Genomic DNA, 144179 nt, shown 5'->3' on the forward strand with positions numbered 1-144179 from the left:
TTAGCACTAATAAATTCAACAAAGTTGTGGGATACACAATCAACACACAAAAATTAGTTGTATTTCTATACACTGGCAGTGAACAATCTAAACATAAAATTAAACAGAAAAACATCCCTTGGTCATATGGGTAGAAAGACTTAAAAATTGCTAAGATGGCAATACTACCCAAGGTGATCTACAGGTTCAATGCAATCCCTATCAAAATACCAGCTGCCTTTTTTCCCCCACAGAAGTGGAAAAGCTCATTTTAAATTTTGTATGAAATCGCAGGAGTCACTGAATAGTCAACTTTAAATAATAAAGAGGGAGGATTTACACTTTTTTATTTCAGAACTTACTGTTGTAAACCTAGCTATCAAAACCATGTGGTACTTGTATAAGAACAGGCATAGAGACCAATGGGATAGAATTAAAAGTCCAGAAATATGTACTGGCACAAAAAGACACATAGATCAATGGAATAGAATAGAGAACCCAGAAATGGACCACAAATGTATGGCCAACAAATCTTTGGCAAAGCAGAGAAGAGTATCCAATGGAAAAAAGTTTCTTTAGCAAATGGTGCTGGGAGAACTGGACAGCAACATGCAGAAGAATGAAACTGGACCACTTTCTTACACCATACACAAACATAAACTCAAAATGGATGGAAGACCTAAATGTAAGACAGGAAACCATCAAAATCCTAGAGGAGAAAACAGACAACAACCTCTTTGACCTCAGCTACAACAATTTCTTACTCAACGCATCTCCAGAGGCAAGGGAAACAAAAGCAAAAATAAACTATTGGGGCCTCATCAAGATAAAAAGCTTCTGCAACAGCAAAGGAAACAATCAGCAAACTAAAAGGCAACTGATAGCATGGAGAAAGATATTTGCAAATGACATATTGGATAAAAGGTCAGTATCCAAAGTCTATAAAGAACTTATCAAACTTAACACCCGAAAAACAAATAATTCATTGAAAAAAATGGGCAGAAGACATGAATAGACACTTTTCCAAAGAAGACATCAGATGGCCAAAAGACACACGAAAAGACGCTCAACACTGCTCATCATCAGGGAAATACAAATCAAAACCACACTGAGATACCACCTCACACCAGTCAGAATGGCTAAAATTAACAACTCAGACAACAACAGATGATGGTGAGGATGCAGAGAAAGAGGAACCCTTTTGCAGTGCTGGTGGGAATGCAAACTGGTGCAGCCACTCTAGAAGGCAGTTCTTCAAAAAATTAGAAATAGAACTACCCTATGACCCAGCAATGCACTACTAGGAATTCATCCAGAGGATACAGGAGTGCTGATCCAAAGGGGCACATGCACCCCAATGTTTATAGCAGCACTATCGACAATAGCCAAAGAATGAAAAGAGCCCAAATGTCCATTGACAGATGAATGGATAAAGAAAATGTGGTATATATCTAATGGAACCTTACTTGGCAATCAAAAAGAATGGAATCTTGCTATTTGCAACAACATGGATGGAACTAGAGGGTATTATGCTAAGCAAAATTAGAGAAAGACAAATATCAGATGACTTCACTCATGTGGAATTTAAGTTACAAAACAGATGAACACAAGGGAAGCAAAAATAATATAAAAACAGAAAGGGAGACAAACCATAAGAGAACAAGCACAGAACAAACTGAGGGTTATTCTCGTAAACACAGAGAACAAACTGCGGGTTGCTGGTGGGGCGTTGGATGGGAGGATGGGCTAAGTGGGCAAGGGGCATTAAAGAGGACACTTGTTGTGATGATCACTGGGTGTTATATATAAGTGATGAATTACTAAATTCTATTCCTGAAATCATTACACTATATGTTAACTAATTTGGATTTAAATAAAAACCAAAAACAATAACAAAATAAAATGCTATTTTCTTGAAAAAATAAAAATTCCAGAAATAGACCCCACACATCATTGTCCATCAAATTTTTGACATGTGTGCTAACACCTTTCAGTGGGGAAAGAATCTCTTCAAACAAGTGGTACTTAGATCACTGAATATTCACATGAGAAAGAATGAGATTGAAATATCTCACATAACATATAAAAATTAACTCAAAATGGGTCAAAGACTAAAACTCTTAGAAAATAAGGGTAATTTTTCATACCCTTATACATATACATATACCATATACAAATACCTTGTATTTGGTAATGAATTCTTCGATGGGACACCAAACATAATAAGCAACAAAAGAAAACATGGAGAGGCTGGATGTCATCAAAATTAAAACTTTTCAAAGTACACCATTAAGAAAGGGAAGACAACCCACAGAATGGGAGAAAACATTTGCCAGTCATTTACCTGATAAGAACCTAGTATCCAGAATATGTAAAGAACTCTTACAACTCAACAACAGAACAACATCCCAGTTCAAAATGGGGGCATGAACTTAGACATTTCTCCAGAGAAAATACACAAATGGCAAACAACTCATGAAAAGAGACTCAAATCATTAGTCATTAGGAAAACTGCAAGTGAAAACCACATTGAGGTACCATTTTAAACCAACCATAATTATCTATAAATGATGACAAAACAGAAAACAACAAGTGCTAGACAAGGATATGGAGAAATTCGCACCTTCTACATTACTGATGGGAACGTAAAATGTGCAGCTGTGTGAAAAAGACGGTGGTGGTTCCTCAAATAAACAGTTGCCATATAAACCAGCAATTCCAATCCCAGGTATATTCCAAAGAAGAATTGAAAGCATGTTTACATAAAACTTGGATAAGATTGTTCATAGCAGCATTATTCATAATAACCTAAAAGTGGAAACCCAAATGTCCATTTACATTTGGCTGATAAATGAATAAAGGGAATGTGGTATGTTCATATGATGGAATGTATTTCAGCCTTTAAAAAGGAATAAAATTTGACACATGGATGAAACTTCAACATGGATGAACTGTGGAAACATGCTGTATGAAAAGAACTGGACACAAAATGTCACATATTGTAGGATTGTGTTTATATTAAATGTCCAAAGTAGGCAAATCTCTATAAAGAGAAAGAAGATTACCAGTTGCCAGGTAATGGGGATAAGGAGAACTGGTAGTGATTGGTAAGGGATATGGTGTTTCTTTATTGGGATGATGGAAACGTTCTAGAGACAGTGCTAACAGCTGTACAACCATGTGAATAAGTTAAAAACCACTGTATTGCACACTTTGGAATGGTTAAAATGGTGAATTTTATCTCAATTTTGACATTTGTTATGCTGGGTAAGAAACTACAATTTTTTTTTTTTTTTTAAATTTTTTTTTTTTTTTCAACGTTTTTTATTTATTTTTGGACAGAGAGAGACAGAGCATGAACGGGGGAGGGGCAGAGAGAGAGGGAGACACAGAATCGGAAACAGGCTCCAGGCTCCGAGCCATCAGCCCAGAGCCTGACGCGGGGCTCGAACTCACGGACCGCGAGATCGTGACCTGGCTGAAGTCGGACGCTTAACCGACTGCGCCACCCAGGTGCCCCAAGAAACTACAATTTTGATAAGCAGTGGTAAAAATGTCATGGGGGCATTTAAAAACATTGTGGCAGAATTGTGGTACATAGAATTTACCATTTTAACCATTTTAAATAGTTCAGTGGCATTGAGTACATTCACTTTTATGCAACATCTCCAGAACTTTTCTCATCCTGCAAAACTGAAACTCTACCCATTAAACAAGAAGCTCCCGCTTGCCCTTTCCTCTAATTCTGGGAACCCCTATTGCACTTTCTGTCTGAATTTGACTAGATACTTCACAGAAGTGGATAATAGTCCTTTTGTGCCTGGCTTACTTCATTTAGCAGGTCTTGAGTGTTCATCCATGTTGTGGCGTGTGTCAGAACTTCCTTTCTTAGGCTGAGTATTTCATGGTATGTGTGTGCCACAGTACTTTCATCCACGCATCCAACACTGGACGTGCAGGCTGCTTCCACTGTTTGGCCATTGTGAATAATGCCAATAAAACAGGCATACAAATACGTTTGTGTCCCTGGGTTATTTTTTTAATAAAAAAAAGTTATGGTTTGTTTTTGAAGGGAGTCTGTTACAAATCACTTTTTTTGAAAATAAACCTATCTTTTGCATTAGCTTAAGGATTAGCAATTTAGTTGATAGCCACCGAAAAGAGAACCTGAAGATTGATGGTACTATTTGCTTTAAAGAAACACCAAAGACATAAAAGTATCCATTGCAAATTTATTATGCATTAGGAAGCTTAACTTAAAAACCAACAGCATAGTAAAAAGATATGTTATCTGTTCATAGCAGAACAGGTTTCAAAATATATTTTCTTTTAAATGTATTCAGTCAGTACACAATCCTTATAAAAAATGTATATATATTTTTCTGTCAACACCTTCATTACATTTATAAATACAAGATTTACACAGCACCCCATCAAAAAAAAATTTAAAACTCCTTACAAATATCTACATATATTTCATACCTATAAAACTTTCAGAGGAGTGCTCTGTTAAAGGTGGGTGGGCCCTAGTTAATGGTCCATTTACTGGTGCAGCAAAATACATATAAATCTGTAAATTTTTCTGTCCATAAAACATCTCGAAAAATTAGCAAGACACTTATTTCTGAAACTGAGCTTCCTAAACCACCATGTTTTAGAAAAGAATTTAATGTGCATATTCCCATGAGATTCAAAAGTCAGATAAACAGATGGAAATACTGACTGGAAACAAATGCACACTACAGAGCAGTTAAGGCAGGAGTGTGATGAATGAGAAAAACTCAGAAGACAAACACAGAAGATGCAGCAAGGAGCAGATGGTAATAATACGTTCTATGGTCTGAAGTTGGATATAAATTCTGCCGGTATCCAGTCACTAATTCTCATCCTCACTTAGTAATATTTATATTGTCAAAAACTTTCTTAGAAGCTTCCTTCAATTTCTGTGTTGCCACCAGACTAGTTGATGTGTATTTTTCTTCTGTAAAATCACCTTGGATCTGACCCAAACACTAGCAATCTGAGTTGCCAGTTCTTCATAATTTAAATTTTTAAGAAAATTTTCCTTTATCTAGTAAAGGTTATCACTGATCAATATTAATAATGTCCAGAGGTTTATATGCTGAATTTCATTCTAGCCAAGAATAGGAAGTAGAAGGAAAAGGGGAATAAGACTTGGGTTTTTGTTTGACCTTTGAACAAAGGCAAGAGATCCCTGAAACTGAGTGACTCTTGGAGTGGCCACTCACGAACACCTGTGGGCTAAGCAGGCAAGGATCAGAGAAGCAGGAAGGAAGAAAATAAGAAGGGACTTTTCACCTCAACTCTTGTCCACACCACCCTGTACCTTCCACGGAAAGGGAGATGGAAAGACTGCTATCACTCCAGAATTACTCAAGGAAAGCCAGCCTTCCTACCACAGATACGAAATCTTTCTATTTAAGTTTTGAAGTGTGGACTCCAGATGACTTTGAGAGCTGCAATACTCTTTGCAGGAAAGTACTTCAAATCTTGTTCTAATGTACAAACAAAAAGAAGAAAAGAACCAGGAGGAGGAAGGAGGCAGAAGGGTGGAGGGAGTCACTTCTCAAACCTGGCCCTGAAGGATGCCACTAATATCTTCCCTCCAGCACCATGAAATCTCCTATGTGGTGTGGCTCCCCATGGCTCTTAGAGACGGCATCTGCAGAATGCTCCTTTGTGCCCAGTTTACAGCTCGGTGCACTGATTCCCAGACTCCTCGAAAGAAGAGAGCTCCCAGATGCTGCTGTCTTGCAGCAGTGGCTCAATGTCCTCATCACTGCCCCGCTCTGGCATGTTGGTCAGGCTGCCGCTGATGCTGTTGCTGTGTTTTTGAATTCCACTGCCTTTACTATATTCAGGGATGAATAAGGCAACCAGGAAAGACATAAGAACTATACATGCCCCAAATAAAAACGGCGGGCCTGGGATGACAGCTCCCTGATGGGCAAGGGAAACAAATGGAGACAAAGAATTAGGTTAGTCTTCAATCCAAAATTAGTCCTAGGTGACTCCCCCAAACCATCAAAAAGTAAATCCTTTTTTCATAAGCAAATGTTGCATCAAGTATCAAGGCAAAATCTAACAGAGCTTGGTGTCTGGAATATGACAGAAGGCAACCAGTCACTGCTCTTTGCACCGCTTCTCAACTGCTTAGATGGCAGTTGTGGATCTCCAGTCCTACCTACCCTATAACCTTAGGTCAGCACTCTGTTCATGAACATGAAGAGCAGTTCCATACAGAAATTAATACTGAACATTGCTTTGAAAGAAGGACTGAAGAAATATCAAATAAATAGGAAAAGCACTCTAAAGCACTCTAAAGTTTCTAGCAGGGATTTAGGTCATCTCACTTTTTATTTGGCCTGGTTGGGCTTCACGGAAGGAAGGCATTCTGACCAGAGTGCTTGAGTAGGTAAAAACGGACTCTGAACAAGATTAAGACAGAGCTTTTGAAGAATATATTAAATCACTGAAATGATCCTTCCCCAATCCCAGGAATGCACGGAACACAGCACTTACTACTACCAAATACAATAGTAACATTATATAAACAAGAACGTTCTCCAAATTTAAGTTCAGAATTTGCTGGAATCAGACACAGTGGTTGTTATACAACTAGACTTATCACCAGTTTACCTGCAAGGCAGTATTATCAGAATTCAATTCCGGTTCCAACTCAGTCAGTTCCACATGGAACATGTAGAATATGAAGCCATACAGTGCTGGCCCCAGGCCATTACACAGTCCTCTTATTCCAGTTATGATCCCCTGGGCAACTCCTGTATCAGAACAAAGAGAAGGGAGCCGGTCTTCTCAGAAAAGCATCTCAAAATTAGGGACTTACATAAAGTAGATAAGGGACTTCTAGCCTACTGTAGTTTCATTTGGTGCACAAATGTTTTCTTGGTTTTACTGTGTCCTTTTAATATGGTCTTACTCTCTGCCCTAAGATCTATAAGGAGAAATGACAGAGATGATTGTGAAATCTCTTTTGGGGCTGAACCGCCCCCGCCCTCCAATAACAGCTAGATCCTTTCTATAAATGGGGAATAACAAAATGAAAAACTTTAATATTCCTCATTTACAGGTAATTTCCACTTTTCTATGGAATGAAATTTTCCTTCTCTACTCATCTAATGGTGCTTTAAAAATCTCCCCTTTGTCTCCCAGAGCCCTGGTGTAAGTCCACAGCAGCCCCAATGCCGTGTACTCCCATGTTCCTCATGGTGACCTGTACTGAAAAATCCCAGAAGGACCAACTTCTAGATATCTCTGGCTTCTAACATGACAGATAAAATATTAGCCTGAAGCATATGAAATGGATGTTTCCTAAGTTAAAAATGTTCAAAACATTAGGTTCAACTTAATACAATGTGTTCTAATAATGTTGTATGCTGACATTTAGAGAAACATCTGTACTAGAATGTATGAGCATAACAGGAGCCAAAGAAAAGAAAATTCACGTTATGAAAGACCAGATGGTGCCTGTCAGACTTCAGGGCAGTGCCCATCCCCACAGGTGGCTCACATCTTCAGAAACAATTCCTCCCAAGGACACATGGACCAGTGAACTCCCATAGTCACTGTGACACATGGCATTTGTGGTGTTCAAGTGACACTTTAAATTTTTGTTTTTAATGTTTAATTTTTGAGAAAGAAACAAGAGACAGAGTGTGAGCGAGGAAGGGGCAGAGAGAGACACACGAAATCTGAAGTGGGCTCCAGGCTCCGAGCTGTTAGCATAGAGCCTGACACAGGGCTCAAACTTGCAAACTGTGAGATTATGACCTGAGCCAAAGTCAGACACTTAACCAACTGAGCCACCCAGGTGCCCCTCAAGTGACACCTTAAAACTGGTGAATAAGATGGTTAATTTCTGATGTGGAAAACTAGGTGCAATGAATAAACAATATTTTCCAACCTAGTTTTTTATTAAAACTTTTTAAAAGGCTCTAACACATTAAAAAAATTTTCTTTCTAAAATTCACTACTTCCTGACAATATAGTAAGCCATTAAGAGAGAAGAAAAGGAACTACCTGAGAGAGAAGCCAGAAGCACAAGAAGGATGAAGTAAGAGTCTAGATGTAGGGGTGCCTAGATGGCTCAGTCGGTTAAGCATCCAACTCTTGACTTCAGCTCAGGTCATAATCTCATGGTTTGTGGGTTTGAGCCTTGCGTTGGGTTCTGTGCTGACAGTGTGGAGTCTGCTTGGGATTCTCTCTCTGCCCCTCCCCTGCTCATGCTTGTGTGCACTCTCTCTCAAAAATAAATAAAAGAGGGGCGCCTGGGTGGCGCAGTCGGTTAAGCGTCCGACTTCAGCCAGGTCACGATCTCGCGGTCTGTGAGTTCCAGCCCCGCGTCAGGCTCTGGGCTGATGGCTCGGAGCCTGGAGCCTGTTTCCGATTCTGTCTCTCCCTCTCTCTCTGCCCCTCCCCCGTTCATGCTCTGTCTCTCTCTGTCCCAAAAATAAATGAAAAACGTTGAAAAAAAAAAAAATTAAAAAAAAAATAAATAAATAAAAGAGTCTAGATGCAGAGTGCTATTCTCCACATGGTTGTCTTCATTTTGTTTCTCACTGTGCATTTAACTACACATATTTATCTTTTATCCTCTCAAAGAATCACTTCCTAAATTAAGCTAATGGCCTTTGATTCCAAACTAAAGAAATTTAAGTGATTACAGTGATTAAATAAAGAGCTCACTGCTTTGCTAACCAGTTCATCATTCATTATTTGACATACATCTGTTAAAAGGATTATATAGTCTAGGTAATTCTTACGGTAACACAAAAAAGGAGTCAAAACCGAAAAGAGAAAATGAACAGTTCTAACTGCTTAGTCCAGATTTAAAGACTGTAAGATCAACGCAGGAAGTAAAACAGAAAGGCATGGTTGCTGAGAAAGGACCACATGGCTGTCACGTGCTCCATGAGCCTCCCCTACTCCAGGTTTATCTTAGCTGAAAGAGGAAAACAGCGAGGGGACAGTGACCTCACCTTGCTGATCTGACTCTGCGTTCCGAGAGACAAGAGCACTGACTGCAGGAAATGTGATGCTGGACATGGCGGCCACCGTCCCTGCTGCCCACATCATCCTGCAATGACAAGACAGGCTGCAGTCAGGCGGCAGGCCAGCCCCAAGCAGCTTGCTGTTCAGAGTACAATCTGGCAAGATCACAAAGTGCTTTCTGTTTTCTCCTGTTGTATTTATTTTTCCCCTCTTTAAAAATGTTTATTTTATTTTACCTCTTTGGAAATCTGTACTTCCTGCTTGTTTTCCCAGTACCAACTTTAGATGTAATAAGCTTAGTGAAGTTTCAAGGATTTCTTGTTTCTATAAACACAACTTCTTCACCGATTTTCCACTTTTCTCTCTGTACTTCTCACCTTTACACTGCCCTTAAACTGCTCAGTTTGCCACCCCACAAGGAAGTGTCATGTGCCACCAGTGGAAACAACAGAGACCTGATGTTCAGGATCACCATGAAAGGAACGTAAGTGCATGTCAGTATTTAGTAGGAGTGTGAGCAACACGCAGCCCTAATGGCCGAAAATCTGCCTGGCCAGACTTCCTTGGGGCTGAACATGCACATCCTTATTGAAAAGAAAAAAAACCCTGCATTTCAACAAAATCCTTTAAACATACCACGAGTCGGACTGAATCAGCTACTGAACCAAAGTTCACAAGACTGAAATCTTAAAAAACAAGAAGAATCAACCACTGAACCAATGACCACATTTCTAGTTCCTCTAAGTTATGTCATCCATTTACATGCGAAAAATGAGGATCAATTCTAGTATTTAAAATGGAGCTAGAAACTTGGGTATTTGGTGACCAGGCACATGTATCTTCTTGTTCTTCAGGGCTTATTTTGACCTTCCTGTTTGTGGGACTCTAATATGCTAGCAGTAATAACTACCTTAGGGCACACATGATTTTGGAGGGGATCTTAGTGTTCATCTAATTCAGATACTTTCTTACAAAGGTTAAATCACTACCCAAAGTCACTCAGCTAATTATGGCAGTGAACCCTGTCACAACCATTTTTTCTTGTCTTCTTGTGTTGCTCTGGACTGTGTGATGTCATTAAAAATTGACAAGTGTGTATAAAAGTAGACCTAATTGGAGGGGTTGGAAGAGGAGACACACACATTGGATTAAATAAAAACTTCACCGATGAGGTAAAGGTAATCTGAACAATCTTAGATTATCCAGATCCATCATTCCCTAAATTAGGTCTAAAGACAGATTTTGAAATGCTGAATATACCAAACTCTCAAGTAACCCTTGCTTCCTTCACCTCACACTCACCAACTCAAGTTCCTGTCAAGGGTGCTTTTGTCTGTTAGTTTATGAGAATCCAAAGGAGAGGCTTACCAGGCCTGAGATCCAAAACCATACCAGGCTAACTGGAACATCTGGAAGCCCAAGCCAAGGAGGACAGTATTCTTATTCCCCAACGATCTCATCAAGATGGTAAGAAAGACTGTCTATAAACAAAGGAGATAATCTTGAGAAACCATGTGACCACATAGATTTGATGCAGGCTCTGTGAGGGAAGCCCATTAATGATGGCCAGGGACCTCTACTGGCACATAGCCTGGTCTGAGACCTGGGGCTCCGGGCCTTCAACCTCCTTCCACAAAGCCTGTTCATCTAATGCTTTGCTAGCATTACCCAAAAGGTCATCATAGCTGGTTAATTATCATGATTGAGAAGGACATGGCTCAGACTCTTAACCACCAGCGAACAGCAACCCCCTGCTGAACATTTACAGAATATGTGGGATTTTGCTGGAGGTTAACAGTGTCACAAAGTTGGATTGATATAAATTGGATTTTAACAAATCTATACTCTGCTGCTAAAAAACAAAACAAAACAAAACCCCACAAAAGTAGCTCAGATAGTCTGTAAAGAGAATAAAAGAGGAGTCTGGGTAATCAACTAACCAGTTACTATAAAAACAAACCAAAACCACAAGCAACTTGAAAGCTCAACATAATTTACATTCACTGATACAGTTCAGTAAGGAGAAATAAAGGGCTTCTGCCTTGATGCCTTCCTTTGAGCCCTGTCAATTCTAATGTGCAGGCAAAACAGTTCCATAGTCTTCTGGTTTCTCCCTGAGAGAATTCTCCCAGAAGAGGGCTCTGCTTGGCACTCTACTATATAAAGCAGCATGAAGCCATCTTAGGGAATTGGCTTCTAGGCAGTTCCATGTGGTATCTGAATCCACCCAGGCATGTCAGTGAGTTAAAGGTCACATGACTTGCCTTTTGTGGTCCTACATTTATAATACATAGGGAATGTTTAATGCTCTTTACTCATTATATATATTCTAATGCACTGATTTACCACATCTCTTCAGTCCTGGGGATTATAGCAGGGTTTGCAACAGTTACTGATTTTCATTTCTGTTTTCCACTTCTGCTAAATTTTCAACATTAAAATACTGAAACATTCTCCTGATTATTTTGCAGTATCTGGAGTTAGACTGTTGTTAGTGGTTATAAAGCAAATTTTTATCTGCTGAATTGACCCAGTAGAGTAACAAGTATCCTAACAAGTACTGAAAAGTTGTCTTAACTTCCTAAATCACAACCTCAACATTCTATTAAAAGTAGAATGGTTCTGTAGACTATCCATGTCTGTTTACTGGGTCTGATACTTTACCCTAGATATACAAGATGTTACCATGGATGGGGAGGAGGGGGTACAGACTTATTGTGTAGGGGATCTCAACGAACATTTCTTTGCAGTTTCCTGTAAATCTAGTTATTTCAGAATTAAAATGTAAAAAAAGAAAACAAAAACGGGTAAAATGTCACTTACCTGAGCCACAATAGACAGAATTCCTACCATAGCTATGAATGCTGCAATCTTAACAGATCCAAAACCTATGACCTGTGGAAATGAAAGAAAACACTTTTGTAATAGAGACATTATAAAAATAATCCCCATCTCCAACCCACTAAGAGACAAACATAGTATCACCAAACACTAGAGAGAACATGAGGAAAATGGTTTGACTTTGGTGCTGCCAGCAGAGAATTTGCTCATTACCAAAGTTGGCGGCTCTCAACTTTGGCTGTACACTGAAATCATCGGGGCAACAGGGAAGGGGGGAGCAATGAAATGCTGTAACCCACGGGAGACCAATTAAATCAGACTCTCTGGGCCCAGCCACAGGCATGTTTAAAAAACTTCCATGGTGATTCCAGGAGCAGCCAAAGTGAGCTGGCAAGGATTTCTAAGCCTCTTAACCTCAACTGAAGCTCTGAAAGGCCACTTCAAGTTTTAAATATCAAGTTTTAAAAAAGTTAAATATTTTTGCCCTCTAGTGAAACCCTACAAAAATCGGGAAAAGGACTTAAAAACTATTATACATTCCACTCATTTAACAAATGATTGTCTTGCTTCCAGTCACACAACTAGCTGATAAAAGAGCTAGAATCTCAGATTCCCAAATCAGGGCTGCTGACGAACAACAGCCTATCACTTGCCAATCAAATGCAATTAAAAAAAAAATTGGAACCTGAAAATAGAGATTTAGGGACTATTTCTCAGCCTATATTTGTAAACATAAACATATCTATACTTAAAACAGCTTTATTGAGATAAAGTTGAAATATCCTATAATTCACCCATTAGATATGTAATGAGTTTAGTACATTCACAGAGTTGGGCAACCACCAACACAACTGCAGATGATGTCCTCACTCCTCAAAGAAACATGGTACCACATCAGGAGTCCCACTGCCCTGGCCCATCCCTCCATCCAGCCAGTGATAATACTTCTGTCTCTGGGTCTATTTATTCTGAGCATCTCACATAAATCCAATCAAACAATCTATGGTTGCAGTTTCTTTCACTTGGCACCATGTTCCACAGTTCATCCCCACTGAAGACTTAGCGCTTCACTGCTTTTTCTTGCCAAATGTTAACATCCCATTGTACGGATTTGCCACATTTGTTGATCCATTTCATGAGCTGATGAACATCTGGGTTGTTTCTACTTTTTGGCTATTATCAAAAATTTCTGTAAAAGTTTCTATGTAGATGTGTGTTGTAGGAATAGATTTGCTGGGAACCCTATGCTGAACACCTTGAGAAACTGCCTATCCCATTTCACATTCCCACCAGTCATGTCAGAGTTTCCATTTCTTCACACCCTTGTCTTTTGGTTACAGCCATCTTAGCAGGTATGAAGTGGTATCTCATTTTGATTTGCATTTCCTTGATGGCTAATGTTCAGTATCTTCTCATGTGCTTATTGGTCATTTGTGTATCTTCCTTGGGCAAGTATCAATTCAGTCTTTTTTGAATTTTTTTCAGTTGGGTGGTCTTTTCATTTTTGAGTTAAAAACTTATACTGGCTATAAATTCCTTATCAGATGTACAAACACCAAATGCAGTTTGAACATTTGTGTGTGTGTGTGTGTGTGTGTGTGTGTGTGTGAACTGCTCTTAAAAGTGAGCACAAATACAAAATAACGTAAAATGATCCTGATTTACCGTTAAGTGTTGGTGGTAGTGACATAAGCATATGTGCAGGAAAAAAGGGTAGAAAAGAAAATATCCACAGTTGCTTATTCTGAAGGAAGATGATTTTTCACTTCCTTAAGCTTTCCCATTTTTCCTACATTGAATGTACCTTTAATTTAATGCATAATTTAATTACAAAAGCACATACGATTTTCTACATTAAATATGTTACCTCATTGGTCTTCCCTCTAAATCTCCAGTATCTGCTCACAAAAAATGAATAAAACTGAAATAGAACTGTTTACAAAAACAGTTTTACTTATATACCACCATATAAAATATTAGTCTCATACTCTCAGGAAAACTAAAAGAATGGCAAGTTTAACAAGTTCCAATTAAAAATATCTCCCGACGGGCACCTGGGTGGCGCAGTCGGCTAAGCGTCCGACTTCAGCCAGGTCACGATCTCGCGGTCCGTGAGTTCGAGCCCCGCGTCAGGCTCTGGGCTCATGGCTCGGAGCCTGTTTCCGATTCTGTGTTTCCCTCTCTCTCTGTCCCTCCCCAGTTCATGCTCTGTCTCTCTCTGTCCCAAAAATAAATTAAAAAAAAAAAAAAAAAAAAAAATCTCCCGACAGAGAGGAATTTATCTTAGGAGGAGACCGGCTCTGCCACATGGAATAAACCATAGAAGGACTTCCAGTGAAATCGGTAAAAGACTGGGGCAGGATTGCCATGGAAGGCAACATGGTCTCCGCAATCCCAGAGAAACAACAACAGTTGGAAAGGGAACTTGGTTTTAAATTGCCTTAAGCTAACCGCCTTTTTGGGGGGAACAAGGTAAAGTATACATTTTTAAAGAGAAAAAAGGTTAAGGGAGAGATTATTTAGATGACTGTTTGCAAGCCCCCTTGAAGTCCACAGCAGTGTTGAGCTATGGCCTTCTGAAGATGTCCCAGGTCAGTTCACATCAAATCAACTTGACCTCTCTTTGTGAAATTTAAATGATACATTCTGTTTATGCTCTCAAGGAAATTTTTCTCACAGTCAACATTTTATAGTATTTGAAAATATCATTGTATTAAAGGTTCCTCTGATTGCTAATTATACGTCAGCACCTACACTTAAACTATAGCTAGAAGCAGGTCCACACATTTTTTCCACTATACGGTTTTCCTCAAAATACCTTTAGACAAATCCTAATCTTTGATTTCTTCATGTTCTAAAGCTACTAGGCACCCATTACCCACCTGTCTGAGATAGAGAAAAAAACTTGAATACTGTCCAGCTTCAGGAAGGTATGAAAGAAACACGGTGATGCAAATTAGTAAGACAGTAGAATCTTTTCCAACTTTCTTCAGTGACTAGGAATAAGCAGAAAGAGAAACACATAAAAAGTAGGAGACACTGACTGAATCACTGATATTCTGGGATACTGGTTTCATTGTTTTGATCTATTTGGGTGAATTATAAAAGTTGAACAGATTAGAAAAACAAGTAAATATTAACTCTATGGCTGTAAGTCCTAATTTCATAATTTTATGTTTACAGTTTTACAGCTTAAAAAACAAAACAAAAAACAAACACTTGCTCATCTTTGTTAACCATACTAGTTCACACACCCTGTGAATAGATCCTGAAAAAATACTGCTCCAGAACCTTTTAAGAAAATCTCGTCTCTTGCATTCATAATATAACCCCTTTATAAACACTTCAGGGTTTTTATTATATGTAAATTTACTATATTCTTTAAAATGTTAATATTCAATTGGCCTGTAAAACTGGAAGCCAAATAAGTATGTTCTAGTCATGGGGTCAGTGACAAGATTCTCTGACCAGTAACAGCTTTTTCAATCTTCTTACAAAAATTTGAATCTTCCTTTTTTACACAGAATTGTTGAGAAGACCAAAAGGTGAGCTGAGGACTATAAAGTGCTTCTGTCTATGGAGACCTTGCTGCACACCAGACACTAGGTGAGCTAACTTATATACTCACCAAAACGCCCACACTAGCCTGGAAAGAATACACGGTAGTAGTTGTGCTTCACAGATGAATTTCCGTGTGTAACCTGGTCACTACATGACAAGAAAGTAGGAGGCGTGACTGGCTCCCAGGTCCATACCTGGTTTCCTTCTTTAAGCACCTCTTTCTCCATGTCTGACATTAGGGCACACACAAAATGACCAGGGCCTCTAGGTCATGGAGGCTTTTTAGAAAAGAATTTCTCACGAGTTATTTTTCTTATACACATTATTTCCTCACAAGTACACTTGGGTGATTAAAATCAGCAATCAAATCTCTGGTTATTTTTTTCCACATAGATTTTTCTTCAAGAACAATGTTATGTCAGACAAGGGAGGGAGAAGGGGAGAGGTAAGATTCTTTGTCTCAGTACTTTTTCTAGTTGTTAATGGGATCCTTCCAAAAAAATTAAAAATGGTAAAAGCTTTTTAAAAGTAAAGAACCCATTCAGTCCACAAAATACAAGTCCAGAGCCTCTGGTCAAAGTGGATGTACATTAACAACTGAGAAAATAGCTACTACAGTCAGGCCAAATCCATTCACCTTTTCTGAATTTAAGTGAATGAACACAACCACTTCAAATGGCCACCTTCATTTTGTTAAAAAAAAAAAAAAAAAAAAAAGTGAAAACAACCATGCAATAAGAAAAAAAAAAACTTCCTTCCCAAACCCTCATCAGGCATTAACTGAACATTTTTTCTTCTCTCTTCCCTCATGATACCACATGCGTGACTTAAACATAAACTCTATATAATCCTTGATTATATTATAGGATTATAATCTATAATCCTATAGACAACTACAGTCCCTTATATGCAATTTTTTTTTTCTATTTTTCCTGGAGAAAGAAAGGGATCAACAACTGATGGGATGCACGAAGCTGCAGAAATATTCAGTATTTTCATGTTTTTATTACCGCAAAAGGGTCTGCTTGTTTCCAAGAAATCTTAGCTCCCCAGGAAAGCGGCCTCATTTTCTCTGGCAAAGATTCTGGAACAGCCAATAAGATGAAGCAGATGTCCAGAACAGCCACGACTGTGGCCACCAGCACAACAAGGCTGTCTCCGTAACTGGCTGAAAGGTATGCTCCAATGGCTGGGCTGCTCACCAGACTTGCTGCAAAGGTGGCTGACACCTGTGGAAAAGCACACTCTCATCCACGGTCCTGGCCACTACCACAAACACACACGGAAGGCACACTCTCACTTAGTCCCATCTGCTGCAGGTGCACACCTAATTCTGGTTCTCATGTGGAGTCCCAAAGGGACGGACCATGACTGTCCTTCCCCGGCTTTAAACAAAACAAAAGGGATGTGTTGTACATACATTTTGACAATGGAAGAGTCATTTCATTTTAAGTACTTGTTCATAAACTATGAACTAACAAGATATCCTAGAAAGCTACAAGAATAAAAAATAATGGTATTAGAAACAAAAATTGAGAAAACCTTCCCCATAAATAAAACACACACACTTTAGGGTGCACCTGGGTGGCTCAGACTCTTGATTTTGGCTCAGGTCATGATTTCACTGCTTGTGAGGTTGGACTCCGTGCTGACAGCGTAGAGCCTGCTTGGGATTCTCTCCCTCTCTCTCTGCCCCTTCCTTGCTCGCGCACGCTTGCTCTCTCTCAAAATAAATAAAAAGTAAAATTAAAAAAACCCACCAACATACACTTTAGTCTTCTTTAATTGGGCAATAGGGATTTGGGGAGAAAAGCACGACAAAAATTTCTGCAGGGCTGATCACAAAACTTACAAATTACTCTGGGACTGTGTTGACTTCATATTCTAAAAACACTGACTGGGGTGCCTGGATGGCTCAGTTGGTTGACCGTCTGGCTTCGGCTCAAGTCATGATTTCAAGGTTTGTGAGTTCAAGCCCCGCGTCGGGCTCTGTGCTGACAGCTCGGAGCCCGGAGCCTGTTTCAGATTCTGTGTCTCCCTCTCTCTGCTCCTCCCCCACTTGTGTTCTGTCTCTCTGTCTCGGTCTCTCTCTCTCAAAAATAAACAAACATTAAAAAAATAAAATAAATAAATAAAAACATTGACCATTTTATTATTTGGGGACCATTTCATTACCACGGAGAAGGAAAAAAACCCTGATATTCTTAGAGAAAAAGCTGTAAGAACATCAAAGCTTTTTAACTAGAGATCCCTGGGCTGTTGATTTGTGTTACTCCCAACCTGCATCCAATACCAGAGACCACAAAGCCAAGTGTCACACTTGCAACCTGAATCCATGTGGAATCTCTGCACACAGCTTCCTTTACTTTGGAATGTAATCTGCATGTGCAGAAGCTTAAATGGGCAGTCTCCAAATTATAACCAGATTGAGTGCCAAAAATATAAATTGGTTATTTAAATTTCTACTAGATTTTAATAGAAACCACTGAAATCATTATCTATTATTAAAATTATGACTCCTGGTTAGCCAAAGACATTTTTCTTTCACCCAATACCCTTCCAAATAAATGTAAAAATACAATATATCTGAAATTAATATTACACTAAAGACACTATAAAAGCAAGTCCAATAAAAACTTTCTGGGGGAAAAGAGGAGGTGTAGAGAATTCCAATTTGGGGAACAGGAATCTTGGTTCAGTGTTTATTTAATTACCTGCTATGTACCAGGTGACTAAGAAGACAGAGTTCCTGCCCTTCGGGTTTTTCCATATTATTTGAGAAGATCAAGGCAAACACGTAACTACATTATAAACTACAATGACATGCAAATGGCTACGGCAGCACTGCTGTGGGGTTCTCAGGGGCTAACAACCTCTTATCTGCACAAAATGGGTCAGTAAAGTCATTTATTCGTAAGTTTTTCATTATCTTAATCCTCTACCGCATTTTTGTACCTAAACCAAGAAGACACTCTACTCAATGTACAAATAAATAAACAGCAACAGAAAGGTTAAATAGCTGTCTTAAGTTCATATGATGAGCAAGAACTAGAAGTCATTTTCCAATCTCTAAAATTCATCTTTCCCACTAAAATAGAGAGTCAGATTTACATCTGCTAAATTTCAGCTGAAACTGCTTTTTATAATTCCACAGCTTCCAAGTCTAAAGAATCTAATGATAACTTGAGTTTAAAGAAGAAAACAAGAATTTATTTATTTGTCAAAATGACATTTATCTACCATCATAACCGTCTTCTAGCCACATGGACATTTTTTCTTTTCTTTTCAAGTTTATTTTGAGAGAGAGAGAGTGAGCAGAGTAGGAGCAGAGAGAGAGGGAGGCAGAATCCCAAGCAGGTCCTGTGCTGTCAGTGCACACCCGAAAAGGGGCATGAACTCATGAACCATGAGACGGATCATGACCTGAGCCAAAATCAAGAGTTGGATGCTTAAATCAACTGAGCCACCCAGGCATCCCAAATGGACATTTTCTAAAATAAGCATTGTTCAATAACTCAAGATTTGGTCATTGCGAACAATGGACTTAAATTATTATTATTCTAGAACAACAATTTAAATGACGGCATTCTACTAAGCTCCCCTCAAAATACTTTGGAAAGGACTCAGTGCTACTTCGGATATAATGAAATTAATGCTCATTAATAAAATGGTGCATTCCAAATCATGGTAAACTTTTTTTGGAGAGAGAGAGAGTACTCACGAGCAGGCAGGGGGCAGAGAGAGAGTCTCCAGGCCCAGCGCAGAGCCCAACACAGGGCTTAATCTCACAACTGTGAGATCATGACCTGAGCCCAGATCATGACCTGAGCCAAAATCAAGAGCTGGATGCCGAAATCAAGCCCTGGAAATAAAGGGCACTGAGCCACCCACATGCCTCTATGTTGAACTTTTAAATTCATCTTTCTCATCCATGTGCTGCCCCCTACACTGCTCTGAGAAAGAGGTGCTCTATTTTCTGGTATTTCTACAATTTAAATATTTGTAAACTGCCATAGAGAAAACCTGAAATTAGCAAAGGCAGAAATCTTTTTTTTGTTTACTTATTTTGAGGGTGGGGGGGACGGGGAGAGGGGAGAGAAAGAGAGAGAATGCAGAGGAGGAGCAGAGAGAGAGGGAAAGAGAGAATCCCAAGCAGGCCTACACTCTCAGCACAGAGCCCAACATGGGGCTTGATCCCATGAACTGTGAGATCAAGACCTGAGATAAAATCAGGAGCCGTACATTCAACCAGCTGAGCTACCCAGGCACCCCTAACAAAGGCAGAAATCTTAATGACAATCTTTAAGCTTTCAAAACAGAGTTTAGGAAACAAGCTTAAGACTTATGAGTCTATGTATCTGAAGAGCTGAAAGCCTCCCAGTGGACTCAAATGGGAAAACAGGGTGGATGCTCTCAGACACAGAGAGGTAGCTCCACCTGTCCTTTTAACACAGCCCAATTCAGTTAGGGCCCTCAGTGCCCAGGATTCTATCCTCCCACCAATTCCTCTACTGTTCTCCACCTATAATTTTTCCTCCCTAAATGGTACACTGAAATAGGTATTAGAGAGGTTTAGTTTCTTAAAATATGCAAAAAGTAAAACGTAAGAGAGTGCAAGTAGGGTAGGGGCGGGGAGGGGGGCGGGGACAGAGTATCTGAAGTGGGCACAGAGCTGTTAGGGCTTAAACGCATGAACTGAGAGATCATGACCTGAGCCAAAGTTGGTCACTCAACTGACTGACCCATGCAGGTGCCTCTAGGAAGTGAGATTTGAAAGGATGAGCAAGACTTGGGAAAGGAGAGAGATAATGTGGGTTTCCGGCATTCAGTCCTCCTCCAACGTGTTCAACAGCTAGATCACTCCTCTTTTATCCACCTTTTCTCAATGTAAACATTTCAAACACAGGGAACTCGAGAGAACAAGTGGAGAATGCACCACCCCAACTACACCACTTTGCATGTGGACTGTTTTGAACTGTAGGCAGTTAAGACCCAGCAGGCTCAGGGAAAGCTTTTTTGCCTTTCTTTTAATGCCTGAAAGAATTCAGACAGGGGCCTATGTCAGGAAGAGAGCTATGCCAGAAATAACTTTTTATATCAGAAAGACTTATCTGCATGGCATGGCACACATTTACTTACCAAACATTTGTTCTTCCCATCTTCCTGTGAACTGTCTTCCTCCCCTCCAAAGCCCAAGACCCCTACCCTCTTTTCCTTAGCTCAGGATGGCATATAAGTCTCAACTGCGTCCCAGTCTCTCGTGTCTTTGGAGCTCTGTACAAAATTAAGTGTTTCCCTCCTATTAATCTGTGTCAGTTTAATCATTAGGCCAAAGAACCTAGAAGAAGGGGTAATTATCCCCCTGCAACAACACGCACATACCTCAGCAAGTTCACACATGGGACACACGCCCACACATGCTCACATGACATCTTTTCCCCTGAGCCACATGAGTAGTCAAGACACTGAGCTAAAGGGCTTTAGCCTCCATCTTCTACAAGTGTTTCTTCCCTACGGAACTGCCATGCCATCATCACACTTCGGAAAACCAGAAATTATCTAACACTTACCAAGAAGAGATCTCCTGTAACTTTCATTAAGCACTCCACAATTACACAGTACCATATCCCAAGTAAGTGCCTGAGACATGCAAGCAGCAATAAATACAGTAACAGTGGATTAACATGGTTGAGGCACAACATCTCCCCAACTGTGAATTAGGTGCATGGGGACTTATCTCAGCACCAGTTTACTGTTTATGGTTCCTCAAGACATAAGCCAACAAGAAACAAATCAACTTTTTAAAATATTTTGCAGTCAACAACTCACATTCCTGACAAACTTCCAACCCTATACATTATTATACATTATTAGCAATTTCCATCTGGCTACTTTAAACTTCATCAATTTCCATAGCAGTGCCTGGGTGGCTCAGTCGGTTAAGCATCTGACTTCAGCTCAGGTCATGATCTCACAGTCCATGAGTTCGAGCCCTGCATCAGGCTCTGTGCTGACAGCTTAGAGCCTGGAGCCTGCTTTGGATTCTGTGTCTCCCTCCCTCTCTGCCCTTCCCCTGCTCATGATCTGTCTCTCTCTGTCTCAAAAATAAATAAAAACATTAAAAAAAAAATTTTTTTTAAACTTCATAAATCTTTTTATTTTTAATTGCTGTATTTTATGTAAGTTTATTATTATTTATTTTATGTAAGTTTATTATTTATTGTTTATTTGTATATATTGTTTATTTATTATTATTATTTATGTAAGTTTATTATTATTTTATGTAATTGCTGTAGATTTTATGTAAGTCAGTATTTACAATTTTTTTTAATACTTAACACTTTAATACTTTAACACAATTTAATTATAAATACTTCTCTGGTTACAATACATAAACTATAATCTTACCCATCCATAAGCAGTACTTCGCTCATGTTCCTGAGTGACATCAGCTACATAAGCAAATATCACAGAGAATGTGACCGAGAAGACTCCAGACACAGAAATCATCGCAAAATACCACCTATAAAAAGATTATTTTAATTACCTGGAAGAGAGGTGGCAGTGTGCATACACTTTCATAACCAGAGCTAATGATATTATGTAAAGATTATAAACAAATAAAAACAAATATATGTATATGTATATTTAAAGATATAATGGACTACTAATAAACTGATAATCAGGATGGGGAAGAAGTAGAAACATACCAATTTTGTAATTGCTCAAAGGATGTCAGTACATGCAGGTGAAAAAATGAAAGAATAAGGGGATTAAGTAAAGATATAATCTTAAAGGTAGCCAACAGAAGAGAAATAAAAACTTAAAATTTCCTAGCTTTAGCTAAGAAAAAGAAACATATAGCATATGACTTTAAGAGAGCTACACAAAGGCAGAAATCATAACAAAAGTATTAATGTATTTAACACTAAAAATTTCAATCATATGCACAGATGCTTTTAAATAAATATTGTTAAGATACCAACAAACAAAATCTCACAGAACAAAAAGTAGGATTTATCCTAGGGCAAAGGATATTTCAAGATTAGAAAATACATTAATATAATTCATCATAGTGATAGATAATATTTTTCAACAAAAGCTACCTTAATACTTAAATGATGAAACACTGTAACATTTCCTTTATATACATGAAAATGTTAGGTCCACAATTATCACTTTTATTTAACATTCTTCATTAGTCAATGTAAGTAGCAAAAGCAACAGCATGAAAACCAGAAGGGAAGAGGCAAAATCATTTAAAGATCTAAAGAAAAATATTTTAAGGTATTGAGAGGACATTAAAAGAAAAAGCCCTCATTTATCAGAAAAGCATGACTTGTTCTTGGACATAAAGACTCAATATCAAAAAGTATTTTATAGGATTCATCATCTGGTAGAAAATAAAATGATCCACCATGGGTACCCAACATATTTACAATGTAACAAATATTGACATAAAATTATGAGATAATCAAATGACATTTACCCAAGCCAATAAATACTGCATTAAAACAACAACAACCCCTTCCATTCTAAGGTGTGTTCTTTACACCTTATGAAGAACATCTCAGCATTTTGGCCAAATACCATCCTCTGGAACTAAGAAAAACAACTAAGGTACAGCTCAGGTACAAATTCCAACCCATCTTTGGTAACTGAAGAGACTTGGTTACATGTTAATACTCTCTATCATGAAAAATGAGATCAAATTCAAATTCCTATTATGAGTGAGAATAGGCTATTGGTCTAATAACTACAATGTACTCAAAAGTGACTCCTGTCTATTGATATATACTGTTCATACAGTGCCCTAGAGCAGTGAGCTGACACAAACACATTTGCAGTCACAAGGGTTGAGTACAGAAATGGTACACCCCCTCCCAGGACCCAATCCTTTAATTAACCTCATGGCAACATCTTTAAATGTCTTAAAGCCCAAACTGGCTTTCAGTATTATCGGAGAGATTAAATAAAAACACAGGTACCAACTGCTTTGAAATAGTTAAGAAATGGTCTGCAGATGTATTATTCACATGTGACCCAAAACAGATAGTCATGATGGTGGAAGGTCAAGCCACTCACCACGGGCTGATCCTCATCAGTGGAATTGGGAAGCAGGTGAAGAAGACGGTGCCCAGGAGAAAGGGTTTCCTCCCCCACACATCAGACAGAGCGCCTATGAGGGGGGCACTCAGAAAAGATAGCAGGCCCTGGAGAGGAAAACAGAAACAAAGGTCAAATGTACAATGTGATCCCCCAATTACTTGTAATTCTTATTTTCTAAATGCTCCAATTTTTTTTTTTTTTTTTTGCCCCCAAACAGAATAATTTGAAGCATTAAATGCAAATTATCATTTAAAAACATTCTAGGGGCGCCTGGGTGGCTCAGTCAGTTAAGTGTCTGACTTTGGCTCAGGTCATGATCTCACGGTTTGTGGGTTCAAGCCCCACATCAGGCTCTCTGCTGTCAGCACGGCACCTGCTTCAGATCCTGTCTCCCTCTCTCTCTGCCCCTCCCTTGCTCACACCCTCTCAGAAATAAAATGAACTTAAAAATACAACAAAAACATTTCTAACAAATTTCTAAACATGCTTTAGAAAAGGAAAAAAGGGGGGAGAGTTTGTTTTTTAGGAGAAACTGAAGAAGAGGGGATATGAAATATGTACACCTATTTTACATATTTTTACACCAAGCATACGGGAAGAGGCCAAAACTTAATTCATTTTAATAAATATGCATAGCTCTAAATCAACTGCTCCAATGAAGATATTTTCTCACTTGCTACCTGGTCCCTGACCCTGGTCCTCCAGACAATATGTGCTCCCGTTGATGAGCTGCAAACCTTGCTCTGATCCCTTCTTTAAAACCCTGCAGCGGTTCCCACTGTGCACAGTTTAGAAGTCAGCAGGTATATAGGGGTGAAATGAACACCTGCACTTTGCTTTTATAAAAAATTGGGAGGGGAGAAAACAGATGAGACAAGAGTAGGAAAATGTTGGTAAGTAGTGAAACTGGGTGAGTTCATAGGTGTTCATTTTATTGTCTACTTTTGTGTATTGGAAATTGCTCAGCACAGCATACCAACAGGACACTCCAAAATCTGGCTCCTAACACACATCCTATGCTTTGGCTGTATGAAGCACCTCCTAGTTTTCCCAGCATACCGTCCTCCTTTGTGCCTGTGGGCCCTTAATGTGCCTGCATACACTTCCCACAGTTGGGCTGGGTAAACTGCCAGTCGTTCTTTTTTTTTTTTTTTTTTTTTTATTTATTTTTGGGACAGAGAGAGACAGAGCATGAGCGGGGGAGGGTCAGAGAGAGGGAGACACAGAATCAGAAACAGGCTCCGAGCCATCAGCCCAGAGCCCGACGCGGGGCTCGAACTCACAGACCGCAAGATCGTGACCTGGCTGAAGTCGGACGCTTAACCGACTGCGCCACCCAGGCGCCCCTGCCAGTCGTTCTTTACAACACCGTGGGGAGAAGCACCTCCTCCTCTTAACTTCTCTTAGCTCCTCAAGCAGAATTAATCACACTGGTTTTTGTGGACTGCAAAACAAATTCCTCCCGCCTGGTACGTTTCTAGCTCTTCCACTGCAATTTTAACACTTGTTATTTATCTTTCTTCTCTTTCAGGACGGTTTCTTCACATCTCTGTACCCTTGGTGCTTATCACAAGGCCTCATAATAAGGGCTTTCAAAGATGTGAATTAAACTTTAAGAGGAAACCAAAGTCACACTGCTGGCAAGAAAAGGAACAGGATTCCGATCTATCAGCCCTAGGTAAACCTAGAACCCACTGGCTGGGAGACACGTGCACTGAAATAAGGGGGTCGGTGAGAGGAAGACTCAACGGAAGGCAGGCAGGGTGAGGAGAAAAGCTTTTTATCTCCTCTGAAATAAAATATTAATCCACGCCCACGGTCAAATCTTGTAATTTAATTTCTAAGTCACAATGGATTTCCATTTAGCCTGTCCTTGTGTCAAGACAGTAAACATCAAGAATTAAATGGTGTTCCTTTAAGAGCCAAGCAACTGCAGAAAGTGGGGCTTAAATTCAGGACTTGTGACTACCAGTTTCATGAATTTTAGAAAAGAAAATCTTCAAAATTCTCTAAAAATATCAAGTACCTGCATACGTGGGTAGTATAGAACTGGTCAACAAGAGGTCCTTGCGGGGCTCAGATGGTTAAGCATCTGACTCTTGATCTCGGCTCAGGAATTCAAGCCCTGCATCAGGCTCTGTGCGGACAGTGTGGAGCCTGCTTGGGATTCTCTCTTTCCCTCTCTCTTTCTGCCCCTCTGCCCATTGGTGTGCTCTCTCAAAAATAAACAAACATTAAAAAAAAAGGGGGGGGGGGATGCCTAGGTGGCCCAGTTGGTTGAGCATCCGTCAGTCAGGTCATGAACTTATGGCTTGTGTGTTTCAGCCCCGTGTTGGGCTCTGTGCTGATGGCTCAGAGCCTAGAGCCTGCATGTAAAGAAATTTAAGAGGACAAGGCAGTGAAAATCCACTACTATCACAAAACTAGTAACAAAAACTCTTTAAAGAGCTCTGGGAAAGTTTCTGGACAGTTCTGATTCCAGACTTCACACAATGCTTTAAAATATGGAATGTATGCCATTTTTAAACAAAAGACAGGAGAAGGCCAAGTATTAAAGTTATATTTAAAATAATGCATAGCTAGGGCGCCTGGGTGGCTCAGTCGGTTAAGCTTCCGACTTTGGCTCAGGTCATGATCTCACAGTTTGTGAGTTCAAGCCCTGCATTGCGCTCTGTGCTGACAGCAAGGAGCCTGCTTCGGATTCTCTGTCTCCCTCTCTCGCTCTCTCTCTCTCTCTCTGCCCCTCCTCCACTCATGCTGTCTCTGTCTCAAAAATAAACAAACATTAAAAAAATTTTTTTGAATAAAATAATAACACATGGTTTTAACAGAAAAAAGGTACTGTCTTCGAGATTATGAATTTAAATGGTAATTTAATCTATCCATTAAAAATATTATTCAAATCAAATTCTTAGTAACAATAATAGATACTGAAAATAACTTTATTAAGATGCTAAAATACAATCTCATACAGTTCACCCCTGAAGAACACAAGGATTGGGGCACCAACACCCACCATCTTATGCAGTCAAAAGTCCATATCTAACTTCTGACTCCCCCAAAAGTGAGCTACTAACAGCCGACTGTTAGCCAGAAGCTTTACTGAGAACATAAACAATTAACAATATTTTGTATGTTTTATGTATCATATACCATATTCTTACAATAAAGCTACAGAAAAAGTTAAGAAAACCTTAAGGAAGAGAAAATATATTTACAGTACTGTACTGCATTTATCAAAAACAAGAAAAGTGCCTGCGTACAAGGGGACCCATGCAATTCAAACCCGGGTTGTTCAAGGGCCAACTTGTACTTGCCTCTTTGGAAAACCTGAATTTCCTAAAAATCAAAGACTTTCTCCTCTCCCAGGTACTTCTTCACTACCCAGTCTGGCCTGAAATTCTATTAGTGCACATTGTCAGAGCAGCAGATTGAGGACATTTGTACCCTGATGGATTGGGCAGGTACTTCTTCAGTACTAATGATGCAGGATACAATTTGCAAATGAGAACAAAATGTTTAAAACTTAACACCAGACAGACCTGAGAGGCAGACCTCAAAGCCCTCATCTTCATCAGAAATACAACTGATTCCCACCATTCACAGTAGTTATGTTCTGTAAGGTTGCCACAAACACTGAATTACAGAACAGGCAACAACTGCTCCTCGAGGAAACAGTGTCAGGTTCCTGCAAGCGTCTGGTCACCTATTGTCATTTACTGACCAACACACAACCGTGATTTACGTGTGTTTCTGTTTAAAGACACTTTAATACACATTGTTGACTTATGAACACGGAATTCTCAGTCAACAGCACTACAGCTCATGCCTGAATGAGGCTTATCTGGCAGCATTCTCTCTGTAAGGCACATGACAGACCTCTTGCACTTCAAGATAGTAGTCAGTACTTCAGTACTACATGCGGGGACATTTTAAACAGCCAAATCACCAATAAAAGGCACAAAGATGCAAAATATGTGGCACTAAGTGGACCACAAGAAAGACAGATGTACGGTTATAAGACCTGAAACAACTAGATGGAAGTTCGAACAAATGGCTGGGCACTCACACTTCTCCCCTCACCCCAGTGCATAAATGACCACAAAAGCACTGTGTTGATCTGGGGGTCACAAACTCAGCGAGTAGGTGGACTGGAAATATGAGATCCAAAAATAATGAGGGTCAGCTGATGCCATGCTTATCATAACTCAACCAGGACTAGATATAACACGATGTGCAGGCGTCCAGGCACAGACGGTGAAATTCACCAACGGTTCAGCACAGCCACGTCAGTAAGTTAGCTTCCCAGTGGACACGGGTGTTTAAGGTGGCATAATTAACTGGCCAATAATTCTGACATGACTTTAGCCTCTAAAGTGACAAAACAGCAATTAGAGTTTATTGTTCAATTAAATACAATTATCCAATAAACATTGTGAAGCATACAAAGAATGATAAATACAACCCATTTGAAGCACCCATGCATAAATTTTACACTTAATATAGCCATCACGGAAGTTTTAAGTGTACGTTTTCCTGTTGGTAAATATTTGACTAAAACAGTTTGTGTGAATATTTTTAAAACTAAAGACGGCTTTTTGTTTTCCTTTACAGTATAATTAACCTCACGAATGCATTTGAGGGAGCACTGGCACCAATGAAGAATAAAATACAAAGTCTTTTAACTACTACTAAAAACTTTTCCGTGAAAAAGTTCACATTCTATGACAAATTTTCAGTATTCTTTAATAAGCAATGAGGAACTTGCGACACGTACTTGGTTACCCCAAAGTTAGATTCATTTTGATCTTTCATACAGTAATTCACTAATGACTTTTATCTTGCATTTCTTAAAAGATGAAAGACAAAAATCCTACTTCAATAGAACTGTGTTATTTATATAATTGACAAGTATTTTCGCATAAAGGGACCTGGGTGGCTCAGTCGGTTGAACATCCAACTCTTGATTTCGGCTCAGGTCGTGAGTTCGAGCCCCTTGTCAGGCTCTGGGCTGACAGTATGGATCCTGCTTGGGATTCTCTCCCTCCCTTCCTCCCTCTCTCAAAATAAACAAACCTAAAAGAATATTTTCACATAAAAACAGTATTAAAACAAGGTCACCTTTCTGACCAAGGACCCACAGAGACCCTGCGCAGTACAGAGCCTCCCTTCCCAGGGTACACGTCCATCAGTGCAAGAGGGCAAATGAGAAATGTGATATATAAAGTGCTTTTAATTCAATTAAAGTCTGGAAGAGTGAATGTGCAAAGCAGGAGAAGGATCAAAGAACAGCTGATGCCAGAGACTTCAAGGAAAGAACAATATGGGCAGGAGGGCTAGGGTGTTTTGTCTTGTTCTGAGGTAAAGGAGAGAAGTAGGGAATATTCAATAAAAGAAACAAAAGCAGATTAAAGTGAAACAAATTGTTGTAAATAAAACATAAGTAAACAGACTTTTCCTTAATTTTAGAAGTGGTAGGGCTCCTGATTCTTCAAATTCTGATTCCAAGAAAGTTCAGTACAGGTTTTAAAGTAATAACAACAGTAACAGCTAGCATCCACATTTGCCAACTCCTCCTGGCCTTTCTCACACGTCTTCCCCTGTGAGGTAGATGCTGTTGGGGCCAACGACTGGCCTGAGGCTCACAGCGGCAGAGGCAGCATTCAGCTCAGTGTGCGCTGGCTCCAGGACCGAGTCGTAACCCTAAAGCCCACAGTTGGATCCAGTTATTAAAGTAATCTGTTAGCATTTCCAGGTTTCCAACCTAAAGCAAAGAACTAGTCGTACCTACTTGTGAGTACTCTTACATGTTTTCTTCAATGGATAAATTAGCAGTCTGTCATAAAAAGTCTGCACTTAAAATTGATGAGTCATCTCTCAAGTAGGTGGTTTAGTAATTTTATTTATAGATAACAGAAAGGATAATCTTTATTCAAGTTCTTGTCCAAATTAAGCACGAATTATTCTGCACACATGCACACATGTGTGTGTAGGAAAAGCTCTCTGCACTTACTAACACCAAAGAGCAGCTTGAAGAAACTTTAAAGATACCTATCTTGGTTTTTTGTTTTGTAATTCTTAAAAACATCAGCCAAAAGTTTCTGTGTGTGCTTATGCTAAGCTGTGACTTAATTCATTTAAATGGCAAGATGACAGTTGAGCAGCAGCTCCTGGAATACAGGAACTTGACATTTAATCCCCTGGAAGAGCATCATGGAAGAGGGTCTACACGCCTTCTCCTTCATCAGAGTCGATGGCCAAGCCTAGAGTGAGGAGCAGCCCATCTGTAGGTGACCCCCTGTGGCCATGCCCTGAGCTGGCTTCTGTGACGTTAAAGCCAGACAAGATCATGACTGCCTGCTTTAAAGCCACCCTCTTCATAGTGATCACTCCAGGTGTAAACTCGGACATGTGGCCCGCTTAGTCTGGGACACTGCTAAAGATATCTAATTTTGTAATAAATATAAAACATGCAAAAGAAAGAAGTTTCAAGAAATTTCAAGGCAGACACTGGGCCATCAGACCAACTGGTCTTAATGAAGAAAATTATTACAGTCACTCCACCTGCTCCTATTAACCAGCAGCCATAACTAGACTTCATCTGCCAAGTGAAACCAAGGCATCTCAGCTTAGTGTTGCATTTTTGACAAAGTGTAGCTAAAACAAATGTGACAGTTAGTTTTAGGAGTCACCTTGGCTAGGCTATGATACCATTATTTAATCAAGTGCTAGTGTGGGTGTTTCTGTAAAGATATGGCGTAGCTCTGGTTAACACCTAAAACAGTGGCTCTAAGATAAAGGGTTCCCTTAATAATATGGCGGGGGGAGGCTACTCCAATCAGCTGACAGCCTTAAGAAATCTAAAGTTTCCAGAAGAAAGAGTTCTGCCTCAGGACTGGAGCATTAACTCCTTCCTGAGTTAAGTCAGCCCTACATTATTTCAGACTTGTCAGCCCCATAGTCATGTGAATCTATTTGTTAAAATAAGTCTCTTGGGGCACCTGGGTAGCTCAGTCAGTTGAGTGTCCAACTCTTGATTTTGGCTCAGATTATGATCTCACAGTTGTGGGATCGAGCCCTGTGTCAGGGTCTATGATGAGCGTGGAGCCTGCTTGGGACACACACACACACACACACACACACACACACACACTCTCTCTCTCTCTCTCTCTCTGCCTCTGCCCCTCCCCCACACTCTCTCTCTGAAAAAAAATATTAAAAAACTAAAATCTTTATATATAATCTCTTAATAATATTAGCAAAATGAAAATAGCAAAAACTAGTATTTACACTGTAACTTAAAATCTTAAGAAATAAAGTGTTTTATTTCCTTATAAAAACTTACCAAGAGTCATTTGAACAGTGCCTGCCTTCTTCCTAAGCCAAGTAACATGTGATATGCAGTATCTTCTATGCACTGGCAAACTGCCACACAACTTTTCTAAATTCAGATCAACTTTCAACATTCTATGCTTTGTGTTTTCAATGTCATGAAATACCATCTCTGTGAGTCCCTTTAATGTGAAGCATTTTGCGGACATCACCTCCACTGGGACACCTTCATCCTGTTCATCATACCATTCTTCTCATTTATGCTGACAAGTATATCTTTGCTAAGTCCTTTTGGCTGTGTGCCCCTGTCAACTTATTTCTTCTAGAATTCTGCAGAGGTTCTATCCAAATACCGCTTCTACCATTATCTGTAATTATTTCTTCACTGCACTTCCATCCTTGTTGGCCAATTCCTTTTCACGGATCTGTTTCTGTAAACCGTCATGTGGGTTTATCACTGGAGACAAGGAGGCAACACAATCACACGCTTTGTTGTCTGTGCACGAACTCAGACCAGTCACTGACATTTTAAAATGCCATGAATGGACACTGATGATGATGTTCATCTGTTACTAGTGTCCTGTGGACTGAGGAGCCAGGAGCAGTTCCTACTGCAAGCAGTTACTCAAAGTTAATATACCACGATAATGGGCTGGTATTTTTTAACTGAACTTTAGTAACTGGAATTTGTGCATACCAGGATGTGTAAAAAGAGGGGTGCCTAGATTTCATATAGTTTCTAATGTCATGGAGAAATTATTATATCATTAGTGACTGCTGATACAAGAACAAAGATAAATAGTTACAGTCTCCATGTGAGCTGGATCTTGACTATTTAAAAATGCATAGAAAAAGACTGGAAAGAAATGTTAAGTCAGTAATATTTATGAACACCTATCATTTGCCAAGAACTGTTCTAACCTCTGGGGACAGGAGTAGACAAAAATTCATGCTTTCCAGAAGCTTCCAGTCTAAAAGAGGAAGGGTGAGGGGCGCCTGGGTGGCGCAGTCGGTTAAGCGTCCGACTTCAGCCAGGTCACGATCTCGCGGTCCGTGAGTTCGAGCCCCGCGTCAGGCTCTGGGCTGATGGCTCGGAGCCTGGAGCCTGTTTCCGATTCTGTGTCTCCCTCTCTCTCTGCCCCTCCCCCGTTCATGCTCTGTCTCTCTCTGTCCCAAAAATAAATAAAAAACGTTGAAAAAAAAAAATTTAAAAGAGGAAGGGTGAGAAGGACAAACAGTAACAAGATAAAGCAGAATATACAGCATGTCAGAGGTGAGATTATAATGTTTCTTGAGAAAAACAAAGCAGAGAAGGGAGACTGGAAGTGATGAGAATAGGTTACATTATTCAAGACAACAGACAGTAAAGGCTTCACTAAAAAATGACACCTGGGTGAAGAGTTAAAGGTTAGGGAGTGAGGCCAGTATCTGGGAGAAAGAATCAAGCAGAATAAACAGAACCTGCAGAGCACTCAAGCAAGCACAAGCTGAGGAAGCTATGGTCAGTGGGAGTGCAGAGAACAGAGGTGATGCCAGAGAAGAAAGTGGAGTGGGCATGGGACTGGTTAACGATACCATAAGCTGGCTTATATTGTATCAGGACCTCTACTGAAACCAGGTAGTGTTTTCATTACAGACCTACTTTGAAGGTAGAACCACAGAATCTGTTGATGGAATAGATTTGGGAAGAGAAGGAGTCAAGATGACTCCAGGGATTTTGATACGAGCAAGAATGGCATGACCAGTAATTGAAACGAGGAAGGCTTGTGAGCAGGTCAGGCTTGAGGGGAAGACCAGGAACTTAGTTTGGCATGTTAACTTAAAAAAATTTTTTTTTAATTTTTTTTCTAATTTTTGAGAGTGAGAGAGAGAGACAGTGTGAGCAGGGAAGGAGTAGAAAGAGAGAGACACACACAGAATCTGAAGCAGGCTCCAGGCTCTGAGCTGTCAGCACAGACTGCGACATGGGGCTGGAACCCATGAACCGTGAGATCATGACCTGAGCCCAAGTTGGACGCTTAACCGACGGAGCCACTCAGGTGCCCCTCCTCTTGTATCCTTTACTGGTAGTCACCCCAAATATAAGCCTTCTCACCCATGCATCACGATTATAAACTTACAAAGTATAAATTAACTGTAGAAAATCTACAAAGAAAGAATATAAAGAAGAAAACTAAAAATTATCCATTCACATGGTTTCAAACTTCAGGGGACTCCTTTTTCCCCCTGCTTATACACATGTATTTTGGTAAAAACCAAAGCAAAACCACACTGTAGCTCTATATCCTTTCTGTCTCACACATTATATGGTAGTCTTCAGAAACGTGTTCTTTATGTGCTGCTATTACATCATATGCCTGTGCTGCAAAGTACTTATTCTTCTAATTTTAAGCCATTTTAATGGTTTCCATGTTTACTATTACAAACAGCCCTTTACCTGAATCTTTGAATAACTCTATTGATTAGAACAATTTTCTAGAAATGGAACAGCCTTTGTTAAACTTAGTGAATATTGTGAGGTTACTAAAACGCTGCCTTCTAGGAAAGCTATACCAACTTAACTCTCTCATCAGTCATGTACGGGGACCCCATTTACCACAAACTGAACTAGTTATTGTCAGTTTAAACTTTTCTACCAATGCTTATGTGAAAATATAATCTCCTTCCATTTGGGATCCATTGCTTACTAGTGATAATCTTATTTTTACACTGACATCTTTTGTAAACTGGCAGCTTACATCCCTCCTTGCCCTTCTGGGATATCAGTAACTTTCCTATGGTTTTACCTGGAAGGCACTTCTATGTGGTCCTCCGTCTACTATACATGTTGCAAATAACGTTTTGTCATTTGTCTGTTCATTTTTATGATGGTGGTTTGACTTACCAAAGTTAAAATACTGATGTAAATGACTCAATCTTTTCCTTTATATATTTTTTCTAAGAAAAGAAAATCTTTTCCCAAAAACAGTTAAGAAAATGGTCATCAAGATTTCCTTCTAATAGTTTTTGTTTTTACATATTTCTCTTTGCAACATTTATTATTCGGCACTCAGAGGTATTGTGCTAACAGCTTATATACCAGCTCATTTAATCTGTATGATCACCCTGTTAGAAGATCTTTTATCTTTCTCATTTCATGAATAATGAAACTGAGGTCAGAGAAGCTAAATCACAGGTACTAAGTGCAGAACACAGACTTAAAGCTGAAGCAATCTGAAGCCACACTCCTTGCACTGTACTTACACACGCATTAAGCTATCCAATTCGAGCTACTTTGATGTAGGTGCTATCACATCCATATCCCTGACACAATAACCAATCATTAAAGTTCCAGTAAAGCTCAATAAGGTCAAGTTCAATATTTACCTAAGTTGCATAAGTCCTTGTCTAAGCCCCTGAATCAATCCAAATACCTTTTATTTTACATATTTTTAGAATAACACTGTTAGTGTCTCTAGGTCAAAGTGCAGCATACTGCTTGGCTTCAGAGTATACATCCAGTTGATTTTACTCTGCAGAACCAGACTAAAACACATTTTAGTAGCTGGTCCACATGACAATAGATTATAGATTAACTTCCCCAAGAATCTGCTGTAAGGATAAATTTATGTTGTATATTTATCAATGCTTTCTCTCATTTAATTTTCCTTTTGATCTATGCTAATCTAAAACTGGTGCTTAAAGGCCCACTTGCCAGATTTCGCTTTTTTTTTTTTTTTAAAGATTTTTTTTAAGTTTACTTATTACAGAGAGAGAGAGAGGGAGGGAAGGAGGGAGAGAGAAAGCGAGCACAAGCAGGGGAGGGGCAGAGAGAAAGGGAGAGAATCCCAAGCAGGCTCCACACTGTCAGTGGAGAGCCCAACATGGGGCTCAAGCTCACAAACTGTGAGATCATGACCTGGGCCGAAATCAACGGTCTGACTGAACCCCCCAGGTGCCACCACATGCCAGGTTCCTGATAACACTCCTCTTCTCAATGAGGACTGAAAACTTGCTTCAACCTTTATTTAAGACGCCATTTTACTTATGCTATTATTGTAAGCATTCTCAAATTCTTTTTGAAAATAGGCAAAGAATAAACAGTATTTATTACAAATAATGCTGCTCAAAGATGTAAATTCAGCAAATTATTAGGGCATAATTTTAAGTGTGTTAGTTCACAGATCAGTACCATCTAAACTGGGAAGGAATCAGACACTATACCTGTGTACTATACTGTGAAGTGGGAGTAGAATATAACATTATACTTTAACCTCTTATTTATAAGCTTTTCTGATAAATATCACATTAAAATTTAAATAATGAATTGAGGGTCGGGGCACCCGGGGGTTTCAGTCAGTTAAGCATCTGACTTCAGCTCAGATGATCTCACAGTTCATGGGTTCGAGCCCTGCGTTGGGCTCTGTGCTGACAGCTCAGAGCCTGGAGCCTGCTTCCGATTCTGTGTCTCCCTCTCTCTGCCCCTCCCCTGCTCACGGTCTGTCTCTCAAAAATGAATAAAAATTAAAAAAAAATTTTTTTAAACAATGTATTAAGGGTGAAGTGGTTGAGAACTCAGTTGTGACTAGAACACCAGCCTTGACAAAAGACTATACAGCCAACTAAATGTTGATGCTGCCTTCTTCCTCAATATCAGAATCTGTCTCAAAAGAAGACAAGAATATTTATCCATTTTATTCTGTTGACAGGCAGGGCAATTAAAAGCTCACAAAATTAAACTCTTTATAAAGTGCTTTTACAAGTAAACCATTCAATGCCTTATGGACTTGGATTGCATTTCACTTTGACATTGATAATCCAGTTAAAAGTTTAGCTTTAGTGTCACAGACTAAGAATCTGGAGTTTTCTCTTGTCCAACGAGAGAGCAGATGCAGAATTGAATACAAGAGAGGCTAATGTCCAAACTGGAGTTTTGTCTCTGTATTGATTGAGCTCTCAAGATCTTACACATGTGGTGAATGTGAAGAAAATAATCAAGTTGTAATCACTAACTTGTGTAAAGGGTCTGGGAGGCAAGTGGAGTTTGTGATCAAAGTACAATAGTACATTGACATCAGATGGAAAGTAATTGCCTGTAGGTGACAGAACAAATTACTTGTGATCCCATTACAATAGCTTGCTAGCTAACCTCAGGTGCCATGGGGGTGGCTTTCCACCCTAAACTTTTTCCTAACCCATTTATGTAAGCAGAACCTATTTCCCCACACTTTAGGTCTCCAGAACAAATAGTGATTATTTCCCTACATCCCATTTAAACTTCCAGAGTTAAACTACTAAGGATTCCTGCCTTTGGTTCCTTGTGAACCACACAAAAACCATTCTTACCTTTACACCTTGAATGAGACCATTCATGAGGAATGTGTGTTGAGGAAATGTTTCATGTAGAACCTACAGAAAGCAAACATCAAGACAAATTCAAAAACAAATTAAAGGGAAAGGTTTTTGCCTCTGTTAATGTTAGGTCATGTAAAAAAGACGAACCCTGGAATAAAAACATTTGAAGTATCAGTGAAATATGGAAAATATCCTAAAAATATGAAAATGTAATAAATAATGAGGCAGAAATCTAAATAAGGCAAGAACTTACATCTCAGTGCTCAGGTGCTTTTCTTACAAAACCTTCTGTGGCAAACATAAATTGTTAACTGGCTACATCTTTCACCAACACTTTTAAGCATCTCTCACACACACACACACACACACACACAGCTGTTTTTCTGTACTTCTACCTAAAATTTCATTGATATAAGACTAAATTTACAGTATTCCTGGGAAGCTAAGAATAGTGAGGCACTTCTGGATGATTACAGCAGATGGGAAAAGGCTGACAACAAACCCTAAAACAGTTGAAGAACAATAATATGTGAACGTAGAAAAAAAAGATCTTTGAAAAAGTACGCTTTCCAGAAATCAGGTCGGGGGATGGGGGGGGGGGGGAGGTTAGATCTGGAGGAGGAGGAAAAACATCCATAGTTGAACAGGTTACAAAATAAGCTCCTGGTATCTTGCTCTCAAAGCTACTGACCTCCATATCTGTGCCCAATATAAGAATCAAAAAGCATAGTTCTGACAGAAACCATCAAAACTCTACAGAAAACAGGCAACAACCTCTTTGACCTCAGCTGCAGCAATTTCTTGCTTGACACATCTCCAAAGGCAAGGAAATTAAAAGCAAAAATGAACTACTGGGACTTCATCAAGATAAAAAGTTCTGCACTGCAAAGGAAACAATCAACAAACTAAAAGGCAACTGACAGAATGGGAGAAGATTATTTGCAAATGACATACTGAATAAAGGGCTAGTATCCAAAATCTATAAAGAACTTACCAAACTCCACACCTGAAAAACAAATAATCCAGTGAAGAAATGAGTAGAAGACATGAATAGACACTTTTCCAAAGAAGACATCCAGATGGTCAACAGACATATGAAACGATGCTCAATGTCACTCCTCTTCAGGGAAATACAAATCAAAGCCACACTGAGATACCACCTCACACTGGTCAGAGTGGCTAAAATGAACAAATCAGGAGACTAGAGATCCTGGTGAGGAACCCTCTTGCACTGCTGCTGGGAGTGCTAACTGGTACAGCTGCTCTGGAAAACAGTGTGGAGGTCCCTCAAAAAATTAAAAATAGAACTATCCTATGACCCAGCAAGAGCACTGCTAGGAATTTACCCAAGGGATACAGGAGTGCTGATACACATGGGCACATGTATCCTAATGTTTATAGCAGCATTTTCAACAATAGCCAAAATATGGAAAGAGCCTAAATGTCCATCAGCTGATGAATGGATAAAAGAAGATGTGATTTATATATAGAATGGAATACTACGTGGCAATGAGAAAGAATGAAAACATGCCATTTGCAGCAACATCGATGGAACTGGAGGGTATTATGTTAAGTGAAATAAGTCATACAGAGAAAGACAGATACCATATGTTTTCACTCGTATGTGGATCTTGAGAAACTTAACAGAAGACCATGGGGGAGGGGAAGGGGAAAAAATAGTTACAAACAGAGAGGGAGGGAGGCAAACCACAAGAGTCTCTTAAATACAGAGAACAAACTGCGGGTTAATGAGGGGTGGGGAAGAAGGGAAAGTAGGTGATGGGCATTGAGGAAGGCACTTGTTGAGATGAAGATTGGGTGTTGTATGGAAGTGAATTTGACGATAAATTATATTAAAGAAACAAAGAAAGAAAATTAAAAAAAAAAAAAAAAAAGCATAGTTCACGGGTGCCTGGGGGGCTCAGTGGGTTAAGCCTCTGACTTTGGCTCAGGTCATGATCTCATGGTTCATGAGTTCTAGCCCCACACTGGGCTCTGTGCTGACATTGTGGAGCCTGCTTGGGATTCTCTCTCCCTTTCTCTGCCCCTTCCCTGCTTGCTCTCTCTCAAAATAAGTAAAATTTTTTAAAATGGGGAGGGCGCCTGGGTGGCTCAGTCAGTTAAGCATCTGCTCTTGGTTTCGGCTCAGGTCATGACCTCACAGTTGGTGAGTTTGAGCCCCACATCAGGCTCTGTGCTATCAGGTGGAGCCTGCTTGGGATCCTCTGCCCTCCATCTCCACCCCTCCCTTGCTCGTTCACTCTCAAATATAACATTTTAAAAAATAAAAATAAATTTAAAAAACACAGAAAACAAAGTTCTCTGGACTGAGACTTCTACACAGGGTACCTGCAGAACCGAATGGGTGAGATTAAACAAGACAGTGCCCAAGGCCTCTTAACGGCTGCCAGGAGTAGCAGAAAGCCTTAAAATCAAATAATAAACCACTTCATCACAATAGAGGGATCTCTGAACCACACTGTCAAAAATCAAGAGCTCCTATAAGCAATGCCTGCATTCAGTTCTGAGGAATAGGGCTTTCCACCCGGGTTGGGTAACGATACTCCAGCTACCAGAGGAATCTAGGCCACAGTGGCAAACTGGCAAAGTGATGCCCTTTGTGATTTGTATTTGTGTTTTTCAAAGTGATGTAGCTGTCAATGTGTAAATTTCAGGAAATTTCACCATACTCCCTATGATTTTTCTAGCATGTCACAGGAAACCGAAGATTTCAAAACATGGGGCTTGAATTGGCACATCACCAATTAGCTGAGTAAGCAGACAGTGGCCACTGCGGTTGCCTATCTTCCAAATGTAATGTTTTTATCCCACTTGACGTTTACATTACCTGCCTAGTCCCAGATGACATTTGTTTCCACAATCTCTGATCTACCCCCTCATTTGTAAATATAAGCATATAAAACATTCAACAAAAATCTAAAAACCTCTGAAAGGCACAAAAAAGAACACAAATAGGAAAAGATAATCCACTTCACTGCTAAATAACCAAATCATGGTAGGAAACAGAAGAAAGTTTTAGAGTAAGTGCAAGTGTCCTCCAAGACATTCAAGAAAATGTTACATACTGGGGCACCTGGGTGGCTCAGTCGGTTAAGCGGCCGACTTCGGCTCAGGTCATGATCTCGCGGTCCGTGAGTTCGAGCCCCGCATCGGGCTCTGTGCCGACAGCTCAGAGCCTGGAGCCTGTTTCGGATTCTGTGTCTCCCTCTCTCTGACCCTCCCCCGTTCATGCTCTGTCTCTCTCTGTCTCAAAAATAAATAAACGTTTAAAAAAAAAATTTTTTTTTAAGAAAATGTTACATACACTAAAAACAATGTGCTGCACAGGGACCTATGCAGACTAAGCAAAACAAGAAAAATCTTGAAGAACTGATTACAGGAGAAAGCACAGAAATCCAGAAAAAGGAAGAGCATCAGAATGGATAAATATCAAGGTAAATATGGACTGTATAAATATTACAATGTACTACAGTGCTTAAAAAATACAGAATGTAGTTGCAAAACAGTAATGCAAAAAGTAGAAGAGAAACACATCTCTCTTGAAAGATGACAGGTAGACAAAAGACACCAGTGAATACATAAAAGATATCAAACGTAATGAACACATTTAACATACTTACCATATAGAGAACACTATTGTAGGGAATACTTGTTCTTTTCAGGCCATATGGAAAACTTTAAGACTTAGTCATATACTAGGATACAAAACAAGCATCAGCAAATTTAAAAGAACTAAAATAATTCATAATATGTTCTCTGATAATACAACAATCTAGAAAAGTCCCCAAATGTTTGGAAATTAAGACAATACACTTCCAACAATCCATGAGTCAAAGTAACAGGAAGTAACAGGAAGTATTAGAAAAAAGAAGAAACTAAATGGTAATAAAGATACAACACATTAAACTCATGAGTATAAGCACATCAATGCTTAGAGACCAATTTAAAGTTTTAAATACATTAAAACTGAAAAGCAACAAAAGGCTGAAATCAATGTTCTAAGAGTCCATGTAAAGAACCTAGAAACCTCTCTCAGCTCTGCCCTATCATACTCAGTGTGTGGCTGGCATATTTTCAGAGAGAGGAAGGCCCTCCTAATGCATGACAGACCGGCCCCAAGTGGCCTCTCTCGGTTCCTAGGAGTGCAACAGTTGCTATCTGCACCTGGGGTGTTGTCAGCAGAATCCACCAACCTGCTCCTGTTGTCTTCCCCTTTCTAGCCAAGGCTACTTTTGATGTCATTTCCAAGACCTACAGCTATCTCACCCTTGACCTTTGGAAAGAGACTGTGTCCACCAAGTCTCCCTATCAGGAATTCACTGACCATCTTGTAAAGTCCCACACCAGAGTCTCTGTGCAGAGGACCCAAGCACCAGCTGTGGCCACCACATAGTTTTGTACAAAAAAATAAAGTGAATTAAAACTTGTTAAAAAAATAAGTAAAATAAAATAAAATAAAATAAAATAAAATAAAATAAAATAAAATAATCTAGAAAAAGAACAGCAAATCCAACCCGAAGAAATAATGAAATAAGGTAATAAAAGAACAGAAATCAATGAAATGAAATCTAAACATTCAATAATGAAAATCAACAAAACCAAAAGTAACTCCTTTGAAAAGATTAGAAATGATAATTCTTAAACTATTGGAACTACACCAAAATAAAAAGCTTTTGCACAGTGAAGGAAACCACAACTAATGACAAGATAATAAGGAATGTGAGAAATAACTGCAAAAGACCTATCAGTAAGGGTATGTTAATACTCAAATTATTGAAAGAACTTACACAACTCAATACCAAAAACAAAAAACAAAACAAAAAAACCCCAAATCCACAAATAATCCAATTAAAATGGGCAGAAAACCTGAAGAGACATTTTTTGTAGAGAAGACATAAAAATGGCCAATGGACATATGAACATCACTAATCATTGGGAAACGCAAATCAAAAGCACAATGAGATACCATGTCAGACCTGTAAGATGAATGGCTAGTATCAAAAAGCCAAGAAATAACAAGTGTTGGTAAGGATGTGGAGAAAAAGGAAACCTTCATGCACCGTTGGTGGGATTGTAAATTCGTGGAGCCACTATGGAAAAGAGTATGGAGGATCCTCAAAAATTAAAAATAGAATTACCATATGAACCAGTAATTCCACTCCTGGGTATTTACCTAAAGAAAACAAAAACACTAATTCAAAAAGATACATGTACCCCTATGTTGACTGAAGCTTTATTTATAATAGCTAAGACATGGAAGCAATTTAAGTTTCCATTAATATATGAATGGATAAAGAAGATGTGGTATATATATACACAATGTAACATTACTTTGCCAGTTATAAAATAAAGAAGTCCCAGGGATGTACAATATAGGGAACTTAGCAAGACTATAACTTTGTATGGTGACAGATGGTAACTATCATGGTGGTGAGCGTTTTGCAATGTATAGAATTGTCAAATCACAATGTTGTACACCTGAAACTAATATAATATTATACTGTATTTCAATTAAAAATAAAAAAAATCACACACACACAGGGGAATATTACTCAGCCATTAAAAAAAGGAGGGGCGCCTGGGTGGCTAAGTGGGTTGAGTGCCCAACTTCGGCTCAAGTCATGATCTTACAGCTTGTGAGGTCAAGACCCCCCTTTGGGCTCTATGCCGACGGATCAGAGCCTGGAGCCTGCTTCGAGTTCTGTGTCTCCCTCTCTCTCTGCCCCTCCCCCACTCACACTCTGTCTCTCTCTCAAATTCAACATTTTAAAAAAAAAAAAGAAAAAAAGGAAGGAAATTCTGCCATTTGAGACAACATCAATGGACCCTGAGGGCATTTTGCTAAGAGAAATAAGTGAAAGACAAATATCAATTTTTTTGTGGAAGCAAATCTCACTTTTATGTGGAAGCAAACAAAACAAACAAGTTTATAGATACAGAGAACAGACAGGTAGTTGCCAGAGGCAGGGGATGAAGGGTGAAATGGATGAAGCTTCCAGTTATAAAATAAATTTATATCAAAACTGAGTGGGATTTATGCAAGGGTAGCCTAATATTCAAAAATCAATATAACTAACCACAATACCCAAATAAGGGGGAAAATCTAATTATTATCCGGTTATATGCAGAAAATTCATTTGTTAAAATTTAACACCCATTCAGGGTAACAACACTAAGCAAAATCAGAACAGAGGTGAACTTCCTTTCTCTGATAAAGACTATCTACAAAAACAAATCTACAGCAAATATCACATTTAATGGTAAATTTTAGATCACTTTCCACCAAAGAGCATCTAGGAGATAAGGACGTCCACTACTACGACTGCTTCTATTCAACACTGTACTGGATGTCACAGTAAGGCAGTAAGAAAGAAAAAAAAAAAAAGGACTGGAAGGAGTTAACTGTCACTATTCACAAAATATGTGAATATGTATATAAAAATCTACAGATAAACAGATTAATGAGTGAATTTAGCAAAATCACTAGACACAAGGTGAAAACACAAAAACAAATTGTTTTATATACCAACATAATAGAAAATTAAACCTTTAAAACTATACCATTTATTTATGGTTTTTAAATTTATTTTAATGTTATTTATTTTTGAGACAGAGACAGAGCACAAGCAGGGGAGGGGCAGAGAGAGAGGGAGACACAGAATCCGAAGCAGGCTCCAGGCTCTGAGCTGTCAGCACAGAGCCTGATGCGGGCTCTGTGAGATCATGACCCGAGCTGAAGTGGGACACTCAACTGACTGAGCCAGCCAGGTGCCCCTGAAACTGTACCATTTATAAAAACCATCAAATACCTAGGAATAAATCAGGTGAAAAATCTCTGCACTAAGAGAAAATATTACTCAAATTTTAAAGACTAGATATAAAGATGATATACCATGTAGAAGACTCAATATTATAAAGATCAGTTCTCCAATTAATCCATTCTCAATGTAATCAATCAAAATTCCCATCAAGTTACTGTGTGAATATTAAATAGCTGATTATAAAATGTATATAGATATATAAAAGGCCTACAATAGCCAAGGCAATCTTGAGGAAGAAGAACCAAGCTATAGAAGTTACAAAAGATAGCAAGATATTGCTACAGAAATCAACACAGCCTGGTACTGACACAGGACAATAGAGTAAGATATATAAATAGAATATAAAACTCAGAAACAAATCCATATGTATTTGGTTGACTGGTTTATGACAAAGTTGACACAGTGGGGAAAGGGAGATTTTTTTCAATAGATGATGCTGGTTCAACTATGCATTATTCATATGGAATCAAAAGGAATCTATACAAAGGACCCCTACAAAACACAGTGACTTATTTCTAGATGGATGGCAGATCTATGTGTGAAAAAGAAACCAATAAAACTTTGGCGAAGACGGTTTCTTCAACAAGACTTTAAGAAAGCACTAACCTTAAGGGGAAAATTAATCATCTGAACTGCATAAACTAAAGCCTGGCTAGCTGCAGGGTAAATAGGTAAAATTACTCTGGAAAACTTTTGGCAGTACACATATACTGAAGTTGAATGAAACCCTGCAATGTTACTCTTAAGTATATATTACAAGAGATGTGTATACACAATCATCAAAAGACTTTTACAAGAAATATCACGACAGCAATATATGTAAGAGGCAAAGACTGGAAACCCAAATGTTCATCAACCGAACAGATTTCAGTGATCTGATAAAAGGATTCACAGGACTCAGGAGTGGTTACATTCACAGTGACAATTGCTCACTCCATTTATTTCTTCGCCTCTCAGTATTTGACACTATTGTTCACTATTTCTTTAACTGTTCTCTTTACTCAGCTGGATTTTCTTTTTACCTCTTTGTACTTTCTTCTTCTTTTTTTAAAGTTTATTTATTTATTTTGAGAAAGAGAGAGCGCACAAGGAGGGGAGGGGCAGAGAGAGAGAGAGAGAGAGAGAGAGGACATTTTAGCAAAAGGATGCAGCTCAGAACTGCAAACTCACTGTTTTTGCCTAAAGTTCAGTAGTTGAATGAATCAATGCTTCTCGGTTTGTTGTATGTGTTTGAAATCCAGAGCACTGAAATGTTGTTTGACTGTTCTGTCCAATTTTATTAGAAGAGAATTTGCTGACCTCCTTATACCATCATGTCAAAAGTCTGACAGTAACTTTTGGAAGAAAAAAAGATAAAACCTGAACACTGCTTCAGAGACCTGTGTGACATTATTAACGTAAAAGTGTGTGATAAAAGTCCCCAAACAAAAGGACAGAGGAGGCAACAACAATACTTGAAGAAATAATGGCCAAAAAATTCCCAAGTTTGATTAAAAATATTAATTTATAGACCCTATCAGCTAAATAAACCCCAAGTAAAAGTAACACAAAGAGATCCACACTTAGACACCTTAATGCACAAATTATTAAAAGACAAAGAGAAAAATCTCTAGGCACAGAAAAGAAAAAAAAATGAAAATGAATTCACCACATACAGTAGGGACCGATAAATTATTCTGTAAAGGGACATATAGTACATAGGAAATATTTCAGGGTACATGGTCTGTGTTGCAACTCAACTCTGCCATTGCAGCACCAAAGCAGCCACATTCATTGAGCACTACTGAGGTCCAACAAATTTTTATTTATGGATACTTCTACCTGAATTTCATATTTTCTTTCAACTGTTTCCAAATGTTTACATTTTACATTTAAAAATGTAAAAATTGGGGCACCTGGGTGGCTCCATCGATAAAACATCATCCAACTCTAGATTTCAGCTCAGGTCATCTTACAGTTGTGAGATGAGGCCTTATGTCGGGCTCTGCCCTGAGTCTGCTTAAGATTCTCCCTCTCCCCAGGGGCGCCTGGGTGGCTTAGTCGGTTGAGTGTCCGACTTCAGTTCAGGTCATGATCTCATCTCATGGGTTCGAGCCCCATGTCGGGCTCTGTGCTGACAGCTTGGAGCCTGGAGCCTACTTCAGATTCTGTGTCTCCCTCTCTCTCTCTGCTCCTGCCCCACTCATGCTGTCTCTCTCTCTCAAAAATAAACATTAAAAAAAAAATTTAGATTCTCCCTCTCCTGTTCCCTGCTCATGCTCACTCTCGCTCTCAAAAAAAAAAAAAAAAAAAAAAAAAAAAGTAAAAACCATTCTTAGCACACAGATCACATAAAAACAGGCAGTAAGCCAGGTTAGGCCTGTAGGCCATACTTTACAGACCCTGACAGAAGGAAAACAACAATACTTAGGAAGAGCTGACTTCCCATCAGATAAAATGGATGCCAGAGGGCAACGTAATGATATAAGCGCTAAAAAACCTATGAAAAAAAACAACATGTTTTATATATCAAATTTTAAGAAAGGAGACCTACCAACTGTTATACTTCCATGTCAACTCTTCTTATAATTGTACCAAAGTTGGAAATCAGCACTGCTTTTTTTTTTAAGCATTCAAAAGTTTACTGATATAAACAGACTATAACATACACCCAGAGCACACAGGAGAGAAATAAACGCCAAGCAAAAGTCAGTACATCTGCTCAGTTAAGTCTCATTATATCACAACACTCAGCTGTGCAAGAGAAAAGAGAGATTTAACACATTGTGATCATATAAACACTTTTACTGAATGCCACTTATCTCATTTTAATAATTATAAGGCGCACAAGAGGGAAAATTCTGGGTACTTGGTCAAAAAACCATTAGAAAACTATCAAAACTATAAGATGGACCTGAACCCCCAGATTCCAGGAAGCAAGACAGTCTCCATGTGACTAAAGCTAGAACTTGACTTCCTTTTACGTGGAGAGCAAAGCACCCGTGTACTATGCTCCAAATGCCCCAACAGTCCCATCCCATTCTATCTACCTCAGTTCCCAAAAGGAAATGATTAAGTGAAGGAAAAGAAGGGCTGGACTGAAGAGGAAATAAGGTGGAGACAAGACAGAATATATGGTTTGTTGAATAAATGAGCACATATTTTGACAGTAAGGACAGGAAACCGAATGTGGCAGCAAAGTGTTTAAATGGCACTATCTGATTATTAGATCACCATATGGAGAGGATGGTGTGGGGGAATACTGTATTCTTGAATCTCTAGCTTGCAAAAGAAAATCTGCAAATTCCAAGAACAGAATTTTCCACTCACAGGGACCAGTATTAAGTGTATCTTTATTGAAATAGTGCTCTATTTAAGTATGTCTGAAGATGTTTATGTTAGTTTAATCAGATAACTTTATTTGCAATAAAATGAGATTAGGCCCTGCAAGAGGATGCACATTTTGAATAGAGGGTACAGTGTAAGTCAGGGACGTAAAGAGTCATTTTTACGTACAAACTACTGCTACTAGAAGGTTAAGCCAATGTGTGAGGTCAACTTCACAAATCTGCTTCAGTGTATTAGGGGCTGAGAACTTTCTGATGGTATTTAATAAACTACGGTTGTACTCTAGGACATGGCTACAAGTGACAGGCAACAAATCTCACATAGAAAATGACTAAGAAAGAGTAAATTGTTCTCTACTACTTCAGACAGAGGGCTCCTACTGGTGCTAAAATGCAAACAGTCAGATTGAACAAAATATTATTAGTATGTAGGTACTGTTCTGTATCTCCAAATCGTTCCCTCAGACGACTTCTGTTCTATATCTCCAAATCCTTCCCTCAGATGACTTATCGCCCAACGGAAACAGGACAGAGTGCTGTCCACTAGCTATAGAATAGAACTAACCCTAGGGGGTGCCTGGGTGGCTCAGTCGGTTAAGCATCTGACTTCGGCTCAGGTCATGATCTCACAGTCTGTGAGTTTGAGCCCCGCATCGGACTCTGTGCTGACAGCTCAGAGCCTGGAGCCTGCTTCGGATTCTGTGTCTCCCTCTCTCTCTGCCCCTCCCCTGCTCAAGCTCTGTCTCTCAAAAATGGATAAATGTTAAAAAAAACACTTTTTTTAGAATGGAACCCACACATGAACCGTCATCCTAACAGTTACATCATGGTGGGTGACAGATGCAAGATGCCAAGAACTAGTTATCTGACAACAGTGAACCCAACATAAAGATGATAAACTGCTGCAATGAAATAAACCCTAATTTTGTTCCTTCCTCATCAAACACCCTAACATTATCAGTTTTCTGTCCAACCAGAAAAGGCAGAAAGTGGAGGGAAATGCCAGAGAAAAAAAAAAACCTTTTTTCCCCCAAAAGGAAGAGGGAACCAGCCCCGCAACATCAAAACAAAAACAGATGTAGCAAACTATGGTGTAAAGGCTGGGGAAGACAGGACAGTAGAGGACATTTAGCCTTACTTGACTCCAAGAGCTCAGAAAAAGAGAATGAACCCATCTACTAACTCAGCAACACTTCTATGAAGTGTGTCAGAGTGATGCTAGCAACTCTCTATTCCACACACATAAATGTTTATTTTAACCAAATCTTTGCAAGCACCAAAACTGGCTCGAAACTGGAAAGAGGCAGTAAAGCAGCATTTTAGCTGGCTTCGAAGGCTGCATTCCAAGGTCTAACAAGGACAAAGAACCACCAGGAAAATTATCTGCATTGGGCAGTAAGAAGAAAAGCACATCAGTCTTTGGGATAAATTAAAATTAACTAACTAGGGGTGCCTGGGTGGCTCAGCTGGTTAAGCGTCTGACTTCAGCTCAGGTCATGACCTCACGGTTCATGAGTTTGAGCACCACATTAGGCTGTCTGCTGTCAGCATGTCAGCACAGAGCACACTTCGGATCCTGTCTCCCTCTCTCTCTGCCCCTCCCCTGCTCATGATCTCTCTCTCTCTCAAAAATAAATAAACATTAAAAATAATAAATAAAATAAAATAATTAATTGAAATTAAAACAGATCTGACAATCTGTTGTAGGACCAAAAAGGTTCCCAAGGATTTGAACTGTCTGGAAGGTGGTTTTAGAATTCTTAACAAGGCCTCAAAAGTATCCCAAGTATTCTTCATTTCACTCTGAAGTCTTACTAGAGAATGATTATAGGATTAACTCTATATTGAGAAACCTGCTGAACCACTACAGATTTCTGGCTGCATCAGAAAAATACTTTTTAAAACTCTTAACAAAGAAGCTGAGGGGGACAGGCAGTCAGAGAGCTAGGACCAAAAATAACATAGTTCAGGGGCACCTGGGCAGCTCAGTCGGTTGAGCACCCAACTTCGGCTCAGGCCATGATCTCATGGCTCGTGGGTTCGAGCCTCATGTCAGGCTCTGTGCTGACAGCTCAGAGCCTGGGCCTGCTTCAGATCCTGTGTGTCTGTCTCTCTCTCTCTGCCCCTGCACACGTTCTGTCTTCCTCTGTCTCTCAAAAATGAACAAACATTGAAAAAAAAATTTTTTTTAAATAACATAATTCCTTAAAATGAGTAGCCTGGCATGTCTATAGTCACACTAAAAACAGGTCTCAAAGAAACAATCCCTTGAGGACACACATGTGTGCCTACAATGCATATATTTATTATTCAAAGAAAACATCTACTAAGCACCGTGTCAAAGGCAGCCCAATGATGAACACAGCAGGCTCATGAAACTTAAAATGGGGGACCCCCATTAACTAATAACCATTACCTTCTGTAATAAAGCATTAGGAAGGAAAAGGCAGTGCAACAAGACAGAATAAAACAAGTTTAAAAAGAGGCAATCTTTTAAGTCGACTGTTCCATCCAAGTAGTAATTTTAATTAATCAAATTTTATTTTAATGCACCAAAAGAATTAAAAATTTAAAAACCACACAGCAAAGTCCTACATAAGGCTAACAGCCACCCTCTAAAGTTAGCTATTTGCCAAACCTATTTTGGGAACAAAGTTTACCTGTATACAAAGGGATTCTTTGGTTAAGGCAAAATGTTAACTGGGAAGAGTTAACCACCAATGAGTTTTAAAGAACAATTTAAGACAAAATGAAATTTAAGGCCAATTTTAAAATATCCTTTTTTCAATTTTAAAATGTATTTATTAAAATCATTAGCGATAAAGCACCTAAAATCTACAAGCCACGTTTTCTTTAGCATCTCCCTTCCCTCTATCCACACTATACATCAAATATCCAGGTTATTGCTAAGAAATTGAATGCAGCCTCTGCAAAGAAATGGCAATAGGTAAGCTAGCTACCAAAAATGAAAATCTGCACATTCTTACAATTATCACTTGTGTTACAAGGGACTCACCAATCTATTTACTATGTTCTTAGTCAAAGGCCATTACATCCAAAGTCAGTTATAAACTTTGACAAAGTTTTGTGATAAGTTCCTCTAGTGCAGCTTAATGATCTTCCTAAATGCAGATAGTTCACTCACAGCACTTCCAAGATTCTGGTTCAGTGGGAATGTCTTGTTACTCAACAATATTTAATGAGTAGCCCAGGTGTTTTGTTGCAGGTAGTTCACAGTCTACACAGTGGAAACAACCCAGCGGAATAAGCAGTCTTAAATCATTGCCAAATCTACTCTCAAACACACAGCTAGACCTACAACCCTGAGGATATGTGCTTAAGAACCTCTCTTTTGCTTTCAAAAAAACCAACTTGTTCAGCAATACTTACAGTTAACATTGGAGTTGTCAACAAGCCCCACGCAAAGAATTCTAGGAAGATGACAATGGCAGCATGGTACACACTTGGTCGGCCACAGCCCTGTAGCTAAAAAAGGAGGAAAGTTATTATGAAAACTAGTAAACATATGTAAAAAATCCATTACCCTAATAGTATCTAACACAAAAAAAGTGCTACACAAAATAAACTTAAAACCTACCTATATTGTGTAAGATAAAACTTCATTCTGCGGTATGCCTGATTCCTTCACCTTGCCTCATCACAGAAGATGCCAAGGTTAAAAAGTTTTTACTTGTCTCATCAAAGCAAATAACTGAGTTCTGGTTGAGAACCAATTGGGGCTTTAAGAGACTGAGGTTTCGGGACCTGACTATTCTGTCTCATACTAATTCCTCCGCAACGTGGCTGCTCTAACCTAAAGTTTCCCTAGCTATGTAATGACATGTGGGTACGTGGGTCTCTTACTCAAGAGCTTCCAGGGCAGCACAGATGATTTAAATGGTTTAAATGATGGCGGGCAGAGGAAGAACAATAAGGAAAACACAGTCCATACCACAGTGTCAAAATCCAGCTTTCGGTGTCTATTGCGTTTTAAGACTGTGCCTGTTTTCCTAATTTTCTGCAGTTTGTGACTTCTGCATACAGAAATCTAAATTGTCTTCAATTTAATGTTCTTTGGCTTTGTGACATCCTCACTAGAAGATTAGGTGCCTTGCTACTGTTTGGTAGTAACTAGAAGTGATGCTTGCAAAAGACTCTATAAAATCCACACTATTCCTATGTTTATATCTTTAATTTTTTAAAAGGTAAAAGTATATCCACATGGTTTAAATGCAATCTAATCATAAGGAAATGATCAGACAAATCCAGATCATGGGACATTATACAAGACAATGTGGGACATTATATAAGACAACATTATATAAGACAAAATGTCCATGTCAATGGGCCACCTGGGTGGCTCAGTTGGTTAAGCATCCAACTCTTGATTTCAGCTCAAGTTGTGATCTCTGGGTTCATGAGACTGAGCCCACATCGGGCATTGCACTGATAGCCCGGAAAACCTGCTTGGGATTTTCTCTCCTACCTCTTCTCTCTGCCCCTCCCCCACTGGCTCATGTGTGCATGTGTGTGCGTGCACTCTCTCTCAAAAGAAACTAAAAAAAAAAAAAAAAAGTCAATGTCATAAAAGACAAAAAATAAAGGCAGGGAGATTCATACACACTGAAGGAGGTAAGAGCTGCAACAACCAAATGTGGGATCCTGGACTAGATCCTTGATGAAAAGAGAACAAAACAATAAAATGTGAATTTGGACTACATATTAGATAATAATATGGGTGGTTCTTGATGTCCGCACCTTATTATCAAATGGTTTAGCCAAACAAACAAAAAAATGGTACATACATACTTCCTAAAGCAAATGTTACAAAATGTTAACTGCTAAATTTAGACGAAGGGAATAGAATTTCAATGTTTTTGGAGTTTTGGAAATTTTCAGAGCCAAGAACAATTGTTATTAAAAATTCAAACTTAGGGGCGCCTCAGTGGCTCAGCCTCACTCTTGATTTTGGCTCAGGTCATGATCTCATGGTTCATGGGATTGAGCCCTGCATCAGGCTCTGTGTTGTCAGCGCAGAGCCTGCTACAGATCCTCTGTCACCCTCTCCCTGCCCAGCCCCCCGCTCTTGTTCTCTCTCTCAAAAATAAACATTAAAAAAATTCACACTTGTAAATTTCTCAATTTTTTTTCAATGTCCAAAAGTAAGTACTTTTAAATGTCATTAAATAAGACATTTGCAAAAACAGAAAACATTTTTACAAAGTTTAAAAGAAAAAGTATTTCCTCCTCCCCCAAAACCAAAAGGCCTTGAACATAACCATCAAAAAGCACTATTTTGCAACTGTCCTTTACGAACAGAAGAATGAATGGAAATGGAAGCAACTGTTCAGCCTCTACCTGTGGCTAAGCCTTCTGAGACTCTCTGAGTTATTCCTGCTGCTGGAGACAGAAACCTTGCCATTACCCTTGGCTCTACCCACACTCTCCTCCATCTAATTCCACCACCTCTAGCACAGATTAGAGTAGCTTTCCAACCCTGTTCCCTCACCCACTGCACAGCAGCCAGGGATCCATTCAAATGTAAATCAGATCCTGGGAACTCCTCTGCTCCAGGGACTTCAGTCCCCCATCCCACTGGTCCAACAAGGTCTCCCACCTTTCTATCCCCTTGTTATGCTCTTGTTTTCTAGAGTATTCCAACAAACGGTAGGATTCATTTTTATCTACCTCCCATGGAAAGGTAACTTAAATGCTATGAAGGATGTATCCCAAATAGCCCTCCTCTCACCCCACTACAGTAAATAGTAAGCACTCCACAACATACATGGGAGGGAAGAAGGATTCCTTCTCTGATCTTTTAAACAGCAAAACCCGGGGTGCCTAGGTGGCTCAGTCAGTTAAGCCTCCGCTTCGGCTCAGGTCATGATCTTGCAGTTGGTGAGTTTGAGCCCCACATCGGGCTCCTTGTTGACAGCTCGGAGCCTGCTTTCGGATGCTGTACCCCCCCCCCCAAGTCCCCCCTTTCTGTCCCTCCCCCACTCGTGCTCTTTCTATCTCAAAAATAAACATTAAAAAAATAAAAATAAATAATAAACAGCAAAACCCAAAATGCAGAAAAAGTTTTGAAACAGATGACCCAGTTTCTTCAACAAGGAAATGGTATGGGCAAGAAAAAAAGAAAAAGGAGGGAGAACTACGTTAGTACATAGATTGAAAGAAATTTCAGAAATATTAACCAAAAGCAGTATGTGGGGCTTTGGGTTTTGACTCAAACTAGCTGGAAAAAAGACAATTCTGAGACAATCATGGAAATTCGAAAACAGACTATTAGCTGACAATAAAGAATTATACTCCTTGTAATAATGGTACTGAAGTAAGGCATGTTTTTAAAAGATCTTTCTTAGAGATACATACTAATGTGTATGTTTGTGAAACGTGAGTATGTTTGGAATCTGTTTTAAAATTTATAGAAAAAATGTGGAACTGGTGGCAAAAATAAATTTTAAAGAAGTAAATTAGATGGTATTTCCCAATAATTTCTAATTATTTGGGTGAAAATTCTGATAGTCACCACCCAACACTACAAAGCAATTGCTTCCAGTGGGTGAGTCTGTCAACAGATAGCCCAAACATTCCTTTTGAATCATTCATTTTAATCATTAAGCATCACACATATAAAAATCTCAAAAAACTCTGAAAACAGTGGAAACTGTTTCCTAAGAAACACAGGAAGGCAACCCTGTTTCTTGTTTGCAGTTTCTGTGGTTTGGTGATTTCACAAGCAATGAAGCTCTATTTGTGGAGACCACTGGGATAGAGATCCATGTGGCTGCAATGCTGACTAAACATAGACAGATATACATCTTAATCTGTGTGCTGTATCTTCAGGATATTATGCTATTTTAACAACTTGCAAAAAAACAGACAACCTACCTCTTTGTTTATATATTGTATGTTTAGATGTATCCATTAGAAATTGTTTAACAAACACCTCTTCTAAAATGCCAACACTTTCTTATTCTCACTTCTACATAAATTAATTGAACTATCATTCATCCCTTAGTCAATACCAGTGATACATCAGAGAAAGGGAGGGTAACAGGCAGGCCTTGGTATGGTGGGAACTAAGTGTGGGCAACTGGTTATAAGAAGGTGACAAAAATAAATCTGCCTTCCTTCCAATTCTTCCTAAGCTCTTGGTGGTCAGTATGCTGATGAAAAACGTATCAGAAGTTTCTTCCTTAAATTGTATGAGCGAATCAGAAAGATTTTAACAAAACTCTACTGCCTGTATCCAGTTGAGCCTGATCTAGTGCAGTCTCCCTGGATCAGTTCAATGTCTACTCTCTCCGATGCCCCTTTATACATCAGTATGGAACACGGAGATGTTTAGATGACGAGCATATGGTGATGTCTTTATACACTGGTATTACCATCTTTCCCGCAAATGACTGCAATGGCCTCTTAACCCTATCTGGACTTCTCTTCCCTGCCTTTTCCAAATCTTTCTTGGTACCACACTTACGTCATCCTATTATACCTGTGGAAATAGGTATATACCTCAGCAAAAAGTGAGCCGCAAATTCCTCTCATCCCTGTACACATCATGTTTTGCAATGTGACTGTGCTGCCTCTGCCATCAAAAGGGAGTCTATTTCTTCACTTCCCTGGGTCTGGGCTGGCTTAACCACTTGCTCTAACCAACAGATGTTAGGTGAAGTGACAACATGGACTTCTGAACCGAGGCCTCCAAGACCACATGGAACTGCCTTCTAGGCACAGGAGGATGAAAGTGTATGAAGCCCTCTCTACTGAGCCACCTAAACCAACTGGTGAACAGCATCACCACCTGGACGACATAGGAGAAAGGCAATCTTAGTTCACTCAAACCCATCAAGCCTGCAGGGGACTACGAAGCGGGAGTCACTCCAAGCAAACCCAGTGAAGAAGCCCAAGATGACCTAATCCAAAGAACTGTCATTAATGGTTGTGGTTTTAAAGCCACTAAATTTGGGGTTAGTTTCTTATGTAGTGATCATTAACTGATTCAGCACCCCCCCATGACCTCATGATTAAGTTTTAAACTCTTAAGACTTTCTTGGGATCCCTTTTGTAGCTATCCAATCTCATCCCTCAGTCCACCCATAACTGTGAAAATCAATAAACGGAAATCCCTCTAAAATTGAGCCAGTAAGCCCTTGCTCCAGGATGCAAACCTCAGTGGGTTCCTTTTTTACGGTAGTGACGATTTGCCTAGTATGCTGAAGTTAGCCTATAAGTGAATAAAAGGCATGGTCCCCAGCATTCTGTTTAAAAGACTGGTCACAGAAACCAGTAAGCAATGAATATATATATTTTTTAACTTGAGGAGTTAACATTGTATTGCTTGAGACTCAGTCCTGTTAATTAAGCCTACTGTAATTCTCTCCTAAAGAGAGGTAACTAGAGGTTTACAGTCACTCTGGCTACAGAGAAGTTTGTAACTAGTCATCAAAACAAAACAATGCAAAACAAGTATTCCCTGGGATTTCATTCAAAATGGGACACAGAAACCAACGAATAAATCACTACATACATATCCCTAAAAGTTAGCAATGCGCTTAAATACAAAGAAACAAAATATCAAACTCATGAAAGCCAGTACTGAAAGAACTACATACTTGGACTTAGCATTTCTCTTCCACCTAATGTGGTCTTTTGGCATCTTTTTTTTATGGAACATACTTTTTTTTAAAGAAATTACAACTGTTAGTTACACTGACATATGAATGTTGTAAAACCTTACAATAAGGGAATATACATGTTCTATTCTCCATAGGTATTCACAATGTTAGAAATCTGTCATATATTTATTTACATGTATATTCATGAGTAAAAACATACTTTTACATAACTGGTAACAGAATATACAGGTTACCTTTTTTACCTTTATTTCTCTCCATGTCACTGCATCCAAATCCTCATTCTTTATAACAGCTACACAGTATTCTACTGCCTGAATGTACCCATCATTTTAACCATTCCACTACTGATGCTTATCTATGGAGTTTCCACTTTTTTTTTTTTTTAAGGCAGGGAGGGAGAGAGGGAGAGAGTTATCGTAAGGAGGCTCTGCACCCAGGTGCCCCGAGAGTTTCCACTTTTTTAATGTTGTTGCAATTAATTATTTTTATTTTTAAATAACTTAAAACCTATCAAAAGGCTGCAAAACCAGTACAAAGTTCTGGTATACCTTCACTCAACTTTTCCAAATGTTAATGTCTTCTATAACTATGGTACAATTATCCAAACCTAGAAGTTAACATTGCTATACTACTGTAGCTAATTTACATACGTTATTTGAATATCACCCTTTTTCCCACTAACGTTTTATTTTTCCTGATTTAGGATCTAATCCTGGATTTCACACTGCAATTCATTCTCATGTTTCCTTGGGCTCTTCCAATCTGAGATAGTGAGTAAGGCTTTTATTTTTTACTTTTGTATTCTTGACACTGTTGAGGACTACTGCTATCCTCTTTACCAGTTATTTTGTAGAATGTCCTTCAATTTGAATTTGTTTAATGCTCTCATTAGACTGATAATAAGCATTTTTAACTTTTTATTGGGCTATAGTTCACGTCCCATTAAAATCACTGTTTTCAACTGTACAATTCAGCGTTTTTTTGTTATATTCACAAGGTTGTAAAATTATCACCACTATCTTATTCTGAAATTAGATAATTAGGTGACTTTTCATTACCCCAAAAAGAAACCCCATATCTATTAGCAGTCATTCCCCATTCTCTCCTCACCCCATTTCCTGGCAAGGACTAATACTTTTTGTCTCTACAGATTTGCCTGTTCTGGAATAAAAAATAAATGGAATTCATAAATGGAATCATAGAACATGTAGCCTATTGCGCCTTGCTTCCTCTATTTAGCATGTTTTCAGGAATCGTCCATGTTCACCATTCAATTTTATGGCTGAATAATACTGCATTATATGGACATATTGCTACCTGTTTATTCATCAGTTAACAGACACTTAGGTCGTTTCTAAGTTTGGCTATTATGAATAATGCTGCTAAAAATGTTGAGGTACAATTTTTTGTATGAACATATGTTTCTAATTTCCTTCGCTATATACCTAGGGATGAAACTGTTGAGACAATATCCTTTTATATATGCAACAATGTAGCATTCCGGGATAAATTCCTATGAGTGGAACTGGAGGGCCAAAGTTACACACATTTTAATTTATAATCAGTAAGAACCAAGTGTAATTAAAAAGCTGTGGGTGAACAGATTTCAATTTACTATTGCAGCTCATCAATTGATTTCTTCAACATATAAAATGTTTCTTAAAAAAAAATCAAGATGGGGCACTTGGGTGGCTCAGTCAGTAAAGTGTCCAACTTCGGCTCAGGTCATGATCTCACGGTTTGTGAGTTCCAGCCCCGCATTGGGATCTGTGCTGACAGCTCAGAGCCTGGAGTCTGCTTCAGATTCTGTGTCTCCCCCTCTCTCTGCCCCTCCCATGCTCATGCTCTCTCTCTCTCAATAATAAATAAACGTTAAAAAAAAAAAAAAATCAAGACGAACAACCCAACAAAAAACAGGCAAGAGATATGAACAGCTCATAGAAATAATATCAAACAGCCCTTCAACAACTTCATTCATATTAAGAAAAATGCAAAAATCAAGCTATACTCAGATGTAATTCTTATCAGAATCACAGAATTTCAGAAATTTGAGAATATGAGTTTACACTGCTAATGGGGATGAGAAATAGTACAATGTCGCAATATCTAGCCAAATTACTTACATATTTATCCTCTGAAGAAACAACTTCACAAAGACAATATGGCAAAAATATGAAGTGTCACATGCACTAGGCTATGGAAGCACTATCATAACCAAAAAGCAAGGGGGTGGGGGGTGGTGGGAGACTCTGTTCATTCAGTACTGGCAAAACAGACTACTTTAAATCCACACACTAGAGTATCGTACTGTGGCAAAAATATCTCTACATACTACTTCGGAGCAATGTCTAGGATATGCTAAGTAAAACAAAATAAAACAAAAGCAAATACAGAATAATATGTAATTTATAGGCACTTTTTTTTTTTTTTGCCAGAGAGGAACAAAGAATATGAATACCTATCACACACATTTATTTGCTTATATTAAACAAAACACAAGATGTTAAGAAAAATAAGCATTCACGCAATTACATACAGGAAGGAGAAAAGGGAGTGAAAGCCACAGGATGAAGTTAGATTTCATACATTGTTTCATGTTTAACTTTGGAACCAGGTAATGCTTTAGCTAATTGTAAAACAAAATTAAATCCGAATTAAATACATCATCTTACCTATATATCAAGTTGTGGTTTGGTTACTTTAAAACACAGAATTTGAATGAGCACCTTTAGAAGTTATATTCTAAGAGTAAAAAGTAATCATGCTGGTAGTGATGAATTGTTTTTACCTTCTGAAACTTTCAAATGTAAACAGTGGAATACAGTGAATAAGTCACAATGCTACGGTCAATAGGAACCAAGATTATCACCATAAAAGAAAGATACAAGTATCAAATCAGAGAAGTAAAAACCTGAAATTTGAAATTTGGTTTTAAGAAAACAACATACATTATGATACGCATTACCTTAATGAAAAAGTTAGGATTTTCTAGTTCTAGCCACTGAAGACAGAAAAAATGAGCAACCCAATAGGAATGAACACTCCCTAGGCCCAGGACTGTGGTCTTCAACTATCAGTTCCCACTAAAAGAAAACAGGACTTGTTAGACAAACAGCTGATACCAGGTTTGTGGCAAAAAATATCACTGATTCTGGAACATATCTTGCCAAAAGCAAAGATGTTACTAAAGACTACAGTCATATCAAAAGGATTCAGGCACCAACCTGAAGGAACTCCCACTGGGCAAAGACTGAGTAAAAAGAGTAATATCTATCATTGACTGAAATAGATCATATATGTTCAAATTTACAAGTCCATTCATCTTAGGAGGATGCCAGAAAACCAAGCCATCATTCTGAAAACTGGTAAATGAGGAGGGGGGAAAAAAAGGGAAGCATTCCTTCTGCTTTTTGTGTATCTTAGAATAACCAAATATTTGACTAGGAAAAGCTCTTCTTTTTTAAGAATTTTGATAATGGACAAAGGAATGATTAATTTAAAATCCTGCCACTTTCTAAGCCTCACTGAAATAGTCAACTAGATAACAAGCATTAATGCCTGTTAAAACAATTAGGTTAAAAGCTGATAAGGCATTTTATAAGGGAATGATTAAGCTGACAATACCTAAAACCTCATCATTACAACATCACAAAGAGAGTTATTTGCTGCGTGATGTGTTACACAAGAAATAAACCACATATAAAGTATTCTTCCCAAAATGAAATAAAACAAACAGAAAGCTTGGATTCAATTTAGCTGATATGTAAGGACCAGTTTATAGAAAATGCAGGTGAACTAAGCTTGGCCTGTGTGTTTTTAACTGTTAAGGTTAGGATGATGAATACAGGGGTAGTATTCATAACAAAATATAAGGAAACTAAAAAGCTTCAAAGAGGTTGTCAAAAAAACTTTTTAAAGAGTGACTTGTATCATTACCAGTGTCTGAGAATACCTGTCTCCCCATATCCTAAGACTACAAGTAATTTTTAAATATTTGCTAATTAGAGGGGCGCCTAGGTGGCTCAGTCGGTTGAACGTCTGACTTCAGCTCAGGTCATGATCTCACACTCCATGAGTTCAAGTCCTGCGTTGGGCTCTGTGCTGACAGCTCAAAGCCTGGAGCTTAAAAAAAAAATGTTTTTTTAATATTTTCTAATTAGATATTCTAATGGTTATATCATTTTATTTTGTATTTCCCTGATTACAAGTGAAATACTACTTCTTCCCTATGGTTCTTAGAAAGTTGTATTTCTTTGTCTACAAATTGTTCATTTTGCATACTTTTCATTAGAGAAGGTAATTTTTCATATTGATGTATAGGACTTCTTTATAGAAAATACCAAATATATTTATATTATATAACATTAAATCATTCATTCTCCCTTACCTGCTGGCACCCATACCCTTAAAAACTAAAAGGCACAGACAATTCAACAGTAATAACTGGAGATTTCCATACCTACTTCTAACAAGGATAGAACAATTAGAAGATCAACAATGAAGTAAAAATTTTAGCAACACCACACTAACTAGACCTAACATTTATTGAGAACTCTACCCAACTAGAGCAGTACATTCTTCTCATGTGTACAGAGAAATACCATAAAACAAGTCTAAATAAACTCAAAAGACTGAAATAATACAAACTATGTTATCTTGACCACAATGTAATGAAACTAGAAATTAGTAACATAAAGAAATTTAGAAAATTGACAAATATGTGGATATTAACATACACCTAAATAAACCATAGGTCAAATAAGAAATCATAAGTCACAAAACTTTCATATGAACAAAAATGAAAATATATCAAAGTTTGTTGAATGCAGATGAAGCAATGCTTAGAGGGAAGTTTATGGCCGTAAATGCCCGATTAAAAAAAATACATATATATATCTGAAATCAGTAACTTAACTGTTCACTGTAAGGAACTAGAAAAGCAAGAAAAAAGAAAGAAATAAAGGGTTAGAGCGGAAATAAATGCAATACTGAGTAGAAGAGCAAAAAATGTCAAAAATCAATAGAAGTCAATTTATGAAACTATCAAAAAATTAACAAATCTTGGGGCATCTGGGCAGCTCAGTTGGTTAAGCTTCCAACTTCGGCTCAGGTCATGAACTCGCGGTTTCTGAGTTCCAGCCCCGTGTTGGGCTCTATGCTGATAGCTCGGAGCCTGGAGCCTGCTTTGGATTCTGTGTCTCTGTCACTCTCTGTTACTCCCCTACTCGTGCTCTGTCTCTATCTCTCTCTCAAAAATAAATAAAGATTAAAAAAAAACTTAAAAAGAAAATTAACAAATCTTTAGTGAAAAAGAGGTTATATTAGTGAAAGAGTACTACGGGCAACTATAAGCCAATGGACTGGATAAACCAGATGAAATGGACAAATTCCTAGAAATACACAATCTACCAAGACTAAGTCATGAAGAAATAGAACATCTGCACATATCCAGAACTAGTATTCAATAAGTGATCAAAAACCTTCTGCCAAAGAAAAGCCCTGGACCTCATGGCTTCATTGGTAAATTCTACCAAACATTTAAAGAAGAATTAACATCATTCACTCTGGAAGTCTTCTCAAAAATGAAGAGGAGGGAACACTTCCTAACACAGTCTATGAGTGAAGCATTTACCTGTACCAAAGAAAAAGACACTACAAGAAAAGGCAACTGCAGATTAATTTTCCTTATGCTTTTGATGCAAAAATCCTTAACAAAATACAGTAAAACCTTGGATTGTAACTTGCTCTGCAAGTGTTCCACAAGACAAGCTAACACTTCTAATAAATTTTAACTTGATAAAGGAGTGATGTCTTGCAATAGAAGTATATGACACCGAACATCACATGATCACAACTGAGCCATAGTTCTCCTGTGTGTGTGTCTGTGTCTGTCTCTCTCTCTCTGTCTCTCTCTCTCTGCAGGATTGTGGGGGAATGTCTCCCATGCTCAGATGCTCATGCTCCATCTCAGGCCGTGGTGTTTGGCAGAGATCAGTGATTTTTCAGAACGCTGGAAGGTGCCCAAACTGTCACTGGTGTATTTTTTTGCCACTTCAAAGCACCTATCGATAGTTCTTTGCTTTTCCATTACAAGAGTGAGCTTAGAAATGCTTTGCTTCATTCTAGGTCAGGCTGCCTGCAGATATAGACCCTTTCCTCTGCTGCCTTATTGCCAGTTACAATAAATACATGACAAGAGTTTATTAATACTGTACTGTCATCAACATCTGTGCGAGTGTATAAAATGGCCCTCATACAGAAAAAGATTCCAATGAGCCAGTGGATAGCAGTGATTCCATTAGTGATAATGAAAGTCGCTCTACACAATAACCCTCCTCTCTTGTCTCCCTCACACCAGCTACTAAGGTCTTCAAAGGTAAGTGCAGATGAATTTATTTTTCTTTATATTTTGTACTTTATTATTCTGTATTATATTACAGCATTGTAACCATTTTTATATGAATATTTTTGGGTTGTGGAACCAATTATCTGCATTCCCATTATTTCTAATGGGGAAATTCGCTTTGATATACATGTGCTTTGAATTATAAGCATGTTTCTGGAACGAATTATGCTTACAAACCAAGGTTTTAGTGTAGTAGCAAACTAAATTCAGCAGCTTGCTAAAGGGGATCTAACACCATGGCCAAGTAAGATTTATTCCTGGAATATAAGAATGTAAGAACAGTTCACAATGAAAATCAATCAGCAGGACACACCACTTTGTTTTGTTTTTTTTTTTAAAAAATTTTTTTTTTAATGTTTTTTATTTATTTTTGGGACAGAGAGAGACAAAGCATGAACGGGCGGGAGAGGGGCAGAGAGAGAGGGAGACACAGAATCGGAAACAGGCTCCAGGCTCCGAGCCATCAGCCCAGAGCCCGACGCGGGGCTCGAACTCACGGACCGCGAGATCGTGACCTGGCTGAAGTCGGACGCTTAACCGACTGCGCCACCCAGGCGCCCCTGGACACACCACTTTGAAAAGAAGGAGGTTGGGGGATACACGATCATCTCCACTGATGCTGAAAAAGCACTTGACAAAATTAATAGTTTTTCATGATTTAAAAAAATCTTAAAAAGGATAGAAGGAAATTACCTCAATATAATAAATGGCACATATGAAAAATCTACACCTAACATCACAGTCAATAGTGAAAGGCTGAGAAAACTTTTCCTTTAAGATCAGGAACAAGAAAAAGATGCCTGCTTTTAACACTTTTATTTAACATAGTATTGGGAGTTCTAGCCAGAGTAATTACATAAGGAAAAAAAAAAATCCAAACTGGAAAAGAAAAAGTAAAATCATTTGTTTGCAGATGCCATCATCTTACATATAGAAAACCCTAAAGGTTCCACAAAAACACTTTAGAGCTAATAAGTGAATTCAGCAAAATTGAAGGACAAAAAATTCAACGTGCAAAAATCAGTTGCATTTGTATACACTAACAATGAAAATTACAAAAACTACTCTTTTGGGATGCCTGGGTGGCTCAGTGGGTTAAGCATCTGACTCTATTTCAGCTCAGGTCATGATCTCACAATTGTGATCATGATCTCACGGTGGTGAAACTGAGCTCCACATTGGGCTCTGCACTTGGCGTGGAGCCTTCTTGAGATTTTTCCTCTGCCCCTCTCCTGCTTGCATATGCTCGCCTGCTCTCTTTCTCAAAAAACAAACCCAATTCTTTTTACAACAGCATCAAAAAGAATAATTTCTCAGGAAAAATTAACCAAGTAGGCAAAAAACTTTAACACTGAAAACTACAAAACACTGCAGATAAGAATTAAGAAGGCAAAAATAAATGGAAAGACCTTCTATGTTCAAGAATCAGGAAATTCAACGTTGTCTAGATGTCAAAACTGCCCTAAATGATCTATGGATTAAGTGTCATTCCTACTTAAGTGCCATGACCTTTTTTGCAAAAATAAAAAATCCATTCTAAAATTTATATGGAGGAAGGTGGGTGGGGGATGGGCTAGATAAGTAATGGGTATTAGGAGGGCATTGTTATGATGACCCCTGGGTACTGTATGTAAGTGATGAATACTGGATTCTACTCCTGAAACCAATTTTGTACTTTTTTTTAAAGCTAGAATGTAAATAAAAACTTGAAAAAAAAATTCATATGGAATCTCAAATGACCCTGACAAGTCAAAACAGTTTAGAAAACAAAAACAAAAACAAAAACAAAAACAAAACTGGGGCACCTGGGTGGCTCAGCTGGTTAAGTGTCTGACTATTTCAGGTCAGGTCATGATCTCTCAGTTCGTAGGATTGAGCCCCATGTCAGGCTCTGCACTGGCAGCACAGAGCCTGCTTGGGATTCTCTCCCTGCCCTCTCTCTGTGCTGCTCCCCTGCTCACTCTCTCTTTCTCTCAAATAAACATTAAAAAAACCCCCAAAAAACTGCAGTATTCACATTTCCTGCTTTCAAAGCACACTACAAAGCTAATCAAAACAGTATGGCACTCAGGCACCCAAATGGCTCAGTTGAGCACCCAATTATTTTTTCTTTTTTTAAATTTTGTTTATTTATGAGAGAGAGAGAGAGAGAGAGAGAGAGATAGCGAACAAGCACAGGCAGGGAAGGGGCAGAGGGGGAGAAAGAGAATCAGAAGCAGGCTCCAGGCTCTAAGCTGTCAGCATGCAGGGCTGAACCCATGAACCACAAGATCATGACCTGAGTTGAAGTCAGATGCTCAACCAACTGAGCCACCCAGGCGCCCCAAGCACCCAACTCTTGATTTCAGCTTAGGTCATGATCCCAGGGTCGTGGGATCAAGCCCCACATCATGTTCCATGCTTAAAATTCTCTTTCCCCCTTGGCTCCTTTCCCCACTCACACTCTCTCACTCTCTAAAATATGAATGAATAAATGTTAAAAAAAAAAAAACCAGGGCAGTACTGGCATAAAAACAAAGACCAATGGGATATAATAATAGAGAGTTCAGAAGTAAACACTTTATAATGGCCAAATGATTTGCAACAAGAGTGCTAAGACCATTCAGTGGAAAAAGAATAGTCCCTTCGACGCAGGGTCCTGGGAACACTGGATATTCACATGCAAAATAATGAAGCTGGACCTTTTACCTCACTTCATGTACAAAAAATTAATTCAAAATGAATCAAAGCCCTAAACATAAAAGCTACCAACTATAAAACTCTTAGAAGATAACACAGGAGGAAAGCCTCATGACAATGGACCTGACAATGATTTTCTGAACATGACACCAAAAAAAAAAAAAAACAAAAAACAAAAAACAGGCAACAAAAGAAAAAATAGATAATCTGACTTGATCAAAAAGAAAAACTTTTGCGCGTCAAAGGGCATTATCAACAGAGTGAAGAGGCAACCCACAGAATGGAAGAAAATATTTGCAAATCACCTATCTGGTAAGGAATTATTATACACACAGAAGCATGCACGCGCATACGTATAAACTCCTAAAGTTCAAGCACCAAAAAAACAAACTGATTTAAAAATCTGCAAAGGACAAAAAATTACATGAAAAGATGCTCCATATCACTTATCATTAGGGAAATGCAAAGCTAAACAATACTGAGATATTATCTTGTGCTCAATAGGATGGCTACGATTAAAAAGAAAAAAAAATTAAAAACCTGAAAATAACAAGTGTTGGCAAGGATGTAAACTTGTGCACTTTTGTGGCAATGTAAAATGGTATAGCTAATGTGAAAACACTATGGGAGTTCCTCAAAAAAATTAAAAATACAATTACCAAATATCCAGTAATTCACTTCTGGCTATATACCCAAAAGAAATGAAAGCAGGGTCTCAAGGAGATATCTGTACACCCGTTATTCACAATTCCAAATATTCACAATAGCCAAAAGGTGATGGATTATTATACAGCCCTGAAAAGGGAATTCTGACAACTGCTACAACACAGCTAAATGTTGACAGCATTACGCTAAGTGAAATAAGCCAGTTGTACAAGGACAAATACTGTATGATTCTGTTATATGAGATTTAGAGAGAAAGAAAGTACAATGGTGGTTGCCAGGGACTAGGTGGGGAGAGGGAAATGATGAGTTATTTTTTAATGGGTACAGAGTTCAGTTTCAATGATGAAAAGTTCTGGAGATGGACAATGGTACTGGTTGTCCAACAATGTTAATATACAAATGCCACTGAACTACATACTTAAAAATGACTAAAGTGGTGAATTTTATGTTATGTGTATTTTACAATTAAAAAAAAAAAAAAAGGAACTCAAAATAGATCACAGACCTAAAAGTAAGGTCCCTTAGTTTCATCATGAGTTTGTATATACAGCACTAACCGCACCATCCATGCAAGAAAAACTTGGCACGCTGGACTCCACTAAAACTAAAAACTTGTGCTCTGTGAAAGACACTGCTGAAAGAATGAAAAGACAAGCCACAGAGTGGACGAAAGTATTTACAAACTCGTATCTTTTTAAATTTTTTTTTCAACGTTTTTTATTTATTTTTGGGACAGAGAGAGACAGAGCATGAACGGGGGAGGGGCAGAGAGAGAGGGAGACACAGAATCGGAAACAGGCTCCAGGCTCTGAGCCATCAGCCCAGAGCCTGACGCGGGGCTCGAACTCACGGACCGTGAGATCGTGACCTGGCTGAAGTCGGACGCTTAACCGACTGCGCCACCCAGGCGCCCCTACAAACTCGTATCTGATCAGGGACTTGAATCCAGAACTCTTTCAATTCACCTATAAAATGACAAGTCACACAGTTTAAAAATGGGCAAAGGACCTGTATAAACATTTCTCTGAAGAAAATAAAGAATTGGTCAATAAACACATAAAAAGATGTTCAACATCCTTAGCCACTAGGGAAATGCATATCAAAACCATAGTGACATACCACTTCAGACCCACCAGAATGGATGTAATAAAAAAATATTAACAAGTACTGGTGAGGATTTAAATAGGAACCCTCACACACAACTGTTGGGAATATAAAATGGTACCCCACTATGGAAAACAGTTTGGCATTTCCTCAAGATGTTAAACAGAGTTACCATATAACCTAGCAATTGTACTCCAATACCCAAGACAACTGAAAATATGTGTATACAGAAACCTGTAAACAAATGTTCACAGCAACATTATTCATAGTAACCAAATGTAGGAACAACCCAGATGTCTACCAAGTGATGAATGGATAATCAAAAAGTGGTATATCCATACAATGCAATATTAATCAGCTATAAAAAGGAATAAAGTATAAATTTATGCTACAACATGGATAACTTGGAAAACTTTATGCTCAATCAGAGAAGCCAGGCACCAAAGGCAACAACATATAGTATTATTCCATTTATGTGAAATGCCCAGAATAGACATTCCACTGGAACAGAGAGCAGATTAGTGGTCACCAGGGCCAGAAGGTAGGGGAAGATAAGAATGACTGCTAATGGGTACAGGGTTTCATTCTGGGGAGATGAAAATATTCTGACAGTGGTAATGGCTGCACAACCTTGTGAATATACTAAAAATACCTGGATCGTACACTTGAATACAGTGAATTTTATGTGAATATATCTCAATAAAAATGCAATGGTAAAAAAAAAAAAGAGACACAAAGATGCAGAAAGAGGTTGACTCTGCCTCTTGGCTGTGTGTGCAGCCTGGAACCCTGACAAATACCTTGAGACCATGAGAGCCAGACAAGTCAATACACTGAAATCACCAAGTAAGTGCTAAATGAACCAATCCTGAAACTGTCTTTCCATCAGATTTCTTGCTAAACGAGTTAATAAATCTCCTAATTATAAAACGGGGTGGGGGGAGGGGCAGATCTTAACAGACACCTAACCAAAAATTATACAGAAATGGCAAATAAGTATACGAAAAGATGCTCAACATATGTCATTTAAAAATGCAAATTAAGGGGCGCTGGGTGGCTCAGTCGGTTAAGCGGCCGACTTCGGCTCGGGTCATGATCTCGTGGTCCGTGAGTTCAAGCCCCGCGTCGGGCTCTGTGCTGACAGCTCAGAGCCTGGAGCCTGTTTCAGATTCTGTGTCTCCCTCTCTCTGACCCTCCCCCGTTCATGCTCTGTCTCTCTCTGTCTCAAAAATAAATAAACATTAAAAAAAAAATAAATGAAAATGCAAATTAAAACAATGCAATTGTTGGATGATAGATTTTAAATGCATATTACTAAGTGAAAAGAAGAAAGTCTGGAAGGCTATATAGTGTATGATTCCATTTAGGTAAAACTGGAGAGGTAAACAGATCAGTGGTTGCTAGGGGTGGAGGGGTAAGGTTAAACAGGTGAATCACAGGCAGTGAAACTCATGTTTGTTTAATACTGTAATGGTAGAAAACAGCACTATGTGTTTGTCAAAACCCACAGACTTTGAACCCTGGTATAGGTTAATTTTTTAAAAAATGTTTAGGAGGTCAGAGAATCTCAGCATGGACTGCAGAGTGTGATAAAGGTAACTGTATTAGAAATGCATGAATCAACTTCACTGAAGAGGGTGGGGGCAACAGTTAGTGATCTAAGTAACATTAGGGATGAGTAGGGTCTGTAAGACCAAAAGGCAAAAGGTACCACATTTAAGCACTGTATTAATTGATAAATGTGTTCCCACAAGGGTACAGATAACCATTCTGAAATCAGTGTACTGGAATTGAACAATTAAGTAAATGGATGGCAAATGGTAGGAGTTACTTTTTGCACTGCTGGAGCGGAAGGTTATCAACAAGGGAAAAAGCTAGAATGATCCCTGTGATAACAGATTAGAGTTGGAGATAGCACTATGAACTCATTTTAATTTTACATAGATACAGATGACCATATACAGAACTATTTATAGATAACATGTATACACAGGCTAATATACACATGTATATTTTCCTTGCTCTGTCACCCGAGAGAACCTAAAAGTAATGACATCCCAGCAGCCCAAGAGCAGTCAGTTCTGGTGCCCTGATCTTGGTTTCAAATACAATTTTCCAACAAAAGGAGCCAGAGCTCCTTAGAGAAATGGCTGATTCTAGGACTAAGGCAGGAAAAATACAAGAGAAATCTGGCAAATCTTGTAGTACCAGAATATATTGCTAAAAACAAAAAACAAAACATCCCAATGAAACGCCAAAAACATAGGGATATGTCAAAGAGCTCCCAATGGCCAAAGCTGTGGCAATATGAGGCAACAAAACAGTACTGGATTATAGCTAATATAATAAAATATATATTTCATTATATATGAAAATATATAGCTAATAAAGTTATAAAATATATGTATTATAAAATACATATCTACAAATCTATACTAGTAAGATGACATAGTAAACAAGTGGGGGAGAAAAGACAAATCTGTGCAGAGGAATTCCAAATGCAAGAAATTCCTTCAACTTTGCCTTCAAGGAAGTGAGGCAAAACTCCCATTTCTTAAATGTGGGCCGCATGTACTTTCTTCTGAAGAGTACAGCATAGAAAGAGGGGAAGAAGAGTATCTTTCTAGAGAAAGGTGACAAACACTACCTCAGACAAAATGTTAATGTCAACAGTGACGTGTACCCTTGATATGTTATGAAAATGGCACTTCACTTCTGTGGGCTTTCCTCCTCTAAACCCTCAATCCCACCCTAATCATGAGGAAACATCAGATGAATCCCACTTGAGGGACATTCTGCAAAATAACCAGGACTCATGAAAATTGTGAAAGTCATCAAAAACAAGGAAAGTCTGAGAAACTTTCATAGCCCAGAAGAACTTACAGAGACATGAAAACTAAATGTAATGAAATACTGAAACAGAAAAAGGGCATTTAGTAAAAACTAGGAAAATGTGAATAAGTATGGACTTTAGATGATGGTAAGGTATGGACATTGGTTCATCAGTTTTAACAAATATACCATACTAATATAAGATGCTAATAACAGAAGGAAATGGATGTGAGGTATATGAAACCTCTCTATACAACCTTTTTTCTGTAAGTCTAAACTATTCTAAAATAAAGTTTCAAAAAATTAATGGGCAAGAATACCAAAAACATCCTGAAGGTGGAAAGAATAGGGGAAATATTTGAGCAGGGGTTGGGAAACTACAGCCCACAGCCTAAATCGATCACCAGTTTTTGTAATATGTTTTACTGAAATTTAGCAATGTTCATTCATTTACATATGTCCAAGGCTGCTTTTGTGCTATACTGACAGCACTGAGTAGCTGCAACAGACTATATGGCAGAAAAGCCTAAAATATTTACCATCAGGTTCTTAACAGAAAAAGTTTGCTGACCCCAAAGTGAATAACTAGAACACAAAGGGGAGATCATAAGTATCAGTAACCCCATATAATATCTGAGAAGCTGCTGACATTCCTTGACCACCTGAACAGAGGCAGGTGCTTCCCTACCAAATTCCTGTAGCTTCTTTTCCACATACGACTAGTCTCTCTCCTGTACTACACAACATCTCTCAAAGGCAAGGATCTCAATAGTAATTCTCTAAATGCACCCTGAACTCAGCAGATAACTGGCTTTTATGACGTTAGAAGTTGACTTCCTACACCACCAAGACATATTTGCTAACAAATTCCCAACTGTGTTCATGTTTCAGCAACCGTGTGCATAAACAGACTAGTCACCTCCTGAGACTGCAGCCTTGAGAATTCTCCAGGTCCGGAAGTTGAATCTTGACTAGTCAACCTGACCAGGATCATTCAATGGACTAAAGATAGGAACGAACTACATGGACCAATTATGGCCAATAAGGTATGAGGGGAAATACGTGGAGGGTTTATGGACTTTCCTTCATTCTTCTAGGGACATATATCAAAACATTACTGTTTCCAGTTTGAGGGCACTGTTGTGTAAGCATGTGATACTTAGCATCATAGCCATCCTGAGACCACACGTGGTCAATCTTATGACCCCAAACTATTACCCTGGGAAGAGCAGAGCATATGAATGTAATGAGCCCACCATGTCTTTGGTGGTATTACACTGCTAAAATAAGCACACAATCTCTGTACTACCTATCATGTGCAATAATAAACCACTTACTATCAAGTTATCATTACACCATGCACAATGTTAACCTATTAAAAATGAAATATTTTGATCTTGATTTTTATGGATAAGCTGAGGAACTAAGAACTATAACTGTAAACTGTTGGCTCTATTGTACTTCTAAGCAGAAAAATTATTTTAAAATATATTTTAATTGAAAACGAGTATTCCATAGTTGGGATGTACTGCCATAAGATTCATAGTAATCTCTGCAGTAATGCTGAAGACATATATGAGAAGTATATTTCACTCTAAGCTCTGAGTATTTTTTTTTTTTCAACGTTTTTTATTTATTTTTGGGACAGAGAGAGACAGACCATGAACGGGGGAGGGACAGAGAGAGAGGGAGACACAGAATCGGAAACAGGCTCTAGGCTCCGAGCCATCAGCCCACAGCCCGACGCGGGGCTCGAACTCACAGACCGCGAGATCGTGACCTGGCTGAAGTCGGACGCTTAACCGACTGCGCCACCCAGGCGCCCCTAAGCTCTGAGTATTTTAATAACATAGAAGTTTACTACTTCTTGCCTATATCCTTTGTATTTATCTGGTTAGTAAAATGCTCCATCAAAAATAAATTCTTTATCAAAAATCTTTTTAAATATAAACACAAAGATGAAGTACATAAAAAGTTTTAAAACAAATAAATGATTACACCTAAAGGCTTTGCTTTTCTTCCTCCTAATACTGAAATGCCAGTAGGAAAAACAATTTTACGGCTTCTTTAGATGAAATAACTTTTCCACAAAAATTATGAAAATTTTCTCAGCACTAAATTAAATAGCTGAATACATGCAATCACTATGGGGTTGGACAGACAAAGCATTGATTAAATATTTGTAAGATAACTGCTTTTAAGTCTTCAAACTCTATAATTTACCAACCACCACCCAACTTAAAGCAAACCAAGATGCCAAGGACTACTTTTGTAAATATTCCTATCTCTATCAACCTTATCTAAGCATGAAAATATTCAAATCCAAGTGGTTAATTCACTCAGCATGTATATGTTGAGCTCTAGTATGTCTGCTAGATGTTGGGAACAACGGTATCAATAGATACTATCCTGTACCCGTTTAATGAAATATAAATCTTTAAATGGAAATGAACACTATAAAGAACAAGGACACAGCTCAGAGACAGTCATTACAAAAGATCTAAGCTGGGGCACCTGGATGGCTCAGTCGGTTGAGCGCCTGACTTCAGCTCAGGTCATGATCTCACGGTTCGTGGATTCAAGCTCCGCATCAGGCTTTGAGCTGACAGCTCAGAGTCTGGAGGCTGCTTCAGATTCTGTGTCTGTCTGTCTTTCTTTCTCTCTCTCTCTCTCTCTCTCTCTCTCTCTCTCTCTCTCTCTCTCTCTCTCCCCCCCTCCCCTGCTCACACTCTGTCAATCTCTCTCTCAAAAAATAAATAAACATTAAAAAAAAAAAAGATCTAAGCTATACTGCAAAAATTATTCTACAATAGCAGGAGAAGCAGCAACAGACACCATGCCAAGACCTGATCAAAGCACATTACAGATGCTACCATTTTTTCTGCACTGTAGTCTTCAAGATAAAAACTATCATCATCCCCATTTTATAGATGACAAAAGTCAGATGCAGAGAATTCATGTAACTTGCCCAAGTCATAGAGTTACTAAGTGCCTCAGCTGGTATTCCATCCAGAGAATCACGTACCTCCAGAGTGTATGCTACTAACCACTGTACTGCTTACACTACCTTTCTTAGCCTACAGTTTTCATAAACAGAATCAGCACATACATGACAGGTAGCCTGGACTGCAGCAACCTGAGTAAGAGGTGACAGGAGCCAAATGTAGGCAGTTCCTCAGGCAAAGTGCAGCCTTTTACTTACCCACCCACCTCTGTTCCCACACTAAGGAGTCTGGCTGGGCTAGTATGTGCCTGGACAAAAAAAAAAAAAAAACCAATCTCCATCAACCCCCTCACTTGCTTTCTCAACATGACCTGAAAAGATGAGACTAGCAAGAGCACCTGACTTTTATCAATCAGGTCATCTGCCTTCAACTGGAAAAAGATAAGGGTGAAAACTACTCCCGTTGGTCCCAAACATGATCTCCAACTCACAGATCACAGTACACAGTAAACATCAGTGAGTGACTCCCAACATGGAAGCAGGAGAAAGAGGCTGTCATATATGCAAACTGACTAGAACTGGGTTTCCATAAATAAACTGATACATCTATATCCTGCTGATTTTTGGCAGGAGTGCCAAATCCACTCAAAACAAAAGCACAGTTTCTTCAACAAATGGTGCTGAGACCACTGAATTTCCACATATAAAGAATGAATCTGAAACCCTACCTCACACCATATAGAGAACCCAAACCAGATAAATGGTCTAAGCTAAAACCACAAAACTAGGAAGAAAACACAGAGCTAAATCTTGGATTTAATCATGGATTTCTTAGACATGACTCCAAAGCAGCAACAACAAGCAACAAAAGAAAAAAGTAGATATTGGGCTTTGTCAAAACCACAAACTTTTAAAATGAACCAAAACCCTAACTAAGTGTATGACATAAAACTCTCACAAAACAACATAGGGGAAAAGCTCTGTAACATTGGATTTGACGAAATCTTGAATATGACACCAAAAGACAAAGGCAACAAAAGTAAAAACAGATTAAATTGAATGTTACCAAAATTTAAAACTTCCACACATCAAAGGATACAATCAACAGAGTGAAAAGGCAACCTATGGAGAAGATATTTGTAATGCATGTATCTGAAAAGAAGGTAATATTCAGAATATATCAAGAACCTCTACAACTCAAAGTAACAGTCCAATTTAAAATTGAGCAAAGGACTTCTGGTGGGAATTTAAAATGGTGCAACTACGATGGGAAACAGCATGGCAGTGCCTCAAAACTTAAAAATGGAATTACCCAATGATTTAATAATTCCACTTCTGGATAGATATACAAAAGATTTGAAAGCAGGGTCTTAAAGAAATATTTGTACAATCATGTTCACAGAAGCATTATTCACAATAGCCAAAACAACAGAAGCAATGAAATACTCAACAGATAAATGGAGAAACAAAATGTGGCATATACATAAAACAGAGTATTATTCCATCTTGAAGGAAATTCCAAGACATACCACACATGCCTTCAGCAATCCTGAAGACAACATGTTTCGACATGTGTCAACAACAACAACATTGAGGTCATTATGCTGAATGTCACAAAAATACAGTGTAGGATTCCACTTATATGAGGTATCTAGAGTAGTCAGACTTATAGAAACTGAAAGCAGAAAGATGGTTATTAGGGAATGAGGGACAGGGTAAATGCTATTTAATGGATATAGAGGTTTCGTTTTACAAACTGAAAAAGTTCTAGAGATTGGTTTCACAATAACGTAAATACATTTAACACTACTAAGCTGCACAATTAAAAATGGTTGAAATGGTCAATTTTATGATATATGTATTATATTGCAATGTTAAGAATTTCTTGAAGCCACTGTGTTTCTATATATTGGCAACAATTATGAATTTGAATTTTTAAGAATTTACATATTTAATATTTACACTATTGTACAACAGCATCAAAAAATTTGAAATGGGGTATACTCTGACAAATGATGTGAAAGGCCTGTACACTGAAAACTCCAAAACACAGGTGGGAAATTTTAAAGATCTAAAATAAACGGAGGGATACCTCTTTCATGAATGAGAAGATTCAATGTTTTCAATTCTTCCTAAACTCATTTTCAGAATCAACACAATCCCAATGAAAATATAAGCAGGGTTTGTTTGTAAAAATTGAAAATCTGATTCCAGAATTCTAAAATGCAAAGGACATAGAATAGCCAAACAATTTTAAAAGAGAACAAGTGTGGAAGCCTAACAGTACTTGTTTCAAGTATTAATATATACCTCTAATAATACAGATTAAGCAGTACTGATTTACAGATAAAACAGAATACAGAATAGACTGACATATATGAATAACTGAATTTTGACTAAAGTGCAACTTTAGTGAATAAGAAAGTCTTTTCAACAAACGATGCAACAGTTATCCATACACAAAAAGAGAACTTCCATCCATACTTTGCACCATATTAAAAAATAATTCAAAATGGTCATAAAACTAATTGTAAAATCTAAAAAGCTTCTAAAAACTGAAGGAAATCCTTGTGATATTGAGTTAGGCAAGCATTTCTTAGATATAAACCAAAACCAATCCATAAAAGAACAAATTGATAAATTTCATCAAAATTAAACATTCTGCTCTTCTAAAAATTTTTTTAATGTTAATTTTTGAGAGAGAGAGAGAGAGAGAGAGAGAGAGAGAGAGAAAGAGAGAGCACAAGCAGGGGAGGGGCAGAGAGAGAGGGAGACACAGAATCCTAAGTAGGCTCCAGGCCCAAAGCTGTCAACACAGAGTGGGACTATGGGCTCAAACTCACAAACCGCGAAATCATGACCTGAGCCAAAGTCGGATGCTTAACTGACCGAGCCACCCAGGCGCCCCAAACACTCTGTTCTTCTAAAAGCACAGCTTAAAAGAAAATATTTGTGGGGCGCCTGGGTGGCTCACTCTATTGGGCATCTGACTTTGGCTCAGGTCATGATCTCATGGTCCGAGAGTTTGGGCCTCGCGTCGGGCTCTGTGCTGACAGCTCGGAGCCTGGAGCCTGCTTCAGATTCTGTGTCTCCCTCTCTCTGATCCTTCCCCGTTCATGCTCTTTCTCTGTCTCAAAAATAAATAAACATTAAAAAAAGAAGTTTTTTTAAAGAAAATATTTGCAAAGCATATATCTGATAAAGGACTTACATCCTAAATCTATGAAGTACTCTCAAAAATCAATTATAAGATAAACAACCTAACAATAAAAATAGGCAAAAGACTCGAACAGACGCTTCACCAAGAGGATATAAAGATGACAAATAAGTTTATGGAAAGATGTTGAATATCATTAGACAGAGGGACATGCAAATTAAAAACAAAATAAAACAATTAAAATACAGATCTATTACAAGGGCTAAAATTGACCAAGTGTTGAGGATGTAGATGAAGTGGAACTGTCATAGTGCTAGTGACAATGTAAAACTGTAAAATAACTTTAGAGAATGGTTTGGCAGTTTTCTTTAAAAGTTAAACAATACACCTACCATATGATTTAGCCACTGCACTCTAAGTATTTACTTAAAAGTATATCCCATACAAAGACTGGTAGACAAACGCTCAAGGCAACTTTATTTGTACTGCCAAGCCTTAGTGATGAAGCAAATGTTCATCAACAGCTGAATGGATAAACAAATTGTGCTATGGTATGTCCATACAATGGAATACTACTCAGCAACAAAAAGGAATGCACTGATTTATACAACATGGATAAATCTCAACTCATGCTGAGTTTAAAAAAAAAAAAAAGCCAAACCAAAAAGAGCATATGCTAGAAAATTAACAGTAATATATACTGACAGTAAGTAGATAAATGTTTGCCTGTGAAGTAGGTGGAGAGAAGATATAAAATGGGCACAAGGAAACTTCTGGGAGTGATGGATATATTCACTGTCTTGATTGTGGTAACGATTCCACAAGTGCATACACATGTCAAAATACAAACCTGTATAAACATATATAGTTGTTACTATGTCAATTATATTTCAATGAAGCTATTTTTAAAAGATAAACAAATACAAAACTATTGTATTAAAAAGTCAAGCAGGGGCATCTGGGTGGTTCAGTCTGTTAAGCATCAGACTCAATTTCGGCTCAGGTCATGATCTCACAGTCAGGCTCCAGGCCCAGCTGCAGAACGTAGCATGTGGAAATGATACTAGACAGAAAGGTAAGCAGAAAGATGCATAATTTGTGGTCCCAGCATACAACATGAACATTTAAAGGTATTCACAGGGCGCCTGGGTGGCTCAGTCGGTTGAGCGGCCGACTTCGGCTCAGGTCACAATCTCACACTCCGTGAGTTCGAGCCCCGCATCGGGCTCTGAGCTGACAGCTCAGAGCCTGTAGCTGCTTCAGATTCTGTGTCTCCCTCTCTCTGTGACCCTCCCCCGTTCATGCTCTGTCTCTCTCTGTCTCAAAAATAAATAAACGTTAAAAAAAAAAAAAAATAAAAATAAATTATAAAGGCATTCACTTGCTTTCCCAGCCACCACACATTCCAAACGAGCACCAGTGTCTGAACTCTGCCACCTGCCCATGCTAATCATCTCACTAAGTACAGTAAGTATCAAGAAAATTCACTGTCAGTATTCACTGCAGTTCATCAATATGGAGTCCATGCACCCTCAGAGACCAGGAAAGACTGGGTAGCAATCTATCTGTGCCCAAATTAGCAGGTTAGCATCAGGGTCCCACAGGAGAAGGAACCAGGGAATAGAGTCTAGGTTTCCTTGAGTAAACTTCTTTGAGTAAACATCCTTCAAAAGTTCCAGCTCTAAGCATATAAAATTATCAACTTTTTTTTTTAAGTTTATTTAGAGAGAGAGAGAGAGAGAGCGCAGGGGAGGGACACAGAGAGAGGGAGGGAGAATCCCAAGCAGGCTCTGCACTGTCAGCACGGAACCCCACACAGGGCTCAAACCCACGAACGTAAAAGCATGACCTGAGCCAAAATCAAGAGTTGGACACTCAACCGACTGAGCCACCCAGGCGCCCCCAAATCATCAGGTTTAATTTTTAGTAAATGACTTGTCAGGAATCACATATACATTCTGACCATTCATGCTGAAAAGATTGAGTAATAGTAACAGCCAATATTTATTGAGAACTTACTAGGTACAAGGTTGCAGTGACCCTAGCAATCCTCTGAGGTAAATACTATTATTAATTAGGAGATGTTATGTAACTTGTGCAGGTAACAAAAGGTGAGAACTGGGATTCTGAGCATGCTCACTTAATCACTATGCTATAATGCTTCAACCTGCTGGGTTATTTATTTTTACCCAAAAAGCCAAGGAGAACCAATGAAAAAACTTAAGGACAGCAGTAATTATGACACTAATCAACTAAGAACTGATGGTGAGGTTAGCAAGGGTCCCGAGAGAGAAGTCAAACTCTAAGTCAAAAACGCTGAGGAACTGAACCAGAGGGATGCAGAGGAAGCCAACAACCTAAAATCTTCGCCTGGTAAAATTAGCTACACTTGGCAAAGTACTGGGTGTCCTTAAGTACAGCAACGGATGAGGGAAGCTGTTTCCCATGTTACTAGCTTGGTGGCTGATGAGTAATTATGGTCTGTCCATTCAGACCCAGGAGGACCCGGCGGTTTGGCTCAGTTGAGGGGCAGGAATATGAGGTCTCCTTTTTAAATAATCAGAAACAAAACGAGAAAAACCAATTCTCTGGAATTTCCTCTCACCATGAAATAAACCTCCCTTTCCAGACATCTTGTCTTTGAAATGAGGAACCCTTAACGCTTTTTCAAAAATGAGAACTCACTTGAGCAAGGAGGGCCCTTCAACACTACTACTAAGCTCTCCTCTCCTTTTATGGATGAGGCACCGAGTGGCAGGGCACACCGTTCTCACAGGACCAGTACCAGAACCAGCTCTTCGGGCTCCATTCTACTTCCCCCTCCTCCCAATTCTGTTAATGCAGACTCGTATCACCAAATAATATTCATCTAGCGTCTCCTAAAAGCAAATATAGGTATGCAAGCTAAAAATCTGTAAAGCAAAATTTGTAAAAAAGAAAAAAAAAAAAAAGACCGCATACATTTAACTTTCCTAAAATTTCTGGTTTTCTTTGGCAAAACGTTTCCTTGGTGTTACCCTGTAACGTTTCTGCATTTCCTGTCCTGAATAGAGCAGAAAAACCCAGGGTCTTTAAGGAAGACTGGAGCTCTATGTTTTCTACTCCCCCATAACGAACCGGAGGCGCCTCTGAGCCAGCGGGCTCTGCCGAACCCGGGCCTATGAAATCAGCGCCCCGGCGGCCACCCGAACCCGGCGGAAACCCGGAGGGAGAGCGGCCCGAGCGTTCCCGGCCGACAGGCCCGCACACGCCCGAGGAGGCCGGGCCGGGAACTGCACCACGGAAGTGGAACCGCCTGCCACACGTCTGGAAGTTCCCGAAAGGACTAAACCACTTCTCCTCGGGGCCCCGCGCACAGTGCTTCCCGAGACAACAAACCACCTGAAGGGTTCTCCGGCGAGGCGCAGGAGTGGCCCCGGAAAGGACAGGCTGCCCGAGGGCCGGGGCCCACGCGGCCTGTCCACGTACACCGACCCCCCCCCCCCTCATCCCCGGGCTCCGCACCCCGGCCCCGCCCAGGCTCCCTGGGCCGCACCCGCGCTCACCGAGAGGCCGCCAGCGGCCTGCGCGCCCGGGCGCTTCTCTGGCATGGCTCCCGCCGCGGGCTCCGACGCCGCCGCGTCCTCCGGCTCCGGCGGCGGCTCCGCGCTCATGCCGCGGCCATGCCCGCGCCGGCTCGGGGTGCTCCGGGACGACGACGACGCCGCGGACGCGGCGGCGGGGCCCGCGCCCTCATGGGCTCCGTGGCCCGCGGCGGCCTGCGGGTCGGGTGGCGGCGCCAGCGGCGACGCCGAGGGCTGTAAGGGCGGCTGAGGCCGGAGCCACCAAGGAGGCGAGGACGGGAGCGCAACTGCAGAGGCCGCCGGTCGCACCCGCCGCAACGACCGCGACTCTCGCAGGGGCCAGTGGCGTCAGGGGCGGCCCCGGACGGTCACAAGGCCCCGCCCCGCGCCCCAGCTCCCGCCTGGAGCTGGGCGCCCGCGCCGGAGGCCTCCGGCAGCGCCCCGCCCACCTCAGGCCCCACCTCCACGCCTCCGAGGCCGCCGGGGCGTGCTCACGCGGCCGCCCGCCGGAAGTATGTCATCTCCCACGGCCTCGCGGCCGTGCTGTTTCCGGAAACACTGTCCAGTCTGGGGAAGTGACTCAGATGGACCACTGTTTTGTAAATTTCGGCGCTTGTGGAACGGCTCCTGGTGTCCTCTTCAGGCACAGAAATGGACACATCCTGACGCGGAAGGACACCCCTCTCCAGTCTGGAGTCCAGAACTGGGAAAGCGCTATATGTACTGTGACCAGGCAGTCTGTTCCTCTGCGAAATCCGAACAAGCTGAGGGAGAGCCCAGTCAGGCTGTGGGGTGCGGGGAAAGGACAGTGTTAGGAAACGGGAGGGCCCCTGGTCCAGTCTCGGGCCACTGATGGCTCCAGCACGGCGGGTTATGCACGGGTTACTCAGCAGCACAGAACTTAGCGTATGGAATATCTAGGGAAAGTGAACACGAATCCGGGCTTCATAAATGCTAATATCGTCATCACTGGCCACTCAGAGACCTTGTGAGCTGCACAATTTGGAGTACTGATACACGATACACTCAGAGTATTTTCTCCTGCTTAGATAGTTCAGCATTCATTCAGTGCCTCCTTGAGAGGAGACGAGTACCTTGAAACCCTGAAGGCCTCGTGTCTTCCTCCTCATTAGACCCAGATGGACTTAACCGAGAATGAAGTAAGTGCCATCAGTCCACTACTGATTTACATCTTGTGTTATTACCGTGAGAATTAATAAAAGGAAACCGGAAGGGGGAGCTCTCATGCCCTATCCCTTGGGTCAACTGTAGACCCAACAAGAAGAGACCCAATTGCAAATCCGCGGTGCTTTAGCTACTAGTTATTGTCCCAGCAGGAGGAAGAAAGGTTCTTCTCTCCCAAGCTCCAATGAAAAGCCATTATACTTCAAACTCCTCGTTTACTCAAACGAACTTTTTGTTTGTAATAGCTTTCCCAACTTTCTCTGCAAGAGAACATTCCTCTCCTTTGTTCTTGGGGCTTGTCTATGGTTTTGCCAGTAGCTTGCTTCCTTGCCCTGAATTGCAATTCGTTGATATTTCTGAATAAACCCATCTTTGCTGGTAAAGTAACTGGCAGTTTTATTTTTAAAGTTTATTTTTAAAGTTCCAAACAGTTAATGCACAATCCTAAATATTTTTGTCTGCTCTGACATACTGTATAAACTGGCTTAGGTCCCTCCCAGGCCTTGAGCTAGTATAACCTTGGTGTCTTAGCTCAGGGAGCATAACAAATACCACAGACTGGATGACTTAACAGTCACGTTCTGATGAGAGCTTTTTTCCCCCGGCTTACAGATGGCCTCCTTACTGTGTCCTCACAAGGACAAGCTCTTTGGTTTCTCTTATAAGGTCATTGATCTCATCATGAACACCCTGCCTTCATGATCTCATCTAAAACTCACCACCTCTCAAAGACCCTATGTCCAAATACCATCACATTGGAGGTTTGGGCTTCAACATTCACATTTTTGGGAGGACACAATTCAGTCTGTAGCACTTGACCTACAGAGACTGTTCAGACTGTGCTTCCCAAAGCACATTGATGTCCAAAATTGGCTTTTCCTGAAAGAACACTATTGTTTTCTTAATCTCAAGCAATCAACGTAATTGCCCCCTAATGCAGGGACTGTACTGCTACTCGGCCTTGATTAAAGACACTTCAGTTCACGATAGGAGACTGATCGAATTTTAGAAGTCACCAGCATTGAATTGAGACTAAGAAATTTCCCAACAATATCTTAGCCAGGTTGTCATCTAACTTCTACTTAAACATAGCCAGAGAAGAGATGTGTTAAACACACCCAATTCACTTATGGGTAGCTCTCATTATCCTTTCATTGAGCTAAAGACTGCTTGCCTCTTTCAGCCATGCTTTCCTCCTGCCTCTGCCTGCTTTGTGTATATAAAAATGTCTAATTGCAATTGCTTAAAATGTCAAAATAAACCTGTCATCTTTCCTGATTATCCTCCAAATGCATACCAATTTGTTAAAATCCCAGTTGAAATGCATTGGCAGAAATATACCACTGTAAGTAGTATTTGATGAAAGCACTGTGAGGTGGTCCCTTGATCTGGACAGTCATAAAAGTAATTTTTAAGAGGTGAATTGTGTAATTGCATTATGTTAACAGTTATACCATAGGATTTAAATAGACCCTTATCCTTACCTCTTAATTGATTCAGCACTGATCAAGGTCAAAGACCTGGGAATCCAGGGACACCTTGGTGGTTCAGTAGGTTAAGCATCCAATTTTGGCTCAGGTCATGATCTCACTGTTCCCCAGGTTGAGCCCCACGTCAGACTCTGTGCTGACAGCTCAGAGTCTGGAGCCTGTTTCAGATTACTGTGTCTCCCTCTCTCTCTGCCCCTCCCCCACTCACACTCTGTCTCTCTCTCTCTCTCAAAAATAAATATTTTTAAAAATTAAAAAAAAAAAGACCTGGGAGTCCACATAATTTAATCCAACATCCTAGGCTCTAAGAAAGTAATAGTGCTCATGGAAAGATGCGTGTTACCTTGTTTCATCCAAGAGTGGTTTAGATATCTTCAATTGTTCGAATTCATGTTATTAATGAAAAGATGCTTCTCAGGATGTTAATAGGTATGCAAGAGGAAGAGTGTTCCCCTGGTAGGAAATAACTATGTGTTAAATAATTACAAAATTAAAATGTTTTCTTTTTTGTTGCCAGATTTCCTCTAGTTTTATTTATTTTTAAAAAAATTTTATGTTTATTTTTTGAGAGAGAGAGAGCTGTGGAGGGGCAGAGAGAGAGAGGGAGAGAGAAATCCCAAGCAGGCTCCATGCTGTCAGCACAGAGTCTGATATGGGGCTCAAACCCACGAACTGTGAGATCATGACCTGAGCCAAAACCAAGAGTTAAATGCTTAACTGACTGAGCCACCTGGGCACCTCTCCTTTTGTTTGTTTGTTTTTTCTCTTTTTCATTTTTTTAAATGTTTATTTTATTTTTGAGACAGAGAGAGGCAGAGCATGAGTGGGGGAGGGGCAGAGAGAGAGAGAGAGAGAGCGCCACAGAATCTGAAGCAGGCTCCAGGCTCTGAGCTATCAGCACAGAGCCTGATGCAGGGCTTGAACCCACAAACTAGGAGATCATGAGCTGAGCCGAAGTCGGACACTCAACTGACTGAGCCACCCAGGCACCCCATATCATGATTTTTCTAATGAGAAAATATAGTAAGAAGTGTTCCTCAAACATTTTTATTCTTGAAACACTGATTAGTATATTGAAGATGTGTAGGACACAGTTTGGGAAGTGCTGCTTTTTTCTTTACTGATTTTTAAAGACGCACATGAACATGAAATATGCATACAATAGTGTAGCATAGAAAGATCGTAAAACAATAATATGTTTGATATTTTTAAAAACATTAATTTAAAAAAGAATGGGGCATCTGGCTGGCTCAGTTGGTTAAGTGTCCAACTCTTTATTTCCACTCAGGTCATGATCTCATGGTTTGTGAGTTCAAGCCCTGCACCAGGCTCTGTGCTGACAGAGTGCAGGGATTTTCTCTCTCTCCCTCTCTCCCTCTTCCCGCCCCCTCTCCTCCTTGCTCTCTGTCGCGCCCGCTCCTCTCTCTCTCAAAATAAATAAATAAACTTAAAAAAATTAAAGTACTTCTTTAATAGTGATTGGCTTTAGAACTAAGAATATTTTTCATATAAATTTCTGATTTGGGACTATATTTTAGTATACTTTTATAATCAGAAGAAGAAAACTGACCAATTTCCCAATCTAAAAAAATATGAATTATGCACTTTTTTATTACTTTCCTATAGCTACATAGCAAATTACTACAAATGTAGCAACTTAAGTGAGCACCAATGAATTATCTCAGTGTCTGTGGGTCAAGAATCTGGCAGACTTTAACTGGCTTTGCTGAGGGTCTCACAAGGATAAAATCAAGATGTCATCTGACCACATACTCATATGGAAGCTGAACTACATAAGGATCTGCTTCCAAGCTCTCTCAAGTTATTGCTAGAATTCATTTCCTTGTGGTCCTGTGACTATGGGTCCCATGTTCTTGCTGGCTATTAGCTCCTGCTCTCATCATGTAGAAGCTGCTCTCAGATACTTGCTAAGTGGTCCTATCCACGACAGTTTGCTCCTTCACACTTCTCTGATACTTCATCTTTTAAGGAGCTCACTTGAGTAGGTCAGGGCCATCCAGGACAGCCTTCCTTTTGATTAACTCAAAGTCAACTGATTATTAGTAGCCTAATCACAGAAGTGATATCTCATTAGATTCACTGGTCCGGCCTGGACTCAAGTGGGGGGGGGGGGTTTGCACACCAGAATACAGGAATCTTGAGGACCATTTTGGAATTCTGCTTACCATACACTTCTTTAGAAAAAGAAACTTCTCTCATTTGTCTTTGTAGTCCCATGGCCTGGCTTGGTGCCCAGAACAGAGGAAATGCTCTATAAATGCTTGTAGAAGAAATTAAAACAGGATAATACTGTTTCAAACGGTGTATTTAGGAAAGAAGGCCCCCTAGTATGGATTGGAAGTCTTTCCTACTTAATTTTACTGGACTCATACAGTACATTGTATGTTGCTAATCATGTTTTGGAAGGCAGAAATGTTCATAGGGGGCTCCTGGGTGGCTCAGTCAGTTCAGCATCAGACTCTTAATTTCAGCTCAGGTTATGATCTCACTGTTGTGAGATCGAGCCCCATGAGCATGGAGTATCCTTGGGATTCTCTCTCTCTCTCTCTCTCTCTCTCTCTCTCTCTCTCTCTCTCTCTCTCTCTTTCTGCTCCTCCCTTGCTCATGCGCGCTCTCTCTCTCTCTCTCTCTCACATAAAAAAAACTTAAAAAAGAAACGTTCATAGGTACAAGCAGAATGGGTATCAACCCAAGGAATTATATACAAGGGTGAGGATTTAGAACTTCAGCTGGAATTTTTAGTTGAGGTGCATGTGGATCAGATATTTAATATTTAAAAAAACCTGTGGTCTTTAATTCACAAATTTTAAGAAATAGATTAAAGGAAATGGTGACAGTAGTAGCTGAAAGACTGACTTGAGCTGGAATCTCTTCACCTCTTATTGCTTGTGCAGCCTTAAGAAAGTTATTTAACCTCCCTAATCCTCATTCTCCCCATAAACAAATTTGGGGTATTAATACCTACCTTGTTGGGATTGTTGTGGTGATTAATTTCAAAAACCACAGTGTTGCGACCGGTGCAACAAACACCGAGATCAGGGTCCTGAGGGTAGGGGAATGTAAGAAAAAAAAGAGAAGAGAAGCCAGTTTGGGAACAGGAGGGTCCCCTGGGCTGATGGCCCAAGTGACGGCTTTATTGTTGCTGTACACAATCTTTTATATCAAGACTCTTATGGGTCAGGTCATTCTAAGAATAAACAGGTTTCACATGATCGCTGCCAACCAAAACATTTAGTTCTGTGTACCTTGTGAACTTTCTAAACGGGTCACAGCAAGACCTTGTTGATAGATTGCTAGCAAAACACAGTTCCCATGTTTGTTTCTATTTGACCCGGGGTAGAAAAAGGGGGGTAACATTACTGCCAACACCCACAGACCACAGGCTTCAGGAATTAGATTTCTCAGCCTTCACAAGGTTTTCGTATGCCTTTGCAAGTGGGGGAATGGGAGGGGGAACCACCGGGTTGGCTGAGTCAACAGGGAGCCGTTGCTTGACCCGGTCTCAGCCTGGCACCGGGGTCCGGCCTCCCACACCGCAGTATGTAATTATACATAGACATAATTGAGATGATTTGTTGAGATGATTAATGTAAAGCTCTCAATTATTTTCTGTTTCTTTCTGGATATTCTCTCGATGCCTGTGGGAAAAGTTAAGTAACATTTGAAAATAATCACTCACACACACTTAAAGCCTTTACTTTGTTGCTTCTTTTAATGTGCTGTTGATGCTTTTTCACTTGTTGAAACAGTATTGGGTTATCACAACAAGAGCACTCCTTAATCCCCAATCTCCTATTTCTGTCATACTCCCACCCACCTCCCCCTGGTGTCCATCAGCGTGTTCTCTGTAGTCTGTTTCTTGGGGATTAACAAGTGTACTTGGGATGAACACCAGGTGATGTATGGAAGTGTTGAGTCACTATAAAGTAACCTGAAACTACTATTACACCATATGTTAACTAACTGGGATTTAAATAAAAACAATTAAACTCTTATATTTTAAAGGAATAAAAGAAATAGTAGGTTTTGCTATTTGTTGCATTACTTATGAGTAGGCCACATTTGCTCACATGCTTAAATCTAAGCTAAGACAAGAGGAACTTTTTTTTTCAGTAGACTTTGTCTAATGGCACATATACAAGTCCCAAGGTTCTATAAAATTGTCCCATTCTTCAAACCTGTGGTCCTCAACCTGGGGTAATTCTGCTTCCCAGGGGGTATTTGGCAATTTCTGGAAACCTTTTTTATTGTCATTTTATTGGCTCCTGGAGAGAAGCAGTTGGTAAGAGGCCAGGATGCTAATAAACATCCTACAATGCATAGGATAGTCCCTAACAGCAAAGAATTATGAGGTCCAAAATGTCAGTGGTGCTAAGGTTGAGAAACCCTATTTTACATAAAGGAATTTGTACAATGTAATGTAGTCGGTATATTATTTTGAAAAGAAAATACATGCATGATCTCCTAAATCATGGTGGTTTCCACAGTGGAATACCATATAGCAATGGCAAGAATGAATGAATTATAACTTCCTCAGTAGCATTTTGAACCTCACAAGATGATGTTGAACAAAAGAAGCCAGACATAAAAGAATATAGACAATATGATTCCTTTTACATAACTCAAAAATGCAAAAAAAAATAATTTGTTTTTCAAAGTCAGGGTAATCAGTATTGTAGAGGTTTCTATATGGCTGATCATGTTCTCTTTCTGGATCTGGATGCTGGGTACACAGATGTGCACATTTAGTGAAAATTAATCAATTTTATATTCATGATTTGCCTACTTCTCTGGATGAATACTTAATTTAAACAAATAGTTTTCTAAACAAAAACCAAAATATATGCACGATGCCATGCTATTTGATTATAATGATTATATCATTTATGAGCTAAAGTATCACTTCCTGTTACCTGGGTCCCCAAATCAGAAAATTTTGTAGGACGTTTTCTTAAGCTACACTCACAGTAGAGCAATGGAGGTTTTTAAAGTTTATTTTTTATTTACCATAGCATCCACTGAAATTTGCTATAACATTGATAGGATATGTAGAACACGGTGTGATTCCACTAAGACTAATCTTAAAATAAGTACAAGATAAGGATGCCATTATAATGTTGGTAGGAATGCTGACATTGACTGCATCTCTGGCCCTACCTCTTGTTTATGTTGGTGTAGTGATATGTATTCCAGGCCCTTTGGAGATTAATATATGCCCTGACCAGAAGGCAGGAAGGCTTGTTCTGATTGTCCCTAAATTTCTTTAGATAATTAGTAGAAATAAAATAGTTTCTTTCTCTCCTTCCCCTCTGGCACACAGATGGCACCACTTTAGATAACCAGTAGAAAGAGATAACCTTGTTTATTCCCCCTCTCTCCCCTCTAGTACACATATGGCACCACTTTAACTAGGTCCGCAAAATCTGTGGATTAAGGTCTGGACTTGGCAGAGAATAGCTGCACAACACCTGGAATGTCATCTGCCTGATTCCCAGCCACCCCAAAATTGTTGTCACTACATTACCCTGAATAAAACTGTGTAAATGGTATGGAGTAGCTTGCTTCATTTTTTGGTCTTAAAAGTCTGGAAGATATTTTACTGTTCCTCCTTCACCTTCTAACAATTGTTGATGATCAATATTACCATGTCAGAGCAAAATATACTAATACAGTTCTTTTTCCTAAGAGGAGGAATACAAGGGTTTATTCAGTTTGACTATATATTTTTGTTGGGTTTTTCTCCATTTAAATGAATTAATCATGCTGTCTTAAAGCTGAATTTTAAGATTGAGGTAAGCTTAATACCGCATTACACTAAAATCAAAGATTTTTTTGAGTAACCCTGCTGTGGACAAGGAGTGCAGGAGAACCTCAGCATTCTTTGCCACCGAGGACTGCACCCGTCCTTGCTGTGCCGTGTTCACCTGCAGCCTTGGCTGCCAAGGACCTCTGCAGTGTTGACTGATGCTAATCTCAGCTGACAGAGTTGCTAGGAGTCCACACTGCTGCACTCTCCCAGAGCTGGAGTTGCCAAATCCCACCTAGCTAGCACTCTCAAAACCAGCTGTAGGTGAAAGTCTTTGCCCAGTAAAGTTTTCTGTAAAGTCTGGAAGAGGGGACTTAATTCAAATGCAGTTGTCAATATAAGGCTATCAGAAACACACACACACACACACACACACACACACACAGGAAATCAAGGAAAAAAGAAACAACCAATGAAAGAGAATAATTTTTCGGTTAGAGTCCCCAGTGGAAATCTATGGATTTCCTGACAAAGAATTCAAAATACTGTTTTAAAGAAGTTCCGTGAGCACACAAAAAAACACAGACAACTCAACAAAATCAGGCAAACAATATATGAGTAAAGTGAGTTCCACAAAGAGATGGAACTTATAAAAGAGAACTAAGATAGAAATTCTGATGCTGAAGAATACATTTGAATGAAATGAAAAACACAGTAGCTTCAACAGCAGACTTTAGAAGAAAGAGTCTTCAAACTCAAAGATCATTTAAAAGTATCCAATCAGAGTGGGAAAACGAAAAACAGTGAAGAAAATCTGCAATATTAATGGGGAAACATCAACAAAATCAATGTATGAATAATGGCATAGCGATATATCCTAGGAGAAATAATGGCTGAAAATTTCCCAAATCTTGGGAGAGAAATAGATATCCAGATTAAGGAGGCTGAAAAGTTTCCAAACAGGATAAATACAAAGAAGAAAACACAGGGGTGACTTTGGCTCAGGTCATGATCTCGCGGTCTGTGAATTCAAGCGCCGCATTGGGCTCTGTGCTGACAGCTCAGAGCCTGGAGCCTGCTTTGGTTCTGTGTCTCCCTCTCTCTCTGTCCCTTCACCGCTCATTCTCTGTCTCTCTATCTCTGTCAAAAATAAATAAACATTAAAAAAAAATAAAAAACAAGAAAACACAGAGATACATTAGAACCAAACTTTCAAAAATCAGTGACAAAAATAGTGTTTTGAAAGCAGCAAGAGAAGAGCCAGTTATCACAATTAAAGGAACTTTTTAAATATTATCAGTGGATTTCTCAGCACAAACCTTGCAAGCTGGGAGAGTGGGAAGATATATTCAAAGTACTAAAAGAAAAAACTGCCAGCCAAGAATAACTATATCCAGCAAAATTTTCCTTTGAAAATGAAGGAGTGATAAAGACATTCCTAGACAAGCAAAAACTGAGGAAGTTTAACACCACTAGACCTGTCTTACAAGAAATGCTTAAAGGAGTCTTCAAATTAAAGTGAAAACATGTTCAGGGTGCCTGGGTAGTTCAGTTGGTTGAGCAAATCTGACTTTTGATTTTGGCTCAGGTTGTGATCCCAGGGTCATGCAATTGAACCCTGTGTCAAGCTCTGTGCTGAGCGTGGAACATACTTAAGATTCTCTCTATCTCTCCCTAGCCCCTCTCCCCCACTTGCAATTGCTATCTATCTCTCTCAAAAAAGAAAGAAAGAAATGAAAACATGCTCAACAGCAGCATGAAAGCTTAATTCTCACTGGTAAAGGTAAATATACAACAAATGGTTGCACTGTAATGGTTGTTTATAAATTACTTTTAATTCTGACTTAATGGTTAAGAGAAAAATTTGTTCATGGATACACAATATAAAATGAAGTAAACTGAGTACAAGAACACAATGTATGTGGGGGAGGATAAAAGTGTACAGTTTTTGTTATGCAACTGAAATTTAAAACAGGGTTATAACTACAGACTATTCTATGCAAGCCTCAAATTAACTACAGAGAAAAAACCTATAATAAATACACAAAAGATAAAGATAAAGGAATCAAAGAAAATCACTAAAATATAAATCAATAACAAAGGAAGACAGCAAGAGTGGAAGAGAGAGGCAAAAGAACTGCAAAACAAGACAAAATGGCAATAGTAAGTCCTCATTTATCAATAATTACTTTAAATATATTCGAATTAGCATCACCAGTCAAGAGGCATAGAGTGATTGAATGGTTAAAAAAGCATGATGCAGTAGTATGTTGTCTACAAGACACTCTTTTAGATTTAGGCTGAAAGTGAAACGATGGGAAAAGATATCTATGTAAATGGCAACTGACAGAAAGTAGGGGTGATTATAAATTATATCATATAAAATAGACTTTAAATCAAAACCTGCCTTTAAAGACAAGGTCATAATATAAGGATGAAATGGTCAGTTCAGTAGTAAGATATAACAATTATAACTATGTACACACTCAACATCTGAGCACCTAAATATATAAAAACAGATTTTATATACCTGAAAGGAGAAATAGGCAGCCATAAAATAATAGGGGAGAGGTGCCTGGGTGCCTCAGTTGGTTAAGTGTCTGACTTTGGCTCAGGTCATGAACTTACAATTCATGAGTTCATGGAGCCCCTGTCGGGCTCTGTGCTGATGGCTCAGAGCCTGGAGCTTGCTTTGGATTCTTTGTCTCCCTCTCTCTCTGCCCCTTCCCTGTTGGTACTCTGTCTCTGTCTCTGTCTCTGCCTCTGTCTCTGTCTCTGTCTCTCTCTGTCTCTCTCTCTCAAAAGTGGGAATTAAATACCCCACTTACAATAATGGATAGAATATCCAGACAGAAAAATCAATAAAGAAAGAGATGACTTGAGCAACATTATGTCTAAATGGATCTAACAGAACCCAGCCACCCAGCAGCCCAAGAATACACATTTTCGGACACACAGAACATTCTTCAGGTTAGATCACAAGTTAGATCATAAAACAAATCTTAACAAATTTGAGAATATCAAAATCATTCCAATTATCTTTTCTGACCACAATGGAATGAAACTAGGAACCAAAAAATATCAAGACAGTGGGAAATTTTTACAAATACATGGAAACTAAACACCATGTTCTTGAAACCACTGGGTCAAGGAGGAAATCAAGAAGGAATTTTAAAAGTATCTCAAGACAAATGAAGATTAAAATACATTATACCAAAACTTATGGAGTAAAGCTAAAGCAGCACTAAGAGGGATGTTTATAACAATAAACACCTCCATTAAAAAAAGAACAAAACCTCAAATAAACAATCTAACTTACACCTTAAGAAACTAGAAAAAGAACAAACTAAGCATAAAGTTAGGAAGGAAATGATAAATATTAGGGCAGAAAAAATAGAAAAAAATCAACGACTAAGTCAATTAACAAAAGATTAACAAAATTAACAATTTTTTTAAGCTAGACAAGAAAAAGAGGAGGCTAAAATAATAAATTCAGAAATGAAAGATGATGCAATATAGTGATGGCTTATAAATAAAAAGAATATTCAACAAAACTAAAAGGCAACTGATGGAATGGAAGAAGATATTTGCAAATGACATATTTGATAAAGAGTTAGCATCAAAAATTTATAGAGAGCTTACCAAAGTCAACCCCTCCCCAAATAATCCAGTGAAGAAATGGGCAGAATAGACATTTTTCCAAAAAGACATCAAAAGGGCAAACAGACATATGAAAAGATGCTTAACATCACTCATCATCAGGGAAATATAAATCAAAACCACAATGAGATACCACCTCACACCAGTCAGAATGGCTAAAATTAATAACTCAGGCAACAACAGATGTTGGTGAGGATGTGGAGAAAGGGAAACCCTATTGCACTGTTGGTGAGAATGCAAACTGGTCTAGCCGCCCTGGAAAACAGTATGGAGGTTCCTCAAAAAATTAAAAATAAAATTACCCTATGACCCAGCAGTTGCACTACTAGGAAGTTATCCAAAGGATAAAAAAAAATGCTGATTCAAAGGGGCAATGCATCTCAATGTTAATAGCAGCACTATCAACAATAGCCAAATTATGAAAAGAGGCCAAATGTCCATCAACTGATGAATGGATTAAGAAGATGTGGTATATGGGGGTGCCTGGGTGGCTCAGTCAGTTAAAAGTCTGACTTTGGCTTAGGTCGTGATCTTTTGCAGTTCATGAGTTCATGAGCCCATGTCGGGCTCTGTGCTGACAGCTCCGAACCTGGAGCCTGCTTCAGATTCTGTGTCTTCCTCTCTCTCTGCTCCTTCCCTTCTCACACTGTCTCTCTCTCAAAAATAAACATTAAAAAATTTAAAAAAAGATGTGGTATATGTATACAATGGAATACTACTCAGTGCTAAAAAAAAATAAAATCTTGCAATTTGCAACAATGTGGATGAAATTGGAGGGTATGATGCTAACTAAGTGAAATAAGTCAGTCAGAGAAAGACAGGTGTCATATGATTTCATTCATATGTGGAATTTGAGAAACTTAACAGATGCTCATAGGGGAGGGGAAAGAAAAATAAGATGAAAACAGAGGGAGGCAAACCACAAGAGACTCTTAAATACGGAAAACAAACTGAGGGTTGATGGGGGTGGGGGTGGGGTAATGGGCAATGGGCATTAAGGAGGGCACTTGTTGGGATGAGCGCTGGGTGTTATATGTAAGTGATGGACCACTGGGTTCTACTCCTGAAGCCAAGGCTACACTGTATGTTAACTAGCTTGAGAATTAAAAAAACAAAAACAAAAACAAAAACAAACAAACAAGTTGCCAATAGATATGACACAAAACTACAAAAAAAATCTCAAGAACAAAAATCTTAACAGACTGTTATAAAAAATTATATGCCACCAAAATTGGTAAGCTAGAAGAAATAGATAGCTTCCTAGAAACATATAACCTACAAAAGCTGAATCAGAAGTAGGGAGTCTGAGCAGATCAATAATAAAAGAGGTTGAATCAGTAATCAAAAGTCTTCCAACAACAAAAAAAATCAGGACAAGGTGGCTTCATAGGTGAATTCTACCAAACATTTGAAGAATAATTAATACCATTCTTTCTTAAACTGTTTAAAAAAATGAAATAGGGAATACTTCAAATCTCATTTTATGAGAACCACACCACCTGAATACCAAACCAGACCAAGGCACCACAAGAAAACTACAGGCCAATATTTCTGATGAACACAGATGCAAATATCCTCAATAAAAATTAGCAAGCCAAATTCAAGAGCACATTAAAAGGACCATACACATGACCAGTGAAATTTATCCCTGGGACACAAGGGTGGTTCAATGTACACAATAAACACAATATACCACATAAACAAAATGAAAGAAAAAACCCACCTAATCATCTAAACAGATACAGAGAAAACATTTGACAAAACGCAATATTGTTCATCATTAAGACTTAACAAAATAGGCATAGAAGGAACCTAACTCAACACAATAAGGTCATATATGAAAAAGCCCTCATCTAACATCATAACAAATGGGGAAAAAAATGAAAACTTCCCACCTAAGATCTGGCACAAGGTAGGGATGCCCACCTAGCCACTCTCTTTAATAATAGAAGTCCTGGCCAGAGAAACTCAACAAGAAAAAGAAATAAAAGACATCTAAATGACAGACGAAGTTATCTTTGTTTGCAGATAACAGTTTAGTCTTTGCAGAGACATTAGTGAACTTGAAAACAGCAATGGAAGCTATGCAAAATGAAACAGAATGAAAATAAAAACTGGAAAAGAAGTGGAGTGCCTCAGTGTGTGCCAGATTCACACACTAGCTTAATATATAATTTGAGTCCCCAGAGGAGAATGGGGAGGGGCATAGAAAGTATTTGAAGAAATAATGGCCAAAACTTTATGAATTTGATGAAATCTATAAACCCACAGACCCAAGAGGCTCCATAATCCCTAAGGACAAGAAACATGAGGAAAATTACACCAAAGCACATCAAAACCAAATTGCTTAAAACTAGTTAAAAACAGAAAATCTTAAAAGAAGCCTCCCAAAAGAGACACATCACATACAGAAGAGCAAATATAAGAATGAGACATATTTTTCTCAGTAACAATGCAAGCTAGAGACAGTGGAGCAGCATTTTTAGAGTAATGAAAGAAGAAAAACAGCCTCAACCTAGAATTCTATCATTATTTTGTTCAGATTGTTCTATCTTTGGCCATTGGGGGCTCTTTCAGGTTTTCTCCTATGTCCTTTACAGAAATTACTTTTCTTTTTTTTTAAAAAGAACTTTGTTATTTTCTGACTCTACAAGATGCTTCAGATTCATCTTGTACTTTCTCAGACCATCCCTAGAATCAGCTGTTTCCGATTCCTTTTATTAGAGACCGGTACTTAGAAAACAAGTTTGGGGGCACCTGGGTGGTTCAGTCCGTTGAGCATCTGACTCTTGATTTTGGCTCACGTCATGATCTCACATCGGTAAGATCAAGCCTCATGTTGGGCTCTCCGCTGACAGCACAGAGCCTGCTTGGGATTCTCTCTCTCCCCCTCTCTCTGCCCCTCCCCTTTCTCAAAATAAATAGACTTAAACAATTAAAAAAAAACCCCAAGATTTGCGTGGTGAGTGTGCTTGTCGCCACTGAGGCATCAATGCATCTAGGCCCTCTCATGTATACACATATCTATGTTTTTATATCTGTCTGTTGTTTGAAAGGTTTCACCTTATTCATTCCCCTCTTATTTATGGAGAACTATCCTTACTCAATCTTCTCAATTCCTTGCATCACAGAGCTATTCTATATAGTAAATTTGGTTTAAAGTCAAATGTAATTTACCTTTTGAAAAAAGTATGTTAGGCTGCCATCCATACACAAATGGTTCAGAACCAGATTGAACAGGCAAACGTTTCATAAGAAAGGATGGAATTTTGAATGAGCCAGGTAGATGAAGAGTTCATTCTGCAATGTGTGTGGACTATGCAAAAGGCGAGGAACTTCAGGACTTTCCTGCTTGCCCTACTTCTCTCACATATTGACATGCTGAATATGTGTGGCTGCCACTTGATACAATCTCTATGCCTAAAGTGGGAATTATTGCTGATGTAGGTCAGCTCCTCCTCCTTACCACTCCCTCATAATCAATTATCAAATGTTACTTTATAGCCTTTCTAATATCCTACCTCTCTTTCTCTACCCACACATGCAAGCAACCATCATGTCCTATTTATTCTATCTCAAGTCGTTCTCCACCTGCTTACTCACACTGCCTTAATTCATACCTTCTTATCTCTTGGTAATTTAGTGTCTTTATCTTTGGGTTTACTTCCATCTGTGCATGCGCTCTTCAAACAAAATGCTGGCTCCAACAGGAAAAGATGTTCACTGCATCTCCTGCAAGAAACTAACTATCCCTGCAGCTCAGCTAATGAGAAACTCCTCACCCTGAATTCTTGCTATTCTTCAATAAACTTTCATTCAAAACAACACCTCCCAACCAACCTACCCCATATTCTCCATGAAACCACATTTCTCTGCTTTGTTTATTGGACTTGCCTTTTGTTTTACTATAGCTTGCATGTTACGATTACAATTCTCTGCTATTCCTAAATAAACCCATTTTGCTAGTAAAGTAACTGACATTTTTACTTTTAGGCTAACATAACAATAAAATTTAAAGTTCCTGGTCTCTTTCTCTGTGGCTGCTGCCTTTTACCTTGTGCACACTACTTATTTATTGTACTCATTATAATTATTTATAATTTCTATATTTCTTTGCGTATATTCTTTGTATATATATTCTTTCTATATTTCTCACCTTTTTAAGAAAAATACTTTCTATTATCTCTTGACAAATAGTTGAATTGAAATAAACTCAACTCACCCAAATAAACTGGACTAGAAGTATTTTGAGGACAAATCTGGGTCTTATTCACAATTGTATACCAGTGTCAACATATAGGAAGAATAAAAGCACATTTACTCAGAGTTAACTGAATGTCAGGCCTGTACTAACCGTTTAATACACAGTCAGTGCATCATGAGAAACCTGCAGGCATTGTCTGCATTTAAAATGCAGGAAAGGGGCGCCTGGGTGGCTAGTTAGTTAAGCAGCTGAGTCTTGCTTGGTCTTAAGCAGCTCAGGTCATGGTCCTGCGTTTCGTAGGTTTGAGCCCCACGTCAGCTCTGTGCTGATAGCATGGAGCCTGCTTGGGATTCTCTCTCTCCTTCTCTCTCTGTCCTTCCCCAGCTTGTGCACACACACTCTCTCTCCAAACAAACAAACAAACATTTATTAAAAAAATAAAAATAAAATTCAGGAAAACAGAAGCAGAGAGATTAGTTATGGCACTCAAGGCCACACCATCAGTAAGTGGTGGTACCAGGATTCAAACATGTAGAATGACTCCAGAGTTCGTGACCACAATTTAATATTATCTTACAAATTGGATATGTCAAATTGAATAAGTAATGAGCAAAACAGCTCCATGTAATTAATATAGTTTCAATAGGCTTTGGGAAGATTGTGGCCCAGATGACCCTCCTTGACCTGGAGTGAAAGAGGAACATTCATCTCATCTGGGAGCTGTTGGGCAACAAGAAGGCTGAACCTCCACCATTGGCCTTGCATCCAGGGCTCAAAGGGCATGAGAACATCACAGTGAAAAGTATCACCACCAGAGAGAAGCCTCAGAATACAGTGGGAAGGCTAGCCTGGAATGCCAGTGTGAGCAGGTGCATCTGGTGGTAAAGTGCTCAGAGCTGTGAGATCATGGCATTTGTGTTCATGTGGTAGCACTGTGCTGCTAACAGGCTGGGAAATCTTGGGATACTCCGTTTTCACTACAATTCTTTGAGAAATTATGAAAGTATTCCACAGTTCTCTTAGTGAATCAAACTTATTAATTCTTATTTTAAATCTTTTGCAAAAAAAAAAAAAGAGAAAGAAAATGCTGAATAAAGTTGTCTCTCATTTCCTGTTAGAACATTTTTGCTGTTGAGTTTATGAAGTCCTTGCCCTCATACATTGACTTAGCTGCTTGAAACTGGATTACAACACCATTGTGAAGCTCAAACAATGCTCCAATTATTTTCCAATTCTCAAAAGTTCAGCCACTAAAAACAATGTCACTTTGACCAAGTTACTTCATATCCGTGAGACACAGTGTTCTCATCTATTAAATAAGGGTGATCTGTAATCTACTATTCTTTCATAATCTCAAAGACAATGATGGGGAGCATGACACCTTAAATGTTCAAAGTGGATTATTATATTATCTTTGCCTTTAAGACATTACTTATCAGGTTATAATTTATTTGCTGTTAGTGAGCCTTTGGTCAGAGTGTAATCCCAAGTTCAGCTTTGTTGCCATAAAAATACAACTATATACATCTGAAACTAATATAACACTGTATGTTAATTTTACTGGAAATGAACAAGTAACATGATCTGAATTAAAACCAATGGCCAATTGTACACTATGTAGAAACCTAAGGTTTCTTATAATCCAACTTGAAAGCCATTGGCCCTATTAAAACCCATAAAATGGAGAAGATAAAACTCAGAATAAAATACAATCTAAATTGCCAAAACAGATAGATATATAATCCATTGATTAATGAATACACTTTGACCAAACAGATGTGTTGAATGATTATAGATAATAAAATATCGAATGACCAGAGAAATCTAACCCTAACCCTGATAGCATTTTATCTAATTTTCAAAGAGTGATGTAGTTTCATTCCATATAAGAAATGGAACAACCAAAAGGTATTGCCTCCCTCCTCCTCCATCCAAAAATTCTCAGTAATGGAATTTCAGAGTAAGTTGTTTGAAATAGTATGTGGAGAATAAAATTCTTCATACAAATGTTTTCATAGGAGTATAAAGCTTTTCAGGACCTAGCAATCCAGTAGTAGAGACATTAACGAAAATTCATTGTGATACTTGGTGTCATTGTATAACAGAAATAAGGTAACCATGCAGACTATATATAGTCCCATTTAATCGCCAAATATGAGCACAACCTATTAATTCAATGTCTGGCTTTCTTGTAGAAACCAAATTTTGTTTATTAAATAGCATCTCATGATATCAGTGTAACAGGAAGAGGAGAGTGATGCTCAAACCCATCTCCTGCCTCAGAGTCTCTAATTAGCTGACCAACTATGGGACATTCAGTGTTAAAACCAGGACAGCCCTGGGAGGACAGAGATGGTTGGTCTTTTACACACCTGTAGTTATTTTAAAATGTTTGGAAGATTCATACATCTTAATCTGGGGACTTTTCTGCTTGCATGTAAGGCTCTCCCAGGCAGTTCCAGTGCTGCATGGTAGAGAGGGCTGAGGAATCGGTCATGCCTCTGGGGCATCCACCTGCTCATTGGGACCATAACTCCAGGTTATCTTGCTTCATGAAAGCTGGCAGAGGCTGCTGGGCAGTTGAGACAGGGCTCTCCTGGGTGACTTTTGTCTTTGATACTCTTTGTCTTCCCTGTTGACACCCTTGGCTTCTACTCCCAGTGGGCCCCATCATGTATTTCCTGTGACTCATGCCCACAGATACTCCCCTGTAGGGACTACTTGCTCTCAGCATGCGATTAACTAGTTGACAATGATGCTGACTACTGAAGTCCAAGGGGTGTTGAGGTTTACGTTGATCACCCCAGACTGCCTTCAGTGGGAATCCTGTTAGGACTCAGCAGGATCCTATTTGGCCAGAATCGTCTCTAACCCCTGATGCTTCCTCTCAGTTTTCTATCCACTGACCTACCTGGCTATAAATTCCCATTTTTCTTTGTTGTGTTATGAGTTGAACCCTCTCTCTCTCCCCAACTACAAAATCCCATTGTAGTGTTCCCCTTAAAGTTTCCTTACTATCTTTAACAAGAGTCATAAGTAATTTCTTCATTAATAACACAAACATATTCACACATGTTCAGTTTTATGCATGTATAAAACATGTATCACTATATATTCATTCTTATCATGGTCGTTTTTAAAAATTTTACAGTCTTGCTTTTTTCTCAACTCACTTGCCTTCCGCATGCTCACAGAAACCAATGTGAACAAATTGGTACGTTAGTTTTTTCTCTTCCTCCGTGTTTTGATTCCCTGTTGTGAGATGGGCATTGTTCTTTTTTTTTTTTTTTTTTTTTGAGACAGAAAGATGGGGGCGGAGAATACAAGTGTGAGCAGGGGAGGGACAGAAAGAAAGAGGGGGAGAGAGAATCTCAAGTAGGCTCCACACTCAGCACAGAGCCCAGCATGGAGCTTGATATCAAGACTGTGAAATCATGACCTGAGCTGAAATCAAGAGTCAGATACTTAACTGACTGAGCCACTTACGTGCCCAAGCTGGTCATTGTTCTAATCACAAGCCAGAGTCCCATAGCAGCTTATATTCTTCTGAAAAGAGAGGGAATAAACATTTAAAGAAATGAATAAGATCATGTCAGGTACTATTAATTACCATGGAAAAGATAAGAATTTGTGAAAGTGTTTTTATTTGGTGTTTGAGATGGCATCTCTGAAAAGCAGACACTTTAATTAAGACCTGAATGACAATGAGGAAGCAGTTATGAGGTGATCTGAAAGGTGAGTGTTCAAAACAGAAGGCCCTGTGTAAGGCCCAGAAAGGGGATAAGTTTGGGGTGGCTGAGAGAGGGACAAAGGACAGTGTGGCTAGAGCACTATAAGTGAGAGAAGCAGAGAGGAAGATGAAGCCAAGAGATGTGGCCTCTATGGGGCCATGTCAACTTCTCTCCAGATGTGGTAGAGTCCATCAGAGGTTTCAAGAATGACACAGTCAGTGATTTGCCTTGTGCAATGATCTCTTCCATTCTAGTGTAGCACATAGGATGTATGGGCCAGAGTGGAGACAAGGAGACTGTCAGGAGGCTGTGATCAGGGCCTAGGTGAGAAGTGACAGTGGGGATGGTGAATGGCTGAATTCTAAAGTGTTTCAGAAGGAAAACTAAAAACTGAAGTGATGGATGGACTGTGAGGCCAAGTCAGACCGAAGCAGACAACGTGAGCAGAGTATGTGGATGTACACTAGATGAGGCTGCTGGGATCCTCTGGTGTGACAAAGGGGAGCAGGACAGGAGGGACAGTGTGGAGGTCAGAGCTTGCTGTAAGGAAGCAAGTGCCACGTCATATGATGCCCTAGTGAAGTTGTTATGCCTTAGGGAATGAACACTGGGCAGGCAACATGGCCCCAACCCATTCTTGTGAGTGTCCACATACCTCAGTATGCAAAGATCATGACTTTCATCTTTCTCCTATGTGCAAAATAGGGCTAATCATGTGGGGTCTTGGTGAGCACTTAGCACCTACAGAGTGCATTCTATCACATTTCGGCCTTTGCGGTGTGTGGCCAGTAAGGCATTTAGAAGTCCATTCCCACAGCTGCTAATTTTCCAATATTAAAAGTGAAACTTGGTGGAGTATACAAGATCCAGAAGGGGACCCAGGAAACTCTTTAGGCTGTATTTTTCTGATTCCTTTAAATTTTTTGTGAAGGCATTTTTTACAAATACGTGACAAGCTACTATCTGAAAATAGAAGGATGAAAACCAAAACAAAACAACTTGAATGAGTTGTAATGAAGGAATTGCAATGATGCTCCCCACTCTGGGTTTAGTGAGGGTTGGGGTCTTTCAGCTTTCTTTTTACTGTATTCTAGTGACGTGAACTTGCAGGCTCAATGAGGTCTCCTAATTTGCACCTGGGATCAAGCTTCTCTATGGCTCATTCAGATACATATTATTTTTTTTGTCACCTACTATGTGCCTGATAATGGTCTTGGCATTAGGAAGTCTGCTGTGAACAAAGCCAACATACTGTCAACATACAGCCATGGTCCATTGGTTTTCCAAGCTGTGCTCTGATGTCATCATCAACAACCCTGGAAAACCAGAAAGTTCATGTGCTTGGTGCTAGGGCAGGCTGCCACCAGCCAGAACCAACCACAGTTTCTACCAAGCCCCAGGCTCCCCAGGAAACTACTAGTGTGGTACTTTTCATATGATCTCCCCTGCAGCTTTTGGGATTTCAAAGGCAAGGGTTGTGAGCCAGATTTTGAGATGCTGGTCTGACCTTTGTGTGAATTCCTCTCCCTGAATGTTGTGGTAGAATGGCTGCCCAGATAGAGATTTGTCACTCTTCTCAGAGTTGGCAGGTGCTGTGCTTGGAGGCACGCCCTGTGTTCTGGGTCATGAGCCTTTCCAGAATTCCACTGTACAGGCCAACATCTGCTCTGTGTGTGTGTGTGCGTGTGTGTGTGTGTGTGTGTGTGTGCTTCTCAGTATAGACCAGGTGTCCCCAAGTTCTCCAGATTTCCATTTAACAAGAGGTTATCAGCCCAGCTGAGTGAATGCTGGGAGTCTAGACTTTTATTGGGCTTCTGAGTGAGTGCTTGCCCCACAGGTTTTCCTGAAGGCTATGATCTCAACTTTTGTTCCATTTTCTGCATATCACCTCTTCTCCAGGCCAAAGCTGTTTGCAGTTCTTTATCTTGGTTTTCCAAGCAGCTTGGTTTTCCAAGACAAGATATTGGTTGCAACAATTAAGAAAGCATTAGTATAGACTTGGGAAATAACACTAGGTACTTATGATAAGAAAAGCACAAAATAAAGCCTGAGTTTCAGATAAGGATGACAATGGTCAATGCCTGCTCAGTAATGAAGGCTGGCTGGCTGAGGGACCTCTTCTCAGCTCCTAGCCTACACACCTACACTATGCCAAAGGTCTTTTTCTATTTTCATTTCTTTTTTTAAAAAGGTTTATTTAATTTTGAGAGAGAGAGAGAGAGAGAGAGAACACAAACAGGGGAGGGGCAGAGAGAGAGGGAGATGGGATACGAAGTGGGTGCTGCACTGACAGCAGTGAGCTGGATATGGGGCTCAACTCAGGAATCACAAGGTCATGACCTGAGCCAAAGTTGGACACTCAACTGACTGAGCCAACCAGGCACCCTTTCTTTTTTTTTCTTGATCTGCACACTTGTCTCCAGGCCTTTGCTCACCATAAAGGAGGCCTTCCTGCACTTTTTTTTAAGTTGAGGTGCAATTTATGTAACACAAAATTAGCCATTAAAATTTTTTTAATGTTTATTTTTGAGACAGAGAGAGAGAGAAACAGAGTGGGAGTAGGGGAGGGACAGAGAGAGAGGGAGACACAGAATCTGAAACAGGCTCCAGGCTCTGAGCTGCCAGCACAGAACCCAACGCGGGGCTCAAACCCATGAACCGTGATCATGACCTGAGCCAAAGTCAGATGCTTAACTGACTGAGCCACCCAGGCACCCCAAAATTAACTATTTTAAAGTATGTAGTACATTCACAAGGTTGTGCAACCATCACCTTCACCTAGTTCCACATCATTTTTATTCCACCAAAGGAGACTGGGCCCCCAGCAAGCAATCACTCCCAGCAATCACTCCCCAGTGACTCCTCACCCCCCGCCTCCCGCCAGCCGCTGATGATCAGCATTCTTTTTTCCATTTCTATGAATCTGACTACTTTAGGAATCTCACAAGGTGGAATTATGTAGTATTGTATGTGTGTGTGTATGAATGGCTTATTTCACTTAGTACAAATGTCTTCATGTTTTATTCATGCTGTAACATACCACAGAATTTTCTTCGTTTTTAAAACTAAATAACATTTTATTGTATTTATATGCCACATTTGTTTATTTGTGCATCATGTGATGGGTGTTTGGGCTCTTTCTACCTTTTGAATGTCATTAATAGTGCTGCCATGGACATTTCTGTACAAGGTTTTCTTGAACTCCATTTTCAGTTCTTTTGGGTATATATCCAGAGGTGCAAGTGCTGGTTTGTAATTCTATGTTTAGCTTTTGGAGAAACCTCCAAGCTGTTTCCCACACTGGTACACTGTTTTACATTTCTACAGAAATGTAAGAGGGTTCCACTTTCTCCACATTCTCTCCAATACTTATATTCTCTTTTTCTTATTTTTGTTACAGTTATGTGAAAATAAATAAAGAAAGCCTCAGTTAAGAATGGGTTGGGAGGGTGGCTCGGTTGGTTAAGCATCTGATTTTGGCTCAGAGGGTCATGATCTCATGGTTCACAAGTTTGAGCCCTGCAATGAGCTCTGCGCTGACAGCATGGAGCCCACTTTGGATATCTGTTCCCCCTTCTCTCTGCCCCTCCCTTGCTTGTGCTCTCTCTTTCTCTCTCTCTCTCTCTCTCTCTCTCTGTCAAAAATAAATAAACATTAAAAAGAAGAAGAGGAAAAAAATAGCTTAAAAAAAAAGAACGGAGTTGGGAAGTCCTGCACGGGGGCTAACATGCACACCCCACTTGCTGCAGCCTGCACAATCAGCAGGAAGAAGGAAGATAATTTTTATTTCAATAAGGAAGGACACAGGTAGGAATTTTAAGAAAAGGAAGGATCTCTCTTTGCTCCAGCAACAACACATTAACCACTGCTTGCAGATGAGAAATCACCACAACCTCAGGGTCTTTTTCTTCTCAGATATACTTTTGTTCAAAACAGCCTTTCCCAGTTTCCTCTTAAAACCTCATAAAAGGGATGCCTGAGTGGCTCAGTCTGGTTATGTATCCAACTCTTGATATAAGCTCAGGTCATGATCTCGAGGTCGTGAGATCAAGTCCCAAATCCGTCTTTGCGCTAACAGTGTGGAGGATGCTTGGGATTATCTCCATCTCTCTCGCTGCTTCCCCCCTCCTCCCTCAAAAACAAAAAACTACAAAACAAAAAAAAAATCATGAAAATTGACCTTCACTTTGTTCTCCCAACTTGGCTATGGTTTGTCCTGAATTGCAATTCTTCTGCTATCCCTGAATAAACTCATTTTGCTAGTATGGTAATTGGCTTTTTCTAAAAGTTTATTTATGTATTTTGAGAGAGAGGGAAGGGTGGAGAGAGAGAGGGAGACAGAGAATCCCAAGCAGGGTCCGGCTGTCAGCACAGATTCCAATGTGGGGCTCAAACCCACAAACTGTGATTTATTCTGAGAGTGGGTGGAAATACAGTTGAATAATCCATAAATGTTAGTTAGATGGTAAGCTTCCAACTCTGGATAATGAGCCTGGCCACTGGGGAAACACAGCTAACTGCAAATATAGTCTAGACTATGTCAAATTATCCTCTGTTACAGTCTTTGTCACCTGAGATAGTGGTGAACTTTCAGAGCTGGGACCTGGCAAACCTGCTGAGTCAGAGCCCCAGGACATCGGCACCTGCTCCAACTTTGCATTGCCCAACTCTCTTCCTGATGCTGCAATCAGTCCCAGATGTAATGTAATTTCAGAATAATATATGTATATTCATATGCAGATTATCTAATGCCATATCTTCAAATAAACTGCTTATTGACTTCATGTTTTCTGAGGAAGTAAAGCTTTCTGAGTTACAGACTGTAAGTGGGTTCTATGCAAAACAGTTTTGCTCATGTAACATTGCAGTTATGACTTACATTGTGTTATGGAAACATCTTTTCTTTTTTCTTTAGTTTTATTTATTTTTGAGAGAGAGAGAGACAGAGCGTGAGTTGGGGAGGGGCAGAGAGAGAGGGAGACACAGAATCCGAAGCAGGTTCCAGGCTCTGAGCTATCAGCACAGAGCCTGACATGGGGCTCCAACTCATGAACTTTGATATCATGACCTGAGCTGAAATCCAGAGTTGCATACTTAATCAACTGAGCAACTCAGGTGCCCCTACAATGCCACTTTTATTATTTTTTTTATTATTTTTTTTAATTTTTTTTTTCAACGTTTTTTATTTATTTTTGGGACAGAGAGAGACAGGGCATGAACGGGGGAGGGGCAGAGAGAGAGAGGGAGACACAGAATCGGAAACAGGCTCCAGGCTCCGAGCCATCAGCCCAGAGCCTGACGCGGGGCTCGAACTCACGGACCGCGAGATCGTGACCTGGCTGAAGTTGGACGCTTAACCGACTGCGCCACCCAGGCGCCCCTACAATGCCACTTTTAAAAGGTCATTAAACTGGGGTGCCTGGATGGCTCAGTCGGCTGATCATCTGACTTTGGCTTAGGTCATGATCTCACAATTTGTGAGTTTGAGCCCCCATCAGGCTCTGTGTTGACAGCTCAGAGCCTGGAGCCTGCTTTGGATTCTGTGTCTTCTTCTCTCTCTCTCCTCTGCCGGCTCACTCTCTGTCTCTCCCTCAAAAATAAATAAACATTAAAAAAAATAAAAGGTAATTAAACTAAAGTTAAGTAGACAATAAAATAAGCAGAAATTTCTTTAAAAACAGAAGGAAAACCCCAAATACCACCTTCTATAGAGAACCCATGGTTCAGCTTTATTCAGAGCAAAGAAAAAAAGAAACTTTTGATCAGGCTGGAAGAAACTCAGTAGTACGTTTGGAATGTGTACTCAAACTACACACGCAAGGAGGCCAATATTCTGGGAAAACAACTGATTTGCTGCCGCATTTGTCTACTGTTTGTCTAGTATTAACCATTATGAACAGAGCAGTGCAACCAGTATACGGAGCACTCCTTACAGTGTTACAGTGTCAGGCATAACATTTCACTTCTTTTCACACAACTGCTTCTCAGTGTACCTGGGCTTCCTCTTCTTGAGGAAAATAATTTTTGTTTTTTGTTCTGTTTTCAAATTTTTATTTAAATTCTAGTTAGTTAACCTACAGTGCACTATTGGTTTCAGGTGTAGAATTCCATGGTTCATCACTATATATAACACCTAGCCCCCATCACAAGTACCCTCCATAGTACCCATCACCCATCTAGCCCATCCCTCACCCACCTCCCTCCATCAACCCTCAGTTTGTTCTCTGGGAAACTTGGAAAGGAAAGGATAGTGAGTGTTAGGGGTTTATAGTGGAAAGGGGTCCAGGGTAAGTGTTCCTTCAGGAATCCAGGGTAGGGTCTGACCAAAGGTGAATGATAGGTGAATAATAGGTGTTATTTCATAAATCATGGAAGGAAGGGGGTATTAATGCCAGTGTCTGCAGAAGTTTGTTAAAAGCTAATGTCTTGGAATATGTTTGGGATCTGGTTCTTTTTAGATGTTATCAGGTATTTGGGGGCCTAGGACAAAACTCAGAGAATGATTAACTTTCTTGTTTCTCCCTTGGGGTAGAAACATAGCTTCTTTGGTTTACTCAGATGCAAGGTGAAATATAGAGAATGTGTGAATGGGGCTTTGCAGAGAAACAGCAGAGATGGAGACTTTCTTCCATTTCTCTGTCTCAGTTATATTGATAGGAGCTATCTAGAATAGCAAAAATCATGGAGACAAAAGGTAGAATGGTGGTTGCCAGGCCCTAGTGGGGAGAGGGAGGTGGGAAGTTGTTGAATGGGTGTAGATTTTTCAGTTTTACAAGATGAAAAAGTTCTGGAGGTTGGTTGCAGAACAATACTGTTAAAAAGGAAACCACAGGCCCAAGGTGGAGACACTTGTGCCCAGGATGAGAAACTAAGACTTAATTGTAGTTTTAAGGAATTGAATTTTAAGCCAATCAATCTGGGATTTGCTGGTCACAATCAGTGAGGTACTTTGTACCATGGGCCCTTTCCAGCCCCCAAAGAAGTTGAGGTCATCTGCCTAATAGGAACCCCTTGCTTCCCCCTAAGGGAAGGTGGCTTGAAGCAATTCTTTCTTTTCTTGTGCTAATAACTTCTTGCTGCACCTTCCATCCTCTAAAAACTTTCCATTTTGTATAACTCCTGGGAGTATCTTTCTGTTTGCTAGAAGAGATGCTGCCCAACTTACGTATTGCTTAATAAAGCCAATCAAATCTTCAAATTTACTCAGTTGAATTGTTTTTTTTTAAATGTTTATTTTTGACACAGAGAAACAGCACGAGTGGGGGAAAGACAGGGAGAGAGGAGGGGGGAGGCATAGAATCCAAAGCAGGCTCCAGGCTCTGAGTTGTCAGCACAGAGCCCAAGGTGGGGCTCCAATCCATGAGCCAAAGTCGGACACTCAATCGACTGATCACCCCAGTGCTGCAGTTGAATTGTTTTTTTAACATAGTAAATCTTAAATTTGAACAGTGCTTATTTTTTTTATCTGGGGAAGGGATAAGGTAGGATGGATAGCTGTAAACAGAATGGCTAGTGTTGTAAAGATATTAAATAAACACAGTGGACTGAATCTTACAGGCCTTATGTTGAGGAAGATAGACCAAGCTATATTCATCTGCTTCCCAGTGCTCAGACCAGTGCCTGCCATGGAATAAGCAGTCAGTACATTTTTGATGAAGGAATGGAGATACTGCTTTACGTTTGCAGCCTAAAATGTAAAAGAAGCTTTGTAATATTAAAGCTAGAAACAGTTTTGCAAATAAATTGTGTACTCAAATGTGTACTCAATGTGTAAAACTTGGGCTCCATCATGACCTGAGCCGAAATCAAGGGATGCACGTTGAAATGACCGAGCCCCCAGGCTCCCCTGCATATTCTAATTCTAATCTCTGATCCCCTGTGAACCTATTTCTATCACTTGTTCTTTCTGCTTGTTCTTTTTAATGTTACCTGGCCTCCTCTTGTGTCAGTATAAATTTGAATATTGTAGACAATGCATTGAAAATTCCTTCTAGAAATAATATGAGGCCCACAGGTCCCCCTGAGTCTCCTCCTGACTAGCAATCCAGATCACCTAATTACATTATCAGAAACTTCAAACTCCTAAGCCCCCAGATGTCTCAGCACCGGCTACAGTCTGCTTGCATTATCTTTGCTTTTTTTTTTTTTTTTTTTTTTTTTTTTTACACCTTTACCTGTAATTCAGTGTTGCTCCCAGGGTTCCAATCCAAATGCAGGAGAGCACCACGGGTGCCCCTGGGAGCTGGCATCCCATGTTCTCCCTCCCACCTCCCCCAGGATGTCACAAGCACTGCTAATTCATTCAGCCCCGACCTGGGCAAAAATGCCCGAATCCAGGCCTACGTCCCTACAAGTATGGCTTTTCTTGAATCTGTCTCCTAATTGCTCCCTTCTTGGCTGGCTCTCTGATGCCTTCAGACCTTTAAAAATAATTGGGAGCCTGGGATTCTGAGGGTGTGGAGGAACATCAGGTGTCTTCTTCCCCGGGGCTTCGGGTCTGAGAAAGAGGGGGCAGTGCCCAGCGGAGCGAGGAAGCAGCAGACAGCACGTGCCTCACGGCCCAGATGGTCGGGCACCGTCTCTCAGGGGTCCTGCCTCCCAGGGGCTTGCAGCAGCTGCAGGGACCATCCCTGCCACTGGGGACCCGCAGCTCAGGCTCACGGCCCCGGCGCTCACTGCTGGCCGAATTTAACAAGAGAAGCCCCTCTTGTTCCAAAGGGTCCCACCCCTCTAATGACAATACCAATTACTGTGGAATTGATGGTTAGAGGGGAAAACCAGGTGTCCATGTGGGCACTCTCCACATGTGGCAGTCAGTTTTGTTGGAGACATGACCCACTGCAGGTTCTAGGTAACAGGGAAAAACACGGTTAGGGTTAGAGTTAGGGGTTAGGGCTAGGGGTTAGGGTTAGGGTTAGGGCTAGGGTAAGGGGTAGGTCATGCTTGCGCCCCCACTCTAAGCCAGAGGGTGTTCACACGTGGACACTGCCCCCCATTCGGTGAGGGAGGGCATTCAGGCAATAGCCCTACCCTCTCTGTGCGGGAGATTTTTCACACCATCGTCCTGCCCCCTCTTAGCCTGGTAGGGTTTCCCATACCGGCCTGCCTCCCCTGCATGCAGGAGGGGGTTCTTGCATGCGACCTGCCAGTCCCTCTGCATGTGAAGGTGTCACCCATGGGCTGGGCCTCCCCTCAGCGAGGAGGTAGTGATGCCACTATTAAATCTGATGTTTCACAAATGGCTCTTTTCACTTCCACAGCTGAAGAAGCAGGCATTTCTTAAGGTAAGGGTTATGGTTAGGATTAACGTTAGGGGTCAGGGTAAGTCTTAAGTCATGGTCGCACACCCACTTGGTCCTGGTGGGCTTCACGCAGGTGCTCCATCTGCGCCCCTTCATCAGTGATGTAATGGTGATTTTCCTTTTACGTCAGATGTTTTCTGGGAGCCTGGGTGGCTCATTGGGTTAAGAGTCCCACTTCGGCTCAGGTCATGGTCTCTCAGTTTGTGGTTTTGAGCCCTGGGTCGGCCTCTATGCTGATGGCTCTGAATGTGGAGCCTGCTTCAGAAACTGTCTCTCTCTCTCTCTGTCTCTGCCCCTTCCCCATTTGTGTTCTGTCTCTCCCTCTCTCTCTCTCTGTCTCTCTTTCTCTCCCAAAAAATGTACCTAAAAGCATTTTCAATCAGACATTTCCTGGATGGATCTTTTCACTTTCATTCCTGAAGAAGCAGGCATCTGTCTCGTCCATTGTTCTTTTGTTATCTTTGATATAGGTGACGACATATACCACATTTCCCCAGCCAGCATTGGGGTCGTGCAGCGTTTCTTCTACTGTCCAGAGACCTCTCAAGTACTGTGACACTGCATTCCTCTAGCGCATCCCACATGCTCCAGGAAACTGGACTGTAACTGTGGACAGCAGCACTGTCCCATTGTCTTCTGGTGGTACTTCAGTAGGCTCTTCATTCACATCTTCGGTTACCTGAGTGTGTTCTGTCATCTTCTCTTATTTTTTTTTTTCTGCTAGGCCACTGCTAGGACACCCAACAGGGAACCCGAGCAGCAAGGGATCCAGGAGCAGCCCAGCTACTGCTTGGCTCCCACATAATTGTCGCCTTGGAACTCTTTATGGAAAAGGAGAAAACAACACCACCACCACCATTTCATAACCCTGCACTGAACATGAAGACAACAACCACCCACCCCCAAAGGAAACTCTGCCAGGGTACATGTATAGTACCTACAGCATTGATCAAGTATTTTGGATCAATAAGTGAGGTTGTACTGTTGACTGGTAAGTATAAATCTAAATCCCTCAGAGGGGATTTTATTCTCCGAGGTCACCCCAACTTAAATTTTTGGTCCATGGGGAGATCTGTTGTCCCTATTGGTTGTATTGATGTAGTCTCTTTGGGCCAGTGAATTAAAGCTCCATAGGGTCTTGTCCTATTCCTGTCTCCTCACGGGAAGATCCATTTCACGAATTGGAAGAGACAGTAAAACTCTCGTGTGGCCGTTCATATGAGTCACTATTTAGGGAACAAGTGATTATGCTACCTTTGCATGGTCAGGATACCACAGCCTTTTCACGAATGTCCTTGGGTAGTCAGGGCCTCCAATACTAGAAATGTTAGAGGTGATGTGATTGGTAAACAGGTGGGGTTTGTGTTCCCTGAGTTCCTTTTACTTCTTTTCATCTTTCCTGATTGCCTATCTGTGTTGGGTTAACAATTGGTTTGATGTTGACTTTATAGTTAGGTTATTTTTATCTTATTGTTAACTATCCGTGGTTATGCGCTCTGATAGAAGCTTATGCAAGGACAGATATTTCTTGTTGCACATACTAGCATTATTGTTCTATTGTGAAATTCACCCAGTCTTAAGTTAGGAGTTGGTTGTCTATTTTTGGATTTAGATCTTAAGATCATATACCAATGCCTGAGCCCTAGTACAAATGCTCATCACCACATCCCTAACAGCTGCCTACAGTATGCGAATCATATTTTTTGCCCTTCTAGGACAGGCTCCATACACCTACATCAGTGATGGGGAGGTGTGATGCTTGCACCCCTCATCTGTGATGGAGGATTGTTATGGTTGCACCCCTTCTGTGCCCTTTCACCAGCCATGTAGATATATCATGCCTGCGCCTCTTCATGGGCCATGTAGGGGTGAACCGACAACACCCCTTTAGGGGCCAAGTAGGTGTGAACCACCTGCACCCCCACATCGGCATCCTGGACCCTTTCATTGGCATTGTGGGGGTGTGCCGCCAGCACCCCTTCATGGCCACTATAGTATTTGTACTGTCTGTGGTTTCAGGGATCCACCTGGGGTCTCCAGACATATCCTCATGGATAACAGGGGGCTTCTGTAGTCGTGTTCCTCTGTATCACATCTCCCCACACGACCCTCATCTCCAGATAAATCTCACGGGATCAGGAACCACTTTTCCTTGCACTTTCTTCTTCGTGGAAACATCTTGCCTTTGCTTAGCATGGTCACTTTGCCCTCTCCACCATCTCCTGGAGGTTCCCTTACCCTTACAGTGCTCTTCACTCACTGCTTTTGGGTGTGCGGTCTATCTCCTGTCACAGTCCTGCACAAGTGGTAGTTTGTACTGCAAGTGGCCACAGGAAACTGCCTGGAACTGGCACTCTGGGACTGGACTGCTCTTCTCTCTGGTGCACATACAAGTAGCTTCCTTGTTGGCAGAAGTGGATACTGGTCATTGGTGGCAAGAGGTGATTTCACATTTGCTCACATTACCACTAGTGCTGGTGCGGAGTGATGGAGGACAGCATGCTGGAGAATCGTGGGTGGAGTCATCACTGTAGCCATGGGGGCAGTTACAGAGCCTGTCTGGGGTCAGTTTTGGGTGTCTGGGGTATATGCAGGAAATAGGATACAAAGCAAGGGAGAAACATCAGAAAATGTATGGCCTCATGAGGTGAGTATCTTGTGTTTTGTTGCCAAGAGAAGCAGCTCCCCCTCGTCTGAGGAAAATTGTCTTACCCCACCCCAAGAACCCCTAGAGAAAAGGTTTCAATGGTTTCACCTAAGACAATACTGCCATGACAGAGAGCAGTGATCTTCAGGCTCCACGTCTATCATCTGTGTTTACTTCCTGGAAAATAACGGGATGCCAGTGTACTCCAAACGGAGGTATGGGATCAGGTTATTCAGGATCAGGTGCCCATGCAAGGGAGTGGTAGGGTATTACCACTTCGCACTGGTAGGAGACTGGGGAACAAGTATGGGAGTGGATTCAAAGAGTATTAAACCAAAAGGGTGACATAGGATTGGCCGGACATGGATACACAGTTCCTCCCACAGGAAATATAATTTAATGTGTTGCCTTGAGAAGTGGGAACGGTCATAATAATGACTCAATGGCTGCCTGCAGTCAACTAGGTTGTAATATCAGAGCATCCCTGACTTTCTCAGGGAAGGAAGACTCCAAAGTCCGAGGGAGATGGGAATGGGGACCTGTTCTGCACACACCTGCTCTTTTACCACAAACTTGGTGGCCTATGAGAACAAAATTGTGTTCTCTCACAGTTCTGGAGAAATTTGCTTCATTAAGACTAAGTTGTCAGCAGGGCTATACTCCCTCTGGAGACCCCAGGCCTCCAGGGGACAGTGGATCTCTTCCCTCTGGTAGCTCCCAGTGCCCAGTGGCCACCAACCTCCCTTGGCTTGTGTCCACATCACCCCAGTCTGTCTCCCTGGACACAGTGCTCCTCGTTTGTCAAGTCTCTCTAAGGATGCTCGTGATTCCATCTAGGGCTCACTCAGACAAACCAGGACTCAAGATCCTTAACTAGGTCCCATCGATGGGAGTTAGATTCCAGGTATTAGGACTTGGAGGCTATTGAGGGCTATTGTCCAGCCTAGTACAACGTGTCCTTCCATAGGGAGATAGCCAAACCATGTTAGCCCCGTGAGGTGGGTTGCTCACCGGTGAGCAGTGCCAGGGCACGCACTGCTGATAGACACTGCAGCAGGACCAAATCTCTGGAGAATTATGCCCAGAGGGGAAAAAGCTAATCCTAAAAAGGTCATGTGCTTTTCGATTCCACTTGTATAATATTCTTGAGGTGACAAAATCATAGAAATGGAGAGCAGATGAGGGATTGCCAGGCATCACGGAGGTGATGGGGGCAGGAAGAAGGTGGGAATGTCTGCTGTAAGAGGACAACATGGGGGTCCCTGTGGAGGACTCAATGCTCTGTTTCTCGTGTGCATCACTTTCGATATCCTGGCCGTGATCCCTTTCTACAGGCAGAGAGAACATAGGGCATCTTCACCGTGTTTCCCAATCACACACAGTCCCAGCAACCTCACAGCCACCCACCTTGCTACATCTGTCCCCATGGCTCTGGCTGGTGCCCCATTGCCACAGTTGAGCCCTGTTCCTAAGAGAGGAAGCCATCTCGCTAACGCGGCCCTTGCACGGCTTCACTCTCTCCTGCACACCGGGGGTTTCCTTGGGACCCTGTCATCCTGTGCACCTGCAGCTGTTTCTCCTGGCCCATGGGGAGCAATCACTTCCCATCCACCACCACCTGTTTTGTCTTCCTACATCCTAGCATTGCACGTGCTGGCACCTGCAGACCTTCTCTCTGTCAGCTGAGTCTGAGAGGGCTTCCTCTCCCACTTGTTCCTAGTTTTCATCTCATTAATGAACGACACATCGCTGAAGCTCACGGTGAAGTCTCAACCTCCAGTTTGCAGACTACGTGGCACCATTTTACAGACACACGTAATTACTTTAAAAATTCCTTCCTTCCTCCACCCGCACCCGGGCTGCTGCTCACCAGTGTCTGTGTTGATCTGTCCTCATCTTCTTCCCACCTCCCATCAACTTTCTGCCTGTCCTTACTCTGGGGTGATCTCAGCCAGCCTCAGGCTTCTATCTACCAGCAGCTGGGGCCTGCAAGGCTTTATGCCCTGCCCCCAGCCCTTCATGTCTCCATACACCTGACTCCAATTGTGCACCACACAGGTGCTACCCTCCCCAGCCTCTGCTACCTCCCTGAAGGCATCTCCTCTCCCCCTCCCCTTGTTTACTGGGCTGTGGCCACACCCGCCCCCTCCCTGCTCCCTGAACATGTCAGGCACACACTCCTGCTTTAGGTCTTTGCACTCACTTTGCCTCTCTCTGTCTGGAATGTTCTCCCACATGCCCACATGACATACTCCCTCATTTCTGTCATATCTTTGCTCTGACGTCACCTGCTCAGTGGGGTCTCTGCTAGCTCTCTGTCTAAAACGGAAAACTGCTCCTTCTCCGACCGGAACACCCTATCTGCCTTCCCCGCATTCTTTTTCTTCCCGGCCCTTGGCATCATCTGTTTTTCTTGCTTGCTGTCTGTTGCCTGCTGCAGTCCCTGCCAGAATGTCGTCTCCATGGGGTCCAAAGACCAAACTAGCTTTGTTTAGGGCTGTTTCCTTAAGGCCCTAGGACAGTGCCTAACCCCTACAAAGGCTCAAACACCATTCTCTGAATAAGTGTTGGGATTTCTTATTAGTTTCCTGGGTCCGCCATCACAAAGTACCACAGACTGGGTGGTTTAGGCAACAGAAATTGATTTATTTATTTTCTCACACTTTAGATCAGGGTGTGGGCAGGGTGGGTCTCCTCTCTCCATGGCTGGTGGATGACGTCCTTCCCAGTGTCTTCACGTGGTCTTCCTTCTGTGTGTGTAGATGCCCACTCTCTTCTTATAGGACACGTTATCAGATTAGGGTCCCTCCCCCCAAATGAGCTCATTCACCTTGGCTTTACCTTTCAAGATCTGGTATCCAAATACAGTCACATGGGTAGTTAGTACTTCAACGTATAGATTTTGGAGGCAAATCCATTCCATAACAGGTTTCTATCTGTAGTACCTAGTCACTACTCACATGCGTTTTTTTTTCCATATTCCCTTGCCCCCATTATTTGCTCACACAGTGCTAATCCCAGTTTTCCCTTAGCCCAAGTTATAACTCTATTTATTTATTTGTATAGGCTTGCACTTTCCCTCTACCACTATACTCTAAGTTCCTGGCTGGCACTGGAGTTACATCCTTAGCATGTACACCATAACCTCCAGGTGAGGTAAGTATGATTACTCTCATTTTGAAAAAAATCTACAATCTGAGGCTCGAAAGAGAGTAGGTTATGTTTCTGAGATCACAGTACTAGTAAGTGCTGTCATTTTGATAACTTTGTTCTCATGGGCTCCAAAGCCCAGTTTCTTTCATCTACCACACTGTCCCCAAGATGAATGGGGAAAAATCATACTTCAGCCTGACCTGGTACCTGTAAAGTACCAGGTACAAGCAATGGTACCTGTAAAGCTGGTTTTACATTTCAGAAATGGGATTAAGTTTAGAATCTGAGTAATTATACCCACAGGTTGAAGTTGAATCTCATATCCTTTTTTTTTTTTTTAACTGCTGCAATTTCTGTTATCCTTAATGATTATCTAAATGTATTCTTCCCTTGGGGCGCCTGGGTGGCTCAGTCGGTTGAGCGTCTGACTTCGGCTCAGGTCATGATCTCGTGGTCCGTGGGTTCCAGCCCCACGTCGGGCTCTGTGCTGACAGCTCGGAGCCTGGAGCCCGTTTCAGATTCTGTGTGTCTCCCTCTTTCTCTGACCCTCCCCTGTTCATGCTCTCTCTCTGTCTCAAAAATAAATAAATGTTAAAAAAATTAAAAAAAATAAGTGTATTCTTCCCTTGACAGAATTTAGCCACTAAGAATACTAAGAGAGTTTTTTCCTTTTTAGGAGGTCGGAATTATACAATGAATTCATAATGTCAAGGCAATAGCTGTTATTTTATCCTAAAATATAAAGGAAAAGGTCACTGCCTTTGTTGTAAGAGTTTACCATGTGTTCTTGGTAACATGCCTAAGCTCTATTGGTGAAAAAACATCGTAGACTTTGAAAGTCAGTTATTTATAGTTAGGAGACTATCGTTCTTTCTTTGGGTGCAGCTGATTGCTTAAAATAGAACTTAGGATTTTTCTCCATAGATTTTATATTTTAGAGTGAGCTTTGCTTTAAAAAGTATGTTATATTTGCATGCATGCAAGTTGTGTAATCATTGAATTGACAGGAAAGCAGCTGTTAATAGCTGTCATTTGGACATGTAGATGGAAATAGTATAGGTCATGGTGTGACTCCTCACACCTGTTGAGCTCTGGTTTCATTTGGCATTTCCAAATCGTTGCCCTGAGCTTATGGATGTTGATCAAGTGGCCATGTAATGGTTGTTTTCAATTGGTATCAGGGGGGTAGAGATGGCTGTTAAGTTGTGTGTAAGGAAGCTGTTGGTTCTCTGCTTCTATGTGTAGCTCCTAAAAATAGAAGACTAGAGCATCTTATTAAAATAAATTTTGTTCAAAGTAAATGCACCTTGTGAATGAGTAAAGGCTTAGATAATAATCAATGCATTTGGAGTCTGATATTAATTTGCGAATTTAATATAGGTCTAGGGGCATCTGGGTCACTCAGTTGGTTAAGCGTCTGACTTCGGCTTAGGTCATGACCTCACTGCTCATGACTTTGAGCCCCATGTCGGGCTCTGTGCTGACAGGTGGGAGCCTGGAGCCTGCTTCAAATTCTGTGTCTCCCTCTCTCTGCCCCTCCCCCACTTGCTCTATCTCACTCTCTCTCTCTCTCTCTCAAATATAAACTAAAACATAGAAAAAAGGCCTAGAATAAATCTGTAGACAGTAACATACTTACAATGACTGCTGATTAAAACAAAGAAATAGTCTGAATCTCCAAGCATAAATAACTGTTCTTTCCCTAGGAACCCATCATATATCAGGTTGACCATTAAGCTGAGTGAAAGCATTAATCTTTTAATAACTTGGAAGAGCTAAGCATACTATCTTAGCTAGTAAGGTTTGGTATATATTATTGTTGTAGACCTATTTTTTTATTGATCAAAGAATTAATTTGAGGTCTCTTTTATTTGCTTTTTTAAAAAAATTATTTATTTATTTATTTATTTTTCTTCTCTTTTAAAAAGTTTTTTTATTTTTTAAAAATTTACATCCAAATTAGCATATAATGAAACAATGATTTCAGGAGTAGATTCCTTAGTTCCCCTTACTCATTTAGCCCATCCCCCCCCCCCACAACCCCTCCAGTAATCCTCAGTTCTCCATATTTATGAGTCCCTTCTGTTTTGTCCCCATCCCTGTTTTTATATTATTTTTGTTTCCCTTTCCTTACGTTCATGTGTTTTGTCTCTTAAAGTCCTCATATGAGTGAAGTCATATGACTTTTGTCTTTCTCTGACTGACTAATTTCACTTAGCATAATACCCTCCAGTTCCATCCACGTAGTTGCAAGTGGCAAGATTTCATTTTTTTTGATTGCTGAGTAATACTCCATTGTACACAGATACCACCTCTTCTTTATCCATTCATTCATCGATGGACATTTGGGTTCTTTCCATACTTTGGCTATTGTTGATAGTGCTGCTATAAATATAGGGGTGCATGTGTCCCTTTGAAACAGCACACCTGTATCCTGTGGATAAATGCCTAGTAGTGCAATTGCTGGGTCGTAGGGTAGTTCTATTTTTAGTTTTTTGAGGAACCTCCATACTGTTTTCCAGAGTGACTGCACCAGCTTGCATTCCCAACAACAATGCAAGAGAGATCCTCTTTCTCCACATCCTCGCCAATATCTGTTGTTGCCAGAGTTGTTCATGTTAGCCATTCTGACAGGTGTAAGGTCGTATCTCTTTGTGGTTTTAATTTGTATTTCCCTGATGAGGAGTGATGAGCATTTTTTCATGTGTCGGTTGGCCATCTGGATGTCTTCCTTGGAGAAGTGTCTATTCACATCTTTCACCCATTTCTTCACTGGATTCTTTGTTTTTTTGGGTGTTGAGTTTGGTAAATTCTTTATAGATTTTGGATACTAACCCTTTATCTGATATGTCACTTGCAAATATCTTCTCTCATTTTGTCGGTTGCCTTTTAGTTTTGCTGACTGTTTCCTTCACTGTGCAGAAGCTTTTTATTTTGATGAGGTCCCAGTAGTTCGTTTCTGCTTTTGTTTCCCTTGCCTCCAGAGACGTGTGGAGTAAGAAGTTGCTGCGGCCAAGATCAAAGAGGTTTTTGCCTGCTTTCTCCTCGAGGATTTTGATGGCTTCCTGTCTTACACTGAGGTCTTTTATCAATTTTGAGTTTATTTTTGTGTATGGTCTAAGAAAGTGGTCCAGGTTCATTCTTCTGCATGTCGCTGTCCAGTTTTCCCAGCACCACTTGCTGAAGAAACTGTCTTTATTCCATTGGATAGTCTTTCCTGCTTTGTCAAAGTTAGTTAGCCATACGTTTGTGGGTCCATTTCTGGGTTCTCTATTCTGTTCCATTGATCTGAGTGTCTGTTCTTGTGCCACTACCATACTGTCTTCATGATTACAGCTTTGTAATACAGCTTGAAGTCTGGGCTTGTGATGCCTCCTGCTTTGGTTTTCTTTTTCAAGATTGCTTTGGCTATTCGGGGTCTTTTCTGGTTCCATTCAAATTGTGGTATGGTTTGTTGTGGCTCTGTGAAGAATGCTGGTGTTATTTTGATAGGTATTGCATTGAATATGTAGATTGCTTTGGGTAGTATCGACATTTTAACAATATTTGTTCTTCCTATCCAGGAACATGGAATCTTTTTCTTTTTGTGTGTGTCATCTTCAGTGTCTTTCATAAGCTTTCTATAGTTTTCAGCATATAGATTTTTCATCTCTTTGGTTAGATTTATTCCTAGGTATTTTATGGTTTTTTGTGCAACTGTAAATGGGATCGATTCCTTGATTTCTCTTTCTGTTGCTTCATTGTTGGTGTATAGGAATGCAACCGATTCCTGTGCATTGATTTTATATCCTGCCACTTTGCTGAATTCATGGATCAGTTCTAGCAGTTTTTTGGTGGAATCTTTTGGGTTTTCCATATAGAGTATCATGTCATCTGCGAAGAGTGAAAGTTTGACCTCCTCCTGGCCAATTTGGATGCCTTTTATTTCTTTGTGTTGTCTGATTGCAGAGGCTAAGACTTCCAATACTATGTTGAATAATGGTGGTGAGAGTGGGCATCCTTGTCTTGTTCCTGACAAGGAACAAGGGGGAAAGCTCTCAATTTTTCCCCATTGAGGATGATATTAGCGTTGGGTCATTCATATATGGCTTTTATGATGTCTAGGTATGATCCTTCCATCTGTACTTACTTGAGGGTTTTATCAAGAAAAGATGCTGTGTTTTGACAAATGCTTTCTCTGCATCTATTGAGAGGATCATGTGATTCTTGTCCTTTCTTTTATTGATATGATGAATCACATTGATTATTTTGTGGATATTGTACGAACCCTGCATCCCAGGTATAAATCCCACTTGATTGTGTGGACTAATTTTTTAAATGGGTTGTTGGATCCGTTTGGCTAATATCTTGTGGAACATTTTTGTGTCCATATTCATCAGGGAAATTGGTGTTTAGTTCTCCTTTTTAGTGGGGTCTTTGGTTTTGGAATCAAGGTAAATCTGGCTTCATAGAAAGAGTTTGGAAGTTTTCCTTCCATTTCTATGTTTTGGAAGAGCTTCAAGAGAATAGCTATTAACTCTTCCTGAAATGTTTTGTAGAATTCCCCCGGAAAGCTATCTGGCCCTGGGCTCTTGTTTGGAGATTAAAAAAAATTTTTTTTCCTTAATGTTTATTTATTTTTGACAGAGAGAGAGAGAGAGAGAGAGAGAGAGAGAGACAGAGCATGAGCAGGGGAGGGGCAGAGAGAGAAAGAGAGAGAGAGAGGGAGACACAGAATCCAAAGCAGGCTCTAGGCTCTGAGCTGTCAGCACAGAGCCCAATGCGGGGCTCAAACTGACGGACCGCGAGATCATGACCTGAGCCGAAGTCAGACGCTCAACCGACTGAGCCACCCAGGCGCCCATGTTTTTGGAGATTTTTGATTAGTAATTCGATTTCTTTACTGGTTATGGGTCTGTTCAAACTTTCTATTTCTTTTTTTTTTCAGTTTTTATAGTTTATATATTTCTAGGAATTTGTCCATTTCTTTCATATTTCCCATTTATTGGGGGTATAATTGTTCGTAATATTCTCTTATTGGTTTTATTTCTGCTGTGTTGGTTGTGATCTCTCCTCTTTCATTCTTGAATTTATTCATTTGGGTCTTTTCCTTTCTCTTTTTGATTTAACTGGCTAGTGGCTTATCAATTTTGTTAACTCTTTCAGACAACAAGCTTCTGGTTTCATTGATCTGTTCTACTGTTTTTTTCTTCTTTAGCATTGATTTCAACAACATTGATTTTTGCTCTAATCTTTATCATTTCTTGTCTTCCAATGGTTTTGGGTTTTATTTGCTGTTCTTTTTCCAGCTCTTTAAGGTGTAAGTTTAGGTTGTGTATCTGAGACCTTTATTCCTTCTTTAGGAAGGCCTGGATTGCTATATACTTCCCTCTTATGACTACCTTTGCTGCTTCACAGAGGTTTTGGGCTGTAGTGTTATCATTTTCATTGGCTTCCATGTATTTCTTAATTTCCTCTTTAACTTCTTGGTTAGCTCATTCATTCTTTAGTAGGATTTTCTTTAGTCTCCAAGTATTTGTTTTCTTTCCAAATTTTTTCTCATGGTTGATTTTGAGTTTCATAGCGTTGTGGTCTGAAAATATGCATGGTATGATCTTGATCTTTTTGTACTTGTTGAGGGCTGATTTGTGTCCCCAGTATGTGATCTATTCTGCAGAATGTTCCATGTGCACTGGAGAACAATATATATTCTGGTGCTTTGATATAAAATGTTTTGAATATATATGTTAAGTCCATCTGGTCCAGTGTGTCATTAAAAACCATTGTTTTCTTGTTGACTTTCTGTTTAGATGATCTGTCCATTGCTATTGTTATGGAACCAGGCTGGAATGCTGGCAGAAAAACCAAGTGGCACTCGGAGATCTTGGTGGGTTGGAGATTTATTTTACACTGGAGGGCTGAGTGGAGACTGTTTCTCCAAAAGTGTTAGCCTGGAATGCAAGTGTGTGTGTTTGGGGGGTAATTTATAGCCGACAGCTTCCATATCTGCCGGGGTTTTCACGCGCATGGCACACAAAGGAAGAAGAACCCGGATGAGGGGTCTCTAAGCTGGAGACCAGAGTTTGTTTTAGCCCCGTCGGCCATCTTTGGCATACTTTACTTTTTCAACATTCCCCCTTTTTGATGCCTTAAAAAAAAAACTTTAATAGGCATCACCTTTCAGTTTTATAGGTTGATACTCTCGGAGGGCTAAGATACGTGCAGTAGTTTGGCAAGCAACAGTGTTTTCAGCAAAATGTACCACAGCATTCAGTATACAAGGACTGATGGATACAAGTAAAATTATGGAGAGGAGAGGACCCACCAGGGCAGGAAACCAGGATGCCCAGTCTCTGAGATCTCATCCTTCCCATTGATTGATACTTTTCTGTTGTCTACCTTGAATTATTTCCTTGAGTTCCTTAACCTTAGTTGTAACTATTCCCAACTGGTTTACAAAATACCAACATTCCTCCCCCAGAAAGATTCAAGTTTCTCCTTTTTCAGAAGTGAGGAGGTTGAGAGCTTGCCTATTTTGGAGGGTCACTGCCGCCAGAGAGTTCATTTGGTTTTGTAAGGTTACCAGAGAATCTGCCACCCGTTCCATGTCTTCATTTATCTCTTGAGATAGTCTATGGTATAGTCCAACAGTTGAACTTTTGCCTCCTATTCTGGTTCCTATTCCTATCACAATTCCTGCTCCTATCAGAATGGGTAGCAGGACAGCCTGTTTAGCCTGGGACTTGGGGCTAAAGGCTGTTAAGAGCTGATCTTCAGTGTATATGGATATCTCTGGGGTTAGGAAGATGGAATAACATATTTGAGTCCAGTTGGCCTCTAAGCATCAGTAGGCTGAATTAGAACACAGATAGAACACCCCAGGGGTTGAACACAGGGTTGCATTCCTCTTTAAAGTTACATTTCTTCTACATAGAGAGGTACAATTCATACCTTCAGGGACTGTGCAGATTAGATTGTCGGCATTTGTGAGATGGATCCCAGTGGCCAGGGGTCCAGTTAAGACACAGGTGTTGGTTTTGAGATTTTCAGGAGCTTTTCAGGACAAAGGTATGGGAGTGGCTAAGTAAACCCTCTGACTGAGGGGCAAGCACATCCAGCAGGTTTAGGTGTGATTATCTATTTTATGGAGGACTTGTAGAGTAGTGTTGGCCCAATGCTGGAGTGGGGAATTGGTAAGCATCTGATTGAGGGCTGAAAGTTTCAAACCTTGCTAGGCTGCCAGGGGAGTTGTCGCCTTTAAGGCTTGTATTATCCTATCCTGGGTATCCTTTATAACTTTTTGAAGGGCCCTGTCTTGCACCCCTCCTCCATCTGAGATCCCCCATTGAGGAAGGTAAGTGTAGCAAGCAAGCTTCCCTCTCTGGAGGCCCTTGTTATGACATGGGTTCCTGACATTTTGGGTTATCTCTATGGTCCAATACTTAGCCCTTGGGGCACTGGGTAACTGACAGAGAGTGGGTGTTTTTCTCTTGTAGCAATCTTTGTGGAGGTAGGTGAAGGCCCTGAACACTCTTGATCCCCTTATTATCATATAGCAATCCTGGGGGCAAAGTGGGTAAGCGGCAGTTTGAGGATGAGAGAGGTTATCATAATACACTGGCAATACTTAATAATCCCCCCATCCAAAGGAAGTATGTGGGACCCAACATGCATCTTTTGTCCCATGTCCAGCTGGTTGGTGTAGTCTCTATCAGCCCAACAATAAGAAGATCAGGGCTATGGCATCAGTAAGGGGCAAGGGCCGGCAGAGTTTCATCCAAACCCCTGGGCTAGGTTCATACATTGATTCCTCAGACTTCTGCCATGTGCAAGCCAGCCAGCTTCTGGGGTGTGGCTGGAGCAGGGCTGGAGGTCTCAGGGGCCAGTTTCCCTTTGGAGGGTCAGTTTAAGTGGGTTGACTGGATCTGGATCACTTCGCCAGGTTGTGGGTTCTTCTGAGTTGGCCTTGTTAACTCTGGAGTGATGGACCCATGGGATGATACCTGAAGCTTTAAGGGTTGCTGGAGTTGTTAGAATAGCAGTATGTGGCACAGTCCACCATGGTCTAAGAGGTTCTCTCTTCCAATCTTTGACCCACACAGAGTCTCCTGGCTGAAAGGGGTGAACAGGGGTCCCTAAAGAAATTGGGGCCCTCTCTATGGTGTATCTCTGTAACTTATTTAGGAGTGCCCCAAGGTCTGGAGCTGTTCTCTTATTCCTTTGTCTCCAATCTGGTGTAGGTCTCCTGGGAGTTTTCCTAAACATGGTTGGGGGGGGGTTCACCCATATAATAACTCAAAAGGGGAGAATCCCAGTGCCTCAGGCATGCATCAGGCATGCAGGAGGGCCAGCAGTAGTAAATCTGGCCATGGGAGATTAGTCTCTTGGTGGAAACTTAGCCAGGGTTTCCTTGAGGGTGTGATTCATCCGCTTTACTTTTCCTGAGCTCTGGGATCAGTAAGCAGTGTGCAGTTTCCAGGTAATGTTGAGGGACTTTGTCAGAGTTTGTATAATGTCTGCCACAAATGCAGGTCCATTATCACTGTGTATGGTTAAGGGTAGACCAAACCAAGGCACAATCTCCCATAGAAGGGCTTTGGCCACCTTGCAACTTCATTCCTTTCTGGTCAGGAATGCTTTGACCCATCCCGAATATGTGCAGATTATTACAAGAAGGTACCTGAACACTTTATTTTGTTGTATGAGTCTTCAAAAGGAGTGGCCCCCATCCTTTGCGTGCCAGGTGGGGGCCATGGGGGAGACCAAGCATTATTTTTGGCACAGGTTGCACATTGTTCACTGACAGCTTGGCATAATGCCAGCAGCTGGCTGATATAGTAGTTCTTTTTGAGGAGGGCTTCCAGTGCAGTTTTCCCTAGGTGCATGAGTTGGTGATATTCCTTCACTAGGTATTTTCCCATAGATGGCGGGACAAAGATGTGCCCATTTGGCATGACCCCCCCCCATCCCTCTTTGCTTAGTGTGCTCCCTTCTGTCAAGGCCCAACTTCTTTCTTCATTTGTGTACAGGGATGGGGAGGCTTCCCTCTGGGGCGCAAGAGTCATAGTGTAGGTAGAAGCTTCACCTGGGTCATCACAGGCGGCCGCTCCGGCTGTTTTGTCAGCCAGGAGATTTCCTTGAGTTATGGGGTCATCTCCTTTCTGATGTCCCTTACAGTGTAGGATAGCTACCTTGTCTGGTAGCCATACGGCCTCAAGAAGCTTTAGTATTTCTTCCTTGTTTTTGATAGTTTTCCCTGCAGCAGTAAGAAGGCCTCTTTCTTTATAGGTGGCCTGTGTACATGCACAGTAGTGAAGGCATACCAGGAATCAGTGTAGATGTTAACTCATTTACATTTGCTAAGGATGAGGGCTTGGGTTAAGGCATACAGTTCAGCCCATTGTGCCAACTATCCTTCTGTCAAGGCCTTGGCCTCCAGAACTTCAGTGGTTGTGGTTACCGCATATCCTGCTCTTCGGCTGCCCTCTTGTAAATAGCTGCTCCCATCACTGAACAGGGTGATCTCCAGGCTTGTTATAGCCTGGTCTTGGAGGTCCGGGCGGCTGGCATAGACTTCATCCACTACTTTGGAACAATCATGGTCAGGTTCTCCCTCCTCCGTGGGAAGGAAGGTGGCTGGGTTTAGTGTTCTTACTGTTTCGAGAGTGACCCTTGGGTTTTCATAGAGAAGGCCTTGGTATTGTGTCAGTTGAGAATTGGAGAGGAAAAGATATCCTTGGGTGTTCATGAGGGACATGACCACATGTGGGACCTTAACATTAAGCATTTGTCCCAGTGTGAGTTTGTCTGCCTCCTTGTTGAGCAGGACTGTGGCTGCCAGTGCTCTGAGGCACGGTGGCCATCCTGCAGCCACAGGGTCAAGTTTTTTTGACAGGTAGGCCACTGGCCATTGCCAAGGCCCCATGGTCTGAGTGAGCACTCCAAGGGCTATTTTGTCCTTTTCATGTATGAAGAGATTAAAGGGCCTCTCTATGTTGGGCAAACCCAGGGCTGGGGCTTGTCCCAGAGCCAACTTTATTTCTGTGAAAGTGGCCCTTGCCTCCTGAGTCCATGTGAGGGGCTCCCGGTCTGGCCCTCCCAACAGGTCACAGAGGGGCCTCACTATGGCTGAGAATCCAGGAATCCAAATGCAACAGAATCCTGTGGCCCCTAAAATTCACACAAGCCTCATTTTGTTTGGGGCTGTGGCAGTGTGGTGATAACTTTCTTCCTTTCTGGTCCTAGTTCTCTTTTTCCTTTTGTGAGGAGGAAGCCTAAGTATCGGACCTACTGCTGACAAATCTGTGCCTTCTTCCAAGAGGCTTGGTACCCCAAGTAGGACAGGAGCTGCAGGAGGGCCTTGGTACCTTTCATACAGTCTTCTTGGGTGTTGCTGGCATGGAGGAGGTCATCTACATATTGAAGGAGAACACACCCTGTGGTTTCCCTTGGGAAGTCAGCAAGGTCTATAGCTAGTGCTTCCCCAGAAAGAGTGGGTGAGTTCTTGAAACCTTGGAGAAATTGTGTCCAGATCAGCTGCCTCTGGGGCCTTGTAACGGGCTCAGTCTATTCAAAGGCAAACAATGGTTGACTTTGAGGAGCCAGGCAGAGGCAGAAGAAAGCATCCTTTAGGTTGAGGCATGTAAACCATTTGGCTGACCCCAGAATGTGTCTGGGGAGAGTATATGGGTTCAGAACCACTGGGTGTAAGGAAACAGTCACTTTGCTAATGGACCTCAAATCCTGTACTGGTCAGTATCCTCCTCCTGGCTTCTTGACAGGCAAGAGCGGGGTATTCCAAGCCGATTGGCACTCAACTAGAATACCTGCTTCTCTGAGCTTGGTCAGGTGCTCTTGTATACCCATTCTAGCCTCGAGTGGAAGAGAGTACTGCCTTTGTCTCTGAGGTTGGGCTCCAGGGATCAGGTCAACAACGGTGGGGCCCCAACTGTAAGCTAGTCCAGGTGGGTTATCTTCAGCCCATACAGAGGGGAGTGTAAGCCTGAATTCTGAGGGGCTACAGGGTAGGGCCTGAGCACAAAATAGTCTCCATTCTTCTTCCCTTGGCAGGGTAATCACCAAGCCTTGGGTTTAATTGGAGGCTACTATGTCCAGTGGGTTCAAAAGTTATCTGGGCCCCAAATTTGGAGAGCAGATCCTGGCCCAGGAGAGGAATCGCGCAGTCAGGTAAGTAGAGGAACTCATGCTGGACCTTGTGACTCCCAAGTTCACATTGTCAAGCTCGACAAAGGGCTTCTGCATCGCCCGTGTCCCAGTAGCCCCAAGTATGGTTGCCGTCTTTTGGCTGAAGGGCACCACCTAGGAAATAACAACCGAGTGTTCAGCCCCACTGTCAACCATGAAAGTTACTGTTCGGCCCCCTACCTTCATTTCCATCATGGGCTCATGGAGGCCAAGAGAGAAAGAGTCTGGTCCCCCTCAGTCCAATTCTATCCCCGCCAGACCAACAAAGTTCTCATCTTGAGGTTCCTCCTGATATTGGCTGGGTTTTGAGGGCCCCTTTCGATTTGGACATTTATTCTTCCAAAGTCCTTTTTCTTTGCAGTATGCACATTGGTCCTTGCTAAGGGGGCTGTGGGCTTCCTCCTTTTTGGTGGTTGGGGTCTTACCATCTTTGCAGTGTCTGTTTCCTTTAGTGCTGCTTTAAGAAGGGTGGCCTTCTTTTTTAGTCTTCTCTCCACTTCTCTTTCAGCTGTGACTTCTCTGTGTATGAAAACTGTACTGGCGACCTCTATCAGCTGAGTGATATTCATCCTGGCAAAGCCCTCCAGCTTCTGGAGTTTTCTTCTGATATCTGGGGCGGCCTGTGCCACAAAAGAGGTATTTACAATTTGTTGACTTTCTGGTGCCTCGGGGTCAAACGGGGCACATACACGGTATGTTTCACATAATTTTTCATAGTAGTCTCCGGGAAACTCCCCAGGCTGTTGTGTGACTGGCCATATTTTAGTCATGTTTATGGGCTTTTTGGCTCCAGCTTGGATTCCCTGAAGGAGGGCTTCCTGGTATCATCAGATGTGGCCTTGTCCTTCTTCTGTGGTAAAATCCCATGTTGGGCATTCTTCAGGTGTGGCACCTTGAGGCCAGACAGCAGGGTTATTAATTCCCGGGGGTGCGTGATCTTCTAGGTACTGTTGTGTTTCTCTCATTATTTATTTTTTTTCCTTCTGTATTAAACAGAGTACAGAGTAACTGTTGACAATCTTCCCAAGTTGGTTGGTGGGTCTGGAAGAGGGACTCCATCAAGTCAACCATTTCTTGTGGCTTTTCAGAGTATGATGGAGTGTTGTGTTTCCAATTGAGGGGGTTGGTTGTAGAGAAAGGTTGATAATATATCATGGAATGGCTGGGCTGGACTGTTACATCCTCATTCTGTCTTTCAGGTTCTCTAATCTCCCTTACAGACATTTTGAGAGCATTAGGTCTGGGTCTGGGGCACAATCTGGCTGCTGGCCCTTGTGGGGGAATATTCTCTGGGTGCAAGAGGGCTGGGGAGATGGGCGTGGGAAACAGATGACTCTGGCAGTGGCCGAGGATAGACAGATGGGGGAGGAGTTTCAATCTCAGGGGCAGTGGGGAGGGAGCTTGACGAGGCATAAGGAGGTGGGAAGATGATATCTTCCCTCGCATCTCCTTTAAATATTAGAGGAGCGGTGGGTCACTTCTTTGGCTCCCTGGGTGAGTCTCCGGATAAAGTGGCTAAAACCTTTGCCTGGCTCTGTTTCCTAACGATGAATCACACCCAAGTTGGGGGGTTTTGGGCAATTTCAAGCCAGGAGTCGATGTATGGAAATTGATCAGGGTGGCCTGGGTTCCCTGTGACTATTAGCCAAACCTGCTGCACTATTTGAGCATCTAATGTCCCTTCTGAGGGCCATCCTACATTGAATATGGGCCATTCTAGTTCACAAAAGGTCCTTAACTTCCCGGGTGCCATTTTCACCCCTTAATTGCCTGAAAATCCCTTTAAAACTTTTTTGAGCATGACCTCTAAAATCGTAGGCTTACTCTGTTTTGATCCCATTATTAATTTCTTTCTTGTGTTCGGTGTTGCAAAGACAAAGGAAGGGTATCCCCTCGGATGAGATGACCAATCAGATACTCCTCTGGTCGCATTCCCGAGTGAAACTTTAGGTGAGGTTTGGCCATAGCAGACTCAGCTTTGTGATTTGCGATCGGAATCTGATCTGATACTGCCCTAGACCTTATATGCTCACCACAACACAGGAGAGCCCATTCAGACTTCATAGACTTTTGGGGACCCTAAGGGTGCCTGTCCGTGGAGCCACAAACTCTAACTCGACTGGCAAGCCTGGTCAAGTCGCACATTCTCTCTCTCTCTCTCTCTCTCTCTCTCTCTCTCTCTCTCTCTCTCACACACACACACACACACACACACACACACACACACACACACATGAGTCAGAGTCTATTACATTACTTCCTGCAAAATTCTCTACCTGTGAGACCTGTTAAGGCCTCCAAGGATTGATCAGGTCCCCCCTTCCACCCTTTTGGGTGGGCCTGACTTCTTTGGGGCCCTGGCCTTACTGGTTCCAACGTCAGGTCCAGGTCCTCGCCTACCAGGTCTCTTTGAGTCCAGCGGGAACAACAGAGGAGGGCTGGCCCAAGGCGACCAAGTAGGAGACTGCCACAATTCAGGCAGGTACGCCTTCTCCTTTGCGATCCTTCGCTCTGTCACCACCTTGCCATTCTTCCAAACTGGTGGCAACACTGGGCCAGCACAGTTGGGTTTCCTGGTCAGGGAACCAGATATGTTAAGGAACCAGGCTGGAATGCCAGCGGAAAAACCAAGTGGCACTCGGAGATCTTGATGGATCAGAGATTTATTTAAAACCAGCGGGCTCAGAGGAGACCATTTCTCCAAAGATCTGAGTGCCAAATGCAAGTGGGGAGGGCAATTTATAGTTGTCAGCTTGCATATCTGTGGGGGTTTTCCCACGCGCAGAAAACAAAGGAAGAAGAACCCAGAGGAGGGGTCTCTAAGCTAGAGACCAAACCTTGTTTTAGTCCCATCAGCCATCTTTGGCACAGTATTTTATTTATTTTTCCAACAAATGAACTGGCACCAAATGCTGTCCCTCCTTCCCAAGTCCCATCGGAGAAGACTCCAGGGCCAGATTCTCCCTCCTGGTTCCAAGGGCCCTGGGTGACTCCTTCTGCCTGTTCAACAACTAGGACTCAAAGGTCATGGGGGACACTCCTGTGGACCCAGGTGTCCATCTCTGCCTGTCTTTCCCATGCCCTGCTGGAGGGTAAAGTGAGGGCCAGAGCTAGTGAGGTGGCTGGGAAAGGGTAAAAGGACCGAAGGCAGCCTAGGAGGGTGATTCCACTTGTTTGCAAGACTGTGGCTCATTGCTCCATTCACGATCCCATGGATCTGCTGCCTCTTAATGTTGGAGAAGTGGATAAAGTACACCAAAGATGGCTGATTGGACTAAAACGAACTCTGGTCTGTAGCTTAGAGACCCTCCTCCGGGTTCTTCTTCCTTTGTTTGCTTTGTGCATGAAACCCCCCACAGATATGGAGGCTCTCGGCTATAAATTACCCTCCCCACTTGCATTCCGGGCTAAGACCTTTGGAGAAACAGTCTCCTCTGAGCCTGCTGGTGTAAAATAAATCTTCAATCCACCAAGATCTCCGAGTGCCACTTGGTTTTTCCGCCAGCGTTCCAGCCTGGTTCCGTCACAGTTCCAGAAGGAGAATACGAACCTTATTCTCAAATACTTTTGGATGAGATCAATAATCCATCTTTGCAAATTCCAGGCTGCAGGCTCTGGGGGCAGCCCAATTCAGCAAATTCACACATACAACCAGTACACACACAGACACGAAATACAGATACACACAGATACTCCCACAGGGACACATGTACCTGAGAGATGCATATAATAGTCACAGACACAGAGATTTGCACAGCAGATATATGCTTATTCAAAGACACAGACACAGATACACATGCATACAGATAAACACAAGAGGAAAATGATGAGGGAGCATAAGACAAGCTTCCAGGCCTCAAAACCCCACTCCCACCCCCAGGTGGGATATGTGTGATATCCCTTGGGTACTCCCAAGCTGCCCAAAAACAAAGCAAAAGGAAAAAAACAAATGGTTAACTGATAGAGATTATAGTCCTTCAGGGCCTGTCTCCACCTATTTACAAACAACAGTAAATCATTTGAAAAAGGCAATCTTATCAATAGACTAATCTCCAGAAACCTATGGACTTGGTTTCCTAGAGCCCCAACATCATCCCTCCTTAGGGATGTAGGAAACTAAGGCAGAAGGAAATGGCAGATAGAACTAAATTTCCTTATAACCTGCAGCCTATTGACAGATACTTGAGGCCAGCAGAGTGAAATATTTCTCCAGGAACTCCCTATGTCTTAATGTTAATGCTTTGTTAGAGGGCAAACAACCCTAGTTTGACAATAGCTAGGTCGCCAGTATCCTGGGAGTCTTCTTTAGCATATGAAAGTCTCATTGGAAACTTCCTTTGGACTTGACCTCCCCCCAGCTCCATAGTATATAACTAGTCTCTCCTCATGGTGCCTGGGCAGCTCTTCAGCCAGGGCCACTGGTCCTGTCCCCGTGCTTTAATAAAATCACGTTTTTGCACCAAAAACTACTTCAAAAATTCTCTCCCCACGAATCCCACTGACACCCCAAAATCTCATCAGAAAACATGAAAACAACCAAATAACAGGAAATTTATGTCCACAGTCAATACACCCACAGACACAGAACTCCGACTCACAGGTGCATGATGTAGATTGCGCACGCGCGTGCGCACACACACACACACACACACACACACACACTTCAGCACAGCTCTGGCACTCCAGTGGAGGTCACTGCAAGAAGAAGGTGTGCACAGACCCTGGCATGACCTGTCCCATCTAAGTTGTCATGGAAGGAGTTGTTTTCCTGGTTCCAACCCTGTGCTGGGCATGTGCCCCATGTCAGTGCCTTATGGAAGGTTGTGCCCAGGCCTGGATTCCAGAGAGTGGCCAGGGTAGGGTGGCCACAGGGACGGGGGCACAGGGTAGAGACAGGGTACACTTAGAGTGGGGGTGTTGCATGAGGCCAGGTCAAGTGAGGGAGACAGGCGAGCCTTTCCAGAGTCCTTGGGTGTGTCAAAGTGGGCTGCGCCCTCTCCCACAACAATAATAGCACTAATGGCATCATCAGGACTAGTATATGATAGCATTATCATCACCACAGAGATGAATGACCATCAGCCTGAGGTGCATGAGCTGGGCTGTGACCTTGCTGTCTGGTTTGGCCTCAGCTTTTGTACAGGCTGACCTGGAGCAAAGCTGGACAATGGGGCCAAGCATCTTCGTGGCCCCTGCTCCCTCTGGAGTCCCCAGGCCCCAGCTTCCCACTCTCCCAACATCCCCTCCAAGACCCAAGTCAACAGTGAGCCTTTTCGCAGCCTGGGTCCAGCCTTCCTCTTGAGGGCTCTGAGCCTGGTTCCCCATCTGTGCAAGGGGTTAGAGACGGTACTGCCGCTGGGTCCTGAGAGGTGATGTCTGCAAAGGCAAAGGCTTGGCACAGGCCTGAAACTGGAGGGAACTGTGGTTTTCACCTTTGTTGCCTTTAACAGCTGTGCAAATTTTAACGCACCAGACTGGGAAGACACATGCCCCAGGGAGGTGATGATGCTGATATCCACTAGTAGTCAGCACGTGGCTTCCTCTTGTCCTCAGCACAGTTCTGGACACAGGCATGGACACTCCCATTTTACTGAGGGAAACCAGCCCAGGCTCACACAGCTGGTAAGCAACACACTGGATCTCAAACTCTAGGCTCCTGGCCCTGCTACCAGGAGCAATGAAAAGCTCCCCAGATGGGAGGCTGACATTGGCTTTGGGGACAATTCCTCACCTCCATGAATGATCTCACTTGTTCAAGGCCCCCCAGACTCTGTTCACTGCCTCTTCTTTCCCTGGTCCCTGCTCCAGTTATAATCAGGGTGACCCTGGCCACCCTTCTTGGAATTCCCTAGGCCCCCTTATAGACAGGGCCTCTCTCCCATTCACTTTTGGGCCAGTCGGACTCCACCATCTCTGGAGCTAGCCTCTCCTTGTATGACCAGGACAACCCAACACTGGGGCTCTTTAGGCAGGCAGCAGGATCTAAAGGGAATGTAACACTATTGGTTTTCACTCCTGCTTTGTTTTGGTTTTGGTTGTTTTGTATGGTTTCTTTATATTTAGGTTGGAACCTTTGCTTTGCTATTTTAGCAGTGCCAGAGTGGTTCCTGTTACAGTAAATTTACATAATATAAAAGTGAGGGGATTTAGAGCAGTGATTTTCAGTTGGGGAATCATTGAGTCAATCACGTAGAGAAACTATTTAGGAAGCTCAGCTCAGGACAGAGCTCAGGAGAGATGATCACAGGAGGTTTGTCTAGTCACCTGGGTCCCTGGCCCCTGCCCACCTGCTTGGCTTTCCCTGCCCCGCACACCTGGCGCTGCCAACAGTCTGGGTGTTGTCCCGGGTCCCCCAGGGGAAAAGCTGAGGAACTATATCTCTTACAATGCTCTCATTCCTGGAGATTGCAGGAGATCCCTTGTGAGTTAGCTGGATCTCCCCCTACCCCCCACCTCCTGTAAAGTTCATTATGTACAGCCCACGCCAGTAGGTAGGAGGGTCACACAGATAAGTGACAGAGCTACCGCTGTTTGTGGCATTAAAATGTCTAGGTCAATTAGAGACGATGTGGGGACCAGACAATCTTCTCACACCAATATTCCAGGACATTCCAGGCGAGGAGACATTTTTTATTACAATTTTATTGTGCTCCTATCATTCAGTTCAAATATAGCTCTTTTTTTTTGGGATTTCTTGACTCATATTCTACTTCTAGAGGAACTTCTCAATTTCTGAACGTTTGGGAATTTCTAGTTACCTCCTTATTAGTGATTTCTAGCACATTCTATTACCAAAACATGCTTTGTATGATTTCCTTCCTGTGAAGTCATTTCATTCCTTTGAAATTTCCCTTATGGCCATAATGAATAGGGTGAATTTTTATAACTGTGGCCTGACGTGAGTGTGTCCTCTACAGTGTTATGTCCATGTGGACACATGTATAGATATAGCTGTGGGATTCAGATGGTTTACTATCAAGATCTCTATCTTATGGATGTTCTATCTGCCTTGACTTACTGAGAGAGGGTTAAACCTTCCTGTCTGCTTATGTATTTGATTGTTTATGCAGTTCTGTCCTCCTTTGCTTTCTCGGTTGTTCAGCTATTGCCCATGGAAGTTGGGAGTTCAGAAAGGAAGGAGAGAGCACTCAGAGGAGGTGACAGGGAGCTGGGTTGGGAGGGCCCAGAAACCAGAAGGTCGGCCAAGTTTCCACAGAGGAACTGTCGTTGGGATGGCACGTGGTGGTGCACCAGGCAGGAAGCGGCTTTTTTTCCCCCAGTATATGAAGTTTATTGTCAAATTGGTTTCCATACAACACCCAGTGCTCATCCCAAAAGGTGCCCTCCACAATACCCATCACCCACCCTCCCCTCCCTCCCACCCCCCATCAACCCTTAGTTTGTTCTCAGTTTTTAACAGTCTCTTATGCTTTGGCTCTCTTCCACTCTAACCTCTTTTTATTTTTTTCCTTCCCCTCCCCCATGGGTTTCTGTTAAGTTTCTCAGGATCCACATAAGAGTGAAACCATATGGTATCTGTCTTTCTCTGTATGGCTTATTTCACTCAGCATAACACTCTCCAGTTCCATCCACATTGCTACAAAGGGCCATATTTCATTCTTTCTCATTGCCACGTAGTACTCCATTGTGTATAGAAACCACAATTTCTTTATCCATTCATCAGTTGATGGACATTTAGGCTCTTTCCATAATTTGGCTATTGTTGAGAGTGCTGCTATAAACATTGGGGTACAAGTGCCCCTATGCATCAGTACTCCTGTATCCCTTGGGTAAATTCCTAGCAGTGCTATTGCTGGGTTATAGGGTAGGTCTATTTTTAATTTTCTGAGGAACCTCCACACTGTTTTCCAGAGTGGCTGCACCAATTTGCATTCCCACCAACAGTGCAAGAGGGTTCCCATTTCTCCACATCCTCTCCAGCATCTATAGGCTCCTGATTTGTTCATTTTGGCCACTCTAACTGGTGTGAGATGATATCTGAGTGTGGTTTTGATTTGTATTTCCCTGATGAGGAGTGACATTGAGCATCTTTTCATGTGCCAGTTGGCCACCCGGATGTCTTCTTTAGGGAAGTGTCTATTCATGTTTTCTGCCCATTTCTTCACTGGGTTATTTGTTTTTCGGGTGTGGAGTTTGGTGAACTCTTTATAGATTTTGGAGACTAGCCCTTTGTCTGATATGTCATTTGCAAATATCTTTTCCCATTCCGTTGGTTGCCTTTTAGTTTTGTTGGTTGTTTCCTTTGCTGTGCAGAAGCTTTTTATCTTCATAAGGTCCCAGTAGTTCATTTTTGCTTTTAATTCCCTTGCCTTTGGGGATATGTCAAGTAAGAAATTGCTACGGCTGAGGTCAGAGAGGTCTTTTCCTGCTTTCTCCTCTAGGGTTTTGATGGTTTCCTGTCTCACATTCAGGTCCTTTATCCATTTTGAGTTTATTTTTGTGAATGGTGTGAGAAAGTGGTCTAGTTTCAATCTTCTGTATGTTGCTGTCCAGTTCTCCCAGCACCATTTGTTAAAGAGACTGTCTTTTTTCCATTGGATGTTCTTTCCTGCTTTGTCAAAGATTGGTTGGCCATACGTTTGTGGGTCTAGTTCTGGGGTTTCTATTCTATTCCATTGGTCTATGTGTCTGTTTTTGTGCCAATACCATGCTGTCTTGATGATGACAGCTTTGTAGTAGAGGCTAAACTCTGGAATTGTGATGCCTCCGGCTTGGTCTTCTTAGGAAGCGGCTTTTTACAAATGAGGTCACACAGGGTCTCCATATTGCTCTACCAGGGGTGAGGGCAGCTGATTGTTCAAGAGAGAGTATAAAGGCTCTGGGTTGCTAAGGCAACACCCAGACAGGTGAGGGCTTGGAAGAAGAAGGATCTTCCTCTGCTCCACCTGCTCCTGAGAGTCCCCTTAACCTGCTGCTTGTGTCCTGCTCACCTAGTGATTTACTGACCTGCTGACCTACTAACCTGTCTGACCCTCCCCACTCCCCTCTTGTACTTGATCTGATCCTGATACTGTCCCTGACCCCCTTCTTCTCCTGACACACCCCTTCCCTAACCCCACCCCCCTTTTATACTCCTACCCCATCCCCAATTACCACCCATCCCCTCTTTCCTGCCCCTCCCCACTCCTCCATTGCTCACCTACACCCCATCTCCCATGTCCACCTCCTGGCTGGAACCTTAGAGTCCCCATAAAGGACCAGGACAGGAAGGTGCAGAGGTTGTTTTTCTGGCTCCTTGTGCTTGGGTGTCCTGGTTGCCCAAACACAAATGTGAGTAAACATGGGACATTGGTGGATTCTTCCTTCCTATTGGGTTCTTTCATACTGTGGTTAAACAATAGCTTTTCCATGGGGCTTTTGATGGGAACTTCAGAAGAACTGCATTTCTTCCTGAAGACTGAGAACCACAGGGCAGGTTTCTCCACCAGTCTGAAGTGGTTGTGGCCACAGCTGTCCATATCAAGTCCTGGGTTCTGTCTGTGCTGCTTGGTCCAGAAAGAGCAATGTTGACAGGATGTAAACCCGAACATAGTGGGTTCACAGTGTCAAGAAGGAAGGATTTGTGAAGATACTAAAAGCTATTGAGCTGACTGACTTAAATAGGTGTTTCTATGATGTGTGAATTATTTCACTAAAGTTGTTTTTAAAAATGTCAAGAACTCTTATTTAATAGGACCTGTGGGTCTTAGACTGACTCCTGGAAGCCCTGTTAAGATCCTGCTTCAAGCTTTGTGAGCTTATATGTAGTCCATCTTATATATAGTTTCTTTTTCCTATCAGCACGTTGTTCATATTTTTGAAGTTTGGTAGCCCTGGGAACAGTGGTAACTGGAGCACTAGTGTTGGTACTAGAGTGTTAAAAAGTGAAATGTCTTTGGGCTCTGTGCTTCCTGGTTTGTTCAATTTTAGCAACATCTGAGTCATCCCTTTGCCTCTGGTCTTGGAGGCCGTCCCCAGGGACTCTGTGTCCAACTGTGTTGATGGGAGCCTCATAAGCCCAGCAGAAACTAAGTGGCTGCATGTTGCTTGGACATTTATGATAGGAAAGTCATGAGGAGCAACACGATTGGGAAGTGAATGAATTGTTGTCCTTTCTTTAGCTAAGTATGTACAGAGTGTTGATTTACTCAAAGCAAGAAGGGTTCTGAACGTCCTTAGGATTGTCCAAATATAATGAAATACCTGGTTCCCAGTGTGACTATTTTACTCTATAATTGAAAAGCAAAATTTGAGGGAGGAGCCAAGATGGCGGAACAGCATGAAAGCTTTTTGTGTGTCTCATGTCCATGAAATACAGCCAGACCAACACTAAACCATCCTAGAAAACTGATTGGAGGATTAAAACAATAATCTGCACAACCTGAACCACACAATTCATTAGGCATGCAGTGCAGAGAGCTGAACTTGGGGAGTGAGAAGCCGTGAAACATAGGGGAACCCCTTTTGTAGATAGAGAGAGGACGGAGACTGGGGGGGAGCATACGGGAAAAGCACCCCTCCCCAAAAGCAGCTGGAGAGAAAGTGAAAAATTGGAAACAGCCGCAGGGACTAAAACTAAAAAGGGAGAAAGGAGAAAGGAGAGAGTTTAAATTCCATTAAGACAGTAAACAAGGGGAGTGCAAAGGCTGCAACTCTGCAGCTGGATACCTGGCGGTGCTCTGGTGGGAAAGACGAATCCCCAGGAACAGAATGGGGCCCAGAAGTTCTCGGGCCACATGGAGAAAAGTGGTTCCACTGCTGGAAGGACATTTGATGGAGACTGTTGAAGCCACTTGGTTCCAGCAGACCCCAGAAGGTGGCCACATTCACTGGTGCTGGGGCAAGGTCATTAAGGGTGAAGCCTGGTGCCAGATGTGTGTTGTGATTTTCCATAATCCCTGAAACACTACTGCTACACTGTCTCACGAACTTTTTCTGGGGTGGGCTGGCACCTGGCCGCAGTCTCAGGGCACGGGCAACAGCAGGGTCTAGCGGGCGTTCCTGGGTGTAGCTGACATTGGGCCATTGCTCATTCGGCCATTGCTCAGTGAGACCCTCCCACAGAGGGGCGGAATGGGTCAAAGCTGCAGTCCTTTGGAAGTAAGGGGCTAGGTAAAACAGCCGCATCTGAGACAAAACTCAGGAGAGAGGTACTGCTTGTACCTCTTTCACAGAGAGTGAAAAAGTGGGGAGTGGATGAGAGCTGAAGACGGAGGACCAGTGCGCGATTGCTGATCCGGGAGAACAGACTGGGTTGCTGGGTGGCACCATTTTCACAGCTCCCACGCAAGCGCATACACACCTATGAGCACCGCAACAATTCACCCCAGTAGGTTAGCAGCACAATCTAGTGGAGAGCGGAACTGTTACACTGAGCCCTGACCAACTGGGCTAACTTCACTCTTCAAGACCACAAGCCTGGCTTAATTTATGAACTATAAAGAGCTACATAGACTGACTTCTAGGGGAAAATGAAACAATTTCAGTCCTACTTCAATCTGTTAACAGGTTCATCTATTCAATTTTTTTCTTTTTTTCTTTTTCCTTTTTCTCTTTTATGATTTTTTCTTGAATACAGAAAGAGAAAAAATTCATTTTTATTTTCAATTTTTATTAAAAATATCTGTCTTTAATTTTTATTGCTATATTTTTAAATTTTGTGTAAATTTTTTCAAATTCTACTTTACTTCCATCATTTTATTTTAGTCTACTTCAGTGTAATCATCTTTTCAAATTTTCAAACAATTTCCTTTCCTTTCTTTCTTTTAATTTTTTTCTCTTTTTCATTTCTTTTTCTTGAATTCAGAAAGAGAAAAACTTCATTTTTACTTTCAATCTCTTTTAAAAATATTTTTATTTAATTTTTATTACTATATTTTTGCTTTTATGTAAATTTTTCCAAATTCTATCTTACTCCCATCATTTTATTTTAGTCTACTACAGCATATTCGCTTTTTCAAATTTTCAAATGATTTCTTTTTTTCTTTTTTCCTTTTTAAAATCTTTTTTCTTTAATACAAAAAATGAAAAATTTCATATTTGTAAAATTTTTATTGAAAATATTTTTCTTTAATTGTTTATACTATATTATTTACTTTTGTGTATATTTTTTCAAATTCTATATTACCCCCATCATCTCATTTTAGTCTACTTCAGGGTATTCCATTTTTTCAAATTCTCAAACGATTTCCTTTTTTTCCCCTCCCCCCTTTATTTTTCTCTAATATGTCAAACCACTTTCAACACCCAGACCAAAACACACCTAGGATCTAGCTTCATCTATTTGATTTGTGTGTGTGTGTGTGTGTTTAATTTTTGATTTTAATGCTTTTTTAATTTTAATTTTTTTAATTTCAATTTTTCTACCTCATTAATTCCTTTTCTCCCTTCAAAATGACAAAACAAAGGAATTCACCCCAAAAGAAAGAGCACGAAGGAATGACAGCCAGGGATTTAACCAACACAGATACAAGCAAGATGTCTGAACCATAATTTAGAATCATGATAATAAGAATACTAGCTGGAGTCAAAAATAGATTAGAATCCCTTTCTGCAGAGATAAAAGAAATAAAAAATAGCCAGAATGAAATTACAAATGGTATAAATGAGCTGCAATCATGGATGGATGCTGCAGTGGCAAGGATGGATGAGGCAGAACAGAGAAGCAGCGATATAGAGGACAAACTTATACAGAATAATGAGGCAGAAAAAAAGAGGGAGATTAAGGCAAAAGAGCACAATTTAAGAACTAGAGAAATCAGTGACTCATTAAAAAGGAACAACATCAAAATCATAGGGGTCCCAGAAGAGGAAGAGAAAGAAATAGGGGTAAAAGGGTTATGTGAACAAATCATAGTGGAAAACTTTCCTATCCTGGGGAAAGACACAGACATCAAAATCCAGGAAGCACAGAGGACCTCCATTAGATTCAATAAAAACCGACCATCAACAAGGTATATCACAAAATATTCAGGCAAGGAGAGAATCATGAAAGCAGCAAGGGAAAAAAAATTCCTAACCTATAAGGGAAGATAGTTTATGTTTGCAGCAGACCTATCCACAGAAACTTGGCAGGACAGAAAGGAGTGGTGGGATATATTCAGTGTGCTGATTCAGAAAAATATGCAGCCAAGAATTCTTTATTCAGCAAGGCTGTCATTCAAAATAGAAGGAGAAATAAAAAGTTTCCCAGACAAACAAAAATTAAAGGAGTTTGTGATCAGTAAACCAGCCCTGCAAGAAATTTTAAGGGTAACTTTCTGAAGGGAGAAAAGATGAAAACAATATATATAAAAATAAATAAATACCAAAAATAGGAAAACATTAGAAAGGACCAGAGAACACCACCAGGAACTCCAACTCTACAAGCATCATAAGGGCAATAAATTCATATCTTTCAGTACCCACTCTAAACGTCAATGGACTCAATGCTCCAATTAAAAGACATAGGGTAACAGAATGGATAAGAAAACAAGATCCATGTATATGCTGTTTACAAGAGACACACATTAGACCTAAAGACACCTTCAGATTGAAAGTAAGGGGATGGAGAACCATCTATCATGCTAATGGTTAACAAAAGAAAGCTGGAGTAGCCATATTTATATCAGACAATTTATACTTTAAAATAAAGACTGTATCAAGAGATGCAGAAGAGCATTATATCATAATCAAGGAGTGTATCCACCAAGAAGACCTCACAATTGTAAACACTTATGTGCCAAATGTGTCAGCACCCAAATATATAAATCAATTAATCGCAAACATAAAGAAACTCATTGATAGTAATACCATAATAGTAGGAGACTTCAACACCCCACTCACAGAATGGACAGATCATCTAATCAAAAATCAACAAGGAAACAATGGCTTTGAATGACACACTGGACCAGATGGACTTAACAGGTATATTCAGAACATTTCATCCTAAAGCAGCAGAATGTACATTCTTCTCCAGTGCACATGGAACGTTCTCCAGCATAGACCATATACTGGGACACAAATCAGCCCTAGTAAGTACAAAAAGATCGAGATCATACCGTGCATATTTTCAGACCACAATGCTATGAAACTTGAAATCAACCACAAGAAAAAATTTGGAAAGGTAACAAATATTTGGAGACTGAAGAACATCCTACTAAGGAATGAATGGACTAACCAAGCAGTTAAAGAGTAAATTAAAAAGTATATGGAAGTCAATGAAAATGATAACACCACAACCCAAAACCTCTGGGATGCAGCAAACGTGGTCATAAGAAGAAAGTATATAGCAACCCAGGCCTTCCTACAGAAGGAAGAAAGATCTCAGGTACACAACCTAACTTTATGCCTTAAGGAGCTGGAAAAAGAACAGCAAATAAAACCCCAAACCAGGAGAAGACAGAAAATAATAAAGATTAGAGCAGAAATTCATGCCATTGAAACCAAAAAAACACCAGTAGAACAGATCAATGAAACCAGAAGCTGGTTCTTTGAAAGAATTAACAAAATTGATAAACCACCAGCCAGTTTGATGAAGAAAAAGGAAAGGACCCAAATAAATAAAATCAAGAATGAAAGAGATCACAACCAACACAGCAGAAATACCAAAAATAATAAGAAAATATTATGAGCAATTATTCGCCAATAAAATGGGTAATCTGGAAGAAATGGACAAATTCCTAGAAACATATACACTACCAAAACTTAAAGAAGAAGAAACAGAAAAGTTGAACAGACCCGTAACCAGTAATGGAATCAAATTTGTACCTGAAAATCTCCCCTAAAAAAACAAGAGTCCAGCGCCAGATGGCTTTCTAGGGGAATTCTACCAAATATTTAAAGAAGGGTTAATACCTATTTTCTTGAAGCTGTTCCAAAAAATAGAAATGGAAGGAAACTTCCAGACTCATTCTATGAAGTCAGCATTACCTTGATTCCAAAACCAAAGACCCCACTAAAAAGGAGAACTAAACACCAATTTCCCTGATGAATATGGACACAAAAATGTTCCACAAGATATTAGCCAAACGGATCCAACAACCCATTTAAAAAATTAGTCCACACAATCAAGTGGGATTTATACCTGGGATGCAGGGTTCGTACAATATCCACAAAATAATCAATGTGATTCATCATATCAATAAAAGAAAGGACAAGAATCACATGATCCTCTCAATAGATGCAGAGAAAGCATTTGTCAAAACACAGCATCTTTTCTTGATAAAACCCTCAAGTAAGTACAGATGGAAGGATCATACCTAGACATCATAAAAGCCATATATGAATGACCCAACGCTAATATCATCCTCAATGGGGAAAAATTGAGAGCTTTCCCCCTTGTTCCTTGTCAGGAACAAGACAAGGATGCCCACTCTCACCACCATTATTCAACATAGTATTGGAAGTCTTAGCCTCTGCAATCAGACAACACAAAGAAATAAAAGGCATCCAAATTGGCCAGGAGGAGGTCAAACTTTCACTCTTCGCAGATGACATGATACTCTATATGGAAAACCCAAAAGATTCCACCAAAAAACTGCTAGAACTGATCCATGAATTCAGCAAAGTGGCAGGATATAAAATCAATGCACAGGAATCGGTTGCATTCCTATACACCAACAATGAAGCAACAGAAAGAGAAATCAAGGAATCGATCCCATTTACAGTTGCACAAAAAACCATAAAATACCTAGGAATAAATCTAACCAAAGAGATGAAAAATCTATATGCTGAAAACTATAGAAAGCTTATGAAAGACACTGAAGATGACACACACAAAAAGAAAAAGATTCCATGTTCCTGGATAGGAAGAACAAATATTGTTAAAATGTCGATACTACCCAAAGCAATCTACATATTCAATGCAATACCTATCAAAATAACACCAGCATTCTTCACAGAGCCACAACAAACCATACCACAATTTGAATGGAACCAGAAAAGACCCCGAATAGCCAAAGCAATCTTGAAAAAGAAAACCAAAGCAGGAGGCATCACAAGCCCAGACTTCAAGCTGTATTACAAAGCTGTAATCATGAAGACAGTATGGTAGTGGCACAAGAACAGACACTCAGATCAGTGGAACAGAATAGAGAACCCAGAAATGGACCCACAAACGTATGGCTAACTAACTTTGACAAAGCAGGAAAGACTATCCAATGGAATAAAGACAGTTTCTTCAGCAAGTGGTGCTGGGAAAACTGGACAGCGACATGCAGAAGAATGAACCTGGACCACTTTCTTAGACCATACACAAAAATAAACTCAAAATTGATAAAAGACCTCAGTGTAAGACAGGAAGCCATCAAAATCCTCGAGGAGAAAGCAGGCAAAAACCTCTTTGATCTTGGCCGCAGCAACTTCTTACTCCACACGTCTCTGGAGGCAAGGGAAACAAAAGCAGAAACGAACTACTGGGACCTCATCAAAATAAAAAGCTTCTGCACAGTGAAGGAAACAGTCAGCAAAACTAAAAGGCAACCGACAAAATGAGAGAAGATATTTGCAAGTGACATATCAGATAAAGGGTTAGTATCCAAAATCTATAAAGAATTTACCAAACTCAACACCCAAAAAAACAAAGAATCCAGTGAAGAAATGGGTGAAAGATGTGAATAGACACTTCTCCAAGGAAGACATCCAGATGGCCAACCGACACATGAAAAAATGCTCATCACTCCTCATCAGGGAAATACAAATTAAAACCACAAAGAGATACGACCTTACACCTGTCAGAATGGCTAACATGAACAACTCTGGCAACAACAGATATTGGCGAGGATGTGGAGAAAGAGGATCTCTCTTGCATTGTTGTTGGGAATGCAAGCTGGTGCAGTCACTCTGGAAAACAGTATGGAGGTTCCTCAAAAAACTAAAAATAGAACTACCCTACGACCCAGCAATTGCACTACTAGGCATTTATCCACGGGATACATGTATGCTGTTTTGGAGGGACACATGCACCCCTATGTTTATAACAGCACTATCGACAATAGTCAAAGTATGGAAAGAGCCAAAATGTCCATTGATGGATGAATGGATAAAGAAGATGTGGTATATATACACAGTGGAGTATTACTTGGCAATCAAAAAGAATGAAGTGTAGCTGCCATTGGCAACTACATGGATGGAACTGGAGGGTATTATGCTAAGTGAAATTAGTCAGTCAGAGAAAGACAAAAGTCATATGACTTCACTCATATGAGGACTTTAAGAGACAACAGAGATGAACGTAAGGAAAGGGAAACAAAAATAATATAAAAAAATGGAGGGGGACAAAACAAAAGAGACTTATAAATATGGAGAACAAACTGAGGGTTTCTGGAGGGGTTGTGGGAGTGAGGATGGGCCAAATAGGTAAGCAGCACTATGGAATCTACTCCTGAAATCATTGTTTCACTATATGCTAACTAATTTGGATGTAAATTAAAAAAAATAAGTAATTAAAAAAAAACCCATAACCACCAATGAAAAAAAGAAAAGAAAAGAAAAACTTGTACCCCTATGAGAGTGAGAGAGGCCGACAGACAGGGAACACATAGAGATAAGTAGATTTCTTTAGATTGGCATGTACCAGATCCTTAGAGCAGGATCTGGAAAGTCTCAGTAGTCAGGAATAACCCTTGCATTAAGGCAGAATCATTCCACACGAATGCCTCCCATCTAGATAGAATTGATTCTATTTGTTTTGAGACCATGAAGGAGGAAAATTCTTGATCGTCTTTATGAGAATTTCCCCGCTGTACCTAGGCTGCTTCTCACAGATTGGTTCAGCTCTCTCTCCCTACCTCATCTCTGAATTCTTCCATTAACTAACTTGTCTTGCATTTTCCACCTCCACCTACTCATGGTCATTGACTATGAGAACCTAGTGTTATTGGCCCCATTGGATCTAATCGAGTTCAGCGTCACCTAACGATATCAGCAGCCAGACAGCTGCCAGATGCACCAAGAGTGCCCACAGCCGAAGATTTTTTACCTTCGTGACAAGATGGCCTCTGTCTTTGGTGCATTTGAGCCCCATGACCAACCATTGTGCTGACAGCTACTTCTTTCTTTCAGACAGTGGCTAGTCAAAGACAGTGGGTGTCTACTTTCCACCATTATACATTTTTGTGACCTCATCTCTGAGAGCTGAAGATGAAAATGTTATAGATTTCAGAGGCTACTTTCTAGACAGGTTCCTTTGCACAAAATTAAGCGTGGTATGTGAATTAGTGTGAGTTGCATTGTGAGTGTTTTGCTCCTAAAATGCTTCTAAGTCTGGTTTTTGTAGAATGAGATGTATTCTGTTGTTTTGGTGACCATAGCCAAGAATTTTATATTCTTTGAGAGATCATTTTTCAGAGTTGCTATTGATTGATTTTGGCACAATACCATGAAATAGAAACATGAATTCCTTTCATTGGCTATTTGGAGATGTGTGTTCAGGTAACTTAAAATCCCACAGACATTATCAAAATATACACGATCACCTGATTGTGCAAATCTTTGTGTACCTCAGAAATCTGACATTTTGTTATTTATTTTTTTTTTTTTTAATTTTTTTTTTCAACGTTTTTAATTTATTTTTGGGACAGAGAGAGACAGAGCATGAACGGGGAAGGGGCAGAGAGAGAGGGAGACACAGAATCGGAAACAGGCTCCAGGCTCCGAGCTGTCAGCACAGAGCCCGACGCGGGGCTCGAACTCACGGACCGCGAGATCGTGACCTGGCTGAAGTCGGCCGCTTAACCGACTGCGCCACCCAGGCGCCCCGAGAAATCTGACATTTTGAACTGTGGTTCAGAATTAAAGTGAATATTGAAAGAAAACATCAAAATGTGAACCATAATATGTAATTTATTTTTTTGGAAAAATAATCCCATATTATTATAATAGCAGTTGCCCATCTATCCCAGATATATCCGTATTGGTAAACATTTTTCTCTAGAACAATCTCATTTCTATCTCTAATACATTTTGTGTTTTACTTCCTTCCATTCTTCCATGAATTTTGGGCATAGTTTGGAGATATTCCGAAGGATTTTATCCAGGTATTTTGTGAAAATACAATAGAAGTCATTGACTTCTTATCTACTATAAATTTGCATTTTCTTAATTTTTCTATTTTACTTTGGCTTACAAATTCTTACTATTAAAACACAGTTGCAATATGTTTGTCAGCGAAATAAAATTTCTCAGTGTTGCCTATTACATCTTTCCTACAGCTTCAGTGTCGTATAATTTGTATAGAATAACAACACCTTTTTAAAGAATACAGTTTGTCGATATTTGACATATGTAAGCAGCAATGAAACCATGGCCACAGTAAGATAGCAAACACAGTCATCACCCCACAAGTTTGTTCCTGCTCCTTTGTAAGCCATCTGTCCTCTTGCTCTTACATGAGGAGACATTTGAGAGGTGTGCCTATAACCTCCTGGAGGCTGGTAGAGGGTTTATAAAGATGATTCTTTGTGACAGATATATTGTAAACATCTTTAAGATTCCTCATCATCTCCGATATTATTTCACCCTGTC

The 144179-nt window shown here is 40.6% G+C and overlaps 1 protein-coding gene, 1 long non-coding RNA gene and 1 other non-coding gene across 4 annotated transcripts; 2 read left to right on the top strand and 1 right to left on the bottom strand.

Moving 5' to 3' along the window:
• Positions 1-4191: 4191 nt before the first annotated feature.
• On the bottom strand, positions 4192-78686 carry MFSD14B (major facilitator superfamily domain containing 14B). Of its 2 annotated transcripts, XM_058695999.1 has the most exons (12): positions 78336-78684; positions 49748-49843; positions 36181-36243; positions 23500-23627; positions 21823-21937; positions 16425-16643; positions 14736-14849; positions 11836-11907; positions 10381-10493; positions 9000-9097; positions 6640-6782; positions 4192-5940 (listed from the first exon to the last, which is right to left on the bottom strand). In XM_058695999.1, the coding sequence occupies exons 1-12, from the start codon at positions 78441-78443 to the stop codon at positions 5689-5691; spliced, it is 1521 nt and encodes a 506-aa protein (XP_058551982.1). In that variant the 5' UTR covers positions 78444-78684; the 3' UTR covers positions 4192-5688. The 2 variants fall into 2 exon arrangements, with proteins under 2 accessions (XP_058551982.1, XP_058551983.1); XM_058696000.1 differs by lacking the exon at positions 36181-36243 and having other exon boundaries at positions 78336-78686.
• LOC131492276 (small nucleolar RNA SNORA64/SNORA10 family) lies at positions 40237-40363 on the top strand. Its single transcript, XR_009251979.1, has one exon. It is a non-coding gene; the product is annotated as a small nucleolar RNA SNORA64/SNORA10 family (small nucleolar RNA).
• On the top strand, positions 53587-69986 carry LOC131492232 (uncharacterized). Its single transcript, XR_009251940.1, has 2 exons — positions 53587-55772; positions 69581-69986. It is a non-coding gene; the product is annotated as an uncharacterized LOC131492232 (long non-coding RNA).
• Positions 78687-144179: the final 65493 nt, after the last annotated feature.

This window comes from Neofelis nebulosa, chromosome 12 (genome assembly GCF_028018385.1).
Source record: "Neofelis nebulosa isolate mNeoNeb1 chromosome 12, mNeoNeb1.pri, whole genome shotgun sequence".
Classification (NCBI taxonomy): domain Eukaryota; kingdom Metazoa; phylum Chordata; class Mammalia; order Carnivora; family Felidae; genus Neofelis; species Neofelis nebulosa.

Coding starts and splice junctions, on each gene's coding strand:
- MFSD14B (XM_058695999.1), bottom strand. CDS start 78,443: ATGAGCGCGGAGCCGCCGCCGGAGCCGGAGGACGCGGCGGCGTCGGAG. Junction 21,938..23,499: donor CTGATGAGGATCAGCCCGTG/GTGAGTGGCTTG, acceptor ATCTTTTTATAG/GTGGTATTTTGCGATGATTT. Junction 10,494..11,835: donor TTCTGTCTATTGTGGCTCAG/GTAAGTGACATT, acceptor CTTTGTTTATAG/ACAGTCTTTCTTACCATCTT.